The 110,349-nt window shown below is 35.7% G+C and overlaps 2 protein-coding genes across 17 annotated transcripts; both read right to left on the bottom strand.

The window, feature by feature from the left end:
- Positions 1–36,605: 36,605 nt before the first annotated feature.
- cenpt (centromere protein T) lies at positions 36,606–42,678 on the bottom strand. Its single transcript, XM_059525907.1, has 13 exons — positions 42,440–42,678; positions 41,912–42,011; positions 41,675–41,816; positions 40,925–41,012; positions 40,710–40,852; positions 40,456–40,555; positions 39,467–39,615; positions 38,654–39,394; positions 38,211–38,531; positions 37,860–37,959; positions 37,634–37,780; positions 37,434–37,538; positions 36,606–36,980 (listed from the first exon to the last, which is right to left on the bottom strand). Exons 1-13 carry the CDS (start codon positions 42,526–42,528, stop codon positions 36,851–36,853), a joined length of 2,355 nt encoding a protein of 784 aa, XP_059381890.1. The 5' UTR covers positions 42,529–42,678; the 3' UTR covers positions 36,606–36,850.
- A 3,275-nt stretch (positions 42,679–45,953) lies between these two features.
- Positions 45,954–107,994, bottom strand: LOC132116966 (formin-binding protein 1-like). 16 transcript variants are annotated; one of them, XM_059525897.1, is made up of 19 exons: positions 98,481–98,613; positions 78,950–79,065; positions 75,455–75,505; positions 75,149–75,296; positions 72,481–72,543; positions 71,005–71,109; positions 67,578–67,706; positions 67,219–67,365; positions 65,689–65,883; positions 61,573–61,764; positions 55,982–55,996; positions 54,524–54,559; positions 52,406–52,515; positions 51,605–51,737; positions 51,387–51,520; positions 51,045–51,196; positions 49,972–50,130; positions 49,153–49,188; positions 45,954–48,076 (listed from the first exon to the last, which is right to left on the bottom strand). In XM_059525897.1, the coding sequence occupies exons 1-19, from the start codon at positions 98,526–98,528 to the stop codon at positions 48,069–48,071; spliced, it is 1,977 nt and encodes a 658-aa protein (XP_059381880.1). In that variant the 5' UTR covers positions 98,529–98,613; the 3' UTR covers positions 45,954–48,068. The 16 variants fall into 16 exon arrangements, with proteins under 16 accessions (XP_059381880.1, XP_059381873.1, XP_059381879.1 ...); XM_059525890.1 differs by lacking the exon at positions 98,481–98,613 and adding an exon at positions 89,512–89,790; XM_059525896.1 differs by lacking the exon at positions 98,481–98,613 and adding an exon at positions 89,512–89,789 and having other exon boundaries at positions 61,573–61,668.
- Positions 107,995–110,349: the final 2,355 nt, after the last annotated feature.

The raw sequence follows: 110,349 nt of genomic DNA, 5'->3' as shown, positions 1-110,349 counted from the left end.
ATTCAGTGTGCTAGAACACTAAGGCAGCTGCTTTTTGCTTGGATAACATTTCCAATCAGTCTAGATTTTAAAAAATCTTCACATGTTAAACACTTAAAGGTCATCCAAGATGCAGATGAGTTTGTTTCTTCATCAGATTTGGAGAAATGTAGCATTCCATCACTTGCTCACCACTGGATCCTCTGCAGTGAATAGGTGCTGTAAGAATGAGAGTCCAAACAGCTGATAAAAACATCACAATAATCCACAAGTGATCCACAACACTCAAAATATTGGAACGGTGCTAGCCTATAGACCATTATATCATCCATCTCACACGAAACAAATAAAATGTAATAATATAAGACTTTGATGTTCTTTAGCGCTCTCAGATGTCCTTGAAAAACACAGCAGAAGATCGATGGAAACACTTTCCAAAAGAACACTGAAAATAACAGTGATGGAAAGATTGGCAAAGTGAGATTACTCTTCGCCCAAAACATCAGCGGCTCATCCATCAGGTTCCCTCAGGTGTCATCAGTCAATTTTAAGCTAATATGAATAAGTGCTTATTAATAAATCTGCATCTGACTGCTTAAACTCATGTAGGTGAATTTAACAGGACATTCAAAGCAATGAGAGACGAGCAATTATAAAATTTTATATTCCACAATCAGTTTGATTTGGACTCAATCTGCCGTTTTAGATCAGGACTGATCATGCACAAACACAAATGTTTCTTCTGAGCATACTTCTTATTTACATTGTACACCTGAATAAAAGTTCAAACATTTTGCAAACAAAATGCAAATAAGTCTTGAAATCTATTCTAAATGCATGCATACTTTTAAAACTTTTTAGTTGATGACTTAGCATTTCCAAAACGATGTCTAAACCAGCTGAGTTGGAACTTTAAGAAAGCATTAAAGGTGAGGTCAAGTCAAAAATAGCATTTATTTCCATTTCATTAGCGTGTTTGAAGAACTATTTGAAGATGTAACATCAAATAAAGCTTCATATGTCAAGAGTAGCAGTGTCTGAACATGTGGAAACCGTCTGTGCCTTTACCCTTCACTGCTCACTCCTCTCATTTGAGCTCAGTGCGATTCATAACGGCCTTCGAGGGAATCTCCAGCATGTTTGGCTCAGATTCTTTGTGCTGAATTCACTCCAAGTGCAGAAAGGCTTCGTCTAAATGTTGTTAGATTTCCTGATAAATGTCATCGGTTAATGACCTAATCTCTTGGCCTCAGCCCTCAATGTCTGTTTGCAGAAGTCTGTGGAGATGCAGATGGATTCTGAGGAAATCTTTGACTAACAATCTTTTCTAAAGAGCCGTTAGAGTAATCTGTTATGCTCTTTATATTAGTCTCTTGTCATAGATTTAAAATCACACTTTATATGCCTAAACTGAAGGTAAAAAAAATTAATTAAAGGTAAGTGTAAAACAAGACGGGTCTCAAATAAGCTCTGGTCAGCCTCAGGGACCTTTTCTTTTATTAAAATGTGATTATTTACACAGTAGAAAAAAAATATGAGAATATCTTACTGGAAACACAAACCAATAAAAACCATTAAACATCACAGAATCCATCACTTCCATTACTTGGTGATGTTTGTGCTGTTGTTTTCCCTCCAAAATGATGTCACTTCCTGGAGGATGATGTCATTAACAAATTAAAGGTCTTAAAGGGATATTACAAAAGACTAACAATAGACTTTATGTTAAGAGAAAGTGAAAGTAAAAACATTCGGTCTATAAGAGTTGTGCACTGGATTGTATTATGATTGTCTGAAACTTTTCACTAAGCCAAGTTTTCCTCCAATATTTAAACAAATATGGTGGGGGTGTGTAGGAATGACCCCTCAATATTGTCCCATTAGCAGGTTTTGTGAATCCTTCATTGTCAAGAGGAACATTAGCCTCACAGTGTAGCATGGAGAACTTGTGATGTTTTTTTCTTTAGCATGATCCGAAAAATTCCTCTGGTTTGACTAAATTAAACTGCATAAACTTAGCAAAAGCGAAAGTATTTTTATGATTACAAAACATCCCAAAATTAATTGTTGATTTCTTGACTATTGTATTTATTCAAATTAACCTGTATAGCAGGGTTATATATGTGAATTGAACTTTGCAAACATGTCTGCATCAATTTGTCAACAAGTAAAGAAAATGAAAGATTAAAATCACGTAACCAGATTATTTATCAGCAGTCAGTAGTTTTATTGTTTGTTTTCACAGATGCAGAATTTGAAATCAGAAATGCAGTTAGGCAACTGTTAGACAGTTGTTAGATTCTACTAATGATTCTACAGAAAAAAAAGCATTAGATTTGCAAAAAAGTAAACCAAAAATGAGCCATCAACCTGTGGTTTAAAATGTCAACCCATTCTATCATATGGTCACACAATATAATTTAATTTACATACATTTAAGACAGCATCAATGTATTCATACAGCGTGTCATGATTTGATGTTTATGATGAAATTATGAGAAATCATTTTAGAGTACAATTACATAAGCAACGAAAATCAATGGTGTTTCATTTTACTCTCTGTATATTACAGGTAACACTTTTCTTACACTGTAACTGATCTGGTTTTAGCAGCCTTTTTCAATCGTGGTTTTCTGATTGTTTTGTTCAGGAACTGTCCACACTCTGGCTTATTTCCGTTGCCCCGTAAGTGTTTTCAGGATTCATCCTGTCATATAATGCTGTATTTGCATTGTTCCTCCGGTTGCACCATTTTTTCACACGTCCAACAACTGTAGTAAGGAAGGCTAGTGTAAGCATAGAGTGTAACAGCAAAAAACCTACAAGCTGGGATCATAGCAAAATATGTGATTAGTTTCATGATATTCATTCATTATATTTATTAAGGCAATAGTAATTGGTAATTACTCCAATGATATTCACAGATCAAATGTTTTTATTTGCTGATTTTGAGACGTGCTATTAATTAGTAATAATCATCATAATGGATGTTTCAGTCCTGCCATAACCATAGTAATGCATGCTAAATGAAAGATCAGGAGATCAGATATATATACTGTAAATTCAGAAATATTTCAAACCGTTTTGCAGTGTAGCCACAAGTTGTATTTTTACTTACCTTAGATAGAAAAAATTCTGGAGTTGATTGAAGCACTTTCACATCTATTGTGTTGTTACATGGAGGGTGTGGGGAAAATACTGCACATGCAACGTATCTACCATCAATTAGAAGTAATACAATCCACAAAAAAGCTGAAAATGAAAAGGTCTTGATCACCATGTAGCTTTGTTGCTCATATTCATCTAACAATTGATGAAGCACGACCAGGCAGAAAAGAATAGGAATCAAAAAATGTAAAAAGACTTCAGCATTTCTGAAATCCTTATTGCAAGAACACACAAAGTCTTCTTCCAGCATTTTTTCAGCAACAGCAAGAATGACAGCACTGAGGGCATTTACCTTCAGTGTTTTTTGATCAAAAAATTGCATTGTAAATCTTGAGATTGTCAAGAGAGCAGTTATAAGCTTTTTCCCAATGTCTTGGATAGATCTTATACACACTTGCAAGTAGCCTATTGGCTTCCTTTTAAAGTGTTCCTCTTCATTCTATACATATTTTAGTTTCTACTACACTTGTTTGCAGTATGCATATCGTTGTTAGCCTCAAGGCAATTCAGTGGTGACACCCAACAAACAAGAGAAAACGTAACTCAAACCGTGTTGCACACCGTTTCCAGGAAACATGTCGTTCAAACTAAAACGTTTAAACCGGTTTGAGCTTGAACTTGCCCTAGCTCTTTACCCGCTGCAAGTTCAACAGGTCAGTCTCGTCTCGGAAGTCTCGTCTGCCTCATAACGAAAAATGCTTTACATTTTCGGCCTCTGGTTTTTCTAGTCAAATGAACACACAGCTTAACCCTGCAAACATTTCTATATTTAATTTTAGTTGGATTAATTCAGTTGACCTTTTTGCCCAGTTTTACCCTGGATTTCTATGGAGGCCGGAACATGACAGCAACCAAACGGAAGTTAGAATCCATCATGGCAGCTCTCATTGGTTCCTCAGGAAAAAGGTGGATAGCTGGAGACACTTTCATCATTTAGAAACTCAATGTCTACAACTGATTTCAGTAGAGCTCGGCATTAGCACAGATACAGAGTACAGATATGTTTAAAAATTTCAAACTACACTCCAAATGTAGAGAGTCTAAATGTTGTTGAATCTCCTAAATGACCTAATTTCTCAGCAAGAGCCCTCAATGACAGTTTGCAGAAGGCTGTGGAGATGCTTTTAGATTTTTTTTGACTGAAAATCTTCTCTGAACCAGTTAGATTTAAGCACTTATTTATTGTGTAAGATGTACCCAGGGGCGTCGGACTGGGGGTAAAACCAGTACTGATTACCAGGGCCCCAAAGCTAGAGAATGCCCTTGAACATCCCATTAGGACTGCCTATGCATATGGCCCGGGATCTTGTGCAGCGCCCCTGGATGTACCCCAGGCTCAGGCCATTCCTGTCAGCAAGGTTAGGACATACACCACCTAAAATCAGGCTAAAATCATGTTAAACTGAGACAAGATGCTTGACAGGACTTGGGGTTCCCATCATAGGGGGATGGTTGACCTGAAAAATTTACCTGATTATTATCAGACTCCAAACATTTTCTTTTTTTTTCCTCATAGTTGTTTTAATGTTCGCTCCCCACAGTTGTTGACGTCCAATCGTTGCATAAGTGCTAATAAGATCATAGTAAAATTTCCAATTAAAAGCAACATCAGCATCATAGTCAAACTGCTTTTTTAGTGCTTTCTCACATGAAAGCACAGAAAGTTGTCGCCTGGGAACATGTCTCACTGACTGTCTGCACTCCACCCTGTGTGTCCACCAGCACTGATCCGAGAACAGCACTCATGTGTCAGCGTGTATACGTGTGGCTGCTTAAAACTGATCCAGAGTCAGATCCAGTGTGTGTGGTTGTTGTTAATATGTGCGGTCGCAGACGGCATGTTTTGAAGGGCAGATCTGAGGCTGTGTGTCGAGTAATTCAGATTCACACAGACATCATGTTCTAAAATAAGGAGAGACCATTAAAGAAGAGATTCTCAGGAATAGTCACAGCAGAGTATATTTAGACTAAAGGACTCGAATGAAGAAAAAACTAAGAGACAATTACAGTAAATAAGACTCATTTGAATGTTCTATTTTATGTAAATGTAATAAAATATGTTCTAAGAATGTTCTGCTAAATTTTTCATTAAGTTAAGAAAACAATTAAAATGTCAGTTTATTTTTTATTTTTTAAAGAACCTTTTTGCTCATACAAAGATTCCATTTATAATCTTGCAAACATTATGGGAACATCTGGTTCTCTGAACATTTTAAAATGTCTTTAAAAGTGTTAGATGAACTAAAATGTAAAAAAAACATTTATTAAATCTATGAATGATGAACAGTTGTGCTAATATTGATAACTTTAATTAAAGACCATATGAGTTTGAACAAACATTCCATTAATGCCACTGGAAGAATTTTGTTCATAAATTGTAGTTGCAAGAATGTTAGCCAAAGTTCTGAGAATGTTTCCTGTTAGATGGGGATTTTGTGCGTAGTTAACACTGTGAAAACTCTAAGGAAAACAAGTAAAACTGTGTTCAGGAACAGCATGACTCAGACTTAAAATTTGCTGTATGACCTAAAAATTGCCATCACATCTGAGAGTGTCTTTCAGTATCAAAAATTAATTTGGTGGAGTTTGTTAGTTGGTCAGCGTTGGACTCATTAGAGTTCTTTTTGGGACAGGACATTGAGTTCCTAAAAGTGACTCCAGCTATAAGATGTTCATGTCTGTGCCAGTAATAGATGCTATAAAAATCACTCCTCACATCTGGAGCTTCATCAGCCTTCATGAATGAGCGTGAGCGGTTTCTCCAGACCTGGTTTAAAGTCCTCCTTGTTCTTCCACCAGTGAGTGGTGTGGAATCTCTGCGGTGGAAGGACCCGCGGGGGACGTGAACACATGAATCATGTGACTGAGTCAGCATTATTTCATTCAGCTGTTTTCCAAAATCATTTGAGATGTTCTACAACAACTTCAGTTACTCTGAAGATTCCAAAAAGTCACAGAATTCAAAAAATGCTGCTAAATAATTCTGAAAATACAAGGTGATGAATAAACAAAAAGTGATCATCAAAAACTAATTTCTGTGAAATGTTTTGCTTTAAAGGGGTCATGTATAAATATACATTGTCCTTTCCCTTTGAAGTGTTGCAAGCTCCTGGTGCATAAAGAAGAACTGTAAAGTTGGAAAGACTAAAGTCTCAAATCCGAAGAGATATTCTTTATCAAAGTTAAGACTCTGCCACAGCCCCCTAAAATGGCTCTTTCAAACACGCCCCCACATGTCTACATCACTATGTGGAAATATTTGTGTAATGCCGCCCAAATGTTCACGCAAAGAAAGAAGGCGTGGTTTCAGTAACTACAGTCAGTGTTGAAGAAGCCATGTCAGGGATATGCTGTGTGTATCTAGACGATAGCAAAAGCACTTTATTTGGCCTTTGGAAAATCTTTAAGATTACTTACAACAGAACAGCAACGCATTTATGGACTACCGTTTGTGAACCTAGGATGAAGAGGTAATTCTGACTTTGCTACGACAATCTGGCGCTCCTGAATCAGCTTCTGTAAGTATGTTTTGTTATTAGTTTAAGTATTTGTTATTGAATGTTCAAATGTGGAGTTTTGCCAGTAGTAACTGCCCATCGCGCGTGCGTGTGTGTGTGTGTGTGTGTGTGTGTGTGTGTGTGTGTGTGTGTGTGTGTGTGTGTGTGTGCGTATGTGCGTGTGTGTGTGTGTGCTCTTGTTTTTGTGACATATCAGGACAAAACTCTGTATAATGACATGGGTATGACACAGGTATTACAAGGAGCTCAAAACACTTATAAATTATACAGAAAATTATATTTTTTGAGAAAGTAAAAATGCACAAAGTTTCCTGTGAGGGTTAGGGTTAGGTGTAGGGTTGGTGTAGGGCCATAGAATATACAGTTTGTACAGTATAAAAACCATTATGCCTATGGGAGGTCCCCACTTTTCACAAAAACAAACGTGTGTGTGCGTGTGTGTGTGTGTGTGTGTGCCTGAGAGAGAGAGAGAGAGAGAGAGAGTGAGAGTGAGAGACGGTAACACAGTGTCAGCCGTCTTAACCGTCCTTTGCTTGTGTACTGTAAACTGTACTGTAAAGGGAAGTCGTGGCCTAACGGTTAGAAATGTGGGTTCAAATCCCGGGCCGGTAATACCATGACTTAGGTGCCCTTGAGCAAGGTATCGAACCCCCAACTGCTCCCCGGGCGCCACAGCATAAATTATGAACACTGCTCGGGGTGTGTGTTCACAGTGTGTGTGGTTGTGTGTTCACTGCTGTGTGTGTGCACTTTGGATGGGTTAAATGCAGAGCATGAATTCTGAGTATGGGTCACCATAATTGGCTGAATGTCACGTCACTTTAAACACATTGGTTGGAGATTTTGTCCAAATGCTTTCTATATATAGTTTAGTCGCATTCTGTCTTCAGCACTGCTGAGCTACTGTAAAGCTGCAGGACATCATGACATTAACCTCCTCAATGAACATCAAACCCACCAAAAAAGGAGCTCATTCTCTTTTAAATGAAATAAACAAATTCAGATCTAAAATCCTATTTTTCTGTGTCATTTCTGCAGATCATGGGATAAATGACAAATCAGAGTTGAAAAGTTCCAGAGCATCTGCTTCATAACATCCCAAGACTGCAGTCAGATAAACTGAGAGCACATGATGTTCGGAGGAACATCTGTAACTCAGAGAACACGCAGATCCTCCATGTCATTCAGCTCAGACAGTCCTCCACTAACAATTACCCATCAGCCTTCTGTGCTGCTAAAACTCACTAAACAAACTTCTCCTTCTCTTGGTGAGTTTAAACCCTTCAACTGAATTTCAAGAGGGGAAGGTCAAAGGTTATATTCTCGGTCAGGAAACAGCTGAGAGTGGAACTACACTGATAATGAGAATATTTACAGCTAAAAAAGCAGATCGGTTCCATCCTGTAAGGGCAATTTTGAAGGCCATGAATTTAGCAAACTCAGTCACCTTTCAGCACATGTGCCCAACAGATGCTGTCACTTTCAGAAACTCCCAAAGATTCCCATCATGCTGCAGGAGATGCTGTATATCTGTGTAAAAATGCCTGGTATCATTAAGACAGACAAACAGAAGATAGATAGAAAGATAAACAGAAATAGGATGGATGGATTTGTAAAGAAGGTTCAGGTTGTTCCTAAACTTAAACTTCCATCCTCACCTATCCCTCTGATAATGTAATGTGTGTTGGTTAGGGAGCCTGTGGTATGATGTATGATAAATGTCTTGTTAACTTTTGGCCGCTCACACTTGGAAATTCTGAATACAGCAGCCTCAAGAGAAGAAACTGTGAACTCTAAACACAAACACAGACAGAGAGAGAGAGAGTTTCCCTCTCCCCGCTGAATGGACAAATAATTATATTGTAAAAGATACATTCACACAATTGTTTTTCCCCCCGATACAAAGCCACTTTTTGATTACGTTATTCCCACAAAGGCACGATGGGCAGAGCAGGACGCCGGAGCAGCTAAGATTGCTCCATACGGACCTGAGAAAGAGAGAGAGAGAGAGAATTAGAGAGGGTTGGAGGTTTGTGAATGGACATATAATTATATGGCAAAAGAGACATACACAATTGTTTTCCCCCCGATACAAACCCACTTTTGATTACGTTATACCCACAAAAGCACGTTGGGCAGAGCAGCACGCCGGAGTGGCTCGGATTGCTCCATATGGACCTGAGAGAGAGAGAGAGAGAGAGAGAGAGAGAGAGAAAGGGAGAGGTTTGGAGGTTTGTGTTCTCTTTCTGTACAGAGGGGTGATGGAAAAGCCATATGGTCTAGAATCTTCTCTAATACATAACCAGAGAGAATGAGACAAAAAGTGGTACAATCTCAATTTGACCTCTTCTTGTACTTACTTTAAGTTAGTGTTTGTGGATGTTAGTGTCCAATCAAGTGAATTTTGAGCTATAAGATTTTCTAAAATACCATCTAAAATACTGTGGCATGAACCATCTGTCAAAATTCAGTCATTTACTTTCTGTAGGACATTTAATTCACCTCGAAACCTATATGACACATGGCTTTTTTACTAAGGAACAAAAAAAACATCAGTTTTCCATACAGTGAAACTGCATTGTGATCGGTCTAGTTCAGTTGCAATTTTGATGGTTTTACCTAAAAAAGACAGTATACCAAGCCATAAAACCAAACCTCAACTGCATGACTACACTAACATTATTTTAGGCCTCAAAACAAAAAGATTTTTGATTCAATGCATTATTCAAACTAATTATATTTCCGTGTCTATACTGGAAGCCAGTAATACAATAAAACTTTGGTGAGGAAGTTGCTTGCGGTGTCACAGATTACATAAACATATGAACTGGCGAAATAACTGAAAAGTGCTACTGGAACCAGCTGATTGACTGAGAAAACAAAATCTGCAAATAAACAGCCCCACCTGGTAGTCAACAGCCTAAAATAACTCAGATCACCTACAGCCATTCAAAGGATGTTTACATCAAACATTAAATGCAAGAATTAGATATTTTTGCTTTGTTTGTTTGAGAACAGTTGAGGGTAAAGCTAATCAGCAATCTCTAGTCTCGCTGTGTTGATCTACAGACCACCAGTGTGTGAGTCAACAGCTGTTGTCAACAAACTGGAATCTCCTTTCAAACAAACGCATGAAATAATAAGAACAACCACATCACACGTTGCACATCTGGATTTTTCAACTGATTAATTTACAATTTTGGAATAGTTCACACAAAAATTAAAATGTACTCACACTTTTAGCTTGGCATCATTGCTCATCAAATCCTCTGCTCATCAATCCTCTGCAGTGAATGGGTGCCGTCAGAATGAGAGTCCAAACAGCTGATAAAAACATCACAGTAATCCACACCACTCCAGTCCATCAGTTAATGTCTTGCAAAAAAAACAAAAAAAAGTGTTTGTATGCTTGTTTGTAATAAATCCATCATGGCATTTTAAGCATCACATCTAGCCAAAATATAAATCCATAATCCATAATACCTCTTCTTCCAGTGAAGAAGTTCATCACCTGTCCTCTCACGTCAAAATTCAATGATTTTTTTTTTTTTTTTTTTTACTGTTTTGGACTGTACAGTGCTTGGTCTGTGCATATTTCTCCCCTGATTCAGACAAGACGACTTTTTCACTGGAGAAAGCAATATTACAGATATAGAACTTGAAGATAAATTCATTCTGACGGCACCCATTCACTGCAGAGGATCCACTGGTGAGCAAGTGATGTAATGTTACATTTCTCCAAATCTGATGAAGAAACAAAAATCATCTACATCTTGGATGGCCTGAGGACGAGTTAAATTTCTGCTCATTTTCATTTTTGGATGAACTATTCCTTTAGATGTGTAATGATCAATAAGAGGACATTTTGAGGATGTTTGCCTATATAAATTAAGAAATAATAATCTATTTCTATTCAATAATCAATTAAAAATTTTGTCACTCAATAAACATTTTACCTCATAATATTCTTGCTTGCTTTCTCTTCTTTAATTTTGCATGACAATTTCACAGTCATATTGAGGAAGACGACATGCCGCTTGTACACTCATGCACACGTGCACAAACACAACATGCTCTCCCCGTGATGATGAAAGCCCTGGATCAGACAAAATAAATATCTATTAAGGACACTTAGGGGATATAAACCATTTACATACACACAAACATCACCTACATACCCACTGGCAGATGTAAAGATGGCCACGTCTGATGTGGCAAATAAAATAACTGTTCTCGCTGATCATTACTTTACAAGAGAGGGATGGAAAGAACAACTGCATAGAAGAAAAACACAAATAACAGTTTTGATCACTCATTCTCCATACAAAACTTATACTTTCAAGACCAAATTAAACATTTAATTGAATCCTCCTATATACCTTTCATTAAAACCAAAATCTGTCTTGAAATGGCATTTAAAACCTATAAAATAAATAGTTTATTTGCCTGTTCATAACACCAATGAGATTATTTTTGCAAAAAAAAAAAAACTACAATCAAATAAAAATTTTTACGCTATTATGTTTTAAATCTCCATTAAGATGGAATAGCAGTAAAATAATCTACACATTTTATTGTAAAATAAAAAGTTTCTTAAGTTTTGATTTTCAATAAAATAAAATATAAAATCTCCATTAAGATTATGATGCTCAATAAAATAATAAAATAAAATAAACTTAATTTTACATAGCTAATACACATTTCACTTACTGTTTTTGGCATACTTGTTGGGATATATTTGGACAGGGGACCTTTTAAGGCAAGTCAGTTAACTTGGTGAGCATTACATTACAGGTTTCCAGTATGATTAAGTGTCTCTGTATTTCATTGTGTGCATGTTGATTTTTCCTAATGAGGTTTTATTGAAGTACTAGAGCTGCAGTGGATTTTCTACTCAGGTCTGGTTACTCATGCTGCTGGGAAATCTGTGTGTGATTGCTAGTGTGTCCCCACTGGATCCAACATTAGAGGGGAAAATATGAGTAATACATGACTTTGTAGGTTGTGAATAATGATTGGAGAACACCACTCAGTTAAGGTGAACCCCACAGAGCAGCTCCGCAATGAGCCCAGTGAGGCCAGTTACAGAGCTGCGCAAGGGGGACTACATCTGTAACATGTAATGCACCAGCTGAAAAACCACATCAGCAGTTCCTGCTTGGAAAAAACAGGTCATACAAGCTTAGGGTGGTCATGACAGGTTTTGGAGCCCAGTGGATCAAAGATCTGTACCAGCTTGGACCAGAGAGAAGCTTCAGCAACCACTTCAAACTGGCAAAGACAAGTAATATTTCCAATGTACATTCAGTATAAAATGCGGTTGCAAAAATAAACCTTCTTGATTCATTTTGGCTGAGTGTGTGTTTATTTTAGAGAATTATACTGTGTATTGTCTTTTCCCAAGGAATAATGAGGACAGGCATCTTTCAATCAAATTTGGTTTGTAAACATGTGTCATGTCACGCGTGTGTGTGTTTGTTTACGTGTGTGGTGGAAACAGGAAATGAATGTTTTTAACGGTGTTTGGAAAGGTTCATCTTAAATTGTCCATCAGGTTTAAAGTCTGTTTTACGTTTGCCCAAAGTCGCTCTCTTTTCTGCCAATGAGAAGAGAAAGAAACTTGACATGTCAGCAAATTAAAGCAAAAAGTTTGATATATATACAAAACCAGATTCCCCAAAAAGTTGGAACACTGTACAAATTGTGAATAAAAACAGAATGCAATGATGTGGAAGTTTCAAATTTCAATATTTTATTCAAAATACAACATAGATGACATCAAATGTTTAAACTGAGAAAATGTATCATTTTAAGGGAAAAATAAGTTGATTTTAAATTTCATGGCATCAATACATCTCAAAAAAAAGTTGGGACAAGGTCATGTTTACCACTGTGTGGCATCCCTTCTTCTTTTTATAACAGTCTGCAAACGTCTGGGGACTGAGGAGACAAGTTGCTCAAGTTTAGGAATAGGAATGTTGTCCCATTCTTGGGTGAAAGATCTTGACTGCAGTCTGGCCATTTCAGTACCCGGATCCTTCTTCTACGCAGCCATGATGTTGTAATTGAAGCAGTATGTGGTCTGGCATTGTCATGTTGGAAAATGCAGGGTCTTCCCTGAAAGAGACGACGTCTGGATGGGAGCATATGTTGTTCTGGAACTTGGATATACCTTTCAGCATTGATGGTGTCTTTCCAGATGTGTAAGCTGTCCATGCCACACACACTCATGCAACCCCATACCATCAGAGATGCAGGCATCTGAACTGAGCGCTGATAACAACTTGGGTTGTCCTTGTCCTCTTTAGTCTGAATGACATGGCGTCCCATGGCGTCCCAGCGTCCCAAGAACTTCAAATTTTGATTCATCTAATCACAGAACAGTTTTACCATTTGCCACAGTCCATTTTAAATGAGCCTTGGCCCAGAGAAAACACCTGTGCTTCTGGATCATGTTTAGAGATGGCTTCTTTTTTGACCTATAGAGTTTTAGACGGCAAAGGCAAATGGCACGATGGATTGTGTTCACCGACAATGTTTTCTGAAAGTATTCCTGAGCCCATGTTGTGATCTCCATTACAGTAGCATTCCTGTATGTGATGCAGAGCCGTCTAAGGGCCCGAAGATCACAGGCATCCAGTATGGTTTTCCAGCCTTGACGCTTACGCACAGAGATTGGTCCAGATTCTCTGAATCTTTGGATGATATTATGCACTGTAGATGATGATAACTTCAAACTCAGCATTGGGGGAATTGGTGATCCTCTGCCCATCTTGACTTCTGAGAGACACTGCCACTCTGAGAGGCTCTTTTTATACCCAATCATGTTCCCAATTGACCTAATAAGTTGCAAATTGGTCCTCCAGCTGTTCCTTATATGTACATTACATTTTTCCGGCCTCTTATTGCTACCTGTCCCAACTTTTTTGGAATGTGTTGCTCTCATGAAATCCAAAATGATCTAATATTTGGCATGACATGTCAAAATGTCTCACTTTCAACATTTGATATGTTATCTATATTCTACTGTGAATAAAATATAAGTTTATGAGATTTGTAAATTATTCCATTCATTAATGTTATGTTCACCAAGGCTGCATTTATTTGATCACAAATGCAGTAAAACTCTAATATTTTGAAATGTTATTACAACTGAAAATATATGGTTTCTATTTGAATATATTTTTAAATATTATTCATTCCTGAGATTCAAAGCTGAATTTTCAGCATCATTAGGCCTACTCCAGACTTCAGTTTCACATGATCCTTCAGAAATCATTCTAATATACTGATTGGCTGCTCAAGAAATATTTCTTGTTATAAATATTAAAATCATTGTGCTGCTTCATATTATAGAAAATACTGCTCTTTTCATATATATACAGTACAGACCAAAAGTTTGGAAACATTACTATTTTGAATGTTTTTGAAAGAAGTTTCTTCTGCTCGTCAAGCCTGCATTTATTTGATCAAAAATACAGAAAAAACAGTAATATTGTGAAATATTATTACAACTTAAAATAATAGTTTTCTATTTGAATATACTTTTAAAAAATAATTTATTCCTGTGATGCAAAGCTGAATTTTCAGCATCATTACTCCAGCCTTCAGTGTCACATGTAACATCCAGTCTGTCACATGATCATTTAGAAATCATTCTAATATTCTGATTTATTATGAGTGTTGAAACAGTTCTGCTGTCTAATATATTTGATGAATAAAAGGTTAAAAAGAACTGCATTTATTCAAAAAAAAAAAAATTCTAATAATATATTTTCTTTACTATCACTTTTTATCAATTTAACACATCCTTGTTGAATAATAGTATTGATTTTATTTTAAAAAAAGAAAGAAAAAAATTACTGACCCCAAATTACTGACCAATAGTGTATATTGTTATTACAAAATATTTATATTTTAAAAACATTTTTTTTTTACTTTTTATTCATCAAAGTATCCTAAAAAAGTATCACATGTTCTGAAAAAATATTAAGCAGCAGAACTGTTTCCAACTTTGATAATGAATCATCATATTAGAATGATTTCTAAAGGATCATGTGATAATGATCCTAAAAATTCAGCTTTGCATCACAGAAATAAATGATAATTTAAAGTATAATAAATTTAAAAACAATTATTTTAAATTGTAATAATATATCACAATATTACATTTTTTTCTGTATTTTAATCAAATAAATGCAGGCTTGATGAGCAGAAGAAACTTCTTTCAAAAACATTAAAAATAGTAATGTTTTCAAACTTTTGGTCTGTACTGTATATATATATATATATATATATATATATATATATATATATATATATACACACACACACACACACTCACTCACCGGCCACTTTATTAGGTACACCGGTTCAATTGCTTGGTAACACAAATTGCTAATCAGCCAATCACATGGCAGAAACTCAATGCATAATGGCATCTAGAGCTGGTGAAGATGACCTGGTGAAGTTCAAACCGAGCATCAGAATGGAAAAGAAAGGGGATTTTAAGTGACTTTGAACGTGGAATGGTTGTTGGTGTCAGACGGGCTGGTCTGAGTATTTCAAAAACTGCTGATATACCTGGATTTTCACACACCATCTCTAGGGTTTGCAGAGATTGGTCCGAAAAAAAGAGAAAATATCTAGTGAGCAGCAGTTGTGTAGACGAAAATGCCTTGTTGATGTCAGAGGAGAATGGGCAGACTGATAATAGATAGGGCAACAGTTACTCAAATAACCACTCGTTACAACCAAGGTATGCAGAATACCATCTCTGAACACACAACTCATCGAGCCCTGAAGCAGATGGGCTACAGCAGCAGAAGACCACACCGGGTGCCGCTCCTGTCAGCTAAGAACAGGAAACTGAGGATACAGTTCACACAGACTCACCAAAATTGGACGATAGAAGATTGGAATTGTTGCCTGGTCTGATTAGTCTCGATTTCTGCTGCGACATTCAGATGGTGGAGTCAGAATTTGGCGTACATAACATGAAAGCATGGATCCATCCTGCTTTGTTTCAACGGTTCATGCTGCTGGTAGTGGTTTAATGGTGATATTTCCTTGGAATACTTTGGGTCCCTTAGTATCAATTGAGCATCTTTAAACACCACAGCCTACCTGAGAATTATCTTCTGATGGCTACTTAAAGCAGTATAATGCACCATGTCACAAAGTTCAAATCATCTCAGACTGGTTTCTTGAACATGACAATGAGTTCACTTTACTCAATGGCCTCCACAGTCACCAGATCTCAATCAAATAGAGCAGCTTTGGGATGCGGTGGAACTAAGATTCACATCATTGATGTGTAGATGACCAGTCTGCAGCAACTGCGTGAGGCTATCATGTCAATATGGACCAACATCTCTGAGGAATGTTTCCAAAACCTTGTTCAATCTATGCCATGAAGAATCAAGACATTTCTGAAGGCCAAAGGGGGTCCAACCCGGTACTAGCAAGGTGTACCAGTTAGTGTGTGTGTGTGTATATATATATATATATATATATATATATATATATATACAACCCGAATTCCGGAAAAGTTGGGACGTTTTTTAAATTTTAATAAAATGAAAACTATAGGAATTTCAAATCACATGAGCCAATATTTTATTCACAATAGAACATAGATAACATAGCAAATGTTTAAACTGAGAAATTTTACACTTTTATCCACTTAATTAGCTCATTTAAAATTTAATGCCTGCTACAGGTCTCAAAAAAGTTGGCACGGGGGCAACAAATGGCTAAAAAAGCAAGCAGTTTTGAAAAGATTCAGCTGGGAGAACATCTAGTGATTAATTAAGTTAATTGATATCAGGTCTGTAACATGATTAGCTATAAAAGCTTTGTCTTAGAGAAGCAGAGTCTCTCAGAAGTAAAGATGGGCAGAGGCTCTCCAATCTGTGAAAGACTGCGTAAAAAAATTGTGGAAAACTTTAAAAACAATGTTCCTCAACGTCAAATTGCAAAGGCTTTGCAAATCTCATCATCTACAGTGCATAACATCATCAAAAGATTCAGAGAAACTGGAGAAATCTCTGTGCGTAAGGGACAAGGCCGGAGACCTTTATTGGATGCCCGTGGTCTTCGGGCTCTCAGACGACACTGCATCACTCATCGGCATGATTGTGTCAATGACATTACTAAATGGGCCCAGGAATACTTTCAGAAACCACTGTCGGTAAACACAATCCGCCGTGCCATCAGCAGATGCCAACTAAAGCTCTATCATGCAAAAAGGAAGCCATATGTGAACATGGTCCAGAAGCGCCGTCGTGTCCTGTGGGCCAAGGCTCATTTAAAATGGACTATTTCAAAGTGGAATAGTGTTTTATGGTCAGACGAGTCCAAATTTGACATTCTTGTTGGAAATCACGGACACCGTGTCCTCCGGGCTAAAGAGGAGGGAGACCTTCCAGCATGTTATCAGCGTTCAGTTCAAAAGCCAGCATCTCTGATGGTATGGGGGTGCATAAGTGCATACGGTATGGGCAGCTTGCATGTTTTGGAAGGCTCTGTGAATGCTGAAAGGTATATAAAGGTTTTAGAGCAACATATGCTTCCTTCCAAACAACGTCTATTTCAGGGAAGGCCTTGTTTATTTCAGCAGGACAATGCAAAACCACATACTGCAGCTATAACAACAGCATGGCTTCGTCGTAGAAGAGTCCGGGTGCTAACCTGGCCTGCCTGCAGTCCAGATCTTTCACCTATAGAGAACATTTGGCGCATCATTAAACGAAAAATACGTCAAAGACGACCACGAACTCTTCAGCAGCTGGAAATCTATATAAGGCAAGAATGGGACCAAATTCCAACAGCAAAACTCCAGCAACTCATAGCCTCAATGCCCAGACGTCTTCAAACTGTTTTGAAAAGAAAAGGAGATGCTACACCATGGTAAACATGCCCCCGTCCCAACTATTTTGAGACCTGTAGCAGAAATCAAAATTGAAATGAGCTCATTTTGTGCATAAAATTGTAAACTTTCTCAGTTTAAACATTTGATATGTTATCTATGTTCTATTGTGAATAAAATATTGGCACATGTGATTTATATACACTATATATATATTTATGGATTATATATTTATATGCATAAAACAATTACACGTTATATATAAATACATACTTAACAAAAAAGAATTAACTGTTTTTCAGTGCATGAATGTAAATTCATACAATTTTTGGGATGTAATCTGTCCCCTTAAGAGTTATATATCATAAAGTTGCTGGTCTGTATGACATCACCTTACACAAATGTACACACACACCCAGCTCTCACTTGTAGTCTAATCTTTAGGAAAATTGCCTTTGGGTTTTTGAACTTTGTAATCTGGAGCTCTGAACAGCTTTATTTCATGTGTCACTGTCGGTGAAACATTTCATCATTTCATCCTGCAATCCAAGTGCTTCTAAACATGCAAACAGGGTCAGAGAGTCAGCGTGTGCAAACTTAATCAATGCTACATTACACAACTATAAACAATTAATTTTTTACACACTGATTGAGTCTTCAGGCGTCTGCATTCGCATGCTTCGTTGGCATAATGAAAACAGGATTAATGCAACTAATTATTGTAACATAGTGCAACACATTGCACGTTACGCGACGTTTCCTTGTGGTGAATCATGACGAGGGGAACATGAATGAGTCACTGAACTTCAAATCATTATCATAGCAAACACCCAATTCATAACAACCACCAAGCCATAAATTTAAAGCCATAAAAAACAGCTGCTCCTCTCCAGATCCGATCAACACTCATGAAGACGTTTACAAACAGACCATGTTTCTGAAACTTTCTCATGGTCTGAGCGGATGCAACATGGACTGCAGGATATACAGAGAGAGTTCTGAAGACTTTAGAGAGGGTTAAAGTCCCACTTTGTTCTCAACATGTGTTTATCTGAAAGAAATGCAAAACACAGACACAAAAGAATGCATAAGGAACTAGTTTTGGGGAAGAACTAACCAGAAAAAGTTATGCACTTATAGCAATTTGCAGCAAAGAAGCAATCATAAGTGATTTATTTTCAATGAGAGCTGGCAATTAAAGTGACATGACACAGTGACCGCTGATGATGCAACAAAGCAATTTAATTTGGCTTAATGGAACTTTGCAATAAAATGCAACACTGCTGTTTTTGTCACATTGTATTGCATACAGCCAAGATGCAAGTGAATCAGTTTATTCATTTGTTCATTTTAATGAATTACTCAAAAAAAGATTCATTGAATCATTTAAGTCTCTGTAAAATTTGTATATTTATGTATATTTTTCAATAAGTAAATTTCACTTTTAAGCACAAACCTTATTTAATATTGATACTTTTATGCTTAAAAACAATTTTCCAGCAGGATAAGAAACATAAACCAATAATACAATTATTTATATAGTACATTAGCATGCTTTTTATGTGTAGTCAAGATTACGGACAACATTTAATAATTTAATAAATCAGTAACCAAATAAACTGGTTTATTTTGAAATCATTAAATATTATTCAATTAATAAATATTTTTAAAAAGCTATTTTATTAGTCTAAATATTCAATTTTAAAATATACTATACTGTAACTACTTCAAATTATAAATAGTTTAAACTGTGGTAAATTTTCAAAGTAGCTTAACCAACACTGTGGAAGAAGAAAAGACAGAAAAGATAGAACTTCTATTCGTTCACATCCAGTGCAGTGAGAGAGGGTGTGGTTTACCAAAGAGGGGCGTGGCTTTTTCTCCTCTCTCTCCTTTCTTCTTTTCTCTCCCTCCCCCTTTCTTTCTCCATACAGTTGCTGTAACAGCAGAAACATATGTGCTCTCTCTGACATCATCTGAGCTTGCTGCACGGTCCAGCAGGAGGGTGGGGGACGCATGGTGAATGCACAGAACAAACTTCAGTGCTTCTTTTGGACTTTTCATCAACTTCCAATTCATGTGTATTTATCAATGTAATTTCTATGTAATACTGGTTCAGATTTTATGCCATTTTTGCATTGCTTTGTGTGTGTGTGGTATGTACTGTGTTCTAGCTATGTGTGTGTGTGTGTGTGTGTGTGTGTGTGTGTGTGTGTGTGTGTGTGTGTGTGTGTGTGTCTTGGCACCTTTATGCATGACTGGAGCTCTGCTATTTCACCTGGAGCCTAACGTTAAACTGAGCCAATGAAAGCACACCTGAGCCACCCAAAACAGCCAATCACAGCGGAGGGGATGGACTTTGGAAATGCTGAAAAAGCACCACACATAAGTTATAAACGAGGGAAAGACAGGCCAGAGAAGTGAGACAGACAAGATTCCTTCAGAGAAAATGACTCACGTGGCACTGAATTTGTGTCAGAGCTTTTTACACATAACACGCTCTGCTCCTGAGGACCTGGTTCTGCCCGATCTGGACTCCTCTCAGGGGGCTGGATGTGATGAAAAGCGGGGTGGGTGATGGCGGGATAGACCCCACACCCCTCCTCTGGCGAAAATGTAAAGAGCTTTCCTGGAACTATTGAGAGTTTCCAAACTTTTTTCCAAAGACAAATGACAACTGGTCTGAAATGGAGAGAAACGGAGAATTAGACAGCAGAAAAGACAAATAAGAGGAGGATGAGAGGAGAGAGAGAAACAGGATTAGATTACAACAGAAACCTACATTTCCTACATCACATCAGAACAGACCATTAATCAAACAGGGTGAAGCCTATTTTGAACATTGTAACATTATTTTCACAGTAATTAAGCACATTTGACCAGTTTATCACTGTGAAGTGCTAAAAGTAATTATATAAAACAATATGTATATATTTAAATATTTAGGTAAGGCAAGGCAAGTTTATTTATATAGCAGATTTCGTACACAATGGTAATTCAAAGTGCTTTACATGAAAGTAAAATAATCATAAAAAATAAAACAAGGAATTAAAAAACTGATTTAAAATAAATTTAAAAGTGCAATCTTTTCGGGTTGCATAAAATACAGTGCAGTCAGTTCGAATGTAGCACAGTGATCATTCAGTAAATGCACAGCTAAACGGATGAGTTTTGAGATTGAAAAGTGGCTAATGTTTTAACACATCTGATCTCTTCTGGAAGCTGATTCCAACTGCGGGGTCATAACTATTTTTGTGTGAACTCTTGGTATTTCTAACTGACTCGATCCTAATGATCTGAGTGGTCTGTTAGGTTTATATTCAGTGAACATATCTGCAATGTATTTCGGTCCTAGGTCATTGAGTGATTTATAAACGAGTAAAAGTACTTTAAAATCAATCCTAAATGTAACTAGAAGCCAGTTTAAGGACCTGAGGACTGGTGTAATATGCTCAGATTTTCTGGTTCTAGTCAGAATCCTGGCAGCAGCGTTCTGGATGAGCTGAAGCTGTCTAATGGTCTTCTTGGGAAGGCCGGTGAGGAGACTATTACAATAGTCCACCCTGCTGGTGATGAAGGCATGAACAAGTTTCTCCAAGTCTTGACTGGAAACAAAACTAATCTAATTCTTCCAATGGTTTTAAGATGATAGTATGCTTTGACATGACTACTGAAACTATGGTTTTTCTCCAGAACCACACCAAGATTCCTGACTTGATTTTTAGTTGTTAGACCCCTAGAGGCAAGGTATACATTCACCTTGAGAACTTCAACTTTGTTTCCAAATGCAATGACTTCAGTTTTTCCTTGTTTAACTGAAGAAATTTCAAAGTTAGATAAAGTTAGCTAAATCTGGGTATCATCAGCATAGCTGTGAGTATATACAGTCTAAACAAGAGCAGTGCTAGAATCGAGCCTTGTGGGACTACGCATGTCATGGACATCCACTTAGACTTATGCTCTCCTAGACTCACATAATATCCTCTCCCTTCTAAGTATGACCTGAACCATTTGAGCACCATCCCAGAAAGTCCGACCCAGTTTTCCAGTCTCTCTAGAAGTATGTAATGATTGACAGTGTCAAACGCAGCATGGAGATCTAGCAATATCAGCACTGATATTTTGCCAGAATCAGAATTTAAGCAAGAATTTAATCTTAATGTGAGCTGTCTCTGTGCTGTGAATATAATTTATTGTATGTTTAGATATATTATATAAATTAAATTTTATGGGAATGTCACAACTGAGAAAAGGTGAGTTTTAAAAGTAAAAAAGTCCAGACATATTACATGAAGTAAAATACAAAAAATAATGCCACAAAGTAACACATAAACTTGTCCTAATTTCTTAACATCGCCTAATTCATTTTACTGTAATGCAAAAAATCATTACTATGTGAAAAGAAGTATATTGATAAATATTCATACATATTTTGTTCACTCGATTTATAACCTGTGTGCTCGATTTACTAATTCATTCCATCGATTTGCTAAATCGTGCTCACAATTTATTAAATCGAGGGAACGAATTAGTAAATCGTGACCACAATTTATTTATTTTTTCTTGCATGTCATGTTGCAAATTTTCCTGAGATTCACACTTCTCAAACTCTGTTGCACTAACTTCCTATACAAGTGAATGTGATGCTTTTCTGATTGAAGAGAATGATATGGTGAGGCTGAAACATATAATATGTCTATACCATAAAACCAGCATCCACATTTGTGCAGATGGAAACTTCTCAGCCGTCAGTAAAGAAAACACGGCACGCTTGCAGTTTAAACCTATAATCAGCTGGCTTCTCTCTGCTGGGGCTGTGGTGCGGTGGGACAGCATTTAGGGTTCAGTAATGGTCACTGTCAGTCCTCTCGCTCAGAGACACGGACACAACAGCGGTGTAAATCACAGCTCAGATGAGGAGCAGGTCAGTTTTGAACCGTTTGAACAGATTCCTCTGGATTGCGGTCTGGGAACACACACACACACACACACACACGTTCACTAAAGGACTGCTGTATTTGAAAAGCCTTGGCCTGGGGACGCCTGTGTCATTTGGATGTCAGCAGGTGTGACATTAACCATGATTTATGACATTTTAATTCAAAGTACAACTTTCCTCTGCTGTTTTTCCCTTTCAGTGAAACCTGACAGAACATTCCAGACTGACATCACCATAGACAGCCATTAACGACTCTCAGATGACAATGAGGACTTTAAAAAGGTACAATGGTGCTAGCATGATTTAAGACATATATATAGCAATTCCTTGAAATTATAGTATCTAAAGCACCTTGAAGTAGCAAAAATAGCTTGCCTACAAAAAAAGCACCATGGCACTATCATGCTATTTTGGACAATGGTACTAATATGATTTTTTGTAACTGTACCGTGGTAGTTTGGACACGTACCATACTATCATGTTATTTTGAACACATACTGTTTCCCTGAACTACACCATGCTCCCATGGTACTATCATGTTATTTCAGTGTCAATGTATTTCAGACATGTGTCATGGTACTAATATTGTGCTATTTTTGGACACGTACCATTGTATTATTGTGATATTTTGGATATATACCCCTATACTACCATGATATTTTAGATAAGTACTGTACCATGGTACTATCATGGTATTTCGGATATGTCACTTATATTATTGGGATATTCTGAACATGCACCATAGTATTACCATTATATTTTGGACATGTACTGTACTATGGTATTTTGGTTGTGTACCCTGATATTGCTGGGATATTCTGAACATGCACCATTGGAATACTGCATACAAACCATGGTACATAAATTTCGGTACTATAGTATAATCATTTAATTTGACACCACTACAGTACTTTTTTGTAGTGAAATATGTATTTACATGGTACTTTAGAAAATACCATGGTATTCATGATACATTTCCAAAATTATGATGATCATGAAGGCTGTCTTTCATCAGACCTCAGTTGTTCTTCTGTTCTGTATACGTCTTAACTTCTCTCTCTTTCTCTTTCAGTCCTTAGGTTTGAGAACCACAGGAGCCAAGAAATCCATGGAGAACGTCCAGCTAGAAAGAGAGGGAGAGAGAGATTGAAAAACACTGGGGGAACATTTAACTTCAATGGAAACGAGAGAATCAGAAACAATTGATTATGAGAGGAAGGTAGAGAATGTTCTTCATGTTTTCTCCTGCTGTATAAAGACAATTGACTTTTCGCACCATTTTTTCTTTATTCATGCCCCCCTCTCTCTCTTTTCAGTAGACAGCCTGACTCACTCCATAAAATCACTGAGGGCTCTGGGGTTTTGAGAGCTGGAAAATATTCTCTGGCTTTTTTTTCCATTATTAAGCGACTCCTAAAACCCCAGGATCAACATTGAGGGAGGGAAAAGAGGGGAAGCATATGGAAAGGCAATGAGATAGTGGAGAAATGTGGGGGTAAATGTGTGTAGCTTTGGTTGATGTGTCAACATCCGGATATGTTCTGATTTACTGCCAAACATTGTTATTTTACAGTCCAGCTTTGCTGAATTGCTTCATTTAGCTGGTTGTCTCTAGGTTAGTGTGTCTAGATTGGTGTGCATGTGTGTGTTTAGTTTAGTGTTGATGGATGACAGCAATGGAGAGGTGATTCTTTTTCCAGACAGCTTCTTCTGTAAACACTAACACACACACACACACAAAACCTCTCAGAAATCACCCGTGAATGTCAAAGGGGGGCTGCTGATGTGGAACCCTGAGTAGGGATGTTTTCCTGTTGAGTCATTCCAGACAGAGCGAACATACCCTGGGACACAGAGTTCCAGCCTCTCCTTACCATCCTCTACCCCCTCAAGCTAGGCTGTAAATAAATCGTTGATTTGCTATGCTGGTTTGTTCATAACAAAACTCCCAAAGATGATTGGTTATTTAGTTGGAGATATGTTTTAAAGTGGCCATCGGATGCTACATGCACTTTTACAAGTTGTTTTAACTCTTGTGTGTGTTGAATGTGTACACAACCACCAATGACAAAGATACACCCAGTGTTCTTTTTTTAATCTTGTTACATCATTTCCGCTTTCTCAAATTGAGCCAATCAAAGATGCCTGTCAGTGTGACATCATAAAGTCAGGCCCCTCCCACGATTGTTTGATTGCAAAGTCTCAGCACAGACTGGTGTCGTACCTTAGACCTGCCATCAGTCTGCCAATGCTTCACCACCTGAGCAGGTGTAAACAAGAATGTCTCTGATTAAGCGATTGAGGTGTTTTGTTGTTGGATGTAATAATTAACATAGCAGTCATCATTTACTCCAGATATCTGAGCCGCTGAAGTGAAAGTGAAAGAAAGTGACATGACATTCAGCCAAGTATGGTGACCCATACTCAGAATTCATGCTCTGCAATTTAACACATCCAAAGTGTACACAGAGCAGTGAACACACACACACATACACACTGTGAACATGCACCCGGAGCAGTGGGCAGCCATTTATGCTGCGGCGCCCAGGGAGCAGTTGGGGGTTCAGTGCCTTGCTCAATGGCACCTAAGTCATGGTATTGCTGGCCCAAGACTCGAACCCACAACCCTAGGGTTAGGAGTCAAACTCTCTAACCACTAGGCCATGACTTCTCCACAATGACGAAGACGCAGTGGATTACATTTGTTTTTGAAGGGAATGCGCCCCGATCTACCTAAATGCATCTATCTTTGCACAAGTCATTTGTGATCCAGCTTCACCTCCAGAAATGAGTGTAAAGGTTTTTTTAATGAATTTTTGCAAATCGCCTTTCCCAATAATGTGGTAGCGACATGCAATTGAGCAGCTTGCTGTAGTTCTCAAACTGAGAGCAATCATTCAAATCCTACCCCGAAAGCTATAATACTGACAGTAAACCATGTGAATATTCTAGAACTCAAAAATCAACTGAAAGTTTCACTTTCGAAGTATGAAGGACTAAAACCCACATATATCTAACAGACAGTTTTAGAACTCACAATGAACTATATAAATCTTCTAGAACTGATGAAAAGTGTATAACTCCTAGAACTCCCACAAAGTTATAGAACTAACAGTGAACCATGTGAATGTTCTAGAACCTAAAAATCTACAGCAGTAAGTCTGTTAGAAGTGGATTCCACATAAATCGTTGCCATGCTCAAGGGCACCTCAGTCATGGTATTGCCGGCCCAAGTCTCAAACTCACAACCTTAGGGTTAGGAGTCAAACTCTCTAACCACTAGGCCACAACTTCCCAAACTGATAGCAAGTGTATAAACCCAAGAAGCCACATTTATCACCCTGAAAGTATGTGAACTGTGTGAATGTTTTGTGAACTCAAAAAAACAACACAAAGTTCCACATTAGGCAGTGTGCAAATACTCAAACCTACATATATCCCATTGAAAATGTCTGAACTGACAATGAACCATGTAAATCTTCTAGAACTGATAGTGAGTGTATAACCCCTGGATCCTACATTTATCCCTCTGAAAAGTTCTGACAGTGAATCATATCATTGTTCTAAAACTCAAAGCCAACCACCTGAAAAGTGCAAAACTCACAGCCAGCAGGCTGAATGTGGATCAGTGAAGTAAAGAGCAGGGGAATCCCTGCTTGGAGCACTTTGTCTGGGCACTGCTATGCCCCTCAGAGGCGACTTCACAGAGCTCCCCTGGAGTGAGAAACAGACGGGAAAATCAGACAGAACATAGAGTGGGTGAGATCTGAACTGGCGGCTGGATTGGTAACAGAACAAGAATGTGGAAAAAATTACACACAAATAAGCAACCCACCCCCCATCAGCCGTTTCTGCTTCTTTCACTCCCTCTTTCTGTCTCTCCCTTCTCTTTTTTCCCTCTCTCCTCTTTAACGTGTTAACCATCTGTGGTAGACTACATTCTTTCCACCTTATCCCGTGGGTCAAGCAAATCATTTCACCATCTCTCTTCCAGACTACAGAAGGAGTGAGTGTACATTCACGTTTCTCTGTGTGTTGCCTTTGAGGGGGAAAAAATAACAATGAATGAGTTAGTTTATCCAGAAACGTGCAGATTTGGAGAGGGCCGAGGACAGATAAAGATGGAAAGAAAGAGAGAATGCAACGTTATTGTCATCTGGGCTGTCTACTCCGCAATGTTACATGCTAGCAGCGCGGACAGATTCATTGCTTATGCCTGAAGTTTTCATTCTAATTTCATTCCCTTGTTTTTCCCATGTCTTTGGTACACAAACAAAGAACAAGAGATGAAAGAGTTTGTTGGCCTATTCCAAATATATAATCATCTATGGGAGTGGATGATGTCTGTCTCATGTCTAACACTGTGTATGGACTCAAAAGCACCAAAATATGACTCATAAATTCATTTTTTAAAGAGCATGATTATAATTTTTTTTAAAGATGTCAAAAGCACTATCTTTACAGATATTGATTACATTTATGTTTGCTGTGCTGTTCTTTTCTAAAACTTGTAGGCCTACTCTTTACAAAGTAATGCATTGTGGGAAACTCAGTAAAAGGGAGAAAGGCAAACCCAGATGCTGCCTGTGTGGTAATGATTTCATTTGCGGAGCTTGTCACGTGACCGCTTGTGGAGTTTGAGGAAGATCTGCCCACTAGTGGCCATAAGAGACACTGCATGCAGACACTCTCCTGGTCCCCATACGAACCCTTCTACTCACAGTTACAGAGAAACAGAGTGCACCGCCATAGGATATGAAAAAACACTTTTTTATATATATATAAGTTAGTTTTACTCGTGCATAAATAATTTCATTCCATTTGTACTTATCTGAAAATGACTACTTGTAGTTTTTCTTTAGTTTTACAATACTTAACATCACAGGTTGCTCGATCTGCATCACAACACATAACTGTATGTAACACAACACATACTGTAAATAATCCAAATTTAATGACAAATTCACAACAGTATCACAGTATTTTTGGCTGAAAGTGAATTTGCCATGTTTTGTTAAAGATAAGTTTTTTTTTTTCAGAAGAAAACGCCAATAACACAGACCAGTACCAAATGACAACAAAAATCGATCACAATTTAATTTGAAAAGTTCTAGTTTATGAAACCAGGGGAGATACGACTGGTTTCCTTAACTGGATGTCCTCATGAGTTAATGGCTTCCAAATGGGTGCAGGAGAGGTGTTTGTGCATGTCTGTGGAGGTGAAACAGAAAAAAATAATAATTGTCGACTGGAAACAGGATTTCCTCCGGCCAGCTGTCAGAATTCCCACCCACCCACCAAGTCCGAGATACTCCAGAACCAGGTTTTGGTCCTGAAATCTCCATTGGATCGGTCTGCCTGTATTTGAAGGAGCAGAATCAGCTGTGGGAATTGAGTCGTCGATATTTGTCCTCCATCCTCAGACAGAATCACAATACCTCTTTTTCTCAGAATGTTTAATAGTTCTCTCCACTGGCCAAACATCTTAAAGAAGTGAAATAATTTGCTTGGGCCAACAGTCAATTAAACAGTTTACTGTCATTATACAGAAAATCGGACCGCATAATTCTGCGCTCAACCAATCAGAATCAATCATTTCACAGCCTGTGTAATATAATTGGTAAGATCGTTTATTATTTCATTTCTTTTGACTTTCTTTGGAGGTGTTCAAACCTTAAACAGATTTGATTATAACAGAAGATAAGATAAATATAACAGATTTGATTGACAATTTGTAGATTGTTATTCCTTAATACTTAGTTCTATATTTTATTATCTGTGTTTTTGTTCTGTCGCTGTCATTCTGTTGCATTGTGGAAGCTTCTGTCATGAAAACAAATTCTTCATATCTGTAAACATATCTGGCAATAAAGCTCATTCTGATTCTGATTCTGATCATTCATACCCTAGTTCTGTCCAGCAGCAGACCTCCATCTCTCTCTCCTTTCCATTCTCTCCCCCTCCTTTCACTATCCGTGCTGGTGGTGCAGATATGCCAAGCGCGTTTGTACTCTTCCCTCACGTTCTTGCGGTTCTCTCTCTCTTTCGTTCTGAAACTTGAGCATTTCCAGATGTGCGCTGGAACAGAGGGGTGGTGATGTCATCATGGGCTTTGCTTCCTGCACTGTCTCTGCATCCAAAAATCAGTCACACACACACACAAAAGCCAAAGAGGAAGATATAAAAGGGGGAACATTTGCCTTGGATGTAGAGAAGGGGAGGAAACAAAAAGAGAAAGACTGATAGATGGTTCTGAAAAGCAGTTTTAAGGGTGTGAAGACACGTTCTCTCCCACACTACATCTACAAATACTACTACTGCTATAACAGCACCTCAAACAGACTATAAATAAAGTGAAGAGCTCTTGTAGATTTTGAGGGTTTGTTGCCATTGGCCCTTTACTGACCTTCCAGTTAGTCACTATTAAAAATAAAACCTCTTCAGACTTACTCATATTCAGACATACAGTGAACACCCAGAACAGCCTATCAACTGCTCAACTACTCAAAAACCTCAGCAACCACGCAAAATACCCTAGAAACTGCATAGCACTGCATTAACACCTCTGCAGCTAAAACAGCAATGAATAGGAACCCATTAAAAAAAAACATCTCGGTGACTGCTTAACAACACACTTTTTTCAATTTAGAACACATTCAGAAACCGCATACTGTAGCAACACACAACAACTTAGTAAACTTAGTTTAATGTTTCTTTCTCTATCTTTCTCATGCAGACACATTCTCTCTCTCATTGACTTCGAACTCCCAACTGCACCTGGACATCCCAAAGGCATTGAGTTGCCTCAGTCCAGATGTGTGTGTGAAGTCAAATGGGTCAGCAGCCTTTATAGCACTGATGGGATTCTGTGGAGAAGGGGCCGTGTTTGGATCGTCACTCGGCAACACCACTGTAAATAAATCTGAGTGAAGGATGCACAAAGAAAGTCATTCAGTACAAACACACAAGTACATCTTTAGACGTACATCTTTTTGTGATTTTCACTGTATGGCAGGAACATTGTGAACATTATATGCATACAAAATCAATTAACAAATAAACAGAATAATAATATGCCTTAAACCATTTTTATCATAAAAATATACTATGGAACAATGGAAAATATCTTACCTATACAAAAAGCTTAACTAACCTATTTTATATTAACTATAAATTCTTAATATGGTAATAAAATGAATAATTCCAAAATAATTCCTGGGAATACCATAGCATATGTCAAAGAAAATAAATAAATAAATAATATATATATATATATATATATATATATATATATATTAATGCCATGGGATTTGGATAAATTAATGAATACATTCATAGTTACATGAATCAACTCTTTAAAATTCAAAAGAAAAAGTCTTTTGGGTCTCTTACGATGAAGTCAGTTCTTTCAGTTTAATAATCAAAATTATGTATGATGTCATCGACCTCTGTCAAGCTTGAAACAAGTGTCTTTTTTAAAGCGATGTTAAAGCAAATGTTATTTCAAGGGAAAATCAGAACATCTGAAGCTCTGAGTCACTTTTTAAGAGGAATAACTAACTGGACCATCATGCAGAAAACCCTCACACTGTATTTATTAAAGCAGATGGAGTGAAGATTGACATTTCTGCAGAGAAGCGGCCCATTACTCTGATCCAGGAGTCCAAACCAGCGGCCAACACCAATATTCACCAAACACTTTCCAGAATATCGCCAATATTCTCTCTTTCTCCTGCAAACCGCCCATCCTCAATGACGACTACGGATGATTACTCCATATTTCTCCACTGGCAGTCTTCACCGCATTTGAAAATAGTTTGCAAGTGAGCAGGGGGCATTTATTTCGACTGGGCAACAAAAATGCATAAAGACTATATCCTCAATGACCTTTTAAGGAGCTTTTGCCCGATTTAGCAGCAAGAAGGTCTTACTGTAGCTCCACTGTATTCATACGGTTCTGCCTTAAAAAGTCAGTAAGAGCTGGATATCTGTCTAAGGTTAAGATGTTTCTTACAGGCCTCCCACATGTGCCTTCAAATATACAAACAATACACAAGAGTCTGATAAACAAAACATAAATCACTCATCAACCGATCTCATTAGTGGAGTCAAGCATCACATTAGTAATTCTCATATACTGAGTGTTAGTGAGCTGAGCAAACCTCTAACACTAAAAAATAAACTTTGGCCAGTAGCCCTGCTCGGTTTGTGCTCCAGACGTAAATTATTCCTCAAATCATCTGACTTGATTTTATTACTTTTCTAAACTTATTTCATGGCTAGAAGTCGATCGAAGTGGAAAAGCAGTTAGCTTAGCTTTAACAACCCAGTTAACAATTCAGAACACCTCAAAACTATTCAGCAACACCCCAACTGCAAAAGTAAAACCCTAGCAACTGCATAGAGATACAATAACAACTCAGAACATTTCAGCAACAGCCAAGCAACTGCACTGCAACGCAACCAAGAAAATAAGGGAAATCAGTTAGCAACAAGCTAGAATACCCCAGAAACACACTGCAACATAGCAAAACTTAGGAACCACATAACAACACTTTAGCAACTTCACACAGCACCGCTGCATTGTGGCAGTAGGTTCTTCATGGGAAAAAAACAGTAAATTTTCTTCAGAAAATGTCATTATAATTGCATTTCTAAATTAATGCTGTATTTTAGCATTCACGGTCTAATAAACACAGTAATTATTGATGACTCAGTTCTGTATCACATGGTTCTGGAAGTGGTACGGTTGGGCGGTTAGGTCTGGTGAATCTGTGCCAGTATAAACATGAGCAGAACATTTCCCCCGCAAACAACCAATCACACAAACCAACCATCAACTAATCACAGCTAATTAAATCAATGAGAAATTGCTGGAAAGGTAAAGATGGGGAGCTGAGAGACCTTGGAGCGGTCAGGACGAGGTAAAACGCATGAGTCTGGCACACACAGACACACGTGGATGGAGCACATAGTGAATAAAAGCTCATTAGTGTAAATGTGTCATCATATAGCGATCCTAAATTAGTCCCCAAAAGGAAACCACTAGGACTATTCTCTCAGTAAAGGCACATCTTGCTGCAATTGCAATAAAACTAGTGGCAGAGGAATTTATCTCCAGAATAGAATACTAGTCTCATTGTTTTATCAAATCACGTCGTTCATTTAGCAAGTGACTTCAATCAAAATGAAAACTGTTATTTTGCATTTTTAATCCAATTTTAAGCGGAAAAAAAAACTTTTGCCAATCTGATCAAATAATATTAAAGACTGTGGGCGATAATAACAGCTTTTGTGTAATAGCAGTCCAAAGGTCAAATCAAATGCATTGCAAAACAGAAGTTTTTAAAATTAGTAGTTTGTAGTTTGTTTCAAAAACCTGAATAGAATTACAATAGGAAAACACACACAGAGGGAGAGAGAGAAAGAGAGAGAGAATGTGTGTAGATAGATGAAAATGAAATAAGACATAAAGGGAACATATGAACAAGAAAGAGGGATAGAAGGAAAACGCACATGAGAAGAGTTCCACGTGTACATTCAGGCAGGAAGTAGTATATCTTCGGCAGGACATGAAAGAAAGACAAGGGGAGAGGGGAATCATGGTGCAGAGAGAGCAAAAGTGAGAAAAAACAGTCATCATTCTGACTTTCCATCCATCAGCCCATCTTTCTGAAGGGGGTGGGAGATGCGGTCATTGGCCAGAGCGCTCAGTATGCTGGAGGTGGTCTGACTGTCTACTGCAAGACATGATGATACAGATACTGTGGTCTGAAACACTCAACGATGCCATTAACCTCTTAAAGGGATAGAACAACCATTACCATCATTACTGAATGACTTCATTCTTCTGTGGAAAAGATCACACAAATGATCATTGCTCATGGTTTTCAACACAATTAAGGTCAATAAGGCTGAAATATCGAAATCCAAAATGACTGAAAAAAAATTTAAGAATCAAAAGTAGTTCATTCCTACTATAGATGAAAGTTGTTTGTTCATTAGTCACTAAGCTTGTGTATGTTCAGGAAAATGGTAGCAATGTCTGATTCAGCAAATTGATCCATGCACAAAATTGGTTTGAACAATTTGCTTATGAATCAGACTGATACAAAGATTACTTAATTTTTCTCACACCAGCATTATTTTAGTATTACTGTGGTACACACAAACTCTTGGTTTTTAATTAATATTGAATTTTTATTTTAAGTTTTCATACATTTTAGCTTTCAGTAATTTTGTTGTCTCTTTTTTTCTGTGCAGTTTTTATTCATTTTTTATTTCAGTTTTAGTTATCGTAGTACATCAAATTAACTCAAATTAAATATTGCCTGGGCAGCTAGTTGAACTAAAATAAGTTTTAATTTATATTGATTTTTTTAATAGTTTTTTTAACGTTTTAGTTTTCATTTCATAGCCCTGGCTCACACAAAGATATTGTATGCTTTGTAAGACTTCAAAACTTTAAACCACACTGTGCTCTGGGAAACACTTCTAACCCTCACCTTCTCTGGAAATAACTTGTCTCGGCAGTATTTGAGACTTGGGATTTTAAATGTCATGGTCCATCTGCCAGAAACCAAAAAAAATAAAAAAATTTTAAATAGTGTCTGATTAAAACCACATTAAACTGATAAGATTGCATTAGCTAATATCGCATGTGGTATGACTAACTAGATTGCATATTCTGAAGAAAACAGGAGTGGTGCTTGCCCGTGTCTAAAGGTCTGACCAGGTCAGACCAGAAAGCAAGCTTTCTTGAACCTTCTAGATTTTTGTCCTTCATTCTGTTTTGTTATTTACTTTTCACTTTATTCGCACCTGGTGTGTAGTATTCATGTATTTTTGGCCGAGTAGATCTTTCTCTCTCTATCTCTGCTTAGTAGCAGTGTGACTCAGTCCCGCAGTGATGATGAAATTGGTTTGGGTCCAAGTTCTGGTAGGAACTGACAAGAAATAGCACCAGTAACACTGAAACTTCTCTTGCAGCCAAAAGAGCGGAAAATATTCACACAACACCACAAAAACAGATACAGAACAACACGAAAACATCCGCGCCTAGAGACCAGCTACAAACAAGGGACCCCAAAACTCTGCTGTTTGTTTTGGACGAGTTGACCATTCAAATCTTGAGATTTACAACTGATAGCTGGACGACTTGCTAATATCTTTTCTATGTTGTCCAAAAGAAGGCTTCAGGCTGAGGTCACATCTCACTAACAAAGAATGACATAAAATGTCAAAAATATGGTCTACAGTAGCATATTTTCTGTTGATACTTGCATGCAAACCACTTTTAGTCTTTGGGTGCTATGCTAAGGGTTACAAAAAAACAACAACAAAAGAAAAACCAATGTTAACTATACAAGAGTTCTGAAAGAAAATTCTAAATTCATTTCAAATTGACACTATAAATCAACCTCCCAGAGTCAAATTCATTGTCTGTCCACAACAACCAATCAGAACACATTTAGCACAGCTATATGAAGACCAATGAGGTTTTGCGGGGGGCGAGGCTACACCACAGAAACAAAGTGACAATGAAATGTTCTAATGTGGAAAAAACAAGTCCGTTTTGAACGTTTTAATCTTTTTTTTTTTTTTTTACAGATTCTTTAAGTGGCTGTTTATACAGCGTTTTCGGGGGTTAAAAACGTGAGTGACGCTTTATAAAAATATTGTTTTTTTTATTAAGTGCCGTGTTTTCCAAACGCCGTCATTTTTCTTTGTGAACGGCTGTTTGCAATGCATTTCAGATGGCATTTGCAGGGCGCTTTATGGGAGAAATTGGTGTCAAAACCTGTGTAGTGGGTTTCAAACCGAAATGCAAAACAACATAACTTGGGCTGAATTCAGAATAGCATGCTACTGTTAGGCAACTATTTGCAATATAAAAGATCTCTCCAGTATGCTCTTTCAAATGCGCCCATTCAGCCTTGAACCTCTAAAAGCAATCTTGCAGCCTATCAAGGGAACAGAGAACAAGTATGATCACTTCTTAGTGGAATGCAGTCACTCTTTCTAAGATTTCCCCTCAATACAGTGCTCAACATGTTGAGATAACTACAAAACAAATCTTGGTAAAATTAATATGAAACATTTGCTAACTATTTTACTCACAAAATGTAATATATCTTATTCATACACAAGTAAAAAATAAAAACATTTTCCATCAGAAATTGGTTAAAGGAGATGGAGGGGAGGGACTTGATGATGTCATCTGAAAAGAAAGTAGTTTCAGAAGCAGAGCAAGTTACATTTGGTGAAAGATTCTGTTTTTTCTTTAGAATTACTGTGTAAAGAAAGTAAATAGGGTCAATGTTTGTTGACTTTAAAAGACAGATCCAATGGTTTTTCAATTTTACACATCACTCTCTCCATCAGTAAAAAACTCATCTTAAGCAATAAGTCAGCTAATTTCACACACGTGTTCGCTCGCAGATCCAGCCACATCGAGGATCATTTCTCACCCGGTGAGTCATGTGCTTGATGACATGAGCGTTCTGGCTGCTGCGCTGTGTGACCCTCGTTCGTGGCTTTATGAAGGAGACAGAGAACAGATTGGCTTGTCAGAGGTTCGTTTTCAAGCAATGTTTGGTTTAAGTGCTACATTGTAATGAAACTCAACATGATAGATGAAGAGTTTGCTGGAGCCGCTGCACTGCTGACTCATACTGTAGAGTATGTGGAAGGGTCACTGCATGCAGGAGGAGGAGAAGGTTGGGGCCCCAGAGGGCCACAGGGACCCAACATCTGGATAGCCGACTCAATCTACAGCGACAACACAATGAAAACGGTGTGAAACATGAGCCGGATCCGGAATAGAAAGATTTGGATCTAAATCCAGTCTGACACTAAATAAAGACAAGAAATATTGAAAGAGTTTTTGAAAGGAACAGGAATCCAACGTCTGTCTGGAGCTGCAAATCTCAAAAACACACTTGGCCTTGTAAAACTCTCTTTCACACACACACACACAGTCACACGTCTGCTTCGGTCATTAGGGAAGGGAAAAAAGCTGGAGGGAAAGAATAAGAAATGGTGCAATACTTACTTTCAGATAAATTCTTCTATAAATCATTGCATCACATTAAAGTGGTTATTTAAGCAATAAAGTACAAGAGGCTGTGAATAAGAGGTCACGGTTTGGCTGTTTAGTGGAAATGAGCATGTATGAGTAAATTAAGAGTAAAACAAGATATTGTTACTTCAGATATTCACAACATATTATGTCCTTATTGCTTTTAAAAATAGTCAATTAATTAAAGAATTAAGCAAATGCATGACGTTTAAACCTTCCATTAAGGTTAGTGATATAGACTATACTATGTATATAATATACTGTATAGAGAATACAATGATATGCATTTAGAAATGTTGTACTGACCAATCAGCATCCAAGACTGGAAATATCCATTTTATAACGAACAATATTGGTGCATAACTCAATCCCTGTAAGAGACCACTTTGAAGCATATTAAACTTATCTGTGATGGAGTGTGACTGCCACCTAGTGGATACATCATGCAAACACATTTAAAACATTTTTTTTTTTGAAAGTGATAAAGTGAAGTTAAATATTAATTTAGAATTATTTGTATTGTTGTTATTCAAAAAATTGTCTAATCAATACAGAAATATTACTACTGCAATAATTTTGCACTGCAAAAAAATATATATTTATCAAATATTTATTGAAGACTCTCACCACTACATACTACTATTTTCTCAGTTTGTATGACATCCACAGTATATTCCATTCTGTATGTATATTTGTCAAATAAACCTATTAAATTGACCAAATGTTCAATTTACAATGCAAACAGAATGAAAAAAAATTAGTTTCCAGTGTGTCAAATAAAGCTAATGATTTTCACAAAATTGGAAGTATACAGTATATGTTGAATAAGGTAGTATATAGTATATACTGCATGGTGCAGAGTAAACAATACTCTAATATTCTATTCCAAACCAGCATATCGCAAATAATTTCCAACAAAGGCTGATATTTGTGGTTTATATTTTTCCATGGGATAAACTAAATATTTTGAGGAAAGCTTATGAAAAACACATTGTCTTTGGAATATTCTGTGCAAATGAATCATGCACAATAAAACCGGGACATCAATAAAAAATGTTTGTGGTTTTTAATGTTTGTTTTGAAAAAAAAAAGTACATAAATGGCTAAAAATACAAAGAACTGAAAGCATTATTTTTAATAGTGCTGCATAAAACAAATAGCAGATATATATTACACAAATCCTTATTTACAAAGCAAGGCATTTATTGTTTTGAACACATGAACATATTTACAAGAACACATGCAGACCTGTGGAGCCACCAGCAGTGTTTAAGGAGGACGTCACATCTGCATGTTCACCTTCTTTGTTTTGGGATGACTTTGTTTCCGCTGGTGGCCACCGGGATGAGAAGTTTCCGATACTCCATTGGAAGATATTTCTCGATCAGTATATTCACAGGTGTGGTGTCTGTCACAAAGCCCTGCCTAAAACATATGAGAAACAAGTAATGGAACACGATATACAGACAAATTAGCAAAAGTATACAAAAACAAGCCATTTAACTACATCATAAAGTAATAGTGAATGACTCGCAGTGAATGGGTGCCATCAGATTGAGAGCCCAAACAGCTGATAAAAACATCACAATAATCCACACAACTTTCTATTAACATCTTGAAGCAAAAAGAGTCTATCCATAACACTGTTTTCACAAAATGTTAATTGATAGACTGGAGTGGTGTGGATTACTGTGATGTTTTTATCAGCTGTTCGGAATCTCATTCTGATGGCACCCATTCACTGCAGAAGATCCATTGGAGAGCAAGTGTTGTAATGCTAAATATCTCTAAATCGGTTCTGATAAACAAACAAACTCATCTACTACATCTTGAACGGTGTAAGGGTGGGTAAATTTAACTGTTCTTTTTAATATTTACCTTCTCATGAGGAGCTCAAAATCTTCAACCTCAATAGTTTTACGTTTGGCATGAGTAGCATATGCTTCCAGATCATCTGCTAGCCGTTCAAAGTACTTCTTAAGACTAAGGGGAACAACAAAAAAAGCACACAACCAACGGAGATATAACTTCAAATATTCATGCTGCATTGGGGTAAATAACTGCTCCATGAGGCTTACATTTCATTAATGGCAGGGTAGACGTCACTGGCCACCTTGGTCTTGGTGAAGTGTTTGAACACGCTCATGACGTAACTCTTGGGAAGAACATTGACCCCCGTCTGACGCTTCTGCCTGGGGGCTCGTTTGGCAACCTGAGGGGCAGGACTGAGATAAATGGGTTTTAGATTTACAGTGGGAAACTGTAAAATGGACATCAGGAAGAAGAAAGCTGATGGTAAATTACCCAGAGTTCACTTCTTTAAGGACAGTTGGCGTAGTCTGCGCAGTACGACTTGCAAAAACTCTTTTCTGTCTTACAAACGCAGGAGTTTTCATGGACAATTCTAAAATGAAAAAAAAAATACAGTACAAATTACTGTACAAATTATTTAGTACAAAAACATGGGAATTTGTGCACATTTTAATGTATTGGTTTTTTAATTAGTTTATTAAAATGATGCACTCAAATTAAATAGCTTGCTAAAAAGAATTGAGTGTGGTTTACTAACAGGACATTGTTAAACCAGTTTATTAAAATGACTCATTCAGAGGCACTGATTTATCAAGATGAACGTGATGTGAAAGTGGGAGTCACCTGCACTTAGAGCATCGTCATCATCATCCTCTTCCTCCTCCTCATCCTGTGGAAATTCAGGGCTGTGATTGGCTGGTTCAGAGTCCATCAGCTCCTCCTCCTCTGATTGGTTCGGTTCTTCTTGAGCGTCATCATCTTCTGCGAGCTCTGGCACATCTTCTTCAGGCAGACTAGCCTCATGTTGCAGTGACCTCTGCTCTGGTGTGCTGAGCTCTGCTGCAGGGTGGAGCAGAGGAAACTCAGGGCTGCCCAGTGCTTCTCTTTCTTCACCTGGAATGTCCTGATGAGTCACTCTCCCCTCATCGACAAAATCCAAAAGATCTGAACAGAAACACGTTAGGTTTTTACTAGCCCACAAACAAACTGAATTAGCTATTCATTTCCATTATCACTGTTGAAGAACTTTTTGATCTTTCCACTTCAGGCAGTCTCACTGTGCTCACCTTTCTCTCTGGGGTTCAATCCAGCTCCAAAACTCTTTGTGACTCTTGAGGTGCCTGGAATTCCCAAGACAGCACCTCCTCCCTCGGAGCGGTGAGCTCTACGAGTTATCCGCTCTAGATACTGTGAGGTGTCAATATGTTCATGTTCAGCTTCAATAACCTCCTCATTCTCGACTTCCTCCGCGTTCTCATCTTCAACTTCCTCGGCATTCTCATCCTTGACTTCCTCTGCGTTCTCATCCTTGACTTCCTCGCTGTTCTCATCCTCGACTTCCTCAACGTGCTCATCCTGGATTTCCTCAATGTTGTCATCCTCTATTTCTACAACCTCTTGATCCTCCGTTTCCACAATGTTCTCGTACTCAATTTCCACAACATTCCCAATCTCAACTTCCTCCACAAATTCTCGATCTTGCAGCTCCACATCATGAGATTCAGGAAGTGATTCGGTCATCGCCTGCGTTGGAGCAAGTACAATATCTTCTGCACTCAAATACACATTATCTTGGGATGGAGGCACCACCTCTTCCTGATCCTGTGATTCCATCTCATGATCTTTTTCTTCTTGAATTAAAGGTTCTGAGTCAGGAATATCACTGGCTCTCTCGTTCTCTGCAGAAGGTCCCATTGTGTCATCTTTTTTAGAATGGACATAAAGCTCTGTGACATCACTGAGGCCGAGAGTGAACTTCTGCCAGGAGGAATCTTCTAGAGTTTTTCCGTCCTGAAATACAGACTGATCTAGAAGAGAGTGAAACCATTTTAGATAAAGACAAATTCAGATGGAAGCAAAATGTTAGAGTTTATATAAACCTTGGTTAGGACCCTGCTCCAGGCATCTCTGAACGGCCTCATCAAATGCATCCACAGACTGCAGCCTCCGATGGGAGACCTTCCTCTGAAGCCCCGCCCTCTCAATGCGCTTCTCTACAAATGGGGTCTTCAAGGTCAGGTTCAGCCCACTGACAGAAAATAAACTTGAATCACACTCAGAATGCCTCAATCATGTATGTCCCTTACATCTTCTTACAGGACGATTAATCATATTTTAATAATGATGATTATTTCTACTTTTCTCCATTATTTAAGCAAAATCGTCTGCAAGCTTTTTCCTAAATGGATACATGCAGCCAAGTGTTTTTCTCTTCCCAACAATGTGCAAATCAAGAACTGATCATCTAAAAGCACCTGCAAAAATTTAAGTTGAAGTTTAAAGCTAATAAAGTTTAATACAGCTAGTCTGTTTTCTTTCACATGGCTGTTTGAGAAAGACTGAACTGTAACAAATCCAAACATGAACCTCAAATATATTGTTTGCAATTGCGACTGCTAAATATATGCACTTGCACTGTTCTTTTAACATCATTTGGAAATGTGGGAATCAATATTACAAATTTCGTTGGTTTAGCTTTTGAGAGAGCGTTCTTATTTTACTTGTTTTTAATTTAAAGTGTGCGTTTTATATATATATATATATATATATATATATATAATAAGTATATCTAGAACCTAAACAAGGTCCGATAAACCACAAGAATTAATGTGTTCTTTATTTGTATTTATATGAAAGTGCAATAATTCTAATGCAATCCAAAAAGCATTTTATAACAATCATGCTAATTGATCATTTGAGCAAAATAACTGTGATTATCAGTTTAACTATTATCGGCAGCATACTACCGTATGTATTGTATACTGCAGTTCCTAATAAACTACCAACAAGCTAGTATTTATATTTACTTTCTAATGTCAGTTTTAGTGACTAGGCCAGTCAACCCAGATATTATGGACAAAGCATATACCTTTTTGAGCCAGAAGACACATCTAAATCTTGAGAAGCATCTCCTTTCGCCTGAGAGACATCACCTTTATGAAAGACATTTGAGGTATCTTCTGTGTTGTCTGAGAATATAGAAAAGGGGTTAGATGATACTAAGTGATTCTGAACGTCACAAATTATGTGTCGATATACCAAAACATATGCAATATGGCAGTTCAATTCCAAACACAGACAGTCTTGCTAACAAATATAACAGGAGTATAACAGGCGAAGCACCTGGCAGTTGATCGAACTGTTCCTCGAACGCTGACACACTGAAGACGTGCTGGGGTTTCTTGCGGCTCAGTCCTCTGACCACATGCGTCAGAGGTTCAGTGTGCAGAGTCAGGTCAGAGAGCTCCACTCCAGACAGACCTTCACTGAAGAAAACACAGACACATGAACACAACATGAGGAGGATTACAAGCATATGTGATTAAAGAGACACTGACGTTCTCTCTCCAGCACTGGACTCGGCTGGATTCGGCTCAGACTCTTGAAGCGCAGGCTGACCCGACATCAGCAGCGATGCTTCAGTCTCTGAAACAAACATGGGAGAATCATTAAAAACTGGGATTTTCTCCTTAAACTTTTTTGAAACCTATCTGTGCAAATGCTTGGGCTGCAGAAGCAAATGTAATTTTTTTTTTTTTATTTGGCAAATTAAATCTGATTATTAGTTATGTCTATATTGGTATAATACGCATTTTTGCAATGCTTGTCAGTGAACTATAGCTCTGTGTATTAAATGCCACTTAAATGAGATTGATTCAAAATAAAAAATTATGTTTACATACTATATGTGTGTGTACTGTGCATATGTATTATACACATAAATACACAAGCATACATGTATATATATAAAAAAATATATATATATACTTGTATATAATTAATATTAGGGGTGGGCCAGTACAAGTATCGGTACTGAACGGTTGATGGTGCAAATTCCAAAAAAAGTAAATACTATAAACTAAATTATAATAACACTTTTATATACATAACAGCATACCTATAAAGATCTATATTAAACTATAAACATATCCATGACTTTTCCAGGACTGGAAATTAAAATAATTCCAACAAAAACAGGTTTTCCATGACCATGAGACTCTTTAAAAATACACATGGATGTGGATGTGTGTTTCGTGACATGTATTAGTTCATTCCTAAAAATGTTGGCAGTGTGAGTTTTGATTCACCCATCTGAATGATGCCCCTGAGCAGACCACGAGTGGTAATGTCCTCGTCATATACTGGGGACGGGGCAGTGACAGGAGGGTTCGTATTTGCCACCGTTGACCTCTGCCGTTTAGGAGAAGGAAGGGGTGACAAGGAGGCACTCTGAAACAGACAAAAAATTATTTAGGGATGTAAGTTAACCATGTAGAATATGCATTTGCAACACATGAAACTGCTTATTTAAGCACCACACAAACCTCATGGAGCTTCTTCTTGAGTCTGTGTCGTAAGGCAGATCCAGGACTCTCCAGTCCAGGGGTGTTTTTTAGCCTCATACTCCGTCGTACATTTGTTGCACTGAAACACATAGAAAATATACATGTTAAATATATATTATACACACAATTAAAGCAATACACAAACTTTACAGAATACATAATATAACAAAAAAGTGAAAATACAACTCTCTATATATGGATGCCTTGCATCGTTGTGTCTCAGATGGATTTAATTAATTTTAAAAGGTAACATTGAATAAAAATACAGATTTGAGCGCTTTGTTTACAACTAGAATATTGATAACTTTCCCTTTAACATTATACCATATTGTATTTAGCCGTTACTCATAAACTTCGAACAAATATTTACGTTTGTTTACGTTACATATTGGCGTAAACTTTTCGCGTAAATCAATTTAAAAGTAACCTTAAGCAAAAAATCTAAAATCATACATCATTTTTATTTGTATAACGTTAAAACTGAAGTGTCATTTGAACTGAATTCACCTTCTGGTTACAGGAGATCTGGGTAACTCAGTGTGCAGGACTCTCCTCAACAAAACACGAGCCGAGATATCGTCTTCTGTTGAATCCATCGTTTCTTATCGTAGTTTATAACAAATTTAACTATTTTCAAAAGCTACAGAACTTTTACAAAAGCGAAATCAAAGAAAACTAAGAAAAGCATCGTCGATTAAAACGTCCGAGGTTTGAAAATGGAAGTCTCACAACTCCCGCTCGTTCGTTCAAGTGAATCTCGCGATATTTTATCAATCGTTTCATTGGCGGGGTAGTGTACTGCACTCAAGGGGGCGCTCGGTGGCTCAAAAACCTGAAGCCTCCATTGAGCTCATAGACAGTAAAAGATTGAGCTGCATTTAAATCTCAGGCCGATTTGTAAAGTATAATAGTTTAACTGTAATAAATGGATATTTGACATATGGAAATGGACATCAGCCCTCACAATTTATATAAGGGATTCTGTGATCGGTCAATCCTCCTGACCAGCGTTGAGAAAAGTATCTTAAACCACGTGACAACGCCATAGTCCATAGACAATAACATTTAAAGTCCATAGACAATAAAAATAAAACTTACAGGTCTGGATATAGAAATTGTGATGTGTGAATTTATTATTGTTGTCCAGAATGCTGATTTATTACTAGTCATTAAAATGAAAAGGTTTGTTGGAAATCGCGTGTGCAAATGTTATATTCACTTCAATAGTCTATATTAGAAGTCCTTTATAAAAAAAATGTGCATCGTTTTATTTTTTAGTGAATTGTTTATAGACATCATTTGACACACACATCATGTCAAGCTCCTGAAGTTTGCAGACGACACTACACTCATCGGTCTCATCCAGGCTGGTGACGAGCCTGCTTACAGACAGGAGGTTAAAGAGCTGGCTGTCTGGTGCAGTCTTAACAACCTGGAGCTGAACACGCTCAAAAGTGTAGAGATGAGAGTTGACTTCAGGAGAAACCCCCCTGCTCTCCTCCACTCACCATCATGGACAGCACTGTGACTGCAGTGGAGTCATTCAGGTTCCTGGGCACCACAATCTCTCAGGACCTGAAATTGGACATTCGCATTGACTCCATTGTTAAAAAGACCCAGCAGATGTTGTACTTCCTTCGCCACAGGAGCTGCAGAAACAGTTCTAGCCTACTCTGCCATCATTGAATCCTCTGCACTTCAATAACTGTCTGGTTCAGCTCAGCTACCAAATCTGACCTCAGAAGACTGAGCGAATCATTGGTACAACGCTCCCCACTCTTCAAGAACTGTACTCATCCAGAGTGAGCAAAAGGGTTGACAAAATCACTCTGCACCCCTCACATCCAGCACACTCTCTCCTTGAACACACAACACTATTTATACACTCATACACTTATTTATCTAACACATAAACTTATTCTACACTTCAAATTTGCACACAATTTACCTGTACATTCAAAACTTTCTACTGGAATATACTTACGATTGTACATTTTTATATTGTATTCCTTATTTACTTGTGTTTATGTTTATATATATATATATATATATACTGTATGTGTGTGTGTTTGTTCTGTTGCCGTCATTCTGTTGCACTGCAAAAGCTTCTGTCAAGAAAACAAATTCCTCATATGTGTATGTAAACCTACCTGGCAATAAAAGCTTATTCTGATATTGTTATTCATAAAAGCTTATTCATATGTCACATACTCTTGCCCAGGACGTAAACACAAGGCCATGCAGTGTAAGCAAAACTGTATTATGAATGTTGTTTTAATACTCGATTTCAAATATTATTTATTGACTTTTTTAAATATTCACATGTGAGTGTTCTTTCAGCCTTTTAGGTTACTGAATGATACATGGACGTTAAGAGCTAATGGTTTGCAACAATAGTAAATTTCAAATGAACAAATTAATAAATACATATTCTGAATTCTTATCAAAAAAAATTTATTAATAATTTTTGTTTATATAGTTAACACGAGTTTTCAGCCATTTTGCCACTGGGTTAATTATGTGTAAAAATGATAAAACTAGGATATAATGCTAATATAAAATTAAGTGTGATGTCATGCAGGTTACTTAAGATTTTATACACACGTTTTTATTTAGCTATCTAAATTGGGATTTGCATAGATTTCTGTTGTTTTTGTATACATATATAGTTATATATTTTTTGAGCTAATCCTAACCCACACCCTAACCATACCCCTCACAGAAAACTTTCTGCATTTATACAAAAAAAAAAAAGTTTGCTTTTTTCTATACCAGCTTTACAAACGAAGATATCCCCAAAAGGAGGTTTTGACAGGTTCAACTCACTTTTTGATAAAAAATTGCCACCAAAATATGGTTAAGTACACACACACACAAACACACACACACATACACACACACAAAGTGATACACTGAGACAATAATTCATAAATTTCCCCCCTCTATCTTTAATTGGCACAGTTAACACGTACAAAGTATTCAGTGCTCAAAAACACAAGCATAACAAATAGGACACAAACAAAAAAGTGCAAAAAACTAACATTTGGCAGACCCCAGCAAACGAGACCAAAAAATAAAATAAAATAAAAGGAGTTTTCATTTAGCAAAGCAGAGAAAAAAACTGGGACATTTTTATTAATACAAATTAAAAAAATAGACTATTGCCATGGATTGGTAGTTCACTCTTATTCATAGAATGGTACGTCTATATATATATATATATATATATATATATATATATATATATATATATATATATATATATATATATATATATATATATATATATATATATATATATATATATATATATATATATATATATATATATTTATATTTATATATATATATATATATATATATATATATATATATATATATATATATATATATGTATATATATTTAGCATTCTTTGATACGGGAATGGTGTTTTGAAGCCCCAAATAAAGCAGGTAAGGTAAAGGGAAATGATTCTTGTCATTGACAGCTGTGTATGTACATGTCATATGATGATAGCCGACAAAGTATAACAATGCTGAAAAGGCTGAAATGAAGTTGTTTAGCAATTGTTTTGTTCTCAAGGAGAGACAGAGCACTTGAGAAAGTGTGTATGTTCAGAAGACATACGAAATGACGTTTTCCTCTTCAAGATAGTGAGATGTTCTCCGCTTTCAAAACCATTTCTTATTTCTAACACATTTTTATGATTGCAGGTTCATCAATAGTGAGTGAGTCAGTTATTCTGAGAGGCTGCTCAATTCATTCAACATAAAACATCATAATTCATCAATAAGCGCTTTGTTAAACATAATAAAAGCATTCAGCATTAAATCGCAGATCTGTGGCATGTGCGAATTTTCATTTCCATGATGCTGCCTGTCGAGATGTAGATGTTTTGGGCTTCAAACCTAGTTAAGAATCATTTAAAAAAAAATAGGAAGAAGAAAAAAAAAAAAACGAAAATTAAAAATATCTAAAACCTCTCCTGGAACCAAAAGGATTGTTAGAGAATTATATATATATATATATATATATATATATATATATATATATATATATATACATAAAGAAAAGTTAAAATTATGTGCCTCAGGGATTGTGAGTAAACAGTGGAAGATGATGAAATTACAAAATATAATCTCTTCACAAAAAAAAAAAAAACCTCTTCGCCAAACAACAGTGATTACATTAAAAAGGGAAACAAATCAGTTGAATTAAAAACTTCCAAGTCTATTCTCCAGGTTAAGAGATCCATACAAACGCTCATAGCTCACATGATGCATGTTAAATGTCTGGTTAACCTGTACATTTGGCTCAGAGTACATATATATATATATAAACCGGCAAATCCAATGACGTCACGAGGTTCTCGGCTGGGTGCTCCACAGGGTAAAACCATGAAGATTGAAGCTGTCACTATAAATACATACCCATATCAACAGGACACTAGCATATTCATGAGTATAGCCCCTCCCTTGCCTGGCAAACAAAAACAGCGTTTGTGCACGGTGATTGGACGGTTAAGGTAAAGCGGGAAGTCTTAATGGATAAAATGAATGGAAATGTGGATCACTGAAGGGAAATTATATAAAAAATGAGTTGGATAAGATGGCAAAGAGATAAACAGTATTAGTAATTGCACTGGAAGGGTGGAGACAGAGGAGGTGCCAGGGCAAGCAGACATGCTATTGGCCAGTGAAGCCACAGCTGTGTGAGCAACCAATGGCCAGCAGCTGTTATCTTTGGGAGGTGGAGTCAAGGGTCTAAAGGGGTATCGCCTGATGAAGGAGCGACATCATGAAGAACTTTAATGCTGCGTTCCATTCAACTTGAGAAAGATTCCAGCTTGCAACTTTTCACATTTCACGTTATAGAAAAAAATGTATGAATGATTTTAAGTTCCAACATCATACATTTATATATGAATGTTTTTAGCTGTGTAAAACATGATTTGTTGATAAGTATACACCTGTAGAACATGCTTGCATTGCCATTTTGTTTCTTTATACACTTAAAGTTGATAATAATTACAACTTATTAATGTTTTGGAAAGAAGCCTCTTCGGCTCACCGAGGCTGGAATTATTTGATCAAAAATACAGCAAAAACTATTTAAAATATCTGTTGTCTATTTTAATATATTTTCAAATGTAATTTATATTTATAGTCTTTTGAAACCATGATACACTACTACAATTCAAAAGTTTGAGGTAAAAGTGATAGGAGATATTTATAACGTCACAAAAGACTTCTCTCTTTTGAACTTTCTGTTCAAAGATTCCTGAATAAAAATCAAGGTTTCAGCAGCAAAAACAGTTTTTTTGCATTGATGATTATAAGAACCAGTATTAATAACAGAGCACCAATCATAATTAAGCAGCAAATCGGTATATTAGAATGATTTCTGAAGGAATACTGATGCTGAAAATTCAGATTTGCATCACAGGAATAAATAACATTTTAAAACATACTTAAAAATCAAACCGTTATTTTAAATTGGAATAATATTCCACAATTTAACCATATTTTTATTTGAATAAATGCAGCCTTAGCGAGCAGAACAGACTTCTTTCAAAACATTACAAATCGTAATTGTTCCCAACTTTTGACGAGTAGTGTACACAATCTTTCAAGTGTCAAGCTATATATAGCAGGAATATGAATGGAACGCAGCACTGTTATGGTGCCAAAAATTTTGCTCCTTTTACAGACCACATTCCCGGGGTTTTAGTTCCGGGAAAGGTGAGGAAAATCTGAAACAAGACTGTTAAAGACAACCACACATACACTCACTCACTCACTCGCACAGGCTGAAAGAAATGTTAGCGCCGTTCAGCAGCGATGAAGAGCCGTAAAGCAAAATGATATATGCAGATCATTTTCACCTCATTATAAAATAATACAGGTAATAAATCTAAATGCCATAATATTTCTCACACTCGCTGTTAAAGTTTGTCTCTACAGCAGGAGAATTTAGGCCGAGAGGTCTCTATAGCCTCTTCCTCTCGCTTCTTTCACTGTTCCTCTCTTTATTTTGTGTCTGTCTCACTCTAGGGCGGTTCATGGAGGGTAGGCGGTAGTTTTCCCCACATGTGGCTGCTGTTTGCCCTGCACCACTGAGTCCTCCTTCCATACTTTACGAATCTGCAGTCATACAAACAAACAAACAAACAAACATATGAAGAACAAAAGAAAAAAACATGTTAGACTCGGTGAAGGGATGGACCCATGCCCTCTATGAAAGGCTTTTCAAACTGTAACTAACCCTGGGTTATCTTCTTATTATTTTTACTTAATTTCCAATTCAAGACAACATTTACATTTTTTGTAAAAGTTTTTTCTTTTTACATTTAAATTTGTCATCTAATATATATATATATATATATATAGTTCCGGTCCTTGACTCTGATTGGCTGCGCCATGTTCGAAGCGGTTATAATTTACACCATAAATACACACCTTTGTTTACTTCTGTGTGTTTCTCGGCAACCACTTTGTTGCAACCACAAATGATTCTAAGGAACTGCATTGTTTTGTGGAAGAATACTGTTTTTATTTATATCACGTTTATTTATGTTACACGTTATTTGCTCTTTTATTTTTTTTTATTTTTTTTATTTTTTATTTTATTTTATTTTGTTTATTTTGTATATTTTGCTAAATATATGAACTTTATACAAGCCTATAAACAACACCCCTTAGCTGTTATATATTCACTGTAAACCTAGGCTTCTTGGGGCTTATTGCTTTATGTAATTTCAAAACTACAGAGTCAAATGTACAGAGCGATCATCGAACAAGATAATCCAGGGTTAAAAATAACTATGATAACAAGTTTGAAAAGCCAACTCCTAAACACACACATATGGCATATATGCTTAAATGAGCTGTGCAGTTGCAAAATGAACTGGAAAATGACAATAAAAACACATAGGATTATTTGTAGGATGATTTATAAGATGCGTGATTTGTTGGCAAGAGTAATTCAGTGTTCTTGATTGAATTCAAGAACAAATGTGACCCGAAACACACTCATAAACATGCATTTATGCAGTGAAATACTGTCAAAAACACACTTAAACAGTCAGGCTTGCAGAAACAGAGCACTCGGATTAAGTTTTAGTATGTTTTTCTCAACAATCAAAGATCTGCATGAAGGTTATCTCTCTTTCGGTTTGTGAGTTGTACTGTTAATGCACTCAACAAGCACTCCGTCTCACCCTCAGAAAGATAAACCCTTCTCCAGGAAAACACATCTGTGAGGAAACATTCAGAAAAGGTTCATATCCACCTCATATTTCATCTCAAGAGCACCAAACATGATGGTGTGGACGTGGCACATACTATGCAATCATGAAGTTTATCAATGCATACTTTGCTTTTACATATTTATATAATGTTTGTTGTAAGCGTCTATGTATCATATGTTTTTTTCCAGGATTATTTCTTCTTTTTAAGACTCAGTATCAACTACAAGTGTTCAGATTGAATACAATGTCAACAATAACACAGCTAAAGAAGCAAAAAGGCAGTCTCAGTCTAACACGTATTACACAAATATATTTTGTGAAAAGGAAATGATACTTTTTATGCTATTTATAAACTGTTTATTATTACTAGTGCTTGACTAGTGGTTGTGAAAATGGTTTTTCGGTGGAAAACACTAGCATAATTTGACCTAAAGTTCATTTACATACGAAAACAGTACAAAAACTTGCATGTGTCTCCTCTTATATGTGTGCATTGAATTTGTCTTTACATTTAGTTGGAGTGACCTAACATGCATTGCTACTCAAAATGACAGCATATTACCGCCATATTAAACTATGGTTGGCTAATATCTAAAACCAACCATCATGTGCTAAGACACGTACAATCATTTAGTCATTCAGTTTCAGAGCAAAAGTCTAGAAAGTCACATTGTTGGCTTGGAGAGATTCAGGAACACACACCCTAGCCATCTCCTTCAATGTTCAAACACAAACACACTTCTGAGATCACATGACCTAAAGCTTTGGGTCATATGTAGGTTATGGCACCTTTGGCGTTGGAGTCCAGAAAGACCTCAACGTAGGATGTGGGGACGTAACCCTCCTCTTCCTCGTTTCTTCTAACACGCGTCCATCCGTCACCTTTGTCTTCCTCTATTACATACAAGAGCTCACCCTCCGTTACTGCGATGGTGCCCTCATTAACACCTACACAGAACATTGGAAGAGAATCAATCCATCAATAAATAATTAAAATATGCATATACAGTACAGTTTACAAGTTTGTGGTCAGTAAGATTATTTCATGCTTTTAAAAGAAGATTCTTATGTTCATCAGAGCCGAATTTATTTGATAAAAAACACAGTAAAATCAGTAATATTGTGAAATATTATTACAATTCAAAATAAGTGTTTTTTCTATTAAAATATATTTTAAAATGTAATTTATTCCTTTGAACAAAGCTGAATTTTCAGCATCATTCCTCCAGTCTTCGGTCACATGGTCCTTCAGAAATCAATCTAATATGCTGATTTACTCCTCAAGAAACATTTCTTCTTATTATTAATAATGTTGAAAATGGTTGTGTTGCTTCATATTTATTTATTTTTTAGTAGAAACATAAATCTTTTGTAATATTTTAAATGTCTGTACTATCACTTTTGATCAATTTAATGTGTCCTTGATGAATAAACATATAAATAAAAAAATTAAAAAAGAAAACATTACTGGCCTCAATAAGCTAACACTTACTATAGGTCCCATTAGTTAACATGAGTTAATGCATTAACTAACAATTTACTAACAATGAGCATTTCAGTATTTATTAGTTAACAAAAATACAAATGTTCATTATCAGTTCATACACTGATAGATGCATTAATAAAAGTTAAAATAAACTAAATACTTAAGTATCATGATTATTTATAATGTAGTTAACTGATGTTAACAAATGGAATCTTATTGTAAAGTGTACGAAGAAATCACTTTTTTGAGGTTTTTTTTTACTTAAAGATGCTGTCTATATGCATTTGATGACAGACCGTGAGGTTTGAAATGGAGCCCATATTTTTTGTTTAATTGTGTATTTATATTGTTTATTATGCAATTATACATAAAATACCTTCAAACGGGTACAGGGCTTTGCAGGTGCCGATGGTGGGTAGCATTTCTTCATCTGCATCATCAAATTCATCTCCAGACTCCGCCATTTCGGGCTGGACTTTACTCTGGACCTCAGAACTCGGTTCCTCTGTATAACTGCCATCCGGACTGCTCCATCACACACACACACACACACACACACACACACACACACGCACACACACACACACACACACACACACACGTACACAATAACTATAGCACCTGTTTTGTAAAGTATTGTGACTGTAAATTGATGTATGTTAATATTACTAGTAATAATCATCTTATTTGATAATATTGTGTGTGTGAGAGTGTGTACCTCTCTCTATCCTGTGCGCAGTTGTTGTTGTTGGTGGTGGGTGGTGTGCTGTTTTGGGTCTCGTACAGGACACTCGTTCTCCGTGGAGGTTCACTCTTTACTGGCAGCCTTCCTTCGACCTCTGCTAACCAGCCCTAAAACACACACACACACACACTTATTTCCACTGAACTGAAGCTCTCTGAAGCAGGCCTGTGCTGTATTAAATAAAAACGCACCTCAAATTTCTGAGCCTCTGCCTGCAGTTTCTCAATGTTTTGGGCGATCTCTGCTAACCGAGGGTCCACGCTGTTGGGATCGCCCATCTGTGGGTTCTTTATGTACACTTCCTTCATTTTAGTCAAAGCATCTCTGCAGAGCAAAAATACATATATATATTTTGCTGATTAAAACCTATCAAACTCTGGCCTAGTCAAAAAATATTCCAAAAGGGTTATTGTAGTGCATTTTCTACTGAAATTTCATAATAGGAATCTCGACAGAATCCTAAAGGAATCTTGATTTTTATGTTATGTTTTTGAGTCCTACTGAATATTGCACATCTTTTTTAAATATAATGTTATGCTGTTGGAAACTTAAAGATATAGTTATATAATTTATTTAAAATTGATTGATTTTAGAAATAAAGTAATGATGGAAATATATAAATATGTGTGCAAATGAATAAGTAAAATAATAAATAAGCATGTAAACAAATAATTGACAAATAAATAAAATAGTTAATTAAGAAAATATGTAAATAATAAAGGTTGCAAATGTATGCAAATAAATAAAATTAAGTAAATAAATATGTATATAAATACAATAAATAAGAAAATAAATAAATACATAAAAAATAAGAAAAATTACTAAAACAAGAAAGTAATTGGTATAAAAACCAGAAAAACTGTACAATCTGAGATAAAAATCTCCTGTGACTTTTTAAAGAGTCTTTATTACCGTCTATGTATCCATTGGGATTTTTGTCTAGTGTATGACAGGATATACGAGCTTGTGTGTGTTTGTCCATGTCTGTGTACCTCTGGTCCATCTCTTTCTGGATGTCTTTATTGATGTCATCAATCTTGGCCTGAAGCTTCTTCCTTCTCTGCTCTGGAGGAAGATGACTGAAGTCCTCAGGATTTGAGCCCTATGAGGAGACAGAGAGGATGACAGACAAACAGTGAGCATCTGCCCTTAAAATAACTCACACTGTCCTGTTCTGCCATTATATAAACTAATATGGATATGTATAAATGGGGCGGGTCAAACCAGGACACATCCAATCACATCAAGTGACTATTAAAGAATCTTCTGTTCCTGTCATCTGGTTGGCTAGCTGCCTTTGGAAAGGAGCCAATCAGCTTTCAGATCAAGTGTTTATCAAAGGCAAACCAGATCAATGGCGAACCTATTCAGTCCAAATGCCAACAACATCGGTTAAACAGTTCTCATAAAATTATCTCTAATCTTGCTCACTCATCTTTGAAATCTGATTCTGGTTGAATCTGAGAGATTTAATTTTGTATCTGTCCTTATATGCCCTCTTCCTCACTCGCTCTAATATCCTGTTGCTGTCTACATAAATGTGATCCCTTATGCCACTGCTTTTTCCACATTAGATCTCTCTGATGGGCATTATTTGCCATTATTTCAACCACATGCTGGCGCTAAAGAGTCGTGAATTTGTGGAGGTTAAACCTTGTGCAATGATTTTTAACCCTATGAAGCCTACTGTATCACATTTGATACACACATTTAAAGCCTCACATTTAAATGAAGTAAACGTGTGGATAGCTTTTCTATTGATAGCAATATTTCAAGATGAACACTTACTGGACTAAAGCAGCTTTATTATTATTATTATTTGTTCTTCTGTCAGTCATCATTGTACTGCATTGCATTATCTGTTTGATCATAAATCTATGAATTTAAATATCATCTTACTCAGACAAATTACTGGGGGATTTAGAGTGAAAATTTATATTTACACACATTATATGCTATACTGTTTATGAAGATCTCATTGGTTTACAAGCTATAAGAATTTCATTTTACTTTTTGGCCATATCAATATCAGAAGCTGCACCAAATTGCATATTTTTGCTCAGTCTCTGAATGAATTTTTTTTCATCCTCATGTATGAGCTCCATATTATTATTATATCTTTTTATAACATGTGTATGAGCCATAAGAGACTTAAGTTATCTAATATGATACCCAATAAATAAAACATATGCATTTATTTTCAAGATTTGATCAAACATTCAATAAACTGTTCCATAAAAAAAAATGGTTTGGACTGAATAGGTGATTGTATCTTTCTACAGTCCTGCCCACAGGTCAATGCACATGCTAAAAGGTCAAAGGTCACAAGGCAGGAACATCGACCTTACCCCTTCATCCACAGCACCATACTGTCATGCAACAACAAACAACCAGATTTTTCTGAGCATGCATTGCACTTTCACTCAAAATACAGTTAAATAAAACCACAAAATCAGAAAAAAACACAAACTTTAAAAATTAATAGTCAAGATTTACACAAGCACAATATACTGTACATGCTACACTCACTGTTGTACTCACCCTCTTCAAAACAAAGACAAATTGTTAAAATAAAATGTTAATTATGTAACACTGCGATAAAAAATAGATCTAAATAAAATAAACTCAAAGAAATTATATTGATAAAAATATGCATATCTATAAACATATTGATGTTTAAACATAACTAAACATTACCTGCAGTATAATATTTAACTAAATCATAATACACCATCAGTAATTCAATAATCACATGTAAAAAGTTTTGGGCAGGGCTAAAATAGCAAGACACTCAGTGATTGGTTAAGATACTTGATTTATTCTAATCACGAATAATTATTAATAACACTTTATTTTACATTATTTTTCAACCTCACGTCATTTAAAACCAATCTGACTTAATTGCTATTAAATAAATAAATCAAGCCAAAGGTTTAGGACGACATAAAATAAAGACTATATAATAATTTTGCATCTGAACTATCCCTTTAACTTACACTATAACTACATTCAATACGATGACATTTCAGCATATCATGCCACACATCTGGTTAGGGATCAAATTAATCAAATTAATAAACACAGGGACAAAAAAACGGGTTTCAGATCACCTCAATAAGGTTCCGCACGTGGGCATTGAGTGAGAGCTACACAGAGGGACAGTCACCACAGCAACAAGACAAAACAAAACAAAACAGACGTCAACAAAAAGATAAATCAGACAACAACATGGTTTTGAACTTAAATACACGCAAAGGTCAAATTATATAACAAAACAACACCAGAAGTGTCATCAAAGGGATAGTTCACCCAAAAAATGAAAATGTGTCGTTAATTTACTCACCCTCAGGCCATCCAAGATGTAGGTGACTTATTTTATTAATATCATTTTTTTATTATTACATTTGTTTAATAGAACAGTAAAGAAGATTTTTAGCTGAAACTGTGGTCCTTGGTGATTCATAAAATGCAAGTCAATGGCTACTGTGACTTTAAGAGTCAAAAAAGCATATACAGGCAAGATCAAATGAATACCCGTGGCTCCTGACAATAAATTGAGGTCTTCTGAAGCGAAACGATTGGTCTGTGCAAGAAACTGAACATTATTTCTAACATTTCTACCTCTAATTCATAGCATCAAAACTGTTTCTTTCGGATAGTTCATTTAAATGAACGGGTTCAATTCACTAATTTGGTTACGTAATCATGCAATGACGTATATACAATTATATTATTAAAGCACACAATAATGATGTGAAACGTGGATGTTTTACATGTCCAGAGCATACAGTGAATAAACTTGTCTACATCAACTCCTCTTTTTAAATAAACAATGATAAACCATAAAACTTTTGTTCAAGCCCTTAGTTCAGGTATGTGCATATCAGCGGCTCACTGGTCTTCGGTCCGAGTCAAGCTGAGTCAGATCTGGAGCCCTGTATGAGCTGCCAAAAACCAGTATTACAGGATCATATACATTTACATTTTGGCTCGTTGTGAGTTTGATTGAGTAACTTCTGTAGATCTGTGCTGCTTGAGTCATGAACTGTTTTAGACGGTTCAGTCTGATTTGGTGAACAGGTTGATTCAGTTCACTGAAAAGAATACAATTCAAAAGAATGATTCGTTCGCAAACAGGACATCACTCTGGACCATTTGCCTGAGGCTCTATAATAATGTAGTAAATAATGTTCAGTTTCTTGCACAGACTGATCGTTTCGCTTCATAAGACCTCAATATATTGTCAAGAGCACTAATATTATTTTTGCATTGCCTGTATATGCTTTTTTGACTCTCAAAGTGCTGATAGCCCCTGACTTGCATTTTATGAATCACCAACAACTAACTGTTCTACTGAAGAAGAAAAAAAAAAGTCATATTGGATGGCCTGAGGGTGATTAATTTAACAGCAAATTAAAAAATTTTGGGGTGAACTATCATTGTAAACAAAAATAACCATAATGGTTGAGCACAAAGGAAAAAAGTGTTGTTAAAGGACCATGTGTTACTACAGAGACGGACATGCTACGGTCATGCCGCTACCGACATGCTACTGAGGTCATGCTTACCAGCTTTAGAGAGAGCTTCTCACGGACGAAAAGAGAGAGAGCAATCGAGGGAATGAACCGAGAGAAGAGAGAAAACATCAGAGGGCGCAACATCAGACCGCTGTTCACATCACACACACGCATGCAGGTGTGTTTATGCCTCATGATGTCATTGATGAAGCTCACTACATCACAATTCACTATTGGCCAGCCGTCAGTATTTTGTGCTCCGTCATAAAACAGATTTATGCTGGCAGAGCCATGGGAAATTACGTTGAAAGCCTCACTTTGGCACTTGAATGGAGAAAATGTCGCTTTAGCGGAAGTACAGGCCTTCTATGCGCATTTATATTTCAGAACCTTGAAATATTCCAGAATGTTCTAAACATTTAAAGGGACAGTCCACTAAAAATAAAAAATTCTGTCATCATTTACTTACCCTCGTGTCATTCCAGACCTGTATGCATTTCTTTCTTCTGTGGAATACAAAAGAAGATATTTTGAAGAATGTTGGTAACCAAATGGTTTCCCTTCCCCTTTTCTTCCATCACATGGACTAAAATACAATGGGAGTGAATGGGAACCAAAACTCTGTTACCAACATTCTTCAGAGAAATGCATAGAGGTTTGGAATGACCTGACAGAATGCCAATTTTTGGTTGACTGTCTTTTTAAGGTTAAGATGATAAATTCAGTATTGTTATGTTACCATTTTTAGCAATATTGTAGATGATGCAACAATATTCAACAAAACCGTTTTACTGCTGTAGCTTGATGCATTTGCATACAACGAGAAAAAAATAGGATGCAATTTTGATTTTATTCATCAGAAATTGATTGGCATTTTCTTTTGATGCAGTGAACTTCAGCAGGTACCAATGAACCAGTTATTACACACACTGTTAGAGTCACATGAGGATGACATCATCAGTCCTAAAGCAATAGTCAGCCAATAAACAGAACACATCAGGGATGGGTGAACAAGAGAAGAGAGAGGAAAGAGAAAGAGAAACAAAAATGAAAATATTCTGATCAAATGTTTTTTTTTGTTTTTTTCTCAGGCTGCCATCACACCAGAGAGGATTCTGGGTGATCATACATGAGAAGGGATCTCAAAACAAAGCAATTCATGGAGGAAAGGCAGAAGTTTGGTAAAAATGTGAAGTAAACAATTAGTTTTGACTAAACGCTTGAGATCACTAAATTATCATTATAATCAAAAGATTAATAAGAGATTATTTAAACGAAAAATATTAGGTAAAATAAAACACATAAATAACTGTGTGAAAAAAAAAATCATTAAAAAAAAAAAGTAAATATAAAGATATATATATTATAATGTTTTAAAATATGCAAAATACATGACAATTGGGAAGTATATTTATTTATATATTTATTTTGTGGAAAAAAAATTAAAATATATAAAAAATGACTAGTTTGTTTATTTATTGACTGCACTTTGGAATAAAGCATACGGATTATGAAAAAATAATAATTATGAAGCTGTGATAGCAACAACTTTGTGAAAACGATTTGTGTGAAGACTGTTCTCTGGACTTCTTTATATTTTAGGGTGCTCAAACTATTTTCTGAGGCTTTGACAAATGTATAAATGCACTGGCAAGATGTAACATGTTTAAAGACTTTTCAAACTCATGAATGTGGAACAAGATTATAGAATTCAACACGTCTGTAACAGATATAAATAGTGAATACAGACGGGGTTGTTTGTGTGAATGTGATGTATACATAGAGATAAACTTTCAATATCTCAAAGCAGCGAAATGACGCCAAAAGGGGTGAATTCTGAATGTATCGTTGTGTGTGAGAAAGTGTTACCAGCACCAGAAGGGTCAAAGATGATCGTGAATGCACAACGCTTGCATTCAGAAGTCACACTCATGACACTTTGAGAATTAACCCCTCCCACACAAGCTGATTGGCTGCCAGAGCACAGGGGCGGAGCCAGGCTGCTGGGGTTGCACATGGGAGGTGGGGTCAAAAGCCGGAAGAGCCAATGAGAGAGTCAGTTTATGAAGATGTAACTTTTTTCAATTATAAAATGGATTTTAACACCGAATATCAGACATAAACCTCATTCATGGCGAATGAATTCAAACAGATATTAATACAGATTTTTTTTTTACAATATCATATTAATTATAATAATAAAAAAAAACACTAAATGAGGTTAAGTCTGTTAAATGTATTTACTCTATTTCAGCTATCATTCAAGCACACACACCAGTTTAATAATAATAATAATCTGTACTAATAATAATCAAAAACTAACCCAAACAGTAAATTAATTATAATATTTTACTACAAATATAATAAATACATTTTAAAACATTGCAATCATATATTTAAAAATAATATACTCAATTGACTTATCTAACGAAAGGAATGTGTCCCCAAAAAGAGGTTTTTGTCATATTTTACCACTTTTATGGATAAATTTGTATAACTAACTATGTTTAAGTAATGCCACACACACTCTTCCCTCCTCTCACACACTTACGACATATTGCCTGGCCTCGAAAGCATACGTAGGCCGACCGAGAGTCCTCTTCATGATTTCTTTATTATAATAGAGAGACTGGGCAGACTGCAGCAAAGAATAAACCCTAATTAAACACAAACACTCACGCATAACTACACAAACACACACTCGCACACGCTATCACTCTACAAACAAAAATATACAATAAAAACATTTGCACACTAGAACAAACACACATACACACGTTTGTGTCAATAAACCTGCACACATATAAAATTCAAACACACACACACACACACACCTAACTGACTATCAGGCACTAAGACAAACTCTTATATTATTCTTCAAGGTGTTCTCTGATTATTATAGTCTTACATAATAAATAAGTTGGTGACATGCTCTAGTGTCTACATTACAGTCTACTAGAGTAGCCAGCAAAAAATAACATGCATTATTAAAACAAATCCAGCTTTTTCAATAACAACGCTCTAAAGTACTACCACTGAAGTCTGGGGTCAGGAAGATTGTTTTAGGTTTTTGAAAGAAGTTCCTTATGTTCAGCAACGCTGCATTTATTTTATTTAAAAAAAATGTAATATTGTTAAATATTATTTCAATTTAAAATAACTGTCTTCTATTTGAATATATTGCAAAATGTAAATTATTCCTGTGATGCAAAGCAAGATTTTCAGCATCATTACTCAAATCATTCTAACACGCTGATTCACTGTTTAAGAAACCTTTATTATTATTATCACTGTAAAAAAAAATTTTTTAGGATTCTCTGATGAATAGAAAGTGACTTTTTCAAAATAGAAATCTTTTGTAACATTATAAATACTACATTAACTATCACTTTTCATCAATTTCATGGATTCTTGCCGAATTTAAGCCTTCATTTTATTCTGACCTCAAACCTTCAAAGAGTAATGTGCATTAAATCATATAAACCATAAACACATATATTATAAATAAGCCGGGAGCACAAATGAAAGACAATGAAAGTGTCAAAGACCTTTATATGTTCAAGTTTATTCCTCTATTTTTAATTGTTTGTGTCTATAACATGCTTCAACTGTGAGCTGATTCAGGCATCACTGTTGAGTCTGTATAAATGTTAAAAATGCGGACAATACGTTTCTTACAGCTCTGTCAGCATGATGAACCTTCCTGTCTGACGCAGGAATGGCCAAAAATAAGAAATGTTTTTCACTGACCATCTATTCTTGGAAAGATAAAAAATATGTGAGATTTGCACAGGGACATGCAAGCGGGATTTTGTCCGTTATCAGCTGAGTTTTGTGTCTGTTATCTTGCAAAGTCATTCAAAAGTCTGAATCTCAGATCTCACAGTTTGCACATGCAGAAACACGCGGACGGCCTTCCTGAAGGGAAGGTGAATCTGCTCTGACTTTATCAGAAAGTCAAATGTCAGCGTGTGTGTAAATAGAAGACATTGTTTCTGAGAGTTTGTGTGTGTGTTACTCAGGATAAAGCTGTATGTTTGAGCACCCTTTTTTTTTTTATCTGTCACCACAGGGTGCCTCCGACTGGCGTGAGACAGTGAGACCATGGTAAACGCAAACAACAAAACATAAACAAGAGAGAGAGAGAGAGGGAGACTGACAGAGAGAGAGAAAGAAAGAGAGGCAGAGTGGATTCCAATGGCTGCGTGAGGAGGAGGAAAAAGGAGCCGAAAGATATAAAAAATTCCATTGCTGCTTCCAGAATCCAAGTCACTGCATGACATCATCGCCTGCGGAATCTGAGTCACACTGTGACATCATCGCTTCAGAGGCCGATGCTGCCTTCAAGTCCTTCTAAGTCTATACTTAGTCAAACTATTGTAGAAAAAACATTTCAATTTCAGCCACATATTTCCACAAAGAGAGGATTTTTAGCACTATTGCAACTAAATAAAGGGTGAGGAATAATATAATTTAATTTAGCATAATTTAATATAATACAATATTCAAATTATTATATATTTTTTTATTATTATACTGTTGTTTTCTAAAATGCTTGCTGTGGTGATTTTTGGTTTTAACTAAAAATAAAACATTTAAAAAATAATAATTAATTAAAATTACTATGGAAATGGCATAAATATGGAAATAGTATAATAACATATGGAAAAGTTAAACTTACAAACTGTAAACAAATATATTTCCTTAGCAACTAACTGAAATAATAAGTTTAAGTACTGAAGTTACTAAACCTAAAACTTAAATAAAATAAATAAAAGCTAAATAGAAATATATTTGAAAAAATAATAATTCAAATGACAAAAGCACGTAAAAATAAAATAAGTAAATTGAAATACAAAAAAAATATAAAACATTACAATAAATATTACAATATAATAAAAAACTTAAAATTGAAATAAATGAAAGCTAAATAGAAATTTAAAAAATAATAAAAAACACAAAAGAACATAAAATTTAAAAAATTAAACAAAAAATGCACACAATAAAAAAGTTAAAATTTACATTGAAAATGAAAGTGTAAATATAAAATCTAATAATATTAAAATAACACTGATTGGGTCAGTGATTCTTGGTTATAATAAATACAAATTGTAAATATAAATACCCCTAAAAATCTATTATATTCAAATTTACAATTATTAAGTATAAAAATGAACAGTAACAGTATTAAAAATGAATAAATAAATATTATTGATATGTCTATAATATTATAGATAAATATAAAAGTATTAACATTTCATAATATAACCACTGTATCCTATCCAGAAACCAGCATTAATTAAATTAATTAATTTATTTAAATAAATAAAATAATAAAATCTTTTTTTTTTCCTTATGAAATCATCTTATGGCACAAAAATATCCCCCTAACTGAGAAATCACCTAAATATGATTATTCAGTCATGACTTATAAGCAGCATTAGTCAAATCAATGGGTGGTTTTGCATTTAGAATGCAATGCGAAAAAACACCTCAAATGACAATTCGGCTCCTTTTTCTTTATGTAAATGAACACTGAAATGACAGCACAGGCGATGACAGGCACAGAGCGGCACACACACACACACTCACATGAACACGCACGTGGAAGACGTGGATCGCCAGCATGCACGGATACTTACCCCGCGCCGGAGGCTCCTGAGGCAGTGCATTTTGGACTTGGAGGTCATTAGGTCGTTGAATCGGTGGGACAGGGGCTCCTTGGACTGTTTGGGGGTCTGGGGAGTGGGGCAGGGGTCAGGGGTCACAGCAGAAGGTGAGGGAGGGTCAGGGGGGGGCTGGCGAGGTACGGGGGAAGTTAACAGGGACATAAGCTACCAGTAAGACACGAGCCACAGAGCAGCGACCAGTGAGTGAGAGAGGTTTACAGAGAGAGAGAGAGAGAGAGAGAGAGAAAGAGAGGGTGGGACCAAATCGATCCGGAAAGAGGTAAACAAAAAAGGAAGGGGAACACAAAACAAGAAAAATAAGGACCCAAAAATTTAACTAATTAATCAATTAATCAATTAATAAAACAAAGGAGAACGCAAACATAAAAGGAACGTAAAAGAAATGGCAACTGAAAGAAACGCGCTGCAGCTGTGGTGTTATTAACCCTATGAGCGAGAGAGTTAGTGCGTTAAACTCGGTCCTGTACATCAGGGGTCACATGCAGGGGTCAGATCACTGCAGAACCACTGAAGGGACGGTTCACCCAAAAATAATCACATCAGTGACTGGCGGTCTTCCGTGGAACAAAAAAGGAGATTTTTAAGGTGATTTTTCAATGTAATGGAAGCAAATGGGGACCATGGGCTTCAACAATGACAATAAGCCTTGTAAAAGTAGTACATATGAAGTCATTGTTCACGGTTAATAATCTGTCCCCGATTAATTCCCCTTTTTGTCAGTTAAGTTTCAATTTTAAGTACTTTTATTGGTAGGATTGTGTTTGCGTGACAACAAAAATGTAACAATAAACAAATATTACTGAATTAATATAATATAATGATTAATTAATAATTAATATTATGAAGAAAGAAGGAAACAAAAAAATACATTTATTTATTTACTTTACTTAAATGTAAAATGTAAAGTGTGCATGTGTGTTTTTGTAGTAGTCATTTTTCAATACATTATGAAAAAAAAACAATATAAAATTTAAACATGCAATACATTACAAATAAAAAAAATTTAATTTATGCACAAGAATGGACTTTGATTCTATTGATCAAGGCAGTAGGAGATTTCGGACAGTGTTCAGCTGAAAAATGAATTCTTCCACCAGTAACATCTGCATTTGATCTGTTTTTTGTTTTTTTTAGAACTATAAATCTCAGACAGTTTGTCAAAGTATTTATTCAAATTTCATTTCATAAATATTCCTTTTCTCTTTTTGTGTTCCATGGAAGAAAGTCAGTCAGTGAGGGTGAACAAAAACTGTCCCTTTAACAAACGTTGCATGCACAGCGCACACACATTCCTCTACAGCACAAAACCTGATTTCAGGTCAACCATTCACTCTTTTCTCTCTCTCTTTCACGGTTATCAGTGAGCTCCCCAAAGCGTAATGGAGAAATTAATGAACGTGCATTCTGGGAGAGCTCACATTAATAGTTCAGTTCCCAACAGACTGGACAACCTGCTAAAACATCACAGACTAAATCTGCCCTCTATGCATTAGGAAAAAAACGAGATCTACACAAGAGTGCCCAATACCACAGGAAATCAAATTTATGTGTGCAATAATGCACTTATGATGGAAGTCCACTGAGCAATGAGTTACACATCCAGAAATAGTCCTACCACTAAAAGAATGATTCACACAACTTTCCAGCTCAAATAACATACTTTGCACAAAATAAATAATTCCTTCAGAATAAATATGAGCTTCACATTTTTTTACTTTAACCCTTCCAGAATATCTTGTTCTATTTTAGTATTATTTATATACTATTAAAGCATGAATTAATATTTTGAATTAGCTTTTATTTTATTTCCATTTTTACTCTTGTTTAACTTTTACAAATGTTATATGCTATTGTCATTTTTATTTGTAATTAAAATGGCTAAATCTATTAAATTAAATAAAACCTGAATTAGTTCAAAATAACTGATAAGAAAAAAAACAATAAGTAGAATAAATAAATAAATAAATAAATCGCAAGCATAAATTCCTGGCAATTCAATTACACTCTCAAAAATAAAGGGATTTGCTATTTACACTTTATTTTTTATTTATTCATTTTATTTATTTATTTATTTATTTTTTAGTTTTAGTAATTTAAGTACATCAGTTTTTTCCATTTCAAATTTTGTTGTTGTTGTTGTTTAGGTGTAACATATCTTATAGTTGGTTTTATTTCAGCTTTATTTTTACTTAACGCTAAAATTATTTCAATGTTTTAGATCTACTTAACAACACTTGCGGCCCACAGACTTCCCATGTAAGAGCATTACTGTAAACATCATTTCTCCTTGTTTTTCCAAAGTTGAGCTGATTTCCTGTGGCAATCGACAGCTTAAGATTCCTCTAATCTTTACCGTCATAAACACAAGAAACATTTCAACTTCTAACCCTCTACAACATTCAACATTTTGTCAGTATCATATGCTTCCATGCATAAACACCATTAATCAGATACAGTTCTGCATGAGATGTGTGTGTGTTTAGTGTTTAGATGAATATTATTGAATGTGGTTTCTAAGTAAAGTCTCCTAATAATGTTTTGTGTTATTCCCGACCACAAACACAGACGTTACACACACAGGATAGACGTGAACTGACAAACACAGGCTATGATTGGAACAGCATACTACATACTTCTGTTACTATTTAGGCACTATGTGCTATATGCAAATATGCCAAAAATGCGCAGCATACAACAAACCACACCACATGGAACATGGTATCCCATAATGCAATGCGCAAAAGTTCCATTTCCAGCGTGAAGAGAATATAAACTGCAGTATTTCACAGACTGCCAAATGTTGCTACAGTTTTACACAAAACTAAAGTGCAATAAATGCACTAAAATGCAAATAGCCATATTTAATTATCATATAACATATGGATGCCACTTGCCAAATTAAATATGATGAGATCATGTGAGTACAATATATATTCTAATATTTTGCATAAATTAAAATAAATATATCATGCATTTGAAAATCTTTAATGCTCACTAATGCAGCATTTATTTGATTAAAAATATAGTAAAAATAGCAATTTTGTCAAAAATTATTACAATTCAAAATAACTGCTTTCTATTGTAATATATTAAAAAATACAATTTATTCCTTTAATGCAAAGCTGATTTTTCAGCATCATTACTCCCGTCTTCAGTGTCACATGATCCTTCAGAAATCATTCTAATATGCTGATTTGCTGCTCAAGAAACATTTCTTACTATCGTTCAGCTCGAAAACCGTTAATATTTTGGTGTTTTCTTAATATTTTGTATATTCTGAATGAATAGCAAGTTTAAAATAACAGCATATATTTTAAAATATAACATTATAGATGTCTTTATTATCGATTTAATGTATCCTTGCCGACTAAAAGTATAAATTTCTTAACTAAACTAACTAAACAATCATAAACAGTGTGAACTGCACAGTATAAACTAGTTTTCCATTCCGCCCATAGCCACACAGACACACCTCATTAAATACATATGACAGTGTTAATGCTCACATCCTGGTCCTGCAAGGTTAGACGGGGTTTGGACTGAGCATGCTCAGTAGGAGCGGAGCCTTTGACACAAACGTCAAAGGTCACAAGAAGACAGAGGAAGACGAGGAAAAGGAAGAAGAATGTGGTTACCATGAGAACAGCACCGATGGGCGGCTAGAGAAGGAAGTTACTCTCGGTTTGAAAGGACAACACAGGAATAAAGGCTTTAGAGTTGCGCTTCTCTGCAAAGGTCAAAGGTGAGGCCTCTCGGGCCGGTGCATTAGTACGTTATCAGTGGGGCGTCAGGATGAACGTGGAACGCATTTTCGTGCAGGTTAACACAGGGAAGGGAAAGGAAAGGAGAACGATGGTGGCAAACCAATAACAGCATCTACAAATGCTACAACAAAACTACACAAATTCAAACTAATAAACAATCACAGTCCAAAAAAAAACCCTCATCTAAACACATAAAAGAATCACGTATCTGATCAGTCTGTGCTGTTCATATTTACTTGAGTTTTGGGTTCAGTCAAATCCTAGTAGCTGCGAGTGAATGTGACGCCGGTGCGGTGTGTGTTACCTTGCTTTTCTTATTGAAAGGCCAGAGAGTTTTGCTCTTGGCCTTGCTGGAACGGTCTGCTCTGTTGTCCGGGCGTGAGTTCGTAAGGCTGGTCTCAGACACCGTCCTCTTCATCGCCTGACCGTAGTCTTCAAACTCCACATCGCCAGGAGGCTCGAACCCAGACTTATACGACTCTATGACCTGAGAGGAGTCCTGCGGGCGACAGACAGCACAGATAGTCTTACTGTGGGAATATAGTTTTTATTAATATTTTGAATTCAATTCGATTTTTATATTTGTTTTTATATTATTTATTCGATTTTATATTTTAAGTTTAAGTAATTTTATTGTTCTTATTTTTTATTATTTTTAAATATGTACAGTGATGCCCCAAAATATGGACACCTTTGGTAAATATGATCAAAGAAGGCTGTGAAAATTAATCTGCATTGTTAATCCTTTTGATCTTTTATTTAAAAAATTCACAAAAATCTAACCTTTCATTAGATAATAAGAATTTAAAATTGTGGGAAATATCATTATGAAATAAATGTTTTTCTCTAATACACATTAAACCTTAAATTTAATATGTATAATTTTTTTTTTATTACATAATGTTTGTCTTAGCAACTAGTTAAAATTATATATATGTATATACACTTCTGAAGATGTTTTGTCCTAAAAAGCAACTGTATAGTCAGAGACAACAACCACTTGCCGTTTCATATGCAGAATATATTATATCTATATCTAGATATATAATTTCTATAAATTCTAAAACACAATTGCATTTTCTGTAAATAATTAAAAAGCCAGAAAATATATATATAAAAAACATTTCAGTGATTCTTGATTTCACGGCATATTTAATTTGTCGCAAACGATAATAAGGCTGTAAACAACAAATAAAGTACAAAGACTTCAATATGTCATATTGTCTCACTGTTAGTTACATCCTTATTTCAATATTACATCATTGAAAACCTGTTTCCACAAATTTCTAGTACATAAATGTAAAAACAACATGTGTTGTTGAAATTCTTTTTGAATACTTAATGCTACAAAAGATTTCAATTTCAATTAAATGCTGCTTTTTAAATTTTATTTTTAGCAAAGAATCATAAAAAAAAAGTTCCAGCACAACTGTTTTCAACACTGTTGATAATAAAGGTTTCTTGAGCAGCAAATCAGTAGATTAGAAGGATTTCTGAAGAATCATGTGACACAATAAATGATATTTTACAACATATTTAAAATGAAAGTTTTTCTCTATTTCTAATCAAATGCAGCCTTGATGAGCAGAAGAGACATCTTTCAAAACAGTTTTAGACATTTCCGCAATTTCATAATCTGCAAATGATGCTACTTGCGTCATATGAAGGATCAGGTATCAGTTATTTATGATAATCTAATCCATGTGAATAAACGGCCAGAGACTGATCCTGGATCAGCGTTAGAATCAGTAATGTCTTGTTCACCCCAGATTGAGTTTCTATGCGAGAATGAGAGATATTCCAGACAGAAAGTCTGTATGAGAGTGTTACTAACATTATTGGGTTCGATGGACTCGGCCACTTGTGTTATTCCATCCAGGCATTTCCCGATGATGGGCAGAATCTGTCGGTCGACCTCCGCAAAAGTCTTTAGCGACTCACCCATTCGCTCTATCCTCTTCTCCTCCATCACCTGGATATTCTGCTCACAACACACACATACAGAGTTAGCGTATGTATTTCTGAATAGAGAGCTGCGAGATCATGCAAATTGCCTTTTGGGGTGTGCTTATGCTGTTACCTAATTTGCATAATCCACAATAGTGAATTCAGAAATAATGCAAACAAATGATGATATTAGGAGCGGACTCCTTCTCAGAGGATGTTTCTGTGTGTGTACGTGTGTGTGTGCACCTGGAAAATATTAGGGATGATGGTGTAATAATGTTCATTCTGTTCCTGGTTGAACTTCTGCAGGTATGAGGAATATTCATTCTTGCTGTCAGAAGCCATCTGGTGTCTCATCTGAGCCTGCTGCCGTGCCTAAAAGAGAGAGAGAGGATGAAATATGACTGATTCTGCACTATCATTTTATTAATTATACCCCTTAAAACACACAAATGTAAACACATGCAAGCCTAGACACGATTTCACAATTTTTTGCATCTTCCTACATCCTTGCGACAACATTCACGTTCAAAATAATCATGCATTTGCATGTTTTTCTAAATTCATAACCAACTCAAACATGTGTTATGCTTACAGTACTTAATAAGGACGGGGCTACCTGGTGCTATGATGCATAAATCAATAAAAAGACAAAAAATTATCATTTAAATAGAAGATATAATTTTATCACTGTGATTAGGAATGTAGTGCACTCAAAATAACAAACTTTTGTTTTCATATTAAATGACTTCGACTAAATTTACCCACAAACCTCACAAACCTGACTCCCATTAGAATATGAACACCTTCAGACTGATTCATACATATGTGTCAAACAGCAGATATGACATACCGGTACGTGTGAAAATCTACAAGATATAAACACCTTACACAACACTCAAGAGCTCTCGTAGGTTGAAGAAACACACAAATGCATGCTGCTGAGGTAAATGTGATTCTAAAGTGTACTGATGCATTTGAATGCACATCGTTTAAGTGAGAGGACGGTACAGAGAATGCAGCATCATGTTAACCACATCCTGATCCGATTCTAGGAAATCACCCTGGTTAACCTGTGGTTCAGTGTTGCCATCGAAACACTCAAACTTCACCAGAAGCTCAGCAGCAGACATGTGCATGAGCCGACGGGAAGTTCAGAAAAATATCCCCGAAAATTACATTTGCACTGAATAAAAACATATCAGAATAATTTAGAGCAGATTTGTAGTTGTACCTGATTAGATTAGAGTGATCTGTGTCATAATTTCACTGCTCTTTCTTTAATATAATAATATTTAAATATGATAATATTGCATTCTAATATTCACATAATATTTAGAATATATAACATTTATTTATTTAGTTTTATATATTTTTTTTATTTCATACAATATTTTACATACAATATATAAATGAATACAATACAATAATATCTTATTTTAATTTTTATTTATTTTTTTGTATTGAAAAATTACATTTCATATTAGAAATTAGAAATATTGTTTATGTACTTAAGCTATTTATACTTTGAAATATTTTTATATTTAATTAATAATTAAAGCAGTGAATCAACATTTCGAATAATAACATTATAAATAAACATAATTTTATTTTATATTAAAAATGCACATTTCATATTGTATATCATATTTATATTTATGATTTAATATTAAACCAAACATTACTATTAAAAATGTAATATTCATACATTTAATTATTCTTATATTTAAGAAAAAAGTAATGGACAAGCAGTGAGTGATGATACAGTTCATTATATTTAAACAACCTAATTATAAATAATATAATCAAACTGATAATAATATAAACACACACCTCTTTAGTAAACTGTGATATGGCGAGCTGACATTTATATATGGACCAGCAGAACAGGAAGCTTTGAGGCCTTGAGGTTTACATCATTAAATATTCATGCCTGGAGCGATGTGACTGGTGGAGCAGCAGCGGAGACAAACTTTATCAAGCCTGTGATTGGATGGCTGTTCTGCAGGTGTGTCGTGTGGGCGTGGCCATGGCTGGACAGGACGCAACAGTGTCCCGACACACACGCACACACATAGACCTGTCGCCGTGCACCTACCTTATGGTAACATCGCTTCAAGGCATGATTTAAAAAAAAAAAACATACACATTAGTTAGCTTAGGCTACTCATAAGTTAGTCCTCAAATCTACACTTCAACATGACAGTAACTTCCGACACAAACTGCTCGACAACACATCAAATGAAGGCAAACAAACCAACATGTGTCAAAACCACATGACCTTTAAACACATAAAAAGACGGGCTGCATTCATGAAATACAAGCATACTGCTTAATACACACTATTTGAAAAACACAAATATGTTAAACAGTGTCTTAGTATGCAACTTTAACTAAATCTATCATACAGTAACTTGCAAACTGGCTTGTTTTCGTCAAACCTCGTTATGTTGCATTTTTATTTTAGCACCTAAAGTCTAGTCATCATCTCCGCATTTTTAAATCGGTATTGTGTAAAAAAAAAAAAGTCAGACTTTTGGCATTCTGAGCTTTGAAAAATGAGTCATGAAAGAGATCAAAATTGTTGTTTGTTTAATTTTTCGTTTGCATCGTTATGCGTCTCAGTCTAAATAAAAGATGAAGTCAAGATGCATTGCATTGTGGGATGCTGTACTCTGGTTATATGCATCCTCCAGGTATTCCATGCATTCATAATCCAAATACTGTACATTGTATACATACAGTTAACTGCAGAAATAGTATGCTACTCTAAATGCAGTCACTAACTAATGCAGCTGCTGTACCTTCACTGACCCTAAAACGTCTGCTTTTTTCATTAACTGAAAAGATCTGAAAGATTGGCTTTGTAATGGATTTTTTGGACTCTCACACATGCTACCTGGAAGATCTCTGGAGTTCTTCACTACCTGACCATTAAATGACACAAAAATGCTCTCTGGACTTCTGGAAGCAGGAGCTCTTTTCCACATCTGAATACTTTGGAAATTTCTCTTTGTTCGACTCAAGCTATCACAGAGACATCTGCCCAGCACAAACTCTGGAACAAAGAACGATTAAAAACCAGTAAAGAGAACGTAGGCGATGTTGCCTGTCCTGTGTGACTCCACAGTCCTACACACACACACACACGGTTTCCACACAGTGCCACGGCAGCAGTGTGAGACAGTGATGTGTTAAGATGAAGTGAAGGGAAAAACAGACACATGTGAATCACTCGGGCTGTGTCAGTTTATCACTTATTCATCTTATATAAACCAAACTGAGACTAAATAAAACTAAGTGAGATGATGATAGCTATTAAATCATAATCAGATTGATTATAAACCTTAGTTTCATTCAGCCGACAAACAAACTATTTATCTGTCATTTTTAAGCATATGGTAGACAGAACAACAGATGGAAGAACAGATAGATAGATAGATAGATAGATAGATAGATAGATAGATAGATAGATAGATAGATAGATAGATAGATAGATAGATAGATAGATAGATAGATAGATAGATAGATATTGAACTGACTTGTGGTTTCTATATAATTATTGATCATAACTTCTGTTTTATTATGTTAAAATAAAAAATACAGTGATGAACTGGTGTTTTCTTCTTCAGGAATCCTGGAGGATGTGTGACTCCTTCTCAGACGCTCTTACCTTCTCCACGTCTGCTTTCGTCACATTGATGTCTGCATCCAACTTCTCAAAGTACTGCTGGGCTCGATCTGCTTCTTTACAGTCCCGCTCAAACTTCCTCTTACACTGCGCACACACACACACACACACACACACACACACACACACACACACACACACACACAAGTGTTAAAGCACACAGATGTTCAGATGCAGCACACTCAGTTCTGCAGTATAATAAACACTCATCCATTATCACACTGTTTATCCTTCATCTAGCTCTCACACTCATTTATTTGAAGAGACAATCAACATTTGTGTCCGCACTGACCATTGAACCACCCGATCACACAACTCACACAATGAGCTCATTCTTACACACGGACACATACAGGCAGTGCTCTCTCATTCTCTCCCTCTCTCTCTCTCACACACACACACACACACACACACACACTGAATCAACAAACAACCAGAGGAATCTGCTAACAACGACACAATCTATCTCTAACACCACACACTCTGAGACAGTGGCTGTACAGAGGAATGTCCAGATATACCCTGTCTGCTTCAGTGTGTGTGTGTGTGTGTCATCAGAGGGACGTCTCACACACACACACACACAGTATCTAATGTACTAAGTGGTTATCTTAGCTATTTGTACATTTTTGAAGCATGGCATGGAATACGAATATTGAAATCACTCATCACAGCCAGTTAAACTGAATCTTAAAATGATAAATAAAATAGTATTAATAGTTTATTTTGTAAAATATTTAATTTAACTGTAATATTTTAATTAAATGTGTATTAAAATGTTGCATTGAATAACATATTAATAAAATAATATTTTAGTTTAAAAAATCAACTAAAATTGAACCTTGATATTTTATTATAATATGCACTGAAATGAAGTATTGTATATAATGTAAGCTTAATCAACAAAACAAATTACAAATATAAATGAAACATTTCTTTAAAATACTTTTAAGGTTCTAAATAATTGTAATTTTGGATAATTTAATATGTATTTAAATGTTGTATCAAACAATGTAAGTTTAATGACATTTTTTTAAAATACAAAAATAAATACAATATTAATTATCTAATAATATATTAATATATATATATATATATATAAAATATATGTAATATCTTTTTAATTTAATATTTTTTTGTTTTTATGAAAATTTAATTAAATACTTATTTAAGTTTTAAATAACTGTAATAGTTTAATTTGTATTAAAATGATTTGAATAATGTAAGTTTAATTTTTAAAATGACAAAAACATATAAAACAAATTCTGTTTTAAGCTTTAAATAATTTTTATATTTGAATCATTTAATCTGTATCGACATGTTGTATTAAATCATGCAACATAAAAGCCTTTTCACTTGTGCCCCCAGACTTTCGGAGACCACTGTATATCAAAGTACCATAGTATTAATAACAATGGCTCATTTATTTGATCGGTTATTGATGTTGACTGAACTCACTGCTTCCAGCTGTTTCCAGCTGGCTTCGAGATGTTGCTGTGCCTTCCGTCCATCATGGAAATGCTGTGAGAGAGAAGGATGAAGAAATCAATCACTAATTTATTAGGATCCATTATAAATTTACATACATGAAGGCAAATTTTATCTCATTACTGTCAAGAGGGGACAACTGAAATTAAGGAGCTCTCATCTGTAGTTAAAGAAGATATGAATAATTGAAAAAATGCAATCAGAATTATCTGAGTGGATATAAGCCTGTACCCTAGAGGAAGTGTGTCTGTGTGTGTGTGTGTGTGTGTGTGTGTGTGTGTGTGTGTGTGTGTGTGTGTGTGTGTGTGTGAGAGAGAGAGAGCTGCCAGGAAGCCATATTGCCATGTTCTGTGTGTATCCTGTGTGTTGTCACACTCGTGGCCATCTGTGTGTTTCTCTCCTCAGCTCCTCTCGGCCTGAGCACTACAGGAAAGTGTTCGGTTGGCCAACAAACACACATATTTATATATTTCTGAATCTCATACAGGTACTACAAAATATTTTCCCGAAGTCTAAGTTAGGATCTGTGTATCACGAGTTACTGCTGTTTCTCTGGTGACAACTGAACTTGAATCAGTCAGACGTGTTTAGACCAGACAGAAAGACTGACAGTGAGAAAATGAGTGCATGGATGAATTGAAGTGTGTTTAGTATTCCTCAGTGAGTTTCTGGGCTGAATAAGGAACGCTGGCATGCAGCGTGTGAATAAAACCCTATAGAGCAGAAAGCATTATTGGTACAAAACCACAGTCAGTCAATGCTGAAGGAGTCCAGTTAGAGAATTTTAATGAACGACTGAACAAACACATACAGAAGATAGTATATTTCTCATTTAATTATGGTATTTAAAGCCTTTTTCTATTGCTGTTGAGCTTTATTGAGCTTCTCAGTTCTTTACAAACAGATAAGCGTGAAAACAAACACGGACAAAAAAAGGTGAAAGTGTTCAACAACCGTGCAATTTTTCTGCTTTTTTGCGGTCCATTGGAACAAACCAAAAAAGTGAGACCTAAACTCACAGCTAATCTGGAATTAGTCTTTAAAGTTTCATCCAATCAGAGGAAGTCTCCCTTTTCTTAAAGAGGAAGCTGACCTCTGGTTGGTTTTTAAAAACTAAGCTTCACTGAGAACCTTTCTGTTAGAACAGCTGAGAAAAGAACAAGAAAATAAAAAACAGAGAACAGATGAAAGATGAAAGAGATGAGACTGAACAATACTGACACTGCTTCAGAGATGATTTAAATCATTCATGCTTCATACAAACACATACAAGAGACAAATGCAGACTTGTTTCCCATGGATCAAAAACAAAGCAACTGGTCTACCTCAACAGAATTAAATTAAAAACACAATATACTTAAAAAACATTAATAAACATTGTAAAAGAATAAAATATAAAAATATAAAAATAAAATAGTATAGCAGCTACACTGACATTAGACTTCTTTCCACTATAAATTAAATAATAATTAAAATAAAATAAAATAAAAATTGATGAAATGAAACAAAAATAAAAACATTAATTATAAAAAAAAAAATTATAATAAATTTAAATGAACAAAAACAGGATAATACAGACAAATAAATAAAGTAAAATTACAAAATGAAAAAAAAATAAATAAAAACAAAAACAAAAAATACAATAAAATTAAATAATTATCTTATTTTAGTATTATTTTCTCGGAACTGAGAGCACTGGCTGAAATCAATGCAACTTTTAGAGAAACTTGCTCCTAAACAACATCTGGTTGCTTTACAAGTCTATAAGACAGTTTCTTCATTAGTAGGTGGTTCCTGGCCTGGCCCTAGTCAAAAGTCTGGCTGCACAAAACCAGTTTTTTTTCTTCTTCTCTTGTTTCTGGTTTTCCCTGCAAAAGCTCAGCTAGTGATTTCTGGCCCTGGATGAGTGTGGTGATATGAAGCAGCAGCTCTCAGGTTCAGGATTTATCACATCTCAGAATAATAACCTGAACTACAGAGCGAGGCCTACAGATGGAGCATGTCTCAAACACACACGTTATAGGCCCAGTCAGCATAACGCTTCTTCAACAATAGATTTAAAAGAGAATTACAGCCCCAGACCATATGCTGTCTGGATTAAACACAGGACTGTTCGTAATTAATTCTCTATTGCAAAATGCATTAACTAAAGAATAAACTATAAGTTTGCAAATATATACATGTATACATTTTTATATATGCGTGCACAAATATATCCAAAAATAGCACATGTGTATCAAATCAGCAGAATGATGCAATGAACTGAGGTAGACAAAAGAAAGAGATGGATAGACAGACAGATAAAGAGAGAGAAAGAAGAGGTTTATGAAACAGGAGAGAAGAGGCATTCTGGGAAATCGGCCAGACAGACGCCATGGAGCCCCACTCAGTGTGTGTGTTTGTGTGTGTGTGTGTGTATGAGTGCTGAATGCTGGGAAATTTGCGTTCTTCTGGTTAATACCTAAATGCTTATCTTATCAGGATGAAAAAGAGAAATGCATGGTCATTGTGTGTGTTTATATGCAATTAAATCCCACCATTGACTGATTTCTCCTCTCTGTGTATTAAACTTGAACATTATTTGAACCAAACTGCACGTTTCACAGTTCTACCTTTATCTAAATGTTCGTTCACTCACCGCTTTCCTCTCTGTTTTGATTTCCTGTGCGTATCTCGTGAGTTCGGCGATGATCTGTGACGTCATGTTCTCTGCGATGACCTCATGCTGTCCGGCGTAATCGTTCAGCTCGTTTAGTGTCGAATGAAACGCACGACACCATGTGTACCTGAGACAGGACGGGACATCATCAGTATGAGACACATACATGAATATATCTGAATCCATCAGCTAATTTAAATGGGTTAAATGCTGATTCAGACAACTGGATTTAGACCAAACAAATCTAATATCAATCATGAGAGAAATGAGAAAAATGAAACATACTTATTGTCGTCTTCTTCTTTCTTCTTAGGCTGGTATTTCTTGGACAGATTCCTGTGCAAAATTAAAAACCAAGAAACAAATGACTGCATATGTTTACAGTGCTACCATACTTCTTCTATTTCTACAGTACGTTATACTGTAAGCCCTTCTGCAAGGACTACATCTGGTAACTCTATTTATATACTATACTGATATACTATATTTAAAAGAAAATGTGCAGTATGAAACCAGAGCATACTGTTATAGGCCACTCATTAAAAAATATGCACTCTTATCTGCAACAATATAAACACCATTACATAAACACTGTGAGAATACCTCAGCTTTCCATCATGAGAAAATGTATTGGCATAAAAATGCAGTATCATTATCACAGTGAAGTTCTATGAAACCACCAGCCTTTACAATGTACAAAAGCACCATATTTTTACTTTGAAACATACAGCACTTACATGTATTTAATAAAATCATCACTTTTCAATAATCACATTAAGCTATTTGACAATTCCATTTTTTTGTCCATCACCAAATTTAAGGATATTCCTATTTACACCTATTTAAGATATTCAATTAAAAACATATTTCATGACCATACAACTTTTTGTTTTCACACACATGCTCCAAAATACATTTTACAGTTTGCACACTATTATTTTTAGTTCCGAATGCACCTAAAATGCTTTCACTGTTGAGCCCTGTATGTGCTATATTGTATCCCACAATGCAATGTGTGCTTGACCTGACTTTTCATTTCCAAGTAATATTTTAACTTGATTCTTGTTCTGACTGCCACAAATTAAATAACCAGTTAATTTAGAAGAAAAAAGGCTAAATTAAACAAGAAAAAAGGTAAATGTATTGCTGTATCAAACATGCAACATACTACTGTTTGAAATGATTACCATATATGCAGTTTAACTTTCTATAAAAATAAAAAGAAACCATTAAACACTTGGCTGTATTCAGTGTACACTTCAGTGCAGTATGCATAAACAGTTTGCTAATATCCAGTGCAGAACCAATCAGAGAGCCCAAATTGAAAAAGGAACCAATCAAAATGCTTAGTGCAAAGAAACAATCAAAAGTGAAAATTCAAATATAAACTTCACAGAACTCTTGGCATTTTTGTCTCTGTATTCCTACATTATTTAAAATGAATGTGAGGGTCAGTGTGTGTGTGTGTGTGTGTGTGTGTGTGTGTGTGTGTGTGTGTGTGTGTGTGGAAACTGTGACACAAAGGCTGTCTTTCTCTCATTGTAGCCTTTCTCGTCAGTCAGATGTTTCTCTGTGTATTCTATTATCACCAGCTATGAATATAGAGCGCCTGCTCATCCTCAACACCTCAGGCCAGGTGTGTGTGTGTGTGTGAGAGAGAGAGTTTGTTCATACAGCACCTTGCCAAAGGGAAAAAACCCACTAAAAACACACTAAAATAAATAAACACACACCCACAGCGAGACAAACACCTCTCAGCCCCCTTCAGTCTCTCTGTCACTGTTTTCTGCACATATTCTTCAGAATAGCACATTAGCATACTAATTTTAATATTGCACTGCATTCTCAGCAGACATTTAACACAGGATGTACCACACATAAATATAAATGTGAATTATAGTCATAGATTATAAATATATACATTCATAAATAAATGTATCTATGAATTTGAATACATTCATCTATTAATGAATTACATTTGTACATTTCTGCATAAAACATCCACCTATCCATCTATAAATATGAATCTATATCTATGTATACATAAATCTATGAATGATGTAATAATAATCTACGCATCTATTAATTTCTGAATTAAACTTTCTTTTTTTTTTACCAACCCACCTTTCTACCAATCTACCAATCTGTCTATCACATCTGGACTGCACAACATTATGAGACTGTTTCTGCAACATTGCAATTTCCGGAAGATAAATAAAATCTCTCACACACACACACACACACATATGCTCAATAATGACTATAATCTTAGCTAACTCGCTTTTCATGCATGCAAGTCCCTGTCTGGATCAGGATATCTGGGATATTAGTGTGTGTGTGTGTGTGTGTGTGTGTGTGTGTGCGCGCACATATATGCATGCATGTTTATCAAAAGCTGTTAGTGTGTATATGCTAGTGTATGTATATAGATGTCCCATACAAAAACTGCCATGGTATTATCATAAATATAGATAAAACAGGATAAAAACATGATCATTTTTTTTATACCATTTGACCACAGAATGCAATTCTATCATGCAGTGCATCTGAGGATATGAGTGCAGTTCATCACAGCCAGTAACAGGCTGGTAGAGTGTGTGTGTGTGTGTGTGTGTGTGTGTGTAAGACGGCTGAACCCCCTGCTGTGTCTGGGAATTAAAGGGGTTTCCCACTGCTATCTGGAGGGGGCTGATGTACAGTCAGTGTGTGTGTGAGTTTTAAATCCTATCACTGGAATGGGGGGCGGGGTCATGGCACCTGATTGGCTGCTGCAAATGTAGGTCACCAACGAGGAACACCATGCTGGCACCTTGTTACCACAGAAACCTGCATTTTCTTCCCAAACTGACACACACAGAAAACACAAATGTTGCCCTTTCTTCCTGTATCCTTGAGCTGTCGGCAGCAGCATCACATGTGTAATTAGTCTATGTGTGTAGTCTTTATTTTTAAACGGATACTCTATGAAGTACAAGCAGCTGCACCTGTCTTTATTTACACACACGACAGATGCATTTCAGGGGTTAAAGTGGGGTTTTGGGTGAAGGAATCATAAGATCTGATGGTGATCCTGGTGGCACAGTTGAGATGAGACATGACCTCTGACCTATCAAGTCACAACAGTATTCTACCTAATTACCGGTGTTGAAAAACAACTTAAAAGGGTCTCCGAGCTTGATCAGACTTATCCGTTGACTGATTTTAAAGAGGTTTTCACAGGCTTGGCATGGCTGAGAGTCTAGATTAAACCGTTAAACCCAGAAAACCAGCTTAAAATGGTAATCTGTCAGGGTCTATACATATATTCACTAGAAAGCTGAATAAATACATATACACTGAAAAGAATGGTGTATGATTTTCACTCAGAAATTGCTAGTAAATTATGCAAGAAAATTGCAATAACACACTGAAATGTTGAAGTAGAAATAGCAGGAATGGTATTTTTTTATAAATCATGTTAACAAGTTTTTAGAAAAGTAATTTCAAAAGCATAATTTCTATAAGCATAAATATTTGTTGTAAAAAAAAAATGTTTTTCATGTACACCATGCTTTTTTTAATATATGTCTTGGTTACATCTGCATGATAGAAATATCCCTTTCACAGACATATTGGCCTCTGATGATCACCTGTGCACGCAAAAATCACACAGTATGCTTTCTAATTCTAAAATATTATCAGTATAATATGCATATTTAAGGATGTAATGTTTTTTTTATTATTCTGCAACTGAAAATGACACATTCCATGACACATCGCAGAGGATGATGCAACACTCACCTGATCTGTCTTGCATAGTTAAGCTCGATCTCAGTCCTTTCCTTCACAAATTTGGTGTATTTTTCAACAAAGTCGATTCCCCACTGCGTGTGCTTTTCCAGGTTATCAAACTGATCCTGAGAGACAGAGAGAGAGACAGAGAAATATGTTAAAGCTGGCACAATAACAGTGCAGATGGTTTCGACAATTCAGTTGTTGAAATTAAAAATAAAAAAATTGATCACAGCAAGAAAGGTTCACCAATAGCATGTCAATAGGATGTGGACAGGAAAAGCCCACCCTGATACTGACATGAAAGCGAGTACCGTCAAAAATAGTGACCTTTCTAACAAATGCATGAGCTAGTTTCACTTAATTTGCTAAAGTGATGTTACTACTACGTGCAAACTAAACTGTATGAGTGGTATGAGTATGAGTTACTGGATGTGATGAAAAAAAAAAGAGTTTACATCTATCAGTTTTACATTCAACTTGGAATTTGCCAGGTTTTTAAATCAAAGCATAAAGCACAAATCATTGTACATTGTACATAAACTGTAAACTGCATAGTTCACAAATTAAAGCCAGGATCATCTACTGCATCAAGTTCAAGATGTTTCTGAAGGTTTCCTATCAGAAAAACACAAGGAACCAGTTTTATAGACGGAGCGGTCCAAGTTGTATTAAAAACTGAAATCTGGAAGTAAATGCAGGTGCTTTCATGTTTCCAGGATACGTAAATACTAAAAAAAAAAAAAACTTTTCGTGATCCAACCACTTAAACCACATTCAGAATGTGCCATATTTGCAGTGCTCAAGTTACTGGCCCTGAAAGTTGCATTAATATCTTGTGTTGTGGTCATCTATTGATGATTGGATACAGGTTTGCCGAGGTATATATGTAGGATTTTAATTTTCCATTTCCAGATGATCCATTTCCAGATGATGAACGTCTTTACAACACACAAACCACAGAAATTAGTCCTAGTCGCAATCCATTTTCACACCTTAGCTATAACTGATCAAACATTTGAGATGTTACAGGTTCAGTTTAAGAGCCTGGTGCATGCTGGGTAAATTATGAAAAATATTAAGATCCAATAAGAAAGAAATTCTATATACTGTATTAACAACCTGAGGCATATGTAATTGGACTGTGCAAAAACAACCCAAAAAATGCCATGCATTAGAAACACAACAGGGCGTTCTAGCTAACGTCCCTCTAATGTATTCTATAATCTTTTCGAAGCCCATGACTATTGAAAATATAAATTCCATTCAGAACCAAAACTTCTTTGAAGTCTGGTGTCATAAAAGCACCTGTTTGAAGGTTCAAATTGTTCCAAAAGTATATACATTTATTCTTCTTTATATAAAAGAAGATATTTTGAAGAATTTAGTTTTCGAAACAGTCCCCATTGACTTCCATAGTATTTTTTTCGTTCTTCTATGTAATGAAAACCCATAAATCAAAAACACAGATCTTAAGAACCTAAAATGAAATCAATAAATTTTTACACTGCTAAAAATAGAACAACAACAGCAACTCAAAAATCCTACGCAGCCAAAATGTTTTTTGATAACAAAACAAAGCTTTGCTGAACCGAAGAACCATTTTAAATCTTTACAGTGCACAATAAAATCACATCATCAGCTTTACTTGACACATTAGACAGAAACTACTCTGAATTCAACAAGTAACTGGTATCGTAGTGAGGCAGCGATCACCTTCGTTTGACTCCAGCATCCCCCCATTTTCTCTTCAACCATCTCGAAGTCTGAAGAATCCAGTCAGATATTCGCTCACACACTCCCTCCGTCCGAAAAAGCATTAGATGCACAAATCCATTTCACCTTCTCCTTATGAAAGAAGAAACCACTATTCAATTCCTGTTCGTGCAAACTGTCCACATGCATTCAGCCAGCAGACAGGATGAACGCTCAAACCTTGTGTGCTTGTGCGTACAGGATGTACATGTGGGTGATGATCTTGGTTTCTGCACTACATATTCAAACTTTCAGTCTATTGTTTAAAGGTACAGTTCACCAAAAATTCTGATTTGGTCAGTCTTTATTCACCATTATGTTATTCCATACCAATATGAATTTCTTGAGGAGAAACATTCATGCAGCTAGCTATTTTAATATAATGCCAGTTAAAACTAAACTAAATGACACCAAAAAGCATAACAGTATAAATGCACAGTAAAAAGTCCAAACAACTTGCATGCTATATTACATGTCTCACGAGGAATGGACTGAACTGTGGTCACTATAAATGATCAATACATGTAAAGAGCCACACAGAAATCTTCAAAAATCCCTACTTCTGTCTTCCATGAAAAAAAAAAATTACATTTTGGGTTTTGAACAATGATTGGATTTTCATTTCTGGTGCTATTAAAACTAGCAATGGAAAAATACAGCTAATAAACATACACAGTGCCAATGTCCCCCATCAGTATCTGAGTAATGCAACTGGCCTAATACGATTAGCCAGCCTCATTTAAACACAGATCACCTCCTCTTACACAACACAGTCTTTAGTCCACGCAGCAGAGACAAGAAACACTAGAAGAGAGCAGCAGCTGAAGGTTTAAATCTGTTGTGGTTTTCAACAGTGAGACGGCATATTATGTGACAAACGGATGCTTGGTTTTCTGGCATTGTCAGCAATCCAAAGATGTCTATGAAGTGCAAGAGAAATCCAGACAAGACTGAACTAACTCTATGTAAGCCAAAGTCCTCATCTTAGAAACTGCAACCAGCAGTAAAGAAGTGTGTCTCTGTTCAGATGGGCAGATTTTGTATCTGAAAGTATCGAAAAACATCAAAACTTGATGTCAACTTGTAGGGACGTCCCCAAGTGGAAAACTTCTTCTAAGAGGGACTAAAGAATGTGTTATTTCACGTCTAAGTATAGTACGAATGTACTTTTGGCTCAGTTGGTTTAACATTAAAGGTTAACATAAAGGTTAGGGTTGGTATCATCCAATTTACATGTGCAGTTATACATTTAGTGACTTAAAAATGAGGAACAGCACAACAAAAGTGACTCATCCAAGAACAGTTACCATTAACTGTAAAAGTACAGTGTTATATTGACAAGTTAAAGTGTTGATGTATTAACAGACACCACCATTAAACAACAAACCAAGCAAATTCACTGAGAAATATCATCCAACCACAAAATACACAGAACTCAATATTTCCTTAAACTCTGTATAATATGACTGTTTGATGCAGTATTAAAACACAAAAGCATTAGCATTTTCATTTACCCTCTGAGTTGACAACACTTTAGTCCATGGTTCTTTAAATGATGAAGCGGCCCCCATCTCTTGCGCACAAACCAGTTCTAAAATCAAAACCAGGACCAAGATCGCCTGTCCAATTCAAACCAGCACAATTCTCCGATCAAACCCAGTCCGTCCGCCAGTATCAAATGCTGATTCCAGTGTTACAATGGTGGATTATAATCCATATTTTGTCTTTATCCAGAGATTAAACCCCTCAAACCAGCATAAAGCAGACATACTTCACATCTGGAGCTGATCCAACGAGCGTCTGGGTGCCAGATTTACAGTTTGTTCAGTAGTTCTACTCCTCAATTCAAGCCCAGACATTTTCAAAGACCAAAGAGCACCAGAAAGATCCAACAAAGCTTCAGCAAGCAAGTAACACAATACCTGATGAGGAATTTACATGCATATTTACATCCAGCCACTTAGCAGAACTTTCTATTTAAAGCAGAATACAAATGAGGAACACAACAACAATAGGTGATTCACGAAATAGGCGATTCGGCGTTTAGAATTTTGGTTAGAAGTTTCTAAGCATTAGAAGGGTTACTCTGACCCAAAATGAAAATTTTGCCATTAAGCACTTACGTCAAAGTTGTTCCAAACCCGTAAAGTGCTTTGTTCATCTTCGGACCACACATTAAGATATTTTTGATGCATTCTGACAGCTTTCTGACCCTCCAATAGACAGCAATGTAATTAATATGATCAACAACCAGAAACGTAGCATGGAGATCGGTAAAATAAACAATGTAACATCAAATTTGATTGGGGTTCAATCGTAATTTTACTACAGTACACTATGAGAATACTTTTTGTACACACAAAAAAAAAATAACGTGAAATGTATTAATGCTGTTTCATAAAAAAAAGTTTACAATTATGTTTTCATAAAATATTGCATATAAATTGTAATCCAGTACTGATTACAAATTACATAATGGAAATTGTAGTAACAATCTGTTTAATTACACATATTAGGTAATGAGTACTTTTGGATTACTTTTAGATTACTTTGAACTAACTCTTAAGATATTTTAAATTTTTTGTTATCGTCAAAAGGTACATTAAACATTCCATTCCATCAAGGTTTCCAATACTGGGGTTCGTGAGGTGATAAAGCTAATAATTAACAAATAAGCCAAATAATTAAATCTAAATGTAAATTGCGGTACGGGCGTACCAAGTACGAATCCCAGCTCGAGGACCTTTCCAGATCCCACCCCCCTCTCTCTCTCTCCCACTTCACTTCCTGTCATCTCTACACTGTCCTGTCATAATAAAGGCAAAAATGCAAAAAAATAAATCTTATATAAATCTAAATATGAATGATAGTTTATAGGTTTCATAAATTAAGCCCAATTTGCAAATTTCGGCTCCAATGCACATTCAAACAATGTTGCAACAAGACTGTCTCCTCCTTACACTGTGAGAACAAACACTATAAACATGATATGGAACATTTGTTCATAACATTTTCACAGTGTTTACATTGTAACGTTCTCTGTTTGGGGGTAGAGGTGATGGAGTCATTATATCCGCTGTACTCCAGAGTGGCGACATCTGCAATAACATCCCGCAGTGTGCGGCGAGTTGGCCTGGATTAATGAGGGTCACAAAGGGCCACCAGCCGACCCTGAACAGAGAGCGAACAGACTGCAGAGCACCTGCATCCGTTGTGAACTCATCCACTGCATGGAAACGAAGGATGGGGTAGAGGCTGAGCACACTTCTCGGACGTCGGCGTCTGAGCCGAACACATGTAAAAATCAAAGCTCTGCCAGGTGGTGACTGAGCAATTGGAAAGAAAACTGGAGAGAATGACTCAGAGTGAGAGAGAAAAAGAAAGGAATTTAAAAAAACATCTGATATTTAAAACCCTTCTGGTGACTGTTATCCCTAATACAAAGAAACACAAGCACACTTTCATGAGAGCACATACCTTAAAGGTTAGTTATTATTTACTCACTCACTCTTGACTTGTGAGTCAAGAGATTGTATGAGTTATATGGACTAATAAGTGATCACAAGAAGCAAATTGCACAGCAACTACCCAGAAAAAAACAGTAACTTCTTTTCTTGGTGGCCGCTATGCCGTTACTAGGTTATTCTTGTAATATTTTAGAAGCAACTTCATAGCCACCACCCAGTAAGCACCCAAAACACCCATGGAACTGCATAAACCACCCAAAATGCCCTGATACTGCATAGCAACCACGCAGGAGACACACAGAACTCTCTAGCTAGTGTACCAACATGGGTGACAGCTGTTAATGCACAAATACCATTTTAGATCGACAAACTGTACTGTTTAAGATCTATATTCAAACTCAAAGCATAAATCTAGGCTAATGTTTTCAAAGCACAAAGCACTGTGACATTTCATTCACTGACACGCTACAATTAGCAGCGCTAAATAGCCAATAGCTTGCTGATTTTAAGTTTGAAAATGAAAAATGAAAATAATTCAAATTAAAAAATAATAATTAAGGTTCAAATTAAAATAATAATAATAATAAAAATAATAAAAATATTAGCATTTTATTTTTACTTTTACTATAAAATAATTGTATTTGTATTCAAAACTCCCTTTTATTTTAAAATAAAATAGTATTATCACACTTTATTATTTAGTTTAATATTTTATATATAAATATATTTTTTTTTAATAAAGTGCAATAATATTATCACTATTATTAATTTATTTTTATAGTTATATTTGATGGGTCACACCATGTGCCGTGTGAGGACCAAACCAAATCTCCAGGTTCTCATACAAGAACCAGGCTGAAAAACGTATGTGCACCCCTGCCTATAAACACAGAAGTGCACTATTTTGATCATTATGGAATCTGAATTTAAAAAAAATCATAATAATGGTTCTTGTGAGCATGGCAGAAATAAAACACACAACTGAACAAAAACATGAGCATGAGAATAGCCATCATCCAGAAACGCATGCACACACATCACACACCTCTCTATAAATAGGCACTGTGCTCTGGTGGGACACCCAGAAATCCTAGAGTTCACTCGTCTCTCATGAACTCATTAAATCCAAAGACTCAGAAACGCAGAGCAGTAGTCAGACACTGTAAACACAGTAGAGCTGTCAACCATCGCCATTACACGTGCATTGCTCTTAAACTTTAGCGTGTTTAAACTGTTAATGTTATTCCTCTAATCATGTGAGCAGAACCACCCAAAATACCTTAGCACCTGCATTGAAACCACCCAAAATGCCCTAACAGCCACTCAGAACATTCTAGCACACATATAGCAACCACCCAGAACACCCAAGTAACCACTTATCAATGCCCCAGCAACAATTTACAAAAAAAAATATTCTGAAAGGTTTTCACAATGTTTTAAGAAGACTTCATATAAATGTATTTATATAAATGTATTTATTACAGTTACTGTAGTAAGGTATTTTGGTGGAAACAACACTTTTGTAAGGGTTTTTCTCTCAGCATTTCTGAAATCAGTAAAAGTGTTTTTAATTTACCCTCCTGCTATGAACTCAACAAACCCTCAGCATCCACACAACATGATTCATTCTCCATCATTGTGAAATCTGGCCTTAATTTAGCCACAGAGACCAGCTTGATCAGGCTTCTTCTTTGGCACTTTGGGACGGGCCAATTAAACTCTACACTAATGAAGAGCTCCACTCATTTACACAAATCGCAGAGAACGAAAGACCGGAAACGCTAAATATATCACTGATGAGACTAAACTCAACAAGAACGCAAACTTTATCACATCTGGTGCTGAATTTGTGAGCCCAAACTACTGACCTCAGATCAGTCTGCTGCTTTGTCTCAGCTGGAACAGTGTTAATAAGAACAGGGTGATCTGATCTCAGGTCAGTGTTTCTTCTAAATAAACAAGAGCACTGCAGATCAAGTTTATTACATTACAACAGTTTTACTTTTTACTTTGAGATGAGTAATCCTCTGTCTTAAAATAAGCAGATCGTTTTATTACAGGTTGTAAATGGTTTACTCTGAGTAAACTGGGCATGTTTGCACAAACACATGCAGAGATGCTACTACTGGCACATATAAGAACTGATAAGCCAACACTCTTTATAAAAATAGTAAGGGGCACACGATAAGATAAGATCATAGTCTGCTCATTAGGAAACAGGAAATAAATGTGAGGCCTGCAGTAGCACAGCCAACCTCTTGGAGCAGTAGAGAGTTAAGTGTGTAACCTCTGTACAATCAATAAACCAAAGAAAAAGTCTAAAAGTCTTTGTTGTGAGCTTTTTATTTAATTACCGCCAAAAGGAAAGTTTCCAAAACTCCAAACACACTCACACATCAATGGCTCTGTTTCTGTTCATCAGTTGACATGGTAACACCATCAACAGGAATTTCCCCAAAACACACTCATATCCAAAGTCTAAGTCACACGAGACTACAAATAACTGTAAAAACGGCTTTATAGGAACAAAAAGTGAACAGTTTTATACACATTATCAAAGGCTGGTTCACATCATTCTTCCAAAGAAACTAACATGGTTAGCATGTACGGTTTTTGTTTTTGCATGCAACCAAAACTGTCAAAGACATTACAGGCCCCATACAACATCTCTATCTCTCCTGAACTTTTAGTCAGATTTGAATATTATCACATGGTATATTAGATTATTAATTTATTCTATTTTAGTTTTCTGCCCCGAAGAGCGTTTAAAACGCTTGACAGATTCCTGCTGACCTAAAAAGAGCTGACACAGGAAGTGGCTTAGTGAAGCTGCAGATGTAGAGCGCTGTGGTGACGGATGTGCTACTGAACACACGGGGTCAGTGTGATGATCTTATTAACGCCGTTTGCTCAACAGACATGAGTGATCCCTCGAATAACGCAGCCTGCTCAGAAGTTAGTCCAGTTAGGCTTAGACAGTTTCAGCACACACACACATTAGCTATGTTTGCACGCAATCGAGTAATCTGTTTGACGGCTCAATCAGATTGAAAAGCCTTCATGTAAACACCTCAATATATGCGACTGAGCTTGATCCAAATAAAATTTCAACTGGACTGGAAGACGTGGTCAGTAGGAATCCAATTAATAGGAAAAAAAATTGAAAATGGTTGAATCTGACTATTTCCTTAATCGGATTCAGAAACGCCTTCAGAACACTTTCAGTGCAGTTATACATATGTTTACATACAATTTACTTAATATGAACACGCACACGGTTTCTGGGGTGATTTGAGTGGATGATGTTGCATTACTATGCAATTGCTCTGAAGATGTGAGTAGTTAACGATCAGTAATGGTCAGTGGAGGACACTAAATATGTATTACATATTTGTTACAAAATCTCTTCTGACATATCAGTTTTTTAGATGTGTCTTCAAGGCAAAACTAGACTTATACTCAAGTATAAGTAATCGTGCAAACGTTTTGTTTGGCATTTAAGAACTGTACATGTAAACAAATACATTAATCATATTTCAAAGTTAGGATTCCTATAAAAAGAGCTTTCAGAATCTCAAAACGGATTGAAAATGAATGCATGTAAACAGCTATTATGCATTATGAGTGTGTTTGGTAGGGGTTTTTCAATCGTCATGAGATGTTTTGAAGTTATGCTCATTGTAGGAAATAGAAGCGTCTCTCTCTTCGTTCAATAGCCTCTGTTCATTGTGGCTGGCGCTTGTAGGCGTTTTGCATTCAGGGAGAAATATTTGTGTGAGATGTTGAGCAGTTTGAGTGTGTGTGTGTGTTGCCAGTCCATTCACACAGGGTCTTTGTGCTGCAGAAAAAAGGCAGAACAGAGCTACTGTAACCTCTTAGTCATGAAACACAGAAGGGTCACACACACTTGGATGGTCCTATAACCAACATTTGTCTTTGTGCCATGAAAACGTCCAAAATCTTCACACAGTAGGGCATCATAACAAGTACACTGCTCCGAAATATCCCAACAAATTTAAAACACCCAAGAGAACATCACCCCAAACACACAATAAACACTGCTCGCATCATAAATCTTTCTGCTACTAAGAGAAGGTCTTACATGCTCATAAACGCACAACACAATGAAAAACTACTCTTAGACTTCTTGGTGGATGCTAGGGTTTCTTTAACTGTACTGAGAGAGATAGAGAGAGAATTGCATGAAAGTGATTTGCATTTTTACGCATTTCCTGATGTTAACAGCTTCAGTTCTTAAAAAAAAGTAAATGAAGTAGTTTTGGGTGGAGTCCATCTGTCTGTCCCATTCAAAGTCCCACCCACAAATGAGAGCTGGAATTTGAGTCACTTTGACTGGAAGGATGACACATTAACACACACAAATTATGTTCATCCTGTGTGACCTCAGCCACACAAAATCACTTTCAAGCTTTGCTGATGTGTGCTGGAAAGACAAGAGTCCAAGCTGACACAGGACAAACCACCCTGATAAACAGCCTAGAGCCACTGATGAATCATTAATTAGTCATTGTTGATTAAGCCTTCATTGAAGCTTGTGTGTTAATTTTGGTTATAGAAAAACATAAACAAACAGTGAAACACTTCCATAAGCTAATATCATGGAGTTAAATCACAACTCTAATAACTTTAAAAGGTTTTAGTACTCAAGTACTCAGGTCAAAAATGCACGGGGCAAAATTCATTACAATTATAAAAAGGGTTTTATGAATACTCGTACAAACTTGCATTTTATCCTGATAATAATAATTCAACATGGATCAATTAAAAAAAATATTTTTAATATTATAAAATATTTACTTAAAATACTAAATACTATAAAATAATGTTATTAATATATTGTTAATATTGTTATTCATAGTTTTATTATTATATATATAGATATTAGATAATAGAAAAACTTAAACATCTTATCTTTTGGGGTTTAAGAAATGCAGGCATATTTTTAGAGATCAAAAACTTTTAAACTTTTATTGTATTTTATTTGATTAAAATTCTTAGGAACAATTTTTTTTTCTTAAGCTTAAGATTAATACAAAATCCAAAAGTAGGAAGAATTTAATTCTCGGGACTCCAACAGGACTGGACTTTACTGCACGGCTACTTACCAAATAAATAAATAAAAATGTAATATTCAGTTTCGAAATGCCAAGAAATAGGCATCCTAAGACAGTGATTAAGTATGTAGTTTTGATCAGCATGCAAATTATTTTAACACAGAATGCCACATTAGACCAATCAGAATCAAGAATTCCAATTTAGGAACTGTATACTCTAGTAAATGTATGTCCAGTCTAGTCGTTGAGGGATGCGCTCGCTATGACTACTCACTCTGATGTGCATCTTCATCTCAAGGAGCTTCTGCAGGTACTCCTGCAACGGGGTGAGAGGCAGAGGGGCCGGAGGGGCCGGTTCCTCCAGGAACCAGCGGAGTGAACCCATCGACCGCCGTCTGTTCAAGAAATAATACCGATCTTCCTGCATCATCATGGGCTAACACACTAAAACTATTTTAATTATTACGAGAAACTAAAAAATAGTTTAAAATTACACTAAAAGTCAAACAAATGTCTAAAAAGTTGAGATGAAGGGAAAGAAATGGGTTCCAGGTCTGAGCCACTGTGGAATGTGGCCGATTACCCATCATGCACTGGGAGATTAAGCGATGCAGTGAACTTTGCTTGATGCCGTTTCTGTCATTAAGCTGATTACCGGCAAGAATTCGGCTCAAAGAAACACATAAACATTGTGAAGTTGCATCAACAATGTGCTTTCTTCCCCACACACCTTCAGAAAACCCAATCCCCAGACTGATTTGTGCAACTCAAACACACTTTACTCATTGTTGAATTTCCAGCTTTTATCCGTTCCGTTCTCCTGCCTAATGATCCTTTTTATTGCATTACATAAGACGAGTTCTGACTTCACCTCTGAGGATCTTAAAACTGAGATTTTCATAGGTAATGAAACCCAGAAATGAAACTATGAAGATGTTGTGAGTCATGGCGTGATATTACACACTACCGGATAAATGTTTGGAATAATTACGATTTTTAAAGCCTCTTCTGCACAGTGCATTTATTTAATCAAATATACAGTAAAAAGTGTAATATTATGAAATTTTTTGCAATTAAAAAAAAACAATTAATTCATTCCTGTGATGCAAAACTTTGCAATTTGATGCAATTTTCTGCATCATATGAAGCAGCACAACTGTTTTCAACATTGAAAACAATAAGAAACACTTCCTGAGCAGCAAATCTTCATATCAGAGTGATTTCTGAAGCATCATGTGACCCTGAAGACTGGAGAAATGATGCTGAAAATTCAGCTTTGCATCACAGGAATAAATTGCATTTTATGATATATTCAAACAGAAAATGATTATTATAAACTGTTATAACATTTCTTAATATTACTGTTTTTACTGGCCTTTCAAAAATATTTTAGAAATCTTAATTATTCCAAACTTTTGACCAGTAGTGTCCATAGAAATAAAACACACTCCATTACTTGGTCACTTAACATGTGAATAAAATAGACAGACAGTCTCTTCCTGTCTCAGCGGGCAGTTCTTGACCAGAAAAGGCTTCAAATTGGCCCAGACTTGACTTTGACAGAGAAAAGTCTGGCTTGGCAGGACTGGAAGTGGCCAGACTTTATGGATTTGGTCTGTCGGCGTGCTGCTAGCTGGTATCTGTCCTGTCCTCTTCTTTGCCCAGCCTTCAGAAAATACAAACAGACAGACAGCTGCTGGAGCACAGTGTACTTTTATGTGTGTTTCTTTAGCAGTGGCACGCTCAGGGAAAGCACAGAATGCCTGAATGTGTGTGTGCGAGTGTGTTTATTAGTGACAGGGAAAGTATACTGGGCATGTGAGGTATGTGTGCCAGTGGAAATCTGATACACACACACACAAACGGATCCATGTGCCAAATACACAGGCACTTCCTACATGTGTTCTGGACTATTAAAAGGTGAAGAATTTTGAGTCAAGGTTTGAAACTCATTATACTTCCCTAATGTTACAGAATTCCAAGTGAAACGGGATGTTCAATAAGAATTCGTATGAGAATTGATTGGATTTGGCTCTATATGAAAAACAGTTTAGGGGGAGGGGCTAAAACATAAGAGGGCTCGATGATGTCAGCGGAAAAGGAAAGTTGTTTCGAAGAAAGTTAGTGATAGGAGATTCTGAAAACAACCCAGTGTTATTATTGTTTATGAAAACTAAAAGTAACTGAGAAAAATGTTAATTATAAAAAAAAATTAAATTAAATAAAATGGCCACAATTTATTTAAATTAATTAAAATGTCACAATTTAACATTACTATGTTGTGAGAAACTGAATTTCAGGTGTGATATGTAATATGTATATGTAAAAAAATACTAATTTAATTACATAATTATTTTTGTCAAATTTTATTTTATATAATATTTTAGAAATATATCTGATGAATTATATATATATATATATATATATATATATATATATATATATATATATATATAGCTAAATAATTATATTTCACAAATATAATATAAAATCTTGATATAAATGTTTTTTTTTTTTTTTTGGAATAACATACAACAAATCCAAAAAAAAGACCTTAAATGTGCACTGATAAAGTGAACAAGGTCAATTCTGATATTTAAATGACCTCAAGTCAATTAAATCGTTTAAATTCATACACACAGATCCTGTGGTCGAAATTGCATCCTGTCAGTGACAAACTAACAAACTGATATTGATCATTCACATTCATTTCACACACACACACACACACACTTCTTCCTGTCTCTATCTGTCTTCATAAATAGGTCACTTATGTTCAGAGTGTGATGGGAGAAGAGAAGCCTTCTCAGGTTTAGTGCATCTCCATCCTGAAACACACACACACACACACACACACACACACAAAACTGCATTTGCACTGATAGCAACAGCCGAGGGCTGAAGTTTGGATAGGAACGTTCAAAGGTTGGATGGTAATCCAAGGTTTAAACTCGCAGACCTAAAGAGGTGAGAGTGAAATACTAAATTTAGACGCACACACACACACACACACAAAGAGAGAGAGCAGTACTCAGATTATCACAAGCACTTAGATACACAAGATGGAAAGTAAAACCTCTTCCGTTCAGGGTATAGATTGCTAGTAATCAGATTTAAAAACAAGTATACATTAAAAGAAAGAGCAATGAATCTTTATTAATTCCACTGTAAAATCACCAGATCAGCCAGACCAGAGAGGGCGCTGTTTACATCCTACTGAACCAAATGTGTTGGTGATGCAGTGAAAGTGCAAGTTTCATTGAAGATGGAAGCACATGCCTAAAATACAAACCAAATACAACAAACTCGCTTTCATACAGAGGTCATTCACTTCCTGAGAGAATTTGTCTTAAGAACTAAAGTACTAATGACTTAGAATGACCAAATTGAAAAGAGAAAAAAGGAAAAGGGATACAGCAGAGAGAGGGAAGAAAGTCGTGTGGGCTGAGGTCATCTATTGTTCAGCTGCTTTTAGTGAAGGGAAGTTTAATGGCTTTTCACTGTGTAGAGATCACAGAGCCAAATCAATAAACCACTCCACCTGCAGCTCACATCGCACACCACAATCACATCTGGCAACTCGCTCATCAAATAGCTAACATCTGGCAACCCTATTAACCCTACACACACCACATCTGTAATGTAAAAAGATCTGCCATGGTAACATTGTTGCTACCAAAACAACTGAAAGCTTAAGTAGTGTTACTCATTAAAAAAACAAAACAAATTCATAAGGGAATGCTAGAAGCTTTACGCATCTTTTAAAAAGCATATTTTAAGAGTAACGATGATTCACCACAGTCTTAATTTGCAGAAACTATGGCAAGCAATGGGAAGTTTTATAGTCGGCCGACACTTTCTCTCTCACATTAAGGGAGTTCGCCAGTAAATCTCCTTCAGATTAAGACTGAAAGCCCACGAACCACTTGTCTTTTAGTTCTTTCTGTGTCTAATAAACTGAAATGGGTACTTCTAACTGCTTCCTGTTTCTGCCTCTCACTTCCCCTCCAATAACGACACAAAAAACACAATCTCTGCCTTGCATTTGACCACAAATTAAAATTAAACCACTAAGAATCATGCTGAATACTGAAATAGGGTCAAACTTATAATAGCATTACTATATTTGTCCCATTGCACATTGTAATTTTGTAAATAACATATTTTGTGTCAGTTAAGTTTGACCAAAATCATTACTTGGGCTGTTTTTATTGGCGCTGCCAAAACAGCATGGTTGCCATGGCCATAAACGTAGCCTGATTTGAGAGATACCATGCCATGGCATATTTTCCACAATAATAGGCCGCTCTGTGATTGGATGAGAGCAGGGCAGGATGGAATGTCAGGTTATGAAAGAGGAAGTCATTGAGTCCATAACAAGGACAAACATGGAACTGAGAAATGAGAAGTTTTTCTCTTAAAAAAAGGGTCAAAAGTACACGTGCATGCATGTCACACTTTTTTTCCTTCTTTTTTTCTTGTAAAGGCTGCACTGGCAATCTTTATTAAAAATAACTATACTAATATAATACTTACTATTGTTGCAATATATGTAGTATGCATGAGAGTTATAGGTAAATAAAACTAACATAAAAAATGTATATATAATTTCTTTAATTTCAGCTATTTGCCAAGAAAATATTTTTATTACAAACATAATAATATAATAATAACAATATATTTAATATATTTATTTTCTATTAACTTGATGCACCAAAGCAATTTATAAAAATTAATAAAAGACCAGTTCTCGCTCTCTCTCTATTTAAATATATATAATTATTTAAATATAATATAAATAGAAAAAAATGAACTAAAAATATCACAACTACTGTTTTAAAAATAGAAATACCACTTACAAATATTTCTAATAAAACTTATAATATGCACACACTGTATTCAGTATGCATGCAATTTTGTATTGAATAGCCAAATTGAAAAGTTATGGAAAAGCTGCATATATATATATATATATATATATATATATATATATATATATATATATATATATATATGTGCAGTTAGAATACTGTACCCCTTAATGCAATGCATCTCTACGCCTATATTTTTACTCATTATTTAATCAGACTGATGAAAGTTTAAATATTCATACAAAATGTAACCTAATCGAAAATGCAGAATAATCCAATTTATTTACAGATGGAAACTGGACGCTACTCGTCCTCAATGTGACCAGGTCATGTGACAGCAAGGACTTTATGATGCATACTGTTTCACATGCTATTTTTTGTTTGGTAGTTAAGAGTATATACTGCAACAGTATTTAGTTAAGTAGAAAGTTAAGTTTTCCAAATCTTGTTTAATTCTTTAAGCCAAGCACAAGGACAAAAGTGACTGACATTCTGATAAACCAATCAGCAGCAGCTTGGGAACAGAATGTGGGTTCAAAGCCAAAGAGAGGAACTGACAGCTTTATCAGAGTTTCCCAGAGTGTCTCAACTCACAAAGCTGCTATTCATGCATGCTGTTCACGTGTGTCGTCAGAAAGACCACATTGCGTTATAAACCTTAGCAAATCGGTATATAATGACGCCAGCAGATGAGCTCAATCATTGCCAATAAAACAAACTCTCAGCAGCAGATCTTACAAAAACTGCAGTACATTTGATATACATACCATGGTACTGAATGAATACAATATTCATATACATGGCATTTACATGAAAGATGCTCAACAAAGGTGCCTTTATTTGATCAAAAATACAGTAAAACATTTAGAAATATTTAAAAAAATTCAAAGTAACTGTTATCTATTTGAATATATTGTAAAATGTAATTTATTCCTATGATGCAATGCTGAATTTTCAGCATCATTACTGCAGTTGTCAGTGTGACGTGACTCTCCAGAAATCATTCTAATATGGTGAGCATCTTTTTAAAAATTTATTTTTTATAAATTTAATGCATTTCAGAATAAAATTCATTCGGTCTTCAGTCTTCATTTCTTTCTAAAACAAAAATCTTGCTGGCCCCGCACTTTTGAACAGTCATGTATACAGTATTACCATGGTACGTTTTATGAATGGAACAACTCTGATTATAGATTTGCATGCTAATCTCAGACAGTCCTGAGGTGAAGACACTTTTCTAAATTCGAAACAGCAATGCACATTTTCTCACCTTTGCATAAATTAGGAGCAGCGCTTGCACCGCACACAAATATTTATTCAGCAACCTCAAGGGTCGCTAGGCAACAGTGAAGGAAGGAGGAAGCACCAAGATGATTTGGAGTGCTAAAAACACATCACTGATGATAGAGCTTCAAAATCTGTTATGCAAACGAGATGCATGCACGCACACACACAAACAAGAAAAGATGAGTCCTATGAGACATTCTGGTGGCCGAGGACCAAGACTATTTTTATGGAAGAAGTAAACAGTTATTTCCATAGATCACAACAGAGAATGATTTAAGAGCAAATCATTCAGAAAGGAATCAATTGAATCATTTAAAAAGATTCTATTCAAAAGAATGATTCATTTACAAATGGCCATTTTTCTTAAGAATGCCATACAGAGCTTTGATTTAACAACAATTTAAAAATAACTTTTTATTTTTTGTGCACAAAATCCATTTGGAAAACCAAGAAATCCTTAGTATATGCTCATTCCAGAGAAGTGTAACACCATAGCGGCATGCGTTTGGCTGTAAAACACGTGTTATCAACAGGAGTTACGCTGTCAAGGTTTTATTAGAGGCTTTGCGAGTGCATGCGGCACTCAGACAAAAATTATGGTAATTTGTCTCATCTGTAATTTTAAACACATTTGCGAGGTGCCTCTGTACAGGTAATTTCTACATGTAAACACACACTCACGTGTTTAAGGAAGTCGGGAATCTAAAATGTCCTGACAAAAAGTCCCACAAACAAATTTGAGGACAAACAAGTCTAAGTTTGGTCTAAATGTCATCGCATATAAAACAGCATTAATAGCTGAGCAGTAGATGTATCTGCATATATTCATATCTCATATCGATATCTGCAGTATTCAACAGCTGAAACTCACATTTAAAGGGACAGTTGCCCCAAAAATAAAAATTCACCTCAGCTTTCATTTACTTCCTTTCATGCCTTTTAAAACCAGTATGATGTTTGTTTCTTACATAAAACACAAAAGATGACATTTTTTGCAACGTTTACACAACTATTTTTAATATAATGTAAGTGGAAGGGGATTGGTACTGTTGAGTTCCAAAAATGACAACAACAAAAAACAATATGACAAAACTCACGTCAACAACTAATGTTTATCTTTAACAATAATAATAATAATAAATATTTAAAAATGTTTCATTTCACTGACATCAAATCTAATGTGATACATCATATTTGAACATAATCTCACGATATTTCCACCAAATAGTGTCTTACATTTCTGTCAGTTCCTCATACAAAAGTTATCATATGGCTTCACATATTACATTTTATGACACATTTTTGTCATATTTGGAGCCCAGCAGCCCCAGTCCCCATCACTTTCACTGTATCAGTATTGTTTTTGTTAACTAAGCACTAAATAAAATATACATTTTATAGCTGAAATAAAATATAAACGGTAGATGAAAAACTTTAAAAAAAAAACAATGTATAAAAACGTACTGAAAATTTTACTGAAATAAAATACTAAAATTACAAAAAAAAGACACATTTACTAAAATCTAATCTAAAATTAAACTTGAAATTAAAACTATTTTAAATTAACTATTTTACATTTTGTGCTCCACAAAATAACTTAAATCATATGATTTTGAAAGGAGTGAATTATTGTTTAGAAATACAATTTTTGGATAAACGTTCCTTTTTAAAATGTCTAAAATCTTTAGCTTTATATGACAAAACATCACCACAGACTCAGAGAGTGCGTTTCTCAGATCAGATGACCTACTTCAGGTGCACACTTCCCTCGTGAACACTCGCAGCTTCTAGCACAGCTCACATTATGGGAATGTGTCTAATTATTTTCCACTTTTACTAGCTAATTTTCTCCTATCCTGATTTAAAAGCACACACTATTTTTAAGTTGTCCATACATTACCAAATACAAATGCTCACACACACACAAGATATTCACACACATGCTGCAGGAAACATGTTGGCTCCAGTTACAGGGCAGAATGCGACCCCAGCAGCAGGACAGCCTGTGTGTGTATGCGTGTGTGTGTGCACGGGTGTGTGTCTGTATGTGTATGTGTGTTGTCATTCCAGAGGCGGTGTCCTGGGTTGGGCTTTGGTGTGTGTTTTTTTATGGAAGGTGTCCCAGTCTCACAGTCTATTTGCAGATCGTGCAAAACAGCAGGGAGTCTTTTTATCTTCCATTTTCAGAAACAATTGTCTGGGTTCAGCAGGAACTTGACATCCAGATGATGCAAACGTCCACCATAGGGGACACATTTAACCTGCACGTGCACGTCTGACCGTGCGTTTCATTGGTCTGCTGCTGTCTAACACACCAGCCATGTGGCTACAGTTAAAAACTTAATCGATACACCAAATCTTTCTCACTTTCTCAATGTCATATAATTTAATTAACTTATTATATACTAATTTATACTAATTTAAAGAACGATTGTCTTTTTAATTAACTTACATTAACACAGATTAATAAATGTATTGTTCCATGTTCGTTTGTGTACAACGCGCAAGGTTTATGAGCATAGTCCATGTTTTCTTCTCCGTTTTAAGTGTATCTCTGTGGCAGAATAACAGCGCCACAAGCTTGTCTGGCATGTATACTACATCATTTTGTGGTTTTGTGTGGACGCGGATATTTCTTGAGATGAGAGATCAGATTGGTGTAAGCTCAAGCTTCGTGTGGACGTAGCTTAAATTGCAAAAAAATAATGATTGTTTTCAAGCTGGTTTCCCTCAACACTGTCACTGTTTTCCATTGGTCAGACAAACAGTTAGTCCCGCCCCCAAACCGAACCCATTGGTTAAATAAGTCAGTTTGCTCAGGCTTTTCGGGATTCTCAAACAGAGCAATATTTTGAAAGCACAGTGTTACAGTTCTTCAGGGAAATTAACAGGATTTATATAATTATCTCCATTTCAATCTCAATAGCTAAAACTAAAACTACTTCAAGCTATAAGCCATAATAACCATGCTTAAATCAATCAGAACAACCAGTAGATAACCTGTCTTAGTCTGACATGACTTTACCTTCATGTCAAAGCATATAGTGCACCAAGCACACACATACACAACTTCAACTTAACTTACCCGTAACAGCTGGACTTTTAAAAGCGTCTCTCCCTTAATAAGGTCCATGACTCCCCAAAAGTCAACGGGCTGATATCCTTCACTGTTACAGTAGCCACACACGAGCAGGACAGCTGAGACGTCGGGTCAGTGTGTCCAAATGTGACTATGACAGATATGTGTATGAATGTGTGTGTGTGTGTGTGTGTGTGTAAGCATCCACCTTGCCTTATTCCCACACGACTGAGCTCTTAGTTCAAACATTTACAGACATTTACATTCAAATAGAAGTGAAAGTCCTAAAGGTTGCAGTAAAGGTTATCAGTAATGACATAAATGGTTTTCATTGTTTTATTTCCTGTTTCAAAGCAGAACAGAGATATATGTCTTCCATGTCATAAGCAACTTTTCATTTACTATTCTTATATGGTTATGATCTGGCCTAGCGATTTGTATAAGGTTTATATGTATAACTATACAAAATATATAATATACAAATACACAGATGATGGCAAAATATACATTTCATGGTTATTGTTATGGTTTCTCAGTTAAGAGTTAGTCTATATCATTTATAATTTGACTTACTTCAAGTCAACAGTTAATTTAGAACTATTTATATACTATTATAATATTTACCAATTTTTTGAATTAGCTTTTATTTATTTGAGTAATTTTTATTTGCTTTTGTCATTCTTATTAGTTAAAAAAGAGAATCAAATTCATATTTAAAAAAACATTAAATATAATTACTATTTAGCTTTAATTTATTTTAAATTCAATTTTAGCTGTAGTAATTTTAGTATTTCACCTGTAACTTATTTTATTCCATTTTTCATGCAAGATTTAAATCTAATATTTATATTTTATTTAATTTCAGCTTATTTCAATTAACAACAATTTTGTAGTTTTAGTTAACATTAACAACACTGATAGGAAGTCCTCATATAGATATAATAAATAGATATTCCTGTACATATGCTGGTAATAATTATGCTAGGCGTAGTTTGATTGGGTTACTGTCTGTGTTTTTTCATTTTATTCTGTATTTCTGTTTACATTAAACTGGTTTACATGCATATGGAACCTGGAACCTGAAGCACCTTTACACCAATCAGAAATTGCTAAATGTCATATCTGCTGGAAAATTGAGTAACATCCTATTTGACTGCTTCTGCAAGGAGTGTCAAACGTGCTGCTGTTATTACATATGCTTCTCTTTCTTTGTCTCTGTCTCTGAAACTATCACATGTTTTGCCACACATGACTTCCTCTCTGAATGGACTTCTCTTGTGAGCTTCCAGGCATAGGGGCTCTACACACACAAGCTCTCCTCAGGAAAGCCACAAAGCTCTTGTTTTCTTACTCAAGAGTTGTTCTTGAAATTTGCACTAATACGATATAATTCACCATAAAACCTATGAATCAATCACACAAAATCTACACACTCAGAACAATGCTTAATTTATCACACATTAATTCAACCTAACAAGTCAAAAGCATCTATAAAAGCATATATAAAAATTAAACTTTGTGTATTTTGACATTGGAAACAAGCTTCTTTTTTCTTTCATTTTTTTCTTGCTTTTTAACATTTTTTCCATTTACTAATGTTGGGTATTTGTAAAAATCCAATAAACGTAAAATGTGTTTAGAGGAAAAGAGGGTAGAGAGCAATGAAAAAGTGGGCTACTGTTGTGTCTAGACTAATAAATGCTTTAACTGGACAGTTAAACACTGTGAGAGACAGATTCATAGATTGATAGAACTGTAGATAGAATGACAGAATGATAGATAGAGTGACAGAGCAATAGATTGAATGATAGATGAATGACAGATGAAAAACAGTGTGAGAGCTACAGAACAAATAGCTGGATAGAGCGACAGAACAATTATGGAAAAAAGATAAACCAATAGCGCAACATATCAATAGATAAAATGATAGACAGACAGAACAACGGATACAATGATGGATAGAGCAACAAAACAAAAGAACAATATATAGAGCAACAGAACCATAGATTGAACAATAGAACAGTGGAAAGAGCAACAGAACAACAGACTGAATGATAGATAGAGTGACAGAACAATAGACAGAGTCATAGAATGATACATAGATCAACAAAACGATAGATAGAACAATAGATGAAACAACAGGAAAATAGAACGATAGCTAGAATGCTAAATAGAATATGATAGTTAAAACGATAAATGGAGCAACAGAACGATAGCTAGAAGATAGATAGATATAACGATGGATAGAATGACAGATAGAGCAACAGAGCAATAAACAGAGCAACAGAACGATAGAACGATAGAATGATAGATAGATAGATAGATAGATAGATAGATAGATAGATAGATAGATAGATAGATAGATAGATAGATAGATAGATAGATAGATAGATAGATCGAATGATATATCTAGAATGATAAATTGAGCAACAAATTGATTCGTAGAATGATAGAGTGACAGAATGATAGAACAACGGAGCAACAGAACGATAAATGGAACAACAGATAGACAGAATGATACATAGTTAGAACAGTAGAGTACCAAACCGATAGATAAAATGATAGATAAAGCGATAGAATGATAAGATACAGCAAAAGATACAGCAGAGTGACACAAAGACAGATAGGATGATAGATAGAACAATAGATAGAGTGACAGAATCATAGACAGAACGACAGACAGATCTTTAGACAGAGCAACAGAACAATAGATAGAATAACAGATTATGGAAAGAGAGACACTCACAAAACCTGAGAGGTTGTTTCATAAAATTGCACATAATATAATCTTAAACTAAATAACAGAGCAGCATTCCAAACGGATGATGTCATTAGAAAGTGCCATTGTATATCAGAGATGATGTCATAAGCCGGTGCCAGAAGGACTGCACATGATTCATGTTTACTTCTACAGAGAGAGATGAAAACAGTCTTTATGCGTGGTTGGAGGTGTATTGTTTCTCAGAACCACATTCTTCAGTGGTGCGACTCTCAGAGGAAACACTGAACCTGTAATACAGCCTACAAAGAGTCTGACAGCGAAACCTCCTCTGCTGCAAAACACTGCGAGTCATTCAGAGCGCTCACAACTTCAGTGCAACAGTGCATCTCATGAGGATGTACACATCACTTCCTGTCATGCCACTTCCTTCCGCTAACCACAGAGAGAAATCAAGAAATGTGTGTAAGTACAGAGATAAATAAGAGGCCTCACAGATACAGAGGGCCAAAAGCAGATTATTTTCCAAAGTCTTTGCAATTGTTTGTGCAATTTACTATGATATTCAGAGTGGTAATTGCTTCTACACCAAATGTATTTGTGTATAAATGAATCACACACATGGTCAAAAGTGAGGCTTCATATCTATGCGAGTGTTTCACATAAAGAAAGAGCAGAGCGGTGCTTTTATTCTCACTAACATAAGTATTCTGACAAGAGAATGAACTGTGTGTGATTATTTACTATAACGTCACTACTGAAGCATGACTGCACCGGCTTTCACCTTCTACACTCAAACACACACACACACACACACACAGTCTTCACCTCCAACATATCTATTTTTCCCTTTTAAGTTCCCTGTTTCTCCTCACAGAACGAACCCATCCCCCTTGCTGGATTTCACTGCATGCTAATCATTCTCCATACACTGAAGAGACTGAGGACATACTCCATATATCTCTCACGCATTCACACACACACACACACACCCACACAGGGACTGTAAAGTAGGATGGAGATACAGTAGAACCTTTCTTCATTATAGAGCTACTGCAGAACGACACAATCAAGGGTAAAATGAGAGAGAAGAGATTTAAAGGTACAGTGTCTAATTACAATACTTGATAAATATCAAAAGTGATCATATCTTTTTCTTAAATACTTTTCTAAAATATTGTACATTGAAATATTAAAATAGCAATATCTATTTTGTCTAACTAATTAATATGATTATTATTATTTTAGTATTTATATATAAAATGTATTCATAATATTTTATATTATAGCCCTACAAACAAACACAGGAAAGTTAAGTTTTTTTTATTATTATTAAATTTAATTAAATTAACAAAATACAAATTTTTGCATAAAAATGACATATTTTCCCACGAAATGTGCAGCCCTAGTTCCCAAACTTTCATTACATGGTTAGTTCACCCAAAAATTACAATTTAGTGATAATTTACTCAACCTAATGTCATTCTTAACTTTATTTGATGTTGAACACAAAAGCAGATGTTTTGCAGAATGTTCATGCTGCTCTTTTTTCCTGTACAACTAAAATAAATTGGGACTAGTTAAATCCCATTACCTAGGTTTGATGTCAATTATGAATAGTCCCAACACAAATGAGAATAATTTTTTGTTTAATGCATTTATTACTTAGAAGTCAAACCTCTTGTCATGTGTTTTGATGCACGATATTTAAATTTAAAACAAGTGGAAATGAGACTGTTTACCTCAGAGGTTTGCAGTGTAAAATTGCTGAAATATCAGTCATTTCCTCACACAAAGATACTGTATGACTTCAGAAGAGATCAAATATCCCACATGCATCATTTAGACTACTGTGCTTTTTATGTCTTTTTGTAGCTCAACCCCATTCAATTGCATTGCACTTAAATAGTTATTTTGCACAATAGTAAAGACTGATCAGTTTTGGAGGATTTAGTGAACTACTTTGGTCACACTGCATTCTGTTGTGGTCTGTTGGGTAAGAAAAACTAGTCATGCAATACACACACACACACACACACACACACACAAATCTAATAAGTGAAATTGCAGGGTATGGATTGCCATTTTGTGGCTGTATTAAGCAAGAAAGGGATAATAACATTCCAGCATTCTTCTTTAAAACAGTCAATAGCATTCCAGATCTTTGTAACCAAGTGGCCAAATACAGTCAAGCATTCCTCACAGCCACTGTTTTTCACTTCTCTGTATGAATCGATGTCCTGCTGATTCACTGAGTCAACACTAGTTAATCAGCAGGGATGATCCTCTGAATCACTGAGATTAAATGATCAGCAGGGATGAATCATTTGATCTGATTCTCCTACAACAGAGACCCACGGCGTGAGTCTGAAGCCAAAAGAAGACGGACAAAAGAGACGAAAGAATCAAACAGAATGAAAAAATGTGTCCGAAAGAGGAGAATACTAAAAACACTGAAGTAGGAAAGAGCTCACCCGCAAAACAGACGTAAAAAAAATTAAAGACAATGAGAAACTGTTGAAATGATAACATCTCAATATCTCATTAGCCGGGTGCGTGTGTTTATACAAGAAGGAAAGAGAAAATATGTAGTCGTTATGAGATTTCATCAGGTTTTCACTGAACATCCAACTGCAGTCACACGCTTCCATGTTTACAATAAAGTTCTGGACTCATGCATGCTAAAAAACTAAAAACTAAAACAGCATACTGTACTGTACTTCCTATATTTTAAAGATAAGAGATAAGAGAAGTATGTTCGCATGCTATTCTATACATAGTCACAGGCACAACAAATGCACATTAGCTGAATTTGTCATGAAATGCATGCTACTCTTCCTATTCCTGTCATATCTTTACAGGAGAAATCATCCAAGTAGTATTCAGCTCATCTCTTATTCTCTTTAGCATAAAGGATGTTGCTAATTTTAAATTAGTGCTGATTTTAAGAAAGGGTCATCCCGTATTTGCTGAGGGTTTAGGTTTAGTTTGCTGAATAGAGAAAATACAATAAACAGGACCTAATAAAAGAAAGAGTCGAGTATGCATGAGATTAAGAGAACATCCCGCAGGTTTGTGTTTATGTGTGTGTATGTTGGTTTAGTGCCAGTGGGCATCCACAACATGGCAGACAGCAGCTTATGTTGTGACGCACGATAGTGGCCTCCTCGGTTACTTGGCTCTTTAGTGTGTGTGTGTGTGTGTGTGAGTCATACACGAGTCATATAGTAAATGCACCGCTAAATTTCCAGTATGCAACATGTTTTTACCATGAAAAGTAAAAAATGCAGTTTCTAGATAAATGTAATTTTTTTTTACATTTTTTGCAATTCCAAAATTGGATTATAAATCCACCCTTCACACTCCTTATCCTTGATCAAATCATTGTAATGCATAACGTTGAATGTCTTAGTGTTTTAACAAACTCTAGTTCTAGATTTCTAAAGTCACTGATTCTCATTCTGTGACTAACAATAGAAGGACAGTAAAATACACAGCAATTACATTACACAGCTCAGCGTAGGTCACAGAGCCACTGTCAACACAGTCTGTAAAAGCTGATCAATTCAAACAAAGACAGTTAGCGATCGATCAGGCCCCTGGCATCAGGGGTCTCTCCGGCCTGACCTGCAAAAAGCCCATTAAATCAGACTCCTGAAAAACACATATTAGCACTTTTCACAATATATATCATAGAAAAAATATATATAGAAATCTTTAAAATCTTGGTAATTTTATGCGAAATATAAAATCATACACACAGATTTAAGATGTCAGGTCATCCTAGGCTTTATAAGCTGAATTACTCATTACTTTTATGCGTAATGTTAGATTTTGATTAGGGATGGGAGTTTTCCGCAAATATCACATTCGAATATTTAAGCTCACAAAAAACAAATATTCGAATATTCTTTTATTTAAATTAAGTTTAATGAGACAGACGTTATTTTTCAGGAACATTTATTGTTTCCGTCATTTTGAACAAGCTTACACACAATAAGCTTGAACATTACACATCGTGTTTTGTAGCTGGAAACCTTTAACAATGCGTGCAAACAAACAAAAGTACAGATAAAAAAAAAAAAGGTGAACAAAGAAAAAACGTAAAGCAGCCTGCAGCAATTAGGCTATTGTACAGAATGTAGCCTACACTTAACTTTGAAAATTTTAAACTGTCAAATCTTTTTTGCTTTTTTTCTCTTGTTGTACATGTTCTTGTTAGGAAATACGGGCATGTAAACATGATCAGGGGAAAGTCGGCTCCTTAGTCTGTTAACAATAAGACTGGCCGCGGAGAAAACGCGCTCTTGCATCAAGGAAAAATTTTCTGATAATGTTCAAAAAATGTTTTTTTTTCTTACTTCTCTCATGTTTTCATCGAGAAACCGCACCGCATCAAGTTAAAAACATCTCAACTTTTCAGAATGCCGCAAGCGCACCGCAGGTCATGTGACAAGAACTAATAATATTCAGCTTCATCCTTTCCCATAACAACGTTGAAAGCTCAGCCAAGATGAAGGAACAGCTGATCATAGCTGTATATGGATTGCCATTTTGAAATAAATTTAGTAGCAGAGCTACTGAAAGGGATTTTATTTATCCTTTATTTATTTATCTCCTAAAGAAGGAGAAAGCGGCGCGCCTAGCGTTTTCCACGCGTTTTTGGGTGCGATATGTGAACGGCCCCTTATTCATTCATTAATTATTTTTTGCTTGCATACATCTTCAAATATGCCGTGGAGAATCACAGAAAGTGACCAAATTAGGTTTTATTTTGAATTTTTTTTTTTTTTTTTGCGAAATTCAAATATTATTTTTATTTATCGAATAATTAGAGCAGAACGAATATTCAAATGTTCGACTATCCGTGCACACCCCTAATTTTGATATCTAAAAGTAGCTCTGGGCATCTAAGACATGCTATCTCTCCTATTAAAATAATGTTACAGAATCTGCTTCTTGTGTTGAAATTTGCATTGCATTGGACCAAAGCACACAAGATAGTGTGGCTGACATTTCCGCACCACGACGGACTAAAAATACCCTGAGGTGCATGGACAAGTACAACAGGCCCTAGAGATGATGCACAGACACCAGTGTGACAAGCAACAGCAGACTGAAGAAGATGAAAAGTGCTGTCATGAGGCCAAGATGGTTCACCTCCAATAACACAAACACAGATGAGACACCTAAAGGCACTGATATCACATCACAGTATACACACAATCACAGCTACACAAAAAAGTGCACATACTGGGGTCACTAATCCATATTTATATTAGCTGAATATATCTGCTATTTTCTGAATATTTATATATTTATAAAGAGGATATATATGTATATAGGCTATGCAACTAAAAATATGATTTAGACATTCTGGTCTAGAATGCATATCTACATAAAATTACACAGAAAGTGTATTTTTCCATGCATATATGTGACCCTGGATCACATAACTAGTGATAAGTAGCACAGGTTTATTTGCAGCAATAGCCAGAAATACACTGTATATGGGTCAAAATTATAGATTTTTATTTTACACCAAAAATCATAAGGATATAAGTAAAGATCATGTTTCATATAGTTATTTTGTACATTTTCCTACCATAAATATATCAAAACTTAACCTTTGTTCCAAGTAATATGCATTGCTAAAAACTTAATTTGGACAACTTTAAAGGTGATTTTCTCAATATTTTGAGTTTTTTTACACCCTCAGATAATCAAATGTTGTCCTATCCTAACAAACCACACATCAATGTATTTTCTCAGCTTTCAGATTATGTATAAATCTCACTTTTAAAAAATTACACTTATGATTCGTGGTCCAGGGTTACATGTATGCATACTTTTTATATTTATTAATTTAGCAAACACTTTAACGACATACAGTGCATTCAGGCTATGCATTTTTCAAAAGTATGTTTGTGTTTCCTGGGAATCGAACCTTTTGCGCTGCTAAAGCAATGCTCTACCACTGAGCCACAGGAACATTACTATGATAGATAGATAGATAGATAGATAGATAGATAGATAGATAGATAGATAGATAGATAGATAGATAGATAGAAATAATATAGTATGTAAATATGTAAATGTGCATATAAAAATACTGCATATCTATATATATTACTTACATTTCACTGCTGGTCATATGCTCTTCATATAACCATGTATGTGACAAATAAAAATCTTGAATCTTGAATATGTAAAACTATACAAATATACCGAGATGCAATTACGCGGATGATGTGCATTATATATGTATTATATACACACTGACACACTCTATAAACATTCTCAGTGTAAGATGCAGTTGCTGTTCACATGCACTGGCGTTCCCAAAGCGGCTTGGCTTTACGCACAGTGCCCGTGAGCCCGTTATCTGAGCCCGTGCCCGTGATAATCGACCCCCGTCACGCAAGGTACAAACTCACCCATAGATCGGTTCCCCAGCTCATGGTTTCCAAGCGTTCTTCGCGTAATAATCCACGATTCGTGCGTTCAGATGAGTGTTTGCACTCCAAACCACACACCAGTGCGTCTCTCGCTCCTCGGCTTGTGCGCGAGTGAAGGCGCCGTGTGTGTGTGTGTGTGTGTGTGTGTTTGCGTGGGGGGTGGGTGTGTGTCTCCGGAGGCTTCGCGCACTGACTCTCTCTCTCTCTTCCTGATATGAGAAAGACACCTAAAAAGCAGCGATTCTGCACGCGCGTTTCCTCAAAACGGCACGGAACTGCAGAAGCATGATGTTCAAGTACACAAACACACACTCTCTCTCTCTCTCTCTCTCTCTCTCTCTCTCTCTCTCTCTCTCTCTCTCTCACTTATTTACTCACGCGCGCACGCTCTATCAGAGACAGACGCAGAGCTCGGGAGCGCGCTTTGCTGCCCCGGGGACAACTGCACTGGCGGGAGCGCGCACGCCGTAGAACGGAGAAGAATTTTTTTTTAAAAATCGATAAGTGATGATAATTCACTCGCTGGACAGATGGCGAACCTTTTCAAAACAAAAAGAGCTGTTATTTAACAAGTTGTTATTTCTCATGGTATGCCATGTTCCCTTTTGGGTGCTGAAAAGTGCTTTATAGGCTATATGAATACATATTTCATTAATATTTCAAAAAGTGAGATATTATGATCGTGTGACATTTGGAAAAATATTTACTAAGTTTAATTAGTGGTTTGAATACGATTGCGTTGTCTCATCATGATTATAGAATTAAAATATTTGAGGCAAGTGAATGGTCGGCTAAAATTTTTAAATCACGTAACGAATTGTAATAAATGTTAAATGTCAAATATTATGATGTTGATGCATTTCGGTTTGTGTCAGTTTATTTTTAACAGATCAGCTCTCTACATTGGGGCCTATTTATGTTTACAGTATTAACAGGTATTTGTATTTATCTCTGCAATGCACATTCATTAACAATAATGAAATGTAATTTTGGCAGGAGCACGTGAATAAAGACGGCTGTCGGGATGAAAACACGCTCGCAGCGACATCTAGTGGACATCTAGACGCCTTCAATTTTTCTCAAGGTCTGCAGAAAACAGGGAATCATTTCTGATAATATTGGATTTAAGCATATTGAAGTCCGCGAGATTGATCCACTTGATGCACAGACTTTTTAAACAGCTTACTGCCCTAAATCACTTAATTATCCCTTCAGTTTAGTCCTCTAAAGTGACATTTCAGTCTCTGAGATCATGCTGGTGTTTAAAGTAGTATACTAAGTCTCACACACAGCATTCAGTGTCAAATCAGTTTCTGAATTCAGTCAGACCAATAAAATATAAATAAATGTTAACATTGCAAAACTTTTAATGATATTATTGATTTAAATATCACTGAAATCTCACATGTGATTATAAACAAATAAAAAAACGGGGACAATATATTTTATGTTTCTGTTTTTTAATTGTTATGGGTTCCATATATTAATATCATAATTAATAATTACAGTGATGTTTGAGGATTAAACTTACCCTAGTTTTAAAATGACTCTATTGAAAATAATTAATAACGGATGGTTAAGACCGCTGACTCCACTGTGTGACCGTCTCTCTCTCTCTCTCTCTCTCTCACACACACACACACACACACACACACACGACTCGCAAAACAGCACATTTGAACATTCAATAGCAAATACTTAAACTAATAACAAAATATACTTCAATTAGCTGATTCAGAAGTGCCAGACTGTCGTGTCAAAGTCAGAATGATTTCCTCTCCTAGGTTCACGAAACGGTCGATCATAAAATGTGTTGCTGTTCTGTTGTGAGTAATCTTAAAGATTCCTAAATGCATCTACTTTCAGAAGGCCAAAAAAGTGCTTTTGCTTTAGCCTAGATAAACACAGCATCTCTCTGACATGGCTTCTTCAACACTGACTGTAGTTACTGAAACCACGCCTTCTTTCTTTGCGTGAACATTTGGGCGGCATTACACAAATATTTCCACATAGTGATGTAGACATGTGGGGGCGTGTTTGAATGAGCCGTTCTAGGGGGGCATGGCAGAGTCTTAACTTTGATAAAGAACATCTCTTTGGATTTGAGACTTTAGTCTTTTTTAGACTTTAGCAACTTCTTTACATATCTTCTTCATGCACCAAGAGCTTGTAACACTCCAAAGAGAAAGGAAAAACTGAAATCTCATCATATGATCCCTTTAAGCTGGGCTGCATTCAGCCCCGACCAAATGTTGAATAAAGTTTTTTAAGTTGCAACTATGGCAGCTGTGAAGGCCATTCTTTGTGTTCTTTTTGAAGAATTTTTGGAGCCTGATAAAATCAGTATAAATGCTAAATACACTCGATGTTGCAGTCACCGCCCTTGCCATCCAGAATAAAAGAGAACATCCTAATCGATAGGATAATCCACTTCTTACCTCCGAGATTGTGAGTATTAGTAATATCATTATTGCTGATCACTGTTGTTGTGCTATGATATTGTAATATTCACCATTATATAATCAGGTGATTATTGAAAAGTATATGAAAGTGACACTCCACAATACAATAGCAAAATATATAAATATGTCTAGTATTTTTATGTTACAATAAATTAGTGCCTAAAGAAAGGATCAGAAGAAATTGCAATTACTAAATTATATTTAGACAGACTTAAAGAAGTTTCAGATCTATACTT

Source organism: Carassius carassius, chromosome 36, assembly GCF_963082965.1.
Source record: "Carassius carassius chromosome 36, fCarCar2.1, whole genome shotgun sequence".
NCBI lineage: Eukaryota > Metazoa > Chordata > Actinopteri > Cypriniformes > Cyprinidae > Carassius > Carassius carassius.
Note: the sequence above shows the minus strand (reverse complement) of the source record. Positions and strands in the feature narration are given on the sequence as shown.

Excerpts from the sequence above, each read along its gene's own strand:
- cenpt (XM_059525907.1), bottom strand. The coding sequence starts at position 42,528 with ATGGATTCAACAGAAGACGATATCTCGGCTCGTGTTTTGTTGAGGAGA. Across the intron at positions 38,532-38,653 it reads ATTGAACCCCAGAGAGAAAG|ATCTTTTGGATTTTGTCGAT; the intron begins GTGAGCACAGTG and ends GTTTCTGTTCAG. Across the intron at positions 37,781-37,859 it reads CTTAAAGAAGTGAACTCTGG|TCCTGCCCCTCAGGTTGCCA; the intron begins GTAATTTACCAT and ends CATTTATCTCAG.
- LOC132116966 (XM_059525890.1), bottom strand. The coding sequence starts at position 89,670 with ATGATGATGCAGGAAGATCGGTATTATTTCTTGAACAGACGGCGGTCG. Across the intron at positions 67,366-67,577 it reads TCATCCCTAATATTTTCCAG|AATATCCAGGTGATGGAGGA; the intron begins GTGCACACACAC and ends TGTTGTGAGCAG. Across the intron at positions 52,516-54,523 it reads ACGTGCGGAACCTTATTGAG|GGCTCAAATCCTGAGGACTT; the intron begins GTGATCTGAAAC and ends GTCTCCTCATAG.